The 138,842-nt window shown below is 34.7% G+C and overlaps 1 protein-coding gene across 10 annotated transcripts; it reads right to left on the minus strand.

The window, feature by feature from the left end:
- Positions 1-8,282: 8,282 nt before the first annotated feature.
- LOC143237109 (frizzled-5-like) lies at positions 8,283-90,191 on the minus strand. Of its 10 annotated transcripts, none has more exons than XM_076475986.1 (4): positions 90,066-90,191; positions 59,348-59,414; positions 15,257-15,407; positions 8,283-14,502 (listed from the first exon to the last, which is right to left on the minus strand). In XM_076475986.1, the coding sequence occupies exon 4, from the start codon at positions 14,125-14,127 to the stop codon at positions 12,292-12,294; it is 1,836 nt and encodes a 611-aa protein (XP_076332101.1). In that variant the 5' UTR covers positions 14,128-14,502; positions 15,257-15,407; positions 59,348-59,414; positions 90,066-90,191; the 3' UTR covers positions 8,283-12,291. The 10 variants fall into 10 exon arrangements, with proteins under 10 accessions (XP_076332101.1, XP_076332103.1, XP_076332100.1 ...); XM_076475988.1 differs by lacking the exon at positions 90,066-90,191 and adding an exon at positions 79,006-79,153; XM_076475985.1 differs by lacking the exon at positions 90,066-90,191 and adding an exon at positions 78,382-78,705.
- Positions 90,192-138,842: the final 48,651 nt, after the last annotated feature.

The raw sequence follows: 138,842 nt of genomic DNA on the forward strand, positions 1-138,842 counted from the left end.
TTTGCTATCACTCGTTCCTCACGTAAGTCTAGTGTGTACTCGCGGACCCATGGGATAAACTCGAATCTGTTGCCTAGGCAACGATATGATCACGTGAAAATAGTCGTTCTACCATCTATTCTCTTTCCTTCTACGTCATGTAGGTAACAAATCATGCCTTTCCCATATTAGAAGCGCTCAATATGGTTGTTAACGTTAGAGAGGAAACAATACGTGGTTTAGATCAATGTATCTGATGTGGACGGACCTGTGAAAACGTAACATCAACTTCACTAAGTAAAAGTGGGACACATGTGAGCATCAGACAGGTTGCTAGCTCAGTGTCTTCCTTAGATCATCATATACTCGTGCATGGGATGATGACGACTGTTTTGCCAGCACTTCATCCTCATCATCCAGAATACATCAGGGGTTACAGGTGAAGTCTTTTGACATCGATTCGTCTTTATTAGCCAAATGTTATTTTGATAGTTTACTATTAACTGTCTTTGTCGACAACAGAAAATCCAGCTATATCCTTTACTGCTTTCAGATAGCGCCTGAATTTACAAGTGACGGATAAAGTGACCTCAAGTTCTGGAGACAGTTATTATATATGTGAGTCTGTTCCTTCACGCGCACTTTTATTTTATCCCAAAATGACAATCCCCAAAGCTCGTATTTACCGCATCAGGTTCATGCCACTCAAGATTAACAAAAATTTAGATATATCTCTAAGAGCTCACACATCTAAAAATATATGCCCAACACTTGATTCAACTGAATAACTTACTCAAAATATTAAAAAACGGTCAAACCTACATTCTCTAACATTTACTATAAGTTCTATTGAAATTTAACCTTTTCACCATTTCGTTCTGCTACCGAAAAGTAAATACATATACCTTCATTCTGAGATACTAAGCTTACTTTTTCTAGCTTACTTCCTCCAGTGTGTAGGCTTACTTCCAATGATTTGCTAGCTTACTTCCTACGGTACGTAAGCCTACTTCCTGTGAGAAGTAGCGTTGGCTAACATAAATTCACTGAGGATACGTATAGACAAACAACGTACTGGAGGTTTATCAAATACAACATTACTTATTAATTTATAATAATTTAGTTATCGTTACTGAATGAAAAGAGTGTGTGTGTATACAATTTCTTAACGAGATGAAGTAAGTTTCTTGTTTGATTCAAGAAATCTATATGAACAAACAGCTACAGGAACTTTAGGGTTGGCCTACAGTCAATTGTGCTTTGTTTATCTCTATTTAACAACGTGTTGTCAACGGTTCTGAATGTTTAACAGTATACGTAATAACGTCATAAAACTGTACAATGACGTCATCAAATTCTGTAAAAAATAGTGTAATGATACTGGGTATTGAAGTCATAAAAATTATATTTAATAAAGCTATTAAAATCTCGTTTAATGGCGTAAGGAGCATTATAATCAGTTAGTACTTTTCTATCCATTTTTTTATTTTATGTAATATACACACTTGTGCAAATTAATTTAAACAAGACGGAAAATTACGATTTTTTTCAATTTTTTGCGTTTTATTTCTTAGAATCCAAAAAATTACTCATAAATTAATATATGATATGACCGCCTTTATTTTTCAGAAGATCATTAATCCGCTTTGGCATCGAGTCCACGAGTTGACTGCAATCTTTACTAATTTTTGGATTGCGGTACCACCTCAATTATGGCGTCAATTAGCTTATCTTTCGTAGTACAGTCTTTTCCCCGAAGTCTTTCTTTACAAATCGCCCAAAGATTTTCAATAGAATTTAAGTCTGGAGAGTTTCCAGGCCAGTCCAGCACCTTTATTCGCGTTGTAGTCATAAAATTCTTCACAAGTTTCGATGTGTGGCACGGAGCCAGATCTTGCTGAAAAATATCAGATCCATCTGGAAATCTCTTTTTCAATTCTGGAACGACTCTTCTCTGCAAAACTTCGATGTACTGTGGTCCTCGCATCATACCTTCTATGATATGTAAGCCTCCGACGCCATAGTAGCTGAAAAAGCCCCAAAACATCTTCTTCAAGGGATGTTTTACGAACTGATTGATGTAAGATTCTCGGATTTCTCACCTGGAGACCTGCGAACATGCAGACTTCTTTGACTCTGTACGAAGAAATGAGTCTCGTCACTGAATAACACATTCCTCCATTGTTCTTGCGTCCAGTTCTTGTATTTCAGACTCCATTGATACCGTTTGAGGTGGTAAGAAGTTGTTTTTTTGACTGGTCTCCTTGCCCTTTTAACGCAATTTCGAATGACGTAATATTCCTCACAATTTCGTCATATATCCCAAAAATAGATCTACCGTACTGCAAAACATAGCTAATGACGCCGTCTGTGTGAAAAAATGACTATTAAAGGAAATTAGTGGGTCCAGCGTGCCTACACCAGCCGCCATGCTGAAAATATTGTAAAATGACCATTTGTTTCAATTAATTTGCACAAGGGTGTAAGACCTCATATTCTTTAGAAGTCATGTTGTTTCGTTCAAAAAAAAATAAGATTTATGTTTCATTATTGTTTTTAGCAAAGCCATATGGAGCTGTCTGATATGTTCACCACAGGGAATCGAACACTGGATTTTAACATCCTAAGTATTGGACTTACCGCTTTCCAACCGCGTGATAAGTTTTACCTTCCCCAGAATGCTATATAGTTTTCAGTACGGGACTTCTTTGTTTGAAATTTTATCAAGATAGAAATATAATATGAAACCACAAAAATCAAAATCAAGCGAAAACAAAAAAGTATTGTTCGTGTCTCACAATTACATGAAACAAAGTGTTGATATTTGTTAATTGTCATACTTGTAAACTGTTGATATTTGTTAATTGTCATACTTGTAAACTCTTCCCCTCCCATCCTTACCACCATTTCTTAATAGTTTCATCGATTTATTTCATTTGCCTATAAAACATGAAGATTTTAAAACAGAATTAACTTAGGTAGCAGCTGGTTCTCGCTGCCAATCTAATCAATCAATGAAAGAACTAATTTAACCAACACTGTTTTTTTCTTTCAATAGTAACTGATTATCACATAATTACTGCAAGGCGTGATTAATCAGCTTGAAGGTTTCCTTCTATTTCTCCTTTCGGTGGAACACAGATCACGAGAGAAGCATTGGGGAAAGCGTGAGATTTCCTTTAAGTAAAATGTTTCCGATCCAGTTGAGAGTCTGGGCGAGCAAGGCATTTCTTTTTAATTATTTGTTATTTCCACACTTGTGAAACAATAGACAAGAGAGATAGCAGCTAGTCAACTTTTACTCACCGCCAACTCTTGAGCTACTCTAATTGAATAATGGTACTGTGTTATCACTCTTATGATGCAGCCATAGCCTCAGGGTGCGAGGCTGGATTTGCGGCAACAGGATGCAAACCAGGAACCCTAGGATCCATATTCTAGCATGTTAACCATTAAGTCATGCAATAAAGCCTCAGAAGTTTTGAAACATATATTATTAGTCTATCAGATCGTTCTGACAAACAGTTAAGAAATGAAACAAATATTACATTTAAGTTTCAAGCTCTTTTTTTTTCCCAGTAAGTTTATTTATTGCATTCAAAACATCCGTTTCTTAAATTATAAATCAGTGGTAGCGCATAGCTCCGATCATATTACATTGTCTGTGTTGTAACTTCAGATAACACAGTAATTTTGAATTGGAGGAAAACCTACAGCAGCGTATCAAAAAATATTCCAAGATTAGCAACATGTTAGCAAAAAGGTACTTAATGTGTGTCAACATCTAAGCGCTTCTAATTCACCCTAAAAGATCAGCAACATGTATCAAAAGGTGCTCCAAGCGTGTCAAAGTGTAAGCGCTTCTAATTCACCCTAAAATATTAGAAACGTATATAAAACAATGCTCCAAGTGTCAACATGTAAGTGCTTCTAATTCACCCTAATATATTACCAGCATGTTTTACTGAAGTGACTGTAAGTGTTTCAAGTATACACTTAAAACTATGTCAACGACTATCGTACGAATGGATATTAATATGTAAGTAATTAATGGTTATCATAACAACGCGTTAAGCATTATAAAATATGTTAATATCAATTTTAAAACCGCGACAGATAAATTTTTTTTGTAGATATTTGAACCCTCAAGTTGAAATACTTCTGAAGATAGATATAATTACATTAAATCTGTTTTATTTTTTACTGGACAATCCAATTATAAAGCGTGGTGTAATAAGTAAGAATTTTGACTATGTTCTAAGTGTTAAGAAGTAAGAACTTTGACTATGTTCTATGTGTTAAGAAGTAAGAACTTTGAAAACTAGAGATGTGGAGTAGTTTACTGGTACAACATTGATTACTAGAGATGTGGAGTAGTTTACTGGTACAACATTGATTACTAGAGATGTGGAGCAGTTTACTGGTACAACATTGATTACTAGAGATGTGGAGCAGTTTACTGGTACAACATTGATTACTAGAGATGTGGAGCAGTTTACTGGTACAACATTGATTACTAGAGATGTGGAGTAGTTTACTGGTACAACATTGATTACTAGAGATGTGGAGCAGTTTACTGGTACAACATTGATTACTAGAGATGTGGAGTAGTTTACTGGTACAACATTGATTACTAGAGATGTGGAGCAGTTTACTGGTACAACATTGATTACTAGAGATGTGGAGCAGTTTACTGGTACAACATTGATTACTAGAGATGTGGAGCAGTTTACTGGTACAACATTGATTACTAGAGATGTGGAGCAGTTTACTGGTACAACATTGATTACTAGAGATGTGGAGCAGTTTACTGGTACAACATTGATTACTAGAGATGTGGAGCAGTTTACTGGTACAACATTGATTACTAGAGATGTGGAGCAGTTTACTGGTACAACATTGATTACTAGAGATGTGGAGCAGTTTACTGGTACAACATTGATTACTAGAGATGTGGAGCAGTTTACTGGTACAACATTGATTATTCTCTGACTTGTAAGGTAGTTGAACAAGACTGACAAATAAAAGACGACTGTTTTGCTGTTAATGATAAGTGCACGTGTTTAGTTTAACAAAACTGCTGCTTCAGTTACGTTATAATGTGTCGGGTTTCGTATTCTCAGTAGTGATCAAACTTTAGAACACTAATATGTTATCTTTTCCTAGATTTTTGGAAACGTATTAAACTTACGTTTTGCCTCTATTTCTATGGTTTCCATGTAACATGTTATGCTAATTTATACAATTGTTGTAACACACAAACAGGTCACATTTAGCCCTTAATTACAGAAACTCATTGTCGAATTGATAAAAGCACGGGGGCTGGCACCTCCAAACCATCTGTTCTCTCTTCTCAAGCACCAAACTTTCCCCCTGACGTGATTAACTTAAGTGTTCTACTGTTGGAAATCGGTGAAGTGTGAAGAACCTCGAGAGTATTGTAGCCGACATCAAACTGAACGGTGCCTGCTTGCAGTGGGAGTTCATCGTTTAACACACACTCGGTCCGTCAAATAGAAGTAGTAACACTCTTGAGCCGTGAAGTGTTCAGCAGAAGATGGGTTCCTGAGTCACAATGTACATACAGCTTTTAGAGACAGAGGGCGTGTGTGTACACCCTGGCTACTGTCTTGGTTCTACATTAGTGCGTGCTAGTACTGTAACAGTGATAATTGTATATATATATATACCTGGTTTGTCAAGATCCGGACGAAGTCCTGTTTCAAACCATGGATATGATAATATGAAAAGTTTCAAGTGTGCATCTGTTTACCTGATTTAGAATGTGTACGAGTTTACCTGTTTTAGGATGTACGTGTCTTTACCTGTTTTAAGATGTGTGTGTGTTTTACCTGTTTTAGGATGTATGTTTGTCCGCATATTTAAGAATGGGCCTGAGTTTACCTGTTTTAGGACGTGTTTGAGATTTCCTTTTTGAAGGTGTTTACTTGTTTTAGAATATGTATGAGTTTACCAGTTTTAAGATGTTTACATGTGTCTGCTTACCCATATTAAGATGTTTGTATATGTGTGTCTGCCTACCTGTTTTAGAATATGCGTGTTTTTGCCTGTTTAGGATGTATATGTGTATTTGTTCACGTTATATTTTCTTCGCAGGAACGTGCAGTAGTTCTAACATAAGCCTTACGCGTTTATTGTTTTTATCACAACTTTTCGAAATATTACTCAAGTGAGGCAAGTACTGTGTTTATTTCAATACAATTGGAGGCTAAGCCTTAAAATCTAACGAAAACAAAGCGACGCAGAAGTTTTGCAAAAAAAAAATTATATTTAAAACAAAATAAAGAAAAAATCACATAAAATGTTGTTGATTCTCCTGTTTGGGAAAATTTGGCAACGTGTCGGACTGCGCCTCGATCCGGAAAGTCCAAGGCTCGTGCCGGGATTTCGCTGAAAATCTACTGACGTCCAAAATTAGAAACGGCTACACCTGAACTCTAGCGGTATTCGTCCGAGTAGTGTAGCAAGCCCCGTGTTACGTAAGGTGATGTTCAGGTTGAAGATGCTAAACATGAGACTAACCACTGAAGTTTAACTTCTGGTGGAACCCCCACCTACTCGTTTCTTTAAGTATCGTTTATACAGAACAAAGCGTAAAACCCCAATATGAGATTATATGGTAATATTTTAGCTACCCAGTTAGTATTTTGCGATTATTTAAGTAAACTCAAAGCGGAAAAGCCTTTAAGGGTACAATCATAATTAGCTAAAAAGTTAGTAGTTTATACTTTTGTACATTGGCAAGTAAACTTAAGGCTAAAATGTCGGCCATATTTAACCACAAATTTGTGTTTGACGATGTTTTCGTTTTTACTAGTGTTAATTTCTTTTAGGGAAACTTTCGTTATGTAATCATCTTTAAAGAAAAATATTAAAACTGTTGGAGCGTCGAACTTCTATTTAAGATGATTTTATTTGTTAAAATATTAAAAGTTTAATTTCGAAGAAAACGGCATAAAACTTTTGAAATTTCATGCGAATTTTACCACAAGTGGGAAAAGTAGAAAGAATTCCTACTCATCAAATAGATATATACGTAAACCTAAACTTGAAAAATTCAAATTCAAATAGTGTGATAAAGGTTTTTAAAGGGAGTGAAAAAATAACAAAATAATCCGTCTAATTGCTCTATAACCTCTCACACGCCGAGAAAAAAATACAGGAATCTCTAGATAGATTCTTCACGAACCATCACTTCGTATAATGTTAATTATGTTCATTTATATATATTTGTTTGTGTTAGAGCAAAGCCACATTGGGCTATTTTTTGTGTCTAACGCTGTCCCTCTGGAAGATATTAAGTTATGTAGAAATGCATAAAGGTTCCTCTACTTAAATGAATTTCCCCATAATTTTCTCTTAACTTCTTAACACATGGAAGGAATATGGCAGGTTTTGTTTGTTTTTTCAGTATATCATTATTTCGCCTCACTTGATTCACCTCTTTCTGAAAAAATACTTTCAAAACGATATCCGGTTGTAAACTGTTTTCTCGAGCTTTTATTTTTATCTAAACTTTCTTAAAGCTGTAGTAAAATACGTTCCATCTTTCAACATCGGAGACCACAAGAAACGTATTGATATTTGTCCACGCTGTTCGTACCGCTAGGTGGCACATCAGTTTGTACTGTCAAACCAAGGCCATCTTGATCATTGTTCGAATCGTGGTTGTGTCAATTACAGTCCTTATGTTTAAATTTTATTGTAATTCTAATGTTGGAAATAGAACAAAGTTCTTATTTTAGTTGTGGTTAAATTTCGACGAAAGGTGTTGTTTGTACAAACTTCAGAGATAATATTAAAACTTTTGCAATTTTTTAAATTTATGTATGTTAGTAATAAGTCACTTGAACATTTCAAAATTGTGTGTGTATGTTATACTAACATAATATCAGTACGTGCCACATCCAGTATCGTGCATCTGTTAGTTGAAACAAATACGTTTATCACTCGATTGTTATTAGAATGGTTGTTTAACGTGTAATGTTTTCACACGTATATAGTTTCCAAACAAAACTACACCCGTAGACTAGATTTTTTCCTCACTTCTCCAATAAATATTTCCCATTTTGAAATGCGTTTACTTGTACGCTCCTTTTATTTATATAAATAATAGACACTTGACTTTATTTATTGCTTACTTATTTCAAGTTGCACAGTCTTAACGCTTTCGTACACCTTGGATCAGATGTTTGGATTCACTGTGATTTTAGATGTAACTAAAAAATACCATCCTTAAGTGATTATTTTCTGTTGATTGGCTGACAACACGACCACGAAAATACAGTTTCAACTACGTTTATTGTTTCATACAGTTTATATATATACATATATCACATAAGATTAAAAAAGCTCTCAGTGCTTACATAGAAGATCTGTACACAGATAACTACAAAGTTAACAGAAAATACCCTGTTCAGATGAGAAATTAACAAAAGTAATACATTCAGAGATAACCTTGTATTTTCACAGCTATATTATTTACAGTAGTTAGAACATATGAAGTTTGGAAACCACATTGTTATTGTAAAAGAAGTGACTTATTCAAGATCCAATATAAAAGGTATCATTTCTGTTTGAAACGATCTCTAAACCGTTAAAAACACTTTGTTCTTCCAAATTCGATTTTCGTATATCATGGTAAAAGGAACAGTAAAAACACACATATTACAACAGGCGCACAAATTCAAGCAACGCAGCATTGACAGCGCACCTAAAATACACGATTGCTGCTACTATTACTTATAATAACCACGTTATCGCTTTATATACTAATAGTTCCTACAGTTAGTTGAGATGTGGGGTTTAACCCTAAAAACTTTACACGTAACATAACACACCCTGTTTCTTCCATAAAGCACAATCACAGTTACTGGTTACTGCCATCACAAACAAACAACGTTGCATTTATATAAAAAATTATAATCCAGTCAATATACAAAGATATAAATAGGTTACGATTAATTCGGATACGTCCAGTACGAACTGTGTCTTCCCACACACCAAAGTCAGAAAAGACTGCAATTCGCTATAGAAAAAGAAAACTACTTAGGAGTACCACAGAAGACATTTGATCTATCCCGCCGTTCTAGTGAGTTTCGAAACTGCTCTACTAAACACAAGATTGTATGACCACAGCAAGGTTGAATACGATTCATACAAACAACGTGATAAATGTGCTTCGTGGGAATGCAAATTTATTTTACAACAATACAATTACACGTTAAAAAATCTCGACAAGTTACAGGTAGCGCCATCATACAACAACAATATTGTAAGTTTAAAACAAACCTCGACATAGTACAGCGCCATTTTACAACAATAATATTTTAATTTAATAAAACAAGTCTCGACAAAGTACAGGTGACGCTATCATACAGCAATAATATTTTATTTTTAAAATATTGATAAATTATAGCTAGTGCACGTTTTTCGCGCCTCTGTGTTAAGTGAAAATGCTTAGACAATCGTAAAGTGGTTAATTCCATGAGTTTATCAGAATCCCTGTACGAACAATATCTTAATTATATGAGTTATTGGAATCCCTGTACGAATGATATCCTAATTCCACAAGTTCATCAGAATCCCTGAAAGAATTCCTAAGTCCATTACTTTACCAAAATCTCTATCCGAAGGACATCCTATTTCCGTGGTTTTAACAGATTCCCTGCGTAAATGATATTCTAATTTATTCCATGATTTATCAGAATCCATGTAAAGAAATCCTAATCGCGGGACTATCGGAATCCCTGTACGAAGAACATACTATGAACAACGGAAAAGTGTATGTTTGTGTGTTTTCTTATGTCAAAGCCACATCAGGCCATCTGCTGAGCACACCGAGGGGAATCAAACCCCTGATTTTAGCGTTATAAATCCGTAGACATGCCGCTGTACTAGCGGGGAAGCCAACGGAAAAGAGAGGAAATCTCTCACTTCACTTTAGTTTAGACAATGTAAGATTATTATTCCGTTAGAGAAACTTCGTTTGTTCACGACATCTTTCTGTATGGGCGAGGGGGGGGGGCGAGAAGGTTGCTTTAAGAATTTTTATAGCATCATCTGCTTTAAAATTGCAACTTTGTGCAACCCACCGAGGAGTTAAGTATCTGAAATGCTTATCCCCAATAGGCAACATACTAAACTACAAAGATATAACAAGTATTTTTAAGCGTTTTTTAACACATTTTCTCCTGATTTTGGATATATATATATATCACATGCTTTAACACGTACACTTAGGATTGACAAAACGATAAATAAATAAACGGTTGTTGTTAACACTCCAAACACATACTAAACTCGCGTGGCATACACTTCTACAACACTCGTACTCAGTGTAATAAATTCGCGTTACGTAGTTCAAAAGAGCATTTCATGGTCGTAAAGCGTTTTACGACCTCTTTACGTTTTCTGTCTATTATCAAAAGGTGGCGCTCTGGGGTGGACTTTTCAGATTTGCGTCGGCTAATATTTTATTTGATAGTTTCTTCAGCCGCCCTCCCCGCCAAAAAAAAACAAAAAAACAACCATCTTTCATGACTTTAAAACAGGCTGATTTACTTGCAGATATGGTCACATGACGGCGCTTTTGTATCAAAGACTTACCAAATTTCAGAAGAAAAAAAACATTACAACATACGCAGGCGAGAATTTCGGAATACTCTAGGCACTGGCAAGTGGGGATCGTGCCCTGAATCCTCAGTCGGTGTCTTGAAAAACATTAATAGAAAACCATGATTAGTATCATTCTTGAAATAGGGGGGGGGGGGGTTCTGGACCGGACCCCAAATTTCTTAAGCACCTAAACAAATATCGTAATATTTCATGTACTAGAAATTGCATTTAATGGTGACACTTGTAGGATTTGCATATACTTTTAACCACTTGGTAAATAATATAAATCCCTCGTATTTATATTAGAGTGAACGTCATTTTTTTAGCAAGACGTGTACAATTACCTCTAGTGTGATACACCCCTCTGTAACAGAGTTACACAAGACCGATATCAATATTTGAGTAATCATATATGATCGTAACCATAGTAACCGTGGGAGTTCTTTTAGAATTAAATGGCAAATAAGAATTTTCGACCAATTGAATAGTTTCTAGATTTAACAAGAATTTCTCGACAATTGAATACGTTTTGAATATAATATCACTTTCTTAACCAATGTGATTCTTTATATATTGAATACAAACTGCTTAACCAATTAGAAACTTTCTACATTTATTAACAAATTCCTGACTAAGTGAATACTTTTCTGTTTACACTTTGAAAATTGTTGTGTAAATGATTATGAAATTTATAGAAATTCTACTGAACACTGACAGACTTGGTGCCATCCATTTCAAATTTAAAAAAGGGGCTGTAGTCTATAAACTCCTGGCAATTGTTTCAACTTTCTAAACAAATAATTCTGAAAAAATCAAACAACTCGTATTTCTAATGAGGAAGTTGTTTTAAGATCTAAAAATTCGTACAGAATAATCTTCATTTCGGAAGGTACAAACTTCCAACACGCTATGTTAAAACGTAACAGTTGAACGTTATTTCTAATTGAAATGTTAACTGTTGTAGTTAAATGCTCGAACTGAACAAACAGAACCAATAGTCTTCAGTGATATCCATCGCAGGTTTTTGTTGCAACAATAATATGTCTTAATGTTAGTTAACGGATTAATAAAATCATATCATCCAATTACATTTCAGTATTTTCATTACACATTTTCAGTGTGTTGAATTCGATTCTGAGGCCTACATTCTCCACATTTCATTCCGCGGTCACAAATAATTCAGTTTCCTTAAGTTTACTAAACAGTGTAGTGACAAAACTGAACAATACAATCGATCTTCAATTGCCAGGTAAGCCTAAGAAGTATCGTATATTCTAAAGATTTTATATATATATACACACAGTTTAATTGAGGTGTACGAATTTAGAAACCTAGCAAGTGAAAACTATTTACAGAATTTTTCTTTTCTTCAGCGATTATTTTGTCTTCCTGAGACACATATGGAGGATTAACAATATGTACAGGATAATATGTTTACACTGAAATATTTTTGCTTGTACGTCTCCATAAAGGATAAAGAAAATTATTTCAACTCACCTGAACATCATGTATAGTTAACTTTCTTATCTATAGATAGTATTATATATATATATATATTTATACCATCGTTTTTCTCATCGTGAATCTGGTGTTCATTATGAGAACACAAACTGTTCATCCATTGCATGTTGTTTGTTGCGATTTTAATCTGCTCTGAAATTCACGCCACCATCTTCAAACATGGGCTAGAGGTAACTGCTTGTTAGGTGGAGCTACGTGTCCCACGTGATTTGCGGAGTTGATTTGTTTGAAAGTTCTGTTTTGTTGACTACTTCGAGACTTGTTTCCACAAAGTCGCCCATAAAATCTCCGCCAGGAATCTACAGTCTTCCCGGACCAGATCCAGAATCCAGAAGTGATCCCGACCACCAGACACATAAAGTACTTGAGCATGAACACGGAGTAGTCGGGTCGTACAGCCGGATTACTGCAGGGGCAGTTGTGCCTTCTCTCCCAAGCCTCCCGGAAGTGTTGCTCGTAGATGTAACAGCCGATGACGATGGTGGCTGGTACCGTATACAGCACAGAGAAGACTCCAATCCGGATCATCAGCTTTTCTAGCTTTTCCACCTTAGCCCGAGCCTGCTGTCGAATGACATTCCTTATCCGAAAGAGGGCCACAAATCCCGTTAGGAGAAAGGATGTCCCCAGAAAAAGGTAAACACACAGAGGAGCTAGTACAAACCCCCGCAGAAGAGACAAGTTCTGGTTTCCTACGTAACAAATGCCTGCCACCGGGTCCCCATCCACTCCGTCCACGGCTAAGATGGCGATGGTTTTAACGGTTGGTACCGACCAGGCTAATAAATGAAAATACAAAGAGTATCCAGCAATAGCCTCGTTACCCCACTTCAGTCCAGCTGCTAACAGCCACGTTAGGGCTAAGATAACCCACCAAAGAGAACTGGCCATTCCGAAGAAGTAAATCATCAAGAATACGATGGTGCATGCCGGGGGTCGTTCCGAATCCTGGTACCGAATGATTGGTCCATCACAGGCTAGCTCTGCGTGTCCCATCCCTAGCCTGACCAGATATCCCATGGACACCATCAGGTAGCAGCCAGACAAAAATATGATTGGACGTTCTGGGTAGCGAAACCTCTGCATGTCGATCAGGAAGGTGATAACGGTCAAGCTAGTTGACACACAGCACAACACTGCCCACAGCCCGAGCCACAGCGTAGCGAAAGTGTGTTCGTCAGTAGAGAAAAAGGCACCATGGCAAGGGACAGCACAGTTTAGTAAACTTCCAGTTTCTACTTTGTTGTAATAATTTCTCTCTTTACTTTCTAGTAGAGGCACCATTGGTGGGCGACACGAGCACCCACAGTCACTTATGCCACTTTCTGGCAGAGATGGGGCATTTGGACTAGATTTGGATTGAATGGGGACATCCGGCACATCTTCGGGCCACTTACCACGTCCAGGTATCTGAGTTTTGATGCTTGTTGGTAGTTTGACATCTGGTAGAATGAAAGACGATTTGGGTTTAGTACTCCCGCTTCCTTCCTTTTCGTCCATGCACAGATTCTTGGGATCTCCATAGTTGGGTAAGTCCTCACAGTTCATCCTCTCTGGCCACGCGAATCCGTACTGCCTCATAATGGGAGCACAACCGGCTCGTGATCGTTCACAGACAGACCGACACGCAGGGAGTGAGCTGTGGTAGTCCTCCATACAGATGGGTGTGTACATCGAGCAGAGGAAGAAGCGCAGGTCGTCTGAGCACTGAATTTCTACCAAAGGCCAGAACTGGTGCACCTCCATTCCCGCCTCTTCCTGGGTGTCGTGATAAAACTGGTTAGGCATGGAAGTGTAGTTGTAGCCAATATTTTTACACATTGGAATGGTGATTTCTTCACATTTCAAGTTTATATCAGATGCGCACGCGACGCTAATTGCCAAAAACACCAGTCCTAGAAATTTGCTCAGTCCACTCGGGGTAGTGGTCTGGATTTTAGAACTCCCAATTGACGAAAATTTGAAACTTTTCTCCTGAGAAAGGAACATATTGCTTCGATTATAAACGAAGTTTGAAATAAAAGTTGAAGCTAAAAAGTAATTTTCATCAGTGATCACTATGGTGTTTCGCAACACCGCCGAATTATACTGAAGTTAAAAGTTTCTTTTCCGATAACGACAATCGTCAAAAATTAAATCTAACCTCTTGCACGTGGTAAGAGAGCGTGTCCTCGGTGCAAACGACCCGCTTGTCTGAACACGGCTGAAGACTCCTGACAGCTCTACTACTTGTCAGGGCGCTATTCATGCATGGAAATTACGTCGACGTCATCGCCCAATAGCCAATCACAAACCGCTTTAAGCAGCAAATCCTCCATTCACTGATGACAAGGTGCCGTTCAGGAATAGTCTCCGTCTAGAACACTAGAGAAACAAAGAAAATTAATCAAATATATTTTAAACTAAACTTTTCTTTGTTTTTTCACTTGTTTAGTTAAGACCAGATATTGTAGTCATGTATCCATATATCACTTTCCAACTGCTTACAAGAACATTACAAACTGTGATACTAGAAGGCACTACGATATGTTGACAGCACCAAAACAATCTCACATTTATTTATCTACAATGGAATAAATGAAACAAATTCTCTACGTTAGGTACTCAGCGGGTCGGGAATCGAGGTTAGTTAATCTACTAGTTATATAACGACGAAGAAACTCAGGCTGTCTGGGGAGATCGATATTATTGTAGATAACTTATTAAGCTGTTCTTCGTTTATATCCATTCATTTAGATACATTCTGTTTTTAATTTGTTCCCTACTGGTTCAGGGGTACGTTCGAGGGTTTAGAACGCTAAAATCCGGAGTTTGAATTTCTGTTGGAACTGAAGAACACAGGGGGTCCATTGTGTGGCTTTACATTTAAAACAAAACAATAAAGTTCGGAGTTTGATTCTAGGCGGTAAAGAAGGAGCAAGGTGTATCGTGTGGTTTTGCGTTTAAAATAAAGTTGTAAATTCTGGGTTTCATTTCCTCGGGTTTCGATTCCCTGCGGTGAACAGAAAAATGCGCACGGCCTACTGTGTGGCATCGCGTTTATAACAATAAAAATTCAGGACAGAAATGGATAGATTCGTTAACACTGAAAAAGCATAGAGTTATGTTATAAACTTACCATTAACGTGCGGCTTAAGAAATTCTACTTCCGAAAGAAGGAGGACTGATGAATTCTGTTGCCTAATTGCAGGGTCCTTGTCATCACTTCGACTCACAAACTGTCAAAAGTGACAATTCTACCGTAGCGAGTGGGGTTGATAATGATGGGACTGTAATTAATCGATTTAAAAGGATGTTGAATCCAGAATATAAAGGGAACAATAGTTTTTAAATATATATAATTTTTTTCTTTAACGCTTCTACCTTCCAGTCTTCAGCTACCCGAAACTCTTGTACTGGGTCCTAATTTAGAATATATAAACTTGTGACGCGTCAGGCACACATCATCATAAGAGCTTTATTGTCAAAATATCCACACATTGCAGAGGGAGGTAGGCGAGTTCATTGAATTTGTACAAAGAACGAGGTGTGAAGATGGGGTGGCCTCCCGTGAAACAAGTCTTGGCCCCCACTGTGGAAGCACAACACAACCATAACGGGTGTAAGAAGCCCTGCTCCGGGACCGTATGCCCCACAAGCAACAAAGAACGTTGGATATAACAATAATGGTTTAGAGGAAATTATAATATGTTGTTTCTCTATAAGCGAAACATACTCTGCCCAAACAATAAGACCAGAACTTAGGTCCTAGACTTCTGTTTGATCAATGAAGTAGAGGTCAGAAATATGGTACTCTTACTAAAGGAATATTTCTTAAAATATTCAATATTTTAACAAAATACCCCTCCCCCAAAAAAGGAACTAAACAGAAATTATCCTTAACTTTCGAAAAATATCGATATATTGTGATACAGTTTCAAGTAATGTCCCTGAAATTACAAATAAACTGGCACTATTCCTGCTTGTGTTTTTACAGAATGCTTGCCAAAAAAAATGAAAAAAAAGTCTAACATTGAAATTATATCAGATGTGGATATCTGCCTGTTGTGTTACGATGTAGATGTTTCATGTTGTATTACAAAATGAGTACAAGTTACTTAAGACTACTTCATATCATAAAACATTGTTAAGAGTACCAAGATAATAACCTCGATAGCTTACACTTAGATTTCCTGGAATACAACAAACAGAAACCATCCCTGTTCAACATCAAGAAACTGAAAAGTTGTAATATGTCATATGTTCCGAATTAATGATAATGTTATCTTTTCAAAAATGTATGTAATACATTCAGGTATAATTAATATACGAAAACATTCTTAACCTTAAAGGTGTAGCGGAGCCAACGCGTAGTTTGACTTAAGACTGTCTAAATTGTTTAATGGTACGCACGTTTCTGCGCCTCAACGTAATAAACAATAGACATAGAATTGTTAAAAGGCTTTAGCGTATTAATTAATTAAATACAGCCAGAAATGTACAAAACCCAAATACGATCTCCTCTCTAGATCAACGTCATAAATACACAACAGAGGGTGTAAAACTAGAAATGTAACATAACCTAGTGGACTATTACTGGAACCAAGGTTTTCAAATTTCATTATGACACTTTTCTGTTGCAACGATAGAAAGCTGATTTTATTGTCACCAATTAGCAGACATTAATACCAGAATAACTCAGTAGGGTCGAAACGAGTTGTTACAGTCTGATATAACAGTACTTAGACTTCATTTGTTTAGACAATATACACCAGTTGTTACAGTCTGATATAACAGTACTCGGGCTTAACTTGTTCACATTATATACCACGAGTTGCTACTGTCTGAGATAACAGTACTCGGGCTTCACTTGTTTAGACAATATACACCAGTTGTTACAGTCTGACATAACAGTACTCGGGCTTCACTTGTTCACATTATATACCACGAGTTGCTACTGTCTGAGATAACAGTACTTAGACTTCACTTGTTTAGACAATATACACCAGTTGTTACAGTCTGATATAACAGTACTCGGGCTTCATTTGTTTAGACAATATAAACCAGTTGTTACAGTCTTAGATAACAGTACTCGGGCTTCACTTGTTTAGACAATATACACCAGTTGTTACAGTCTTAGATAACAGTACTCGGGCTTCACTTGTTTAGACAATATACACCAGTTGTTACAGTCTGATATAACAGTACTCGGGCTTCACTTGTTCACATTATATACCACGAGTTGCTACTGTCTTAGATAACAGTACTTAGACTTCACTTGTTTAGACAATATACACCAGTTGTTACAGTCTGATATAACAGTACTCGGGCTTCACTTGTTCACATTATATACCACGAGTTGTTACAGTCTGAGATAACAGTACTTAGACTTCATTTGTTTAGACAATATACACCAGTTGTTACAGTCTTAGATAACAGTACCCGGGCTTCACTTGTTCACATTATATACCACGAGTTGTTACAGTCTGAGATAACAGTACTTAGACTTCATTTGTTTAGACAATATACACCAGTTGTTACAGTCTTAGATAACAGTACTCGGGCTTTACTTGTTCACATTATATACCACGAGTTGCTACTGTCTGAGATAAAAGTACTCAGGCTTCACATGTTCATTGTCACGAATTTTATCCCTTAATAAAGTTAATCAATTTTCGAGTTGCTAGATAACCACTGTCAGAAGCACACATAGTCCGGTGGTTAAAACGTAAGGCAATTGGTTGACACCTTTCAAAAGCTCGCGATTCAATTTCAAGTTAGATTACTAAACGAATGACGTATTTTTGTTGTGTATAGAGATGGTGCTAACGATTGGAAAACATCATGAGCGTATTGATCTCCCCATGTTTATCGTTATTAAGATAGAAAAAACTTTAAACGTCTATCAGGAACTTCAAATTTTCTACGAATAAATCTTCCTAATAAACAATCACATTTTTCTGTCACTACAATAGAGCTACGAAGAAAACAGTTAGTGAGATCACAACTATACGTTTGTTTTGTTTTTATTGCATCTCAAAACCTGCTTTCCGGTCTTATCAAGATATTCAGAAAACTCCGGCAAGTAGCACGTACTGCAGGGCCCTTCGAAGGACAAATACTCTCTCAGTAAGCAGGAGGGTATGGAGAAGTCCACTTCCCAGGACAGCTGTGCTCCGGGAGCCGGGGAAACCAGTACCGTAAGCTCTTTCAATAAGACACGCGACGCGCGTAACAGATAGTCTGGATTCAACAGGAGTGAAGAGATCTCAGCTAAAAATGTAATGCAATCCCAGTGTTAGAAATCAAACGTCTAGTGTCTGTGTGAAGAAAACTTAGCATTTGAATTAGAATAATGGTGAACAGTGCTAATAATCCCCAGTAGGACGAGCAGTAACAATGAGAGCTAATAACGCTAAAATTTCAGGTTCGTTCTCTGCCATGGCCACAGCACAGTCATCCTATTGTAGAGCTTAATGCTAAAAAACATAAAATGGACATAACAAGCAGTTCTCCGTTGGTTAAAGAGTAAGTTTAAGGACTAATATTGCTTAAATTTCGGGTTTGATCCCTGTTGTGGGGCACCGCTCTGATATCCCATTGTACAGTTTAACGCTAAAACACAAACATGAACATAAGGTAGAACTAATATCGAGAAATGAATAAATAATCATAAATAAATTATTGTGTATAAATTAATTTTAAAAAAAAAATTATTGTATATGAAAAAGACAACACAGAAACCCAACGTGTATTAGATACACTACGGTAAGTTTTATATTTTGTTAATTATATTTATAAAGCAAGACCCCGATCTTTCATAATCACAAGAATTATCCTAACGACTTGTTCTTTCATTAATCTTTATATTTCCCTAAGAAACGCCCTTGGTGGCTGAGAGTTAAGTTTCAGGGCTTATAATGCTTAAAATCAGGTCCAGATAGGAAACAAACATTCACAGAATGTGATTTTTGGACATAATGGCTCGTTAACGAGCACGTGCTTCTTCTTAAGGACTATTCTGGTTGCGGATTGGATAAACTTGTGCTTTCTTTGGGTAAAGCGAAACTGAAATCAAGAAACTGTCGTAGGAGGTATTATTATTACTTGGCAAATACGTTATCTGAAAATGTAGCATATGTAAGATGAGGAGAAAGAAGAATTACAGCATGGATTTATCAACCGAATTATACATATATATATATATCATACGTACACACATATATTATACATCATACGTACACACATATATTATACATCATACGTACACACATATATTATACATCATACGTACACACATATATTATACATCATACGTACACACATATATTATACATCATACGTATATCATACATATACATCATACGTACACACATATACATATATACATCATACGTACACACATATCATACATATATACATCATACGTACACACATATATCATACATATATACATCATACGTACACACATATATCATACATATACATCATACGTACACACATACATCATACATATACATCATACGTACACAGAAATATATCATACATATACATCATACGTACACAGAAATATATCATACATATATACATCATACGTACACACATACATCATACATATACATCATACGTACACACATATATCATACATATATACATCATACGTACACACATATATCATACATATACATCATACGTACACACATATATCATACATATACATCATACGTACACACATATATCATACATATATACATCATATGTACACACATATATCATACATATATACATCATATGTACACACATATATCATACATATACATCATACGTACACACATATATTATACATACATCTTATGTGGCGTAATTCACCCTGAAGAGAAACCCAATATCAATATAGAATAGTTAGACTAGTAGTACTGTAGTGTACACTAGATGGGTAGATTAGTAGTGCTATTTTTGTCTTCATGTAAAACCTAGATCTTTACGATGCCTATTGAGCGATGAAAGACATTTAACTGCTTCAAAGCGATTGGCTAAATACTGGGGCAGAGACAAGAAAGACAATTTGTAATACGTTGTGTCCACAAGGCCCACGATGGTTTGTTTGTATATCGAATTTCGGGCAAAACTACAAAAGGAATATCTGTGTCGATTATCTCTAATTCTGAAGTAACAGACTAGAGGAAAGTCAACTAGTAAACGCCGCTAACTACCATCTCTGAGGACCCATCCTCTTTGTGAGACTGAATAGTTGGATTTGGCCATCACTTTCATAAGGTCCCAAAGCATGGTACACTATGTTTCATTTGGTAGTAACAGAAGGTGAATCTCAAACTCTGAGCTTCACAGTCTGGTACACTAACCACTAGATCACGACCGACCTGACCATGGTAAAGTATCTAAATCAGCAAGCCGGTACTTGTGGTTCCACTCAAAAATCATTCTTTGCTATAAATAATGGGTCAGTCTTCAAAGTAACAACATCAGTGTTTTCAAATGACCGGTCTGAGTCGTATAGAACTGGGTGGATTTACTTTTTATGGAGGATGTATACACATAGGAAACTTTAATGTTGCCAACTTCAAATTTGATTTAGTGTTTAACTTATCGGATTTGGAGTCGAGAGTATCAGGTTTCTATTATCAGAAATTCCACAACCAAACGGTGAGTACTGCTGGGTTGTTCATAGCTTCAGAGATGGCTATGCCTGAACTAAGAGGGTTGGTTTCTCACCTAATCATTTGGCCCTTATTTGTGCAAGGTGTCATTCAGGTAAACGAATAAATATTACATTTTTATTTAAAATTTAACTGAAAAATAATGTTTCTTTTGAGATATTTCTAATTATTTCTAACTTCAGGCATTGGAATATGAGTGTCGTTCACTTCGAAATTTAAGGACATTCAACAACCTGATTTTGCTACATTTCATTGAAAGGAAGTTGAGTAGTCTGAAACCAAGTCGAAGTGGTAGGTGAAACTTCTGGAACATTCATAGTTTTTATTAACAGTTTTTAAGGGAATTATATATATGTACGTCTTTTGTTGTTTTTTTAATTTTCCCGCAAAGGTACACGAGGGCTATCTATGGACAGTCTTCTTTAATTCTGATGTGATGGATTAAGAGGAAAGGCAGCTAGTCAACAGTGCCCACCGTCAACTCCTGGGGTACTCTTGTCTGACTAAAAATGGAATTATTCCAGTCACTTCTGTGTTATCTCTACATTTTCGAAAATCGGAGATCGTTGTTGTTGTTTGTTTTGTGTTTTTTTTGTGAAGAGAATTCGAACCGTAAACCCTTAGATTAATAGTTCGGCACACTAACCATCAAGTCACACCCGACCAGACCACTCTACAAAAATATTAAAAAGTTTAGGATAATTCATTCTGTTTCATGGAGCCTTTACTTGATTTTAAAAGGGACAGCGATAAGCCTACGGACTTAAAACGCTAAAATCCGTGTTTAAATTCCCCGCGATGGACACAGCAGATAGCTCAATATAGTTTTGTTATTTTAACAAATAGACAAACAAACAAACTGGCTTGAAGAACCCGAAATAAACTACTGAACTTCAAGGCGACTTTCGAACACAAAAAACGAAAACCGTTGAAGGACCGCAGGAAATATCACGGAAGGCACACTAGTGCTGTGTCAAAACATATTGAAGATAGATTGAATAGCAGTATGGCTTGCATCGGTTTTCTCTGTGTCAGACACATAGATACATACATACATACATACAGAAGCGATTTAAACTTCACTGTCGCACCTTTAGTACGTCGCCGCGCTAAGAGCCGTCTCGAACAACGGTCGATACACTTCATTACGAGGCAGAAAGACAGTTTAAACTTCGAGGAGAAGGTACCTTCACGGGTCGTGGAACTGGGGGATAGGGGGCGTTCATGCATATATAATACACTATAGTAGAGTCAGAGTCAGGCCTTAGAGACTTATTAACTGGATGGATTTATAACTTTTAAAACAAGATATACGTTTCAAATAGGATATTTATTAATAAGTGTCTTGAAAATCCACAAAAGTATTAATTAAGAAACTAATTAAAATGACAACTCTAACGAGCTTCTGAAATACCCTAAAAATATTTTTTTACAACTGCTTGTATATCAAAAGTTTAGACAATATATACCATTTTTATTGTACTGCTAAACATTTAGAACGTTTCCATCGGTGTTTTGTGATATCCAATTCAGTTTGTAAACTCTTTTATAGAGGAGAAAAATTTTCATACACTCAAGTATTAAATTAATCTTTTAAAAGACGAATCGGGCGTGAACTAATGCGAGTCTAGGATCACAAGATTCAAAAATGAAGCCATGATATGTGGCGGAACACGCTTCACTTTTCTATTGGTCAGCTGCAATGAATTTTTAAAACTTGTAAGATGAAGAATTGTGAGATACCCTCCCCCTCACTCATTCCAGATCACAACCATTGAACACGCTCTCCCTTTCAGCCGTGGGAGGCATTATAATGTGAAGGTTAATCCCACTGTTCCTTGGTGAAAAGAGTAGTCCAAAGTTGGCGGTGGGTGTTGCTAAATTAAGGGCGGCTAGGGCAGATAGTCCTCGCGTAGCTTTGCGCGAAATTCGAAAGAAATCACACCATTCAAAATATTTTTTCAGGGAAGAGGGTTCCAAGAAAGGATTATTATGGGAGTCTCCTATTTACTTTCTAAACTGGACTTTTACAGGCCTTCAAGAACCAGTAAAGTAAACGACAAATAAAGATCGATAAGACCACATATAGATATAAATGTACAATATTTTAGTAATTATAAAAATAATATTATAGGATAGGCTTAGGGAAAGACAGAGCAGTATGTAAGTTTAAGATTTGAAGGATAAATAAACAGCATTTATTTAACTGTTTTCATTATCAAAGACTAATGTAGTTGCAGTTGTCGTTTTCAGATGAAAAATAGAAAATAAACGTAGCAAAGAGAAAGGCTTGAAGAAATTTGTATTTGTTCTTAAACGTCGAAACATGCTTGAGGTTCGTTTGCATTGCACTTAAACGCGCATGCGTCACTTTGTTACTGGGGTAAGAAAAATGGATATGATATGTAAAAATGATTTTATTATAAAATTAATAAAGCCAACACAATTAGCTGCATATGAAATTAAGTTATCATTTTGAGTGAGTTTTTAACCGCGTGAATTCTGAATTAACGTTGTCTGTCTTGGGTAGTTTATGGCGAAGAGTGATCGATTGGTAAACCCAACGTATCCTCGAACGTCAGACTCTATAGGCTCGAGCAGCAGCGCGCTATCCATCACGTGCGTCATTCTCTCAGCATGCAAGACATAGATCAATACTGCCGCCACACACACTCATTCCATCAATAGGTGAAATATATAGGGAAGCAAAGAAAGTGGATTAGCAATTTCAAGACGACACGATACAAAGCTAGTAAAAAGAGAAAGGTCGTCTCAGTTTAAATCTGATTTCTTCTAAGCCACGAGTTCTTGGGTGAAGATTTAAAAAGATACAAAGTAGCAGATGGTGCTGAAAAATATGACTGTTGAATTTTGCGCAAAACTACTCCAGGGGATGCACGTTAGTCTTCCTAGTTTAAGTAAAAGACTACGGGAAAGACAACTGGTCAACACCACCCACCTCCAACTTTTGGGCTACAATATACCAACAAAGTGGGATTAACCGTTATATTATAACGCCCATACGGCTAAAAGAGCGAAAATGTTCGGTGATAGGATTCGAACCCGTGACTACTAGATTGCGAGTCAAACGTACTAGCCACCAAATTATAAAACAAAATATGTTATTTAAACATAAAATTGAGAACGTATGCATTAAATACTTTCGTTCAATGCCTTTTAAAAGAGAGCTAAAACATTATAGACACATAACATCAGAAGATGTCCTTAAAACATTTAATGTTAATCTATCATGTTGGGAGGATTACAAGTGGAGACGCGATATTAGTGTAAAAGAACTATTGCAATCGACCGCTTACCTACTGCACTCTAATAAATATATAAAAATGTCCTTCATATGGATGTGTACCTACTTCTAAACAAAACATTTCATAGCTCCTGTACAAACATGTCTGTTGAACAAGGAGCTAAAACTCTTGAACAGATACGTACGTCCCTATTGAATAAAGGTATACGTATTAGTTAAAGAAAAAAACATTTGACAGCTGTACAAACGCGTCTGTTGAACAAAGAAGTGAGGACCTAGTGGCTATACTTTATTGTGTGTAAATAACACGTTTAACAACTGTGAAATATTTGAAAGACGACGTTAACGTACTGCATTCGTCGCTGATGTTTCAAAAGATGTAACAACGCTTTTCAAGTGTAGAACCTAGAGACCTTGAAAAAAACGTATCTGTTGAAAAACATCTGAAAATTTTGTGAAATATTAGAAGATCTATTAATTAACAGAATGACTGGTAAGTGCATAATAAATGTGTCATATATCTTATAAACCAGAGACTGTAAGCAACACATGTTACACCTCACGATCAGAAAATCGGGGAGACTAGACACTAAGTTATGTTCGATCGTCATCTCAGAGGAAAAGAAAAGAACGCGTTACCTAGTTAGTACTTGTTTTCATTCAGGTCGAAAACTAAATTAACATGTGGCCTTCAAAGAGACTTTCTATTTACGCGTGTACTTCAACGGGGCTTTACACGTGTACTTCAAAGGGACTTTCTATTTACGTTTGAATTTCAAAGAGACTTTCTATTTACGCGTGTACTTCCAAGAGACCTTTCATTTACGTATGATCTTCAAGGGGCTTTTTATTAGAAAAGATTTTTACATGTTTACTTCAAGTCTTCATAAACATACCCACAAGTTTACAAAAATATCCATAGATGAACCAGTTCCCATAACAAGGTTATGTGAGGTGAGTTAACACACACCTGCACGTGTTCTCAGCAAATCCTAAAAATTTGAGGTTTCTCTTAACGCTTAAGTATCCTCAGTCTCCTCTCTCTTATGATCGTGATTTATTGGCCAGCTAGCTTCTCAAGATTCAGGTTATTTCTGGGGGAGAGCAATGAACAGCACGTGCCTGCAGTTGTCTTAACTACAGCATGTGCTCGATTCATGTTTGATTTATGCGCAAAATTTCTAGCTAATGTATCCCCCGGCCCCTTAAAAATACATTAAAAACTTCAAGAACTTTTCTGAGCACGTAGTAAAGCTATCCTTCACGTTAGCAATAAACGAACATTGAAGCTACGTCACTATGGTATTGCCATCAAAGGTCTTTTTTTTTTTTTCAGTTCACTACGAATGTCTAAAGGATATATATATATATACATATATACCAAGATGAAACAAATTATAGTCAATTTTTAATGAAATATTTCATTACGTTCGTTCATTAGGTGCGAAAAAACCTCAACGTTAGAAAAATCAATATATTGCATGACATCTCCCGGTAGGTTATTGATAAGTTGATGAACTTAAAAACGTTAAAATCCAGGATTCGATTCTAAATGTAGCAGATAACTCAATGTGGCTTTGCTCTAGGTCTGTTTGTTTTGACTTGCGCGCAAAGCTACACAAGAAATATTTGCACTAGCCGTCCCTAATTTAGCACTGTAAAACTAGAGGGAAGGAAGCTAGTCACCACCACACACCGCCAACTCTTGCTCTACTCTTTTATCAACGAATAGTGAAATTGACCGTGACATAAAAAATGTCCCCACAGCTGAAAGGGCAAGCATGTTTATTGTGATAGGGATTCGAACCCGAGACCCTCAGATTGCGAGACGAACGCCCTAACAACCACTTTTTATATTTCGAATGCTAACGTCTCTTGTGACTTATTGTGGAACTTTACAATTTTTTTAACGGTGAAAGTGTTACATTTCATACACGAATACAACTTTGTAAACGTTTTCAAAGAAAACAGTTCAAAATTACTGTATGTGTTTTCGTATTTGAGTTACCTGTTTTACAGCTCCACCTGTAGTTTGGGAATAAACATTTTCAGAATCAATCAGATATCACTCTTACATTCAAAGTTTCGAAGTCCCGTCACATAAACTGTAGTTGTAAAACTTAGGCATAAATAAATAAACAAATACTTACAGCGCCATATAGAGGCATATCTGGGAATTTAATAGGAGTACATGCAAATGTTGCCTTCACTCGTTTTACCAAGACAGATTTCACGGATCTGGGACTAATTGGTGAACTGATAAAGCACTAATAGATTTCAAACTAATTTTTGTTTATTATTATTCGTTTTTAATGGCTGTAAGGAATAAATAAATCGATCATATGTACGCGCCCTCCCCTATAGTGATATATAGCACTGTTCTGCGGTTGCCTATCGTTGAAATCGCCTCCTTGCAGCATGCGTAGAAACTTAATAGAAGAATTTAATTCAAAATGTCTCATATGGTGTGACTAGAGGATCACCCATAAGAAATAAAAAAAATACTTTCACAAGCATCACTGAAAAATGAATGACGACATGCTAACATACACAACTGGTTTCGATTTGACACACAAGAAAAAAATTGCAAATGAATTTATGTATGTTCCATTTGAACATACAAGTTCAGTGATTTTAACATCACATTAAACATATTTTCCCTACAATCACATAAGCTTTATTGCGATTAAGAAAATTCAATAAAATGAAAGCGGCAAACTAGTTTTAAAAAATAATTTTCTTGGTGTTTTGACGAAGACATACACGACTCACTTGTTTATCCCAAAGATCGTTCACGGATAATCACAATAATTGTAACTTTGGCATTTCGAAAACCATGGTTCGTTGAAGTTAGCAACAAGCAAGAAGTTAACGAACTGTTTTCTGAATTTTACTTTCATATATTATTCATTTTATTCACAAAACGAACATGTTTACTTACAAAAGAAATATTTGGCCAATTACAGATAAAAGCAGGTTTTTTTTATCACTTCGTGGAGGTTAAGAGTTCAATTCTTCTTACTTATCAGCTGTGAAAGCAGTGCAGCAGTCAGTTTTGGGTTTAATTAATAACTTCGGACACAGAACAGAAAAAAGTGTCTGTTGAAGTCGTAATTATTAATTTACATTAACCAACGCTAGAAGATAAAGTTTGCATGTTTTCACGCCCATAACGTCAAGAACCGGGAACAGAGGCCTTTAACCCCAGTAAGGGAAGTCTAGTTAATCACTTCGTTTGTTTTTTTCAATAGTTGCATAATGTTAGCCAAGGTGTACTGTTTGCAGCGTTAAACCTTCATGACCTCAAAGTGTAAAGTGCAATTTGTTTTCGGTAACCGGACACGAACGTGGAATACGTAAATCCAGTCTCTAAGACTCTCAATTTGCCCCTGAAGAAGAAAGGTTTACCTTTCGAAAGCACTCGGGTTATAAGGTTTCGGTTCCATTTTTATCAAGACTTCTTGGACCTACGTGTTTTTAGAACGTCATGAATAGATCAATTCTCTGGCACGTTAACCATTGGGCTGCACTTCGCTCGTTTCGTAATTAGTCATGTTTAATTGTGCTACCTGCGATCTATCCAGAGCGGGAAATCGAACCACGGATTTTAGCTATATTAGACAGTAAGTTTACTGCTGTCCTACTGGAAAAATGGTTGAAGGTTTTCCCTTTTTTAAATAATTTTCTATTAGACCATATCTAACATAACAAGACTACATGAATGTAATTACTATTAGCCTCACACGCAATGGAGATCAAACCCTAAGTCTGATAGTTAAGCACCAGAAGGACTTTTTTAATACACAAATAATGATAAACAAACAGCTGTAAAAATAAGTCCTGTGTTTCAATATAACTGTTCGAAAGAAACTTTGATCATATTACTTTCTTATTAAAGTTACCGAACACTTATTCAAGTTCTACACTTTAAACAGTTTCGGGTGCTTTTTACTAATCTTTCGACTTTGATCTATAAACTCGAAAAAAAACCGGCAAAACTTAAAGGATGAACGGTTTTTCTCGTTGCTTCTGTTTTATCTGCACCACAGAAAAGTAACACAACAACCTAACCGATACAACACGCGCCCTGAAAGTCTCGGTGCCAGTGTGAGTAATGGAGTCGATGTCGAGGGCTGGTCTCCACTCTGGCGTCACCCTGCGTCGTTTTTGACACATAAATTTCCACCGCGGCCAAACCTAATGACCCACAGCGTTTAGAATTCCACGAGACCATAACAGCACGTGCCGACTGTCATGGCCGAATTAGGAGTGCCCCTTGTTTGTCCTGCAGGGCAATAAAAAATAATTTTCATATTTCCTGTGATGCAGGTTAGGGTAGTATCAAAAAACACCCAACAACAAGGTTTAAACTCTGGTCATCCTACTAATGATTAATTATTTGTAACATTACCTTTCATCACATCAAAAACCTGATCAGTCTATAGAAAAGGGACCTGATTCACAAAATCATGAATATAACCAGGTCAAAGGTTGCAGTTTCGTGACGTTGTTCATACGTTTTCTAACGGTAGGATGTACATGTGTAAAGCTTTACATTGACTTCAGTCCTTTCTGTGAAACATGATACTTCGTCTGTGATTAAAGTTATTAAATCAGTCAATTAGAGTTCGACATATGGTAAACGGCTACACATTTATACAAGAAGACTGAACTCCAACGTGAAGTTTATTACTTTAATTTCCCTATATAGTGTTATAAAGATCTTTACAGGACTCGTTTTTGATTTTCAATACTAGATATTCCCTTCTAAAATGCTTAGTTAGCAATGTAGATGTTCTTTATTACAGTAGCTAACGCTTGTTTCCTAAAGTAGACGACGTTCTTTATTAGACTGGCTGTTTTTTTGTTTTAAGGTAGAAGCGGTTCTTTATTACAATAATTAACACTCTCTTGCAACAGACAATCAGGCATCAGTTTCTTTAGTCATGCTAATTAAATACTGGTATTAAAAGACTTGATATGAAGGTTCAGTATTTTTTGTCTTTCCATATGTTCATACACGGGTTTTACTGGAACCCCAGGGGAGTTAGTTTTACGGAGCAGACACCAGCATTAAGCTTTTGACACGTGGTGTGACCTTCTGCACATGAACGCTGAGAATAAAGCTTTGATTTTTTTCTTGCAACTTTTTCTTCGTGTTTACTGGTCGTGAAACCTACACGTGCGAGGCGAAACGTCTTAGACAAGCAGTGTAAATTCCAAACTGTTAATTAAAATGTCGCACTTTGGTTCTGTTACATTTAAGAACTTGACGTTTCGTTTCACGGAACATTTATTTCTCGATTTGACACAAAAACAAACATTTCAACAGTAAAGAATCGTAGAATTGAACCTTTTCGAAATGATTTAATACACAGAAGTGAACAACCAATTATTCAGAATGATTCCATAATCAAACTTTTGTGACAAATAATGACAAGTAAATCAACTTAAAAACAAACAGTTATAGTAGAATATACTATAGGTAAATTAAACAATAACAATTGTTATAGTAACATTTAAATACAAGTGGTGTTTAAATTACACAGTTATATTGGTGACATTAAACAAAGTGCAGTAATACTTATTGTTAAAGTTGTTATAATAACATTTAAATACAAGTGGTGTTTAAATTACATACTTATATTGGTGACATTAAACAAAGTACAGTAATCATTATTGTAACAGTTGTTATAGTAACATTTAAATACAAGTGGTGTTTAAATTACACAGTTATATTGGTGACATTAAACAAAGTACAGTAATCATTATTGTTACAGTTGTTATAGTAACATTAATGTTAGTGTTGTGCAATTTAAACTGTTGTTATAATCCCATAAAACGTAGGAGACTGGTTCGTCAATTCTTGAGAGTGACATTAAAGTTGTATAATACTAAATAAAAATTTAAATAATAAACGAATCAGCAGTGTTAAAAATAAAATAAACAATGTTATGTTGATAATTCTTACCCTAAAAATTATTTAAATAAAATTTACAATAATTATAATTCATTTCTTTAATATAGTTCATACTATAACGGTTGCTGTCTTAAAAATTCATGATATATATAAAACGTCTAGAACACTGTCTGGCATATTTTAGCTACACTGATAATCCCTGGTAATTTACGAAAGGCTTCATCAGCACTGGATATGGTAGATGTAGGAATAAGGTGATGGTCCTCTTACATTTGTCATGGTAACATTTAAGTATCAGCTGGTATTTCTGTATCTTGGAATGGGTATTAATCCTTTTATTGATAAGCAGAGAACAAAGTTTCGACCTTCCTAGTTCATCTTCAGGTTAACAAAGAAGATGACCTAGGAAGGTCAAAACGTTGTTCTCTGCTTATCAATAAAAGTGCTAACACCAGCCGTTCTGAGATGCATTTTTATTTCAAGTGGGTTTCTCGTCATCAAGAGGGTGGTATTTCTGTTACAAATTAAGAAAAAAACAACAACAAACATTTAATACGTTTGTTGGTGTAAACATAGCTGAGTCTGATTAATTTACAATGATTTATTGTAAGTTGAGTTTACGCTTTCTGAATGTTAATAAATTATAAGTAAGCTGAGCATTACGAAGACAATACGTTAACACCAAGAAAACAAAGCATGTGATCGAAGCGTTCAATATCTTGTCTGGGAATGTAAGATATTAATTTGGAAATATGAATATGACACAGATTTAAACAAACATAATCAGAGACGCTATTACAGTTTCAGAATTATTTATGTATTTGATATATCGAAAGTTTCCAGTAGTTTTTTTTTCTTTCTTTCTGACCTCAGCTTATCTTCATGATCTCGAAAAACATTGTGCTTCGGTCTGATAAGATTATGTTACAACAATACATAGAGGTATGTTTCAATTGTGTTACAGCAATACAGAAATGTTGAAAAAGGACGTCTGATAGGACCATGCTACAACAATACATAAATGCTGAAAAACATTTGAATCATGTTACAACAATACATAGATGCTAAAAACGTAGGTCTGATTGGATTATATTACAATAATACGTCAGTTTTAAAGAGCATAATGAATAATCAGTGTTCACAAGATTACATACTATCCTTGCAGTTTTCCTACTAAAGTTAAATTTGTTCAAGACTCTTTAAGATTTTGTTATTGTTCGTAAGTTTACTGAAGATCCTTAGAATTTTCTTTATTCGTGGTAAAGTTGCTTAATATGCTTGGGATTTTTTTGTTGTTGTTGTTTCAGTAATTTCAAATTTATTTACGATCCTCGATATATTTCAATTAAAGGTAAGTTTATTTGTGTTCCTTAAGAGTTCAGTAAGAGAAAAGCCAATTTACGATCCTTGGAATTTTCTGTAAACATTCAGCAGTGGTTTCGGAATACAGTAATCATTCGTAGCTGGATTTTGTCTTCTTTACTTCCACAGTATTAAGTTAGTAGTCAAAACACTAGAGACATAGTCGGTAATAATATACACGGTGTTAGATGCAGTCCTAATTTGACGTTCAGAGGATGAAACGTTTTCTTCACTGTTCCCACATCGTTTCTCACTTAATGCCAATCTCTATAAGTAAATCCATGTGTCCAATTTCAAACTTGTCTTATACAAGTTATTTTTCAACTTTTTTGCGTAAGTTTGTGCCTTGGACTCTCTCCTTTAGTAGCACCAAAATAGTTTAATATGAGCTGGGATTTCCGCTTTTAGACGTACAGTCACTCTCGTAAAAGTTGGACAACTAGTCTTTGGGTTTCAGTGTACACAAAAGAAGAAACTGCTGCCTTGGTGGCCAAACCTAACTATGGTGAATTATTATTTGTTTCTTTGTGTAGATGTTAAACCTGAATATCAGAAATTATTTATTCTTTAAAAGCATGCGTTATTAAAAGGAAATGCCAATCTTTTCGTAAGAGAAAAAAGTTTTATGGGAAATCGTTAAGCAATTTGATTGAAAGAATTCTTAGAACGAGCAACTACGTTACTTCTAGCATACCCAGCCAAGAACTGAAAAAATAAAGACATTATTTTAAATTTCGTGATGTAAATAACGCATAATCATTAAGAAAGTTGAGCACACGATCCGCAAGATTTTTGGTTTTTTTGGGGGGCATTGACTAGAATGGCATTAATCACACGGAACTTGTGTTTATTTAACCGGACCTCATTTCCGGCTTAAGCTTTACTTGTAGTGGTATTAACTAGATATATCACAACTTAGCTTCCTCATACTTAAACTTCTGCGCAAAGCTCTATGTAAAACAAACCATTAAGAAAAGAAAATGTTGGACCTATGAAAACTTTATGATCTAGGATCAGATTATTCTTAAATATTGCTTCCTCTAGTCAAGTCTGAGAACTTGATGTTATAGCTGCCAGAAAATACTTTAACTGAGTTGTTTTTATACCTGCTAGAAATAACATGACATTGTAGCTACTAGAGATGACTTGATATATAGCTGCCAGAACATATTTTAAGGTATACCTGATAGAGATGACTCGAGGTTATAGCCGCTAAAGGTGGCTTGATGTTGTAGCTATATGATCTCGAAAAACATTGTGCGTCGGTCTGATAGGACCATGCTAAAACAATACATAAATGCTAAAAAATAGGTATGTTTCAACTGTGCTACTAGAACTAACTTGATGTTAATAGCGTCTACTAGAACTGGCTTGATGTTGTAGCTACTAGAATTGACTTGATGTTGTTGGTTCTACAACTGACTTGATGTTGTTGGTTCTGCAACTGACTTGATGTTGTTGGTTCTGCAACTGACTTGATGTTATAGTTACCAGAGCATATTTAATATACCTGATTTTCGAACCATATTCTTTTAAACTTGGACTTAAACTGGAACTAAATATTTCCCCTTAAGACCACTAAACAGCTCCACCCTTCATTTAACTGTTACGAAGCTCCTCGCCCAGCTTTTCCTTAACTTATGATTACTTATTGAACCATCGTTTGATCTACAAACACGTACTCAGCTGTTATCAGAACTTTAACCAATTTTTAAATTCTCCTATTAAATCTAACTACATACTCAGCCCTCCATCAAAGTCCAATGTAGATCCATATTTTAAAAGTTTTCTAGTTACTCAGTGTTTTCAAACCTCAATAGACTTATCACATTTGACTTAAAAATCAATAAAATCCCAAACTTTTATATTTATTTCTTTATTTCAATGAAATAACCAATTTATGAACACCCATTTTATTTTTCATCATGTAACTAATACAATGTGTTGGAGCAAGTGAATTTGAAATGACCGATTACTATGATATGTCCTGGTTTTGTTTGAAGTATCTTTCACATACTTCGAAAGCTGATAAAATGTATGTATTTCAAACCTTAAAAACAGCCGCCGAGGCTTATGTATTGGGAAACTTAAACAAATGAAACATCCATATTGCTAACCTTCCAAATACTGAAACGTCTGTAATGGAAACCTCACTGAATACTTGGAAACTTACAAAAGGCTGAAACATGTGTAATAGGAACTAACGTGTATACTGGGAAACTTACGAAAAGTTTAAACATCTGAACTAAGAAACTTACGAAAGACTGTAACATCTGTACTGAGAAGTTGGCAATGGCTGAAATGTATATAACAGGAACCTCACAAAAGATTGAAATGTATATAACAGGAACCTCATAAAAGATTGAAATGTATATAACAGGAACCTCACAAAAGATTGAAATGTATATAACAGGAACCTCACAAAAGATTGAAATGTGTGTAATGGGAACCTTTCAAAACACTAAAACTTCTGTACTGGGAACAGAGTAAAAAGCTAAAACGTCTGTAATTGGTAATTTATAAAAGCTTTAAACGCTTATAATGGAAAACTTACGAAAGACTGAAACGTGTGTAATGGGAACTTTACGAAACGTTGGAACGTCTATAATAAAAGCAATTCGATAAGCTGAAACGTCTGTACTGGAAATCTAGCTAATGGCAGAAAGGTGTATAATGGTAACCTTATAAATGTCTGAAACGTTAATACTGGGAACCTTGGGAAGACTAAGTTCTGTACTGGGAAACTTACAAAAGTTAAATCGTCTGTAATGGGAAATTTACTGATGGCTGAAATGTGTGTAACTGGAACCTAGTGAAAGACTGAAACGTCTATAATTAGAACTTTACTAAACACTGAAACTGAAGTGAGTGAAGCATTCATGTTGCGAACATTGGAAACAACTGAAACGTTTATTCAAACTTGAACATAAAACACTAGCAGTTTCAGAACTGTCAAATTTCTAGAACATTCGATAGTTCTTATCGAGGATTATATTCTATAGAAATCTTCCAAGAACTATAAAACACTAAAGATATTAAAAACGTACTTTCACGATTAAAAAAATCAGTTTGAGAAATAAAATACTGTGTTGTTTTCACTTAAGGTTCACTAGCAAAGAAGGAAAATGAATAGTATGAAACATAATCTTATAAGATAAAGTATTTCAACTTCTAGAATGCACATAAATGTTTAGAAAACGAGACGTTATAACTCCTTGCCACATAATTTCTTACATCACACTGTAATAACATTTATACCCGTAACAAGTAATTCTTGACTGAACATTTTTGAAGAAATACCACAAATAATAACTTCAAGTTGAGCGTTTGTTGTGAATTGGAGAGAAAATTATTTAGTTGTTTATTTGTAAAGCAAATTCTTCATACACGTCTTACAGTTCTAATACAGCAAAATTACACATAATACTTCCAGCAGGCACAAAGTAGCGTTATCAAGTTTTCTTAGTAAGTAGCAAAACATCAAATAAGTAACGACTTACCGTAACGTTTGATGACGTTCTACGTACGTTGTATGCCCCATTCAGGGCCTCAGAAATCACTACAATATATATTCAAACAGATAAGATGAGTCCCTCGAGCTAGGAAGAACGAACTGTAAACTTGTGGTTCATGCTTTCCAAGTTTGTGTTAAGTGTTCGGGAACCCCCTTTTCCACTGCTTACAAAGCAAGGTACATTCCAAATCTAAATCGATGACGTCTTCCTGCTTCACGTGCTTTACACCTCGATCGTCTTACGTGGGCTGACTGGTAACGACACAGCGCTCTTTCTTTTCAATATAACGCTACTGCAAAACATGCGGGTAAAGCGGGGAGGCTATTTCTAATTGGGGGGGTTGGGGATGAGAGGTAGGTGGAATGAGCCTCGCTTCTGTTCTATTCAAGAAGCTTCCGTTGCCCTAGCTACAGCACGCGTGATCTGTACGCACTCGCTTTCCGCGCGGAGGTTTCGATTTCAACTCACGCAACGCATGCAACATTTGATTCATACACCCCAATTGCGTAAGGACACTGTCATGATGTCGAAGAGAAATTAATCATTTTCGAATTGTAATTATTTGCTCCTTTCACACCGTGTTTCTTTCATTTACCGCTCTCTCTTACTTTATCTTTTTTCTCCCTCTTTTTAAGGGGTGTTTGTGGAGGATTTTTACACTTTGTTTAAGTGAATGATTAAAATGCTTGATATCTGAACGCCATTATGAAGGTGGAAATGTATATCAAACAGATTCATGAGATATCGCTGGTTTTTATCAGGTTTACATAAAAACAATATTAGGCTTAGGAAGATGTTTCACTTCAATAACAAAGTTAGGCGAGAAAGAAACCTAAAATGTACGTTAAATGTTATGTAATAAGTCATGTCCACTTCTAGCAAGAACAACTTTTATATAAATCGATAACAAGAGTTAACCAGGAGAATACATTTACATGGAGTTCTTTTTTACCTGTCTACTATTAAAACACATGTGTATACGATGCATTTGACTTGAAATTACGTAAATGACACAGCACGTGGTATTTGAGAGTACAAAATAGGCAGACGCACACACATAAACATATGGCAGATTTTTTAGTGAGATTGATAGCTCTAGAATCGCTTCCTGTAATCAATTTCTTAACCGTCTTTTGTGATCACTATGTTCGATTTATGTGTGGAAATATTTGCTAAGCATATGCTAGTATATACATTGCCCCATGAGTTGTAGACGAAAGGCCCAATTGGAACTTGACGTAGCGTATGTAGTGTGGTTGACATGTTCTAATATATTCTCCTTTAATTTCACTTATTCGTTTGTGGAATTCTCGCATAACTAACCAAATAAATGTAAATATATATGAGCATACATAATTGTTAGTTATTACCATATCTGCTATTACCGTGAACCGAGTTCACTTCTCTGTAGACCTAACTTATTTTTTTTTTAAAGTGAATGTGTCTACTTGAAGTTTACTTAGTAACTCCACTCACCACATAATATATAACACATACAACCGTTAGTTTCTATATCAAAATTATTACGTGAAAGAAAAAGCTTTTCCCAGTTTTTGTAAAATAAGTTATTGTTATGTAGGTTTGTATAAAGTCTTAATTTTCAATTGCATTTCATATCCATTAAATACATGTTTGTTTTCCCTATACAAATCATGTTTTAGACAGATGTAATACACCGAAAGAAAGCAGTGAAGAATGCATGCAGTAAACGGGCATAACTCCTTTCTATATTATGCGGGTTAAGTATACATTACGTATCTCTGAACGGCTGGTATGGGTATTAACACTCTTACAACGTTTCGACCTTCTCAGGTCATCTTCAGGTTAACAGTGCAAGAACATGTATACCAGCCGTCCTGAGATACATTTCTACTTCAAATTGGTTTCTCGTCATCACGAAATGCATATGATTAGTTTGTGTGTGAACTTACTTGGGCCCAGTCTTGTACATACATCTATCTACACGCAGCTAATGTTTCTCGCTACCACATTATAATAAGGCTCTTCTATCCCATCTAAACTAAATTATTACCGTCTATCAATGCAATAATGCCCTGTTATCCCAGTTAAAAAACTCGTATATAGTTACGGTGTAGCAAAGTAATAATGCTCTGCTACCTCAAATAATATTTATTGTAATAATGTCGTGTTACCTCAGCTAAAGTACTTTGTTATGGTTTATGAATGTAATAATAAACTGCTAAAGGTAAAATATCTTTCCTTAATCCAAGAAGAACCGACATGGTCGCCCTTCCAAACAACTGTTTTGTTTGTTTGTTTTGAATTTCGCGCAAAGCTACTCGAGGGCTATATGCGCTAGCCGTCCCTAATTTAGCAGCGTAGGACTAGAGGGAAGGCAGCTAGTCATCACCACCCACCGCTAACTCTTGGGCTACTATTTTACCAATGAATAGTGGAATTGACCGTCACATTATAATGCCCCCACGGCTGAAAGAGCGAGCATGTTTGATGCGACGGGGATTCGAACCCGCGACCCTCAGATTACGAGTCGAACGCCTTAACCCATCTGCCCATGCCGGGCCTAATAACTGTTTACTAAGCTATTTATGTATCAAATCGCTTATGGATTCATGATTGTGTTAGTTATGATATCTGTAAAAAGATACGAGTAAAAACACGTCATCATTATTACAATTAACCTTCATAGTTACTTTACACGAAAACTAAGTGAAATGATCAGTTTTATGTAAGTTCTTCTCTCTGAGTGTTGTAACAAAAAATACGTAGCAACTCCAGTACCACGCCGATAGTGACAGGTGTAGAAACGCGCCAGTAAGAAACCTTTTTAAATGATATAATCAAGAGTTGGAGCGTAAATTAAAATGTTTATAAAACTTCTAAACTTGTAAAAAGAAACCGTCTTCTGAAACAAGGCCTTTTTTCAGCGCTGTTTCATAACAATTAAAAACTAACGCGCGTTTCTGTTTTAAAGGTCTGAAAACAACTCACCCTCGTGTACGTTTGCGTGAAATTCGAAAAATAAAGAAATCAAAATAAATTCATTCGGAAGAAACAAGGAACGGTGATGAAGTGAAATAATAAAACAGGATATTTCATATTCATAGTTAACATCAAATCTTAGTGCTACTTGAAAAGTGAACTATGAGAAACATTTAATACTTTGATCTAACTTGCGCGACGAAACTATATAAAAATAGAGTCCCGATATTCATAAGTATTTCCTTAACAAATTCCAAAAGAGTATATTCAATTACCAAATGTTACAGAAAAGACCAAATGTATTCAGTAGAGAAATCTTTAAGAAGACGCATGGCAACTTCTCTGTAAACATCCAGCTAACCAAGCAGAAAACATCTTATACATCCACGTGTCATACTCTCAAGCTCAAGATCACGTGCCACTCTTTCAAGCACGAGATCACGTGTAAGTCTTTCCTTTTCAATTTCCATTATCCAGAGTACTCAACCGTATAAAGTTTCTTCTCATCGACATAACGGAGACCATTCTCCAAAACAGGATAAAATGTAGTTCTTTTCTTCTATAAACATAACATAGATCATTTACCAACACAGTATACACTGTAATTTCTTCTCTTCTAAACAATGAGTTTATTCTCTGATATCGACACAGCATAGATCATTTCCCAACACAATGTGCACTGTAATTTCTTCTCTTCTAAACAATGAGTTTATTCTCTGATATCGACACAACATAGATCATTTCCCAACACAATGTGCATTGTAATTTCTTCTCTTCTAAACAATGAGTTTATTCTCTAATATCGACACAACATAGATTATTTCCCAACACAATGTGCACTGTAATTTCTTCTCTTCTAAACAATGAGTTTATTCTCTGATATCGACACAACATAGATCATTTCCCAACACAATGTGCACTGTAATTTCTTCTCTTCTAAACAATGAGTTTATTCTCTGATATCGACACAACATAGATCATTTCCCAACACAATGTGCACTGTAATTTCTTCTCTTCTAAACAATGAGTTTATTCTCTGATATCGACACAACATAGATCATTTCCCAACACAATGTGCATTGTAATTTCTTCTCTTCTAAACAATGAGTTTATTCTCTAATATCGACACAACATAGATTATTTCCCAACACAATGTGCACTGTAATTTCTTCTCTTCTAAACAATGAGTTTATTCTCTGATATCGACACAACATAGATCATTTCCCAACACAATGTGCACTGTAATTTCTTCTCTTCTAAACAATGAGTTTATTCTCTGATATCGACACAACATAGATCATTTCCCAACACAATGTGCACTGTAATTTCTTCTCTTCTAAACAATGAGTTTATTCTCTGATATCGACACAACATAGATCATTTCCCAACACAATGTGCACTGTAATTTCTTCTCTTCTAAACAATGAGTTTATTCTCTGATATCGACACAACATAGATCATTTCCCAACACAATGTGCACTGTAATTTCTTCTCTTCTAAACAATGAGTTTATTCTCTGATATCGACACAACATAGATCATTTCCCAACACAATGTGCACTGTAATTTCTTCTCTTCTAAACAATGAGTTTATTCTCTGATATCGACACAACATAGATCATTTCCCAACACAATGTGCACTGTAATTTCTTCTCTTCTGAACAATGGGTTTCTTTTCTTCGACATGACGCAGATTGTTTGCAAAAATGTTACACTATATATTTTAGTTTCTTCGAACACAACGGAGGCATAGTGTTATTTCTTCTTCATTATGCAGTACTAATTCTTATAAAAAGTTCACGTAACTTTCCCTTTTGAGTGAGGTATATTGTACACAGTTGAGTCGAGAAAGCGCTTTGTTTTTGTAAATAGCACACGGAGATGAAAATATACGCTTGAAGTAATTAAAAAATATAGATTAGTCTTCGAAACATACTTGTCTTTAAGTAACTCGACTGAGAATTGTAAAGATTTTCGAATTTATTATTAAGATAAATAACCAATAACTACTAATTATCTTCAATGGTTGGGCATTTTTAACTTTTCGTGATGACGAGTTGAAACTGATCCGGTTCTACTACAACTCCTTCGCCGTTCCATTTGACAAAAAATAAATTGGTTATTAGTTTCTAAAGGTATCAATATTCCTATAGACCTTCCCCTTATCTTCCCTTAGAGAGAAATCTTAAGATTAAACTAAAGGAGCGCATGTGAACAAAAGCGCTCAGCTGCGAAATTGATATGAATCAGCTAATCACCACATACGGCAGTTTAAATACGCTTTGTTGGCCCCATGGGGTTCGCCCATGAACCTCAGCTTCTATATGTAAACTGGATTTGTTTACGCTATATATTATTCGCATTAACCTCATTCTGGTATGGTCCCCAAACATTATAATTCTTTGATAACGTTCCGAGTCGTCATATCTAACGGCTATTTCACTGTTCTGGGAATCCGGCGTCCCTCTTCCCTTACATATCTTTATGACGTTATTTTGGTGTTCTCTGGGTATATGTAGATACTGTAAACGCTATAATGTAAAACCATAAGCAACCATGAACACTACAAAGAATGATCATGAGCACAAATTAACACTGCAAAAATTGATCACGAAAAGGAATAAATGCTACAATGTAGTATCATAAAAATACATCAACACTAAAAACGGTTTATCACAAACAGATATAAATACTACAAGGATTTACCAGATAAGACCGTCAACAGACCGTTATAATGTGATGGTCAATCCCACTATTCGTTGGTAAAAGAGTAGCCCAAGAGTTGGCGGTGGGTGGTGATGACTAGCTGCCTTCCCTCTAGTCTTACACTGCTCAATTAGGGACGGCTAGCGCAGATAGCCCTCGAGTAGTTATCGAGAGTTTTTTGCGCGATATTCAAAACAAACAAAAGACAGAGAGCTGAGGAACGGTAAACATCAACTCAGTTCTTGAACTACTTCATTTGACTGACTAGTGGGGTTCAAACGTCACTTTCCAAGTTATTGCAGCAACAGCCCCGAAGTATGGAAAGTTATCTTGCTGTAACGGGATGCGGACCGAAAACCTCTTATTAACATTCTCGATACGCTAAGCACTGGCCAAGCTCAATTCTTACGCTGTTAGATCCGACCATACTAGGAACATTAAATATAGGACCGTCAAAGTACTATAACCACTAAAATATAAGACCGTCAACATACTATATATATTACAATATGAGACCGTCCATATATTATAAACACTACAATATAAGATCGTCAACAGACCATAAAAAAACGCAGTAACACCGTTAACGTACTAGAAAAAGAAAATCATAAAACCATTAGAACACCACACATTTTACAATATAAGACCTTCAAAAGAACATACACAGAACACAGTACCACCGTTAACGTACTATACAAACTAAATCATAAGACCATTAGTATACTACACATATTACAATATAAGATCGTCAACACACCATAGACATAACACAGTAATAATGTTAACGTACGATAAAAAGTAAATCATAAGACCATCAGTATACTACATAAATTACAATTTCAGACCGTCAACAGACCATAAAAAGAACGCAGTAACACCGTTAACATACTATAAAAACAAAATCATAAGACCATTATTATACTACACATATTACAATATAAGTCCGTGAACAGACCATAAACAGAACACAGTACTACTGCTAACTAACTATAAAAACTAAATTATAAGACCGTCAATATACTACACATATAAGAGAGTCATTAGACCATAAACAGAGCACAATAACACAGTTAACGTACTACAAAAACTACACATCAAGACCATTAGTATACTACGCATATTAAAATATAAGAACGTCAACAAATCATAAACAGAACACAGTAAGACCGTTAACATACTATAGACACTAAATCTTAAGACCGTTAGTATACTACACATATTGCAATATAAGACTTTCAACAGACCATAAACAGAACACAGTAAGACCGTTGACGTCCTATAAAAACTATATCATAAGACTGTGAATATACTACACACACTACAATAAAAGACTGTAAACATACCATAAACACTAAAAGATCAGCAATATAGAACAGTAAATAAGGTCTAAACCGTACAATATAAGACTATCAACAAACTATAAACAGAACACAGTAACACCATTAACGTACTATTAAAACTAAATCATAAAACCGTTAGTATACTACACATACTACAATATAAGACCGTCAACAGACCATAAACAGAACGCAGCAACACCGTTGACGTACTATAAAAACTACACATTAAGACCGTCAACAGACCACAAACAGAATTAAGTAACACCGTTAACAAACTGTAATAACTAAATCATAAGATCGTTAGTATACCACACATATTACAATGTAAAACGGTCAACAGACCATAAACAGAACGCAGTAACACAATTGACGTACGATAAAAACTAAACCACAAGAACGTGAGTATATTACATATATTACAATATAAGGCTCAACAGACCATAAACAGAACGCAGTAACACCGTTAACCTTCTACAAAAACTAAATCATAAAACCGTCAGCATACCACACATATTACAAGATAAGACCCTCAACAGACCATAAACAGAACGCAGTAACACCGTTAAGGTACTATAAAAACAAAACGATAAGACTGTTAGTATACCACACATTTTACAGTATAAGACCTTCTGTGACATTAGGTATAGTACTGTTTCAGCTATACTAGAGTTTACCATCCTATGCTCCAGTTTGCTGCCCACTGTTAGAAATTCACTTAAACACTCCACGTCATGACATACAGGACAGTGAGTAAAACATGTGCCAGTAGCTCATAATTTGCATTCGTCGTCACATCTTGTACAACTGCCTTGAAATTTTCACGCGAAGCGTAATCCATCACAAAAGCTTAGAATTTGCATACCACCAAAAATCGTTCGTTCAGCGCGGAACCCCAAAAAGCTTAAAGCAGGAACACACAGTGAAGGCAACATATTGATTTTTGTTCTGATGAATTAACTAAGTCAAGCAAACTCACTATATCTTCCCTTTGTAATAACACGACAGTAAATCTGACCTAATGTCCGAGGAATTCGGAAAAGGTGTTCGTTTATTAGATATTACCAATTCATTCACGCACTTTGAGAGTTATAGAGAATTTTATATGCAAGTTTGGATCATGCATCTTGCCCAAAATAACTTACTAGTTTACTTGAATTAATGAACACAAAGACCTAAATTCTGTTACAGAACTTAAGTTTTCTTCGTGAATAACTTACAGTAACTAGGATATAACAGATATATAAATAAGCAAAGCACTTGGTAACTACGATCCGCAAAGCTTTTAGTAACAATAACTATGACACTACAATATAGTAGTTAACATTAACCATGAAACTTCACAAGACAGTAATTAACTAGAGTTAAGAAACCGAAAGATACTAATCAGAAAAATAATTCGATAGATAAAAAATATAACTAAAAACGATTAAAAAACCCATTTACAAAGAGGCATTTAAAACATCACTAGACAGAGTTGGTCTTCAAGAACTATAAAACACTATTAGACATAGTTGGTCTTCAAGAACTATAACACATCACTAGACGTAGTTGGTCTTCAAAAACATATTAAACACCATTAGACACAGTTGGTCTTCAAGAACTATAAGACACCACTAGACATAGTTGGTCTTTAAAAACTATTAAACACCATTAGACATAATTGGTCTTCAAAAACATTACAACACAGTTAGGCATAGTTGGTCTTCAAGAACTATAAAACACCATTAGACATAGTTGGTCTTCAAGAACTATAAAACACTGTTAAACATAGTTGGTTTTCAAGAACTATAAAACACCACTAGACATAGTTGGTCTTCAAGATCATTAAAATGCCAGAAGGATATGTTGTATAAGAAGGAGTACAAAAGTGGAATAAGTTTTATAAAGGAATGTCTGAATGAGGAGTACAACAGTGGAATAAGTTTTATAAAGGAATGTCTGAATGAGGAGTACAACAGTGGAATAAGTTTTATAAAGGAATGTCTGAATGAGGAGTACAACAGTGGAATAAGTTTTATAAAGGAATGTCTGAATGAGGAGTACAACAGTAGAGTTGAGGATAAAACTTCCAAGTTTGCTAAAACCTCTTCCTCATTTAATGTTAAATAAATAGCTATCGTTCAAGTCAAGACGAGACTCAAACACATCACCTTCCTCATAAACACGAGGCTCAAACACATCACCTTCCTCATAAACACGAGGTTCAAACACATCACCTTCCTCTGCTTGTGTTACTAAGACAAACATTGTGTTCTAAAGACGTTTGTCAAATAATTCATGCCTGAAAGCATTTAATATCTTGTTAGTTCTCAATCTCAATAAATCGTAAACCTTCAGCATTATTAGAAATTTGCTAATTCGTGAATCACATTATACAGGGTGTTCGGAAAGTCACTGTGCACTTACATATTTATTAACAGACATGTTTCAATATAGAATACAGGAGGTAAATATGAATGACAATTATAAACAATATTGAAAGTGATCCCCGTTGGTATCAATACAGGCCTGGATCCTTCTTATTTTGTTTCTAAACACCGCTATCAGTTGCTGGCTTGAAATAGACTGAATAAAATATGATTATAAAACTATATAAAGGTTCGGTTGAGTAAAGCTAAAAGTGCTAATTGATATGAAGGTATCATCTTAGCAGTGGTTCAGAAACTTTTAACTGACCTGATGCGTATGTACTTAAAAATCACAATGACAGTTTCACCATAAAACCAATTTTCCGCTACAGTGTAATGTAATGGTTTCATAAAATATGGCTATTCCAGTGTCAAGTGATACCTGGATCGTCTTATAGCGTATTACCTTTTCAGTGTTTCGTATAAAGATGTCGTAAATGTATGTAAATTGACGATCAAGGAATGAATTATTAGACCAATCAGAGTATCTGCATATAAATCAATCTAGAGCCATTCTAGAACAACTTGTGAAAGTTTTGCTAATTAAAGAAAAAAATGCATATTTACTAATATTTGTTGATCATCACAAAGATACACAATGAGCTATGCATGCTTCACCAAAAGGAAGTATTGAAACAATTTTTAGTGCTATAAGACCTTAGTCTTACCGCTGGGGACACATACAGGAGAGGGAATTGATAATGATTCTACGCTATACTTTTGAAACAGCAGTATTTATTAAATTTACATAGAAAAACCATCACAAGAACACAAACAAAGAACTAGTTTGTTCACTATTTTTGGTTGTGCGTCAGACAATAATTTTGTATACTGTTCGATTTTTACTTTCATAGCGAAAGAGTTTCGATGCTCTTCTTTTATATAACAACTACCAGTTTTCATTATTGTCTACAACGTAACAAGTACTAATATCAGTTTACAACATGCAAGGATTTAGAGTTACACCAGAAAGCTACAATAAAAGATTCAGAACAGGTGGAGATAAATGCACCATTTTGAAAAGTTGTACAAGTATGGAATCCGAGAAGTTACGTATTTTGAAACAACCAATAAGAAAGGTTAACAGGAATTCTCCATTTTATTTGCGTTCCTTACGGGTTACCAGATCTGATATATATATATATATATAGTGTGTTGCAGTAAAAAAACTTTAAAGGGAACTGAAATGATGTACGAGTCCCTTTTAATGTTCAGAGCATTTCGATACATTAGTTTTGTAATAAAAAGTGATCTATTGCCCGTTTGCCGGAAATTTTGTCAATTTTTATAAGGAAAAAGATAATTTTATATGCGAAAGCATATCTATTTTGTTTTGTTTCGAATGATTGTTGTTTTTTTTCTAACGGAAAATGTAGCTTACTGAACATTACGCACGCTTTCTATCGATTTCCCCGGCGCAGATTTTCATCACTTTCACCTGCACTATATCAGTTGATAAAGTAATTTTAGTAATGTCGCTTTCTCGTGCACTAAATAGTTTCCACTTCTGGTTTACTTTCTCAGCTGTACCTCTACGTAGAAAGAGTTATATTCTATAGACACCAAATGTGATGAAATGTGACAAAACAGGAATTTAGATTTTTAATGATGGCGTGAATTAACTTTTGAAATCAATATAACACCATACTTTGTGTGTATATGATAACACTCATTTTTAAACTAATTATTATTTTTATATATTTTAAGTTTTAAGTCAGCCCAAGTTACTTAACGTACCCATTATCGTTACAAAATTTATATAAATCTTCACTATCTTTAATCCAGTCATCAACTTCGTTCAGTCGGTTTACTTTTACTCAAAACGCTTATGAGTATTTTTCGACAGAATCTACATTTTTCAGTAAGTGTTCGAGAAGGATTTATTTAGCAAACATCATCACGTAAACCGTAAGACTTTACACTTTACTGCATGTAGTCTGCGAGACAGAGTAAAATATCATACCTCACAACAACAATCTTTGAACCATCAAAACGTGAGACGATCAATCTGAATAAGAACATCTAAGCACCAGAAATCATCAAAGGAAAGAGAATTTATTTATTTATTTTTATTTTTGGAAGAGTATAGTTTCTATTCGGCTTGGCATTGCTAAATGGTTATGGTGTTCGACTCGCAATCTGCGCGAGTCGAGAATTTGAATCCACATCCCACCAAGCATGCAACGCCCGTAGGGGACGTTATAACTTGACGCTCAATCCCACTATTTGTTGCCGGAGATTAGCTCTCTTTCCTCTAGTCATTCATTGCTAGCCCCTCGCTAGTGCAGCGGTAAGTCCACAGGTTTACAACGCTAAAGTCAAGGGTTCGATTCCCCTCGATGGGCTCAGCAGATGGCCTGATGTGGCTTTGCTATAAGAAAACACACACACACACACACAAACATTCACTACTAAGTTAAGGGCGGCTAGCGGGATATCCCTCGTGTAGCTTTGTAGTCCATTATAACTAAAGTGCACTGTGTCCGATGTCTTGTTTTATCATTGTTGTCTTTTGAACGCTTTCACTAAACGCAGTTAATAATTCATTATTCGAACACAAAAAAAAGTTTCAACTTCTGGAGTTACCTACCATGGCTAATCCATAGTTCATGACATCCTTTGTTAACACTGAAATCCTCAAATAGTAATTTTTCTGTAAAAATCTATTTAAAAAGTCGTATCTATAAATCTCTAAACGTTTCACAGTCGTGCCAGTATAATTATTAATTTTCAACGAACCAAATACAGTCATGGTAGTGATAACGACTGAAGTAGAACAGATGTAATGAAGGAGGTCAAAACGTTGTTCTGTACTTTATTTTATTAAAGTTTTAATACCCATACCAGCCGTCTTGAGATACATTTTTAGTTCAAGTGGGATTCTCTCCAAATGAACAGTGGGATTAGTCGTAACTTTATAACACTCCTAAAATTGAAAGAGCGAACTTGCTCGGTGAAAGGAATTCAAAACCTATGATTCCCAGATTACAGAATTAAATTCCCTAACCCCCTAACTATGTCAGGGCCGCATGTATTTGTAAAGCATCAGAGTTGTATAAATATATTTTTACAGCCTTTCTTAGCTGTATTTTATTAATATCTTTCAGCTTGTGACAAAAGACACTAGGAATCCGTTGGTAGCTGAAAGTGAGTCCTGGATGTGCATGTGCCTTAGTTAAGATTATATTTGATGATAATTTATGAGTACAAAGTACGTCGCTTGGCATTTACAAGTTTTCATGTGACGTAACAACTCCGCTCAGAACACGAACGCCACCTAAAAGCTGAGTGCTCTTATATAAGCAGACTTTATAGAGTTTCAGTTCACGGACAGATTACTGATTAGTAGAATATGTTTCAGATTCTCCTCACCGAAAGCGTTGTTGCTGTTATTTTTGGGGGTCTCATTTACATTAGTTAACCCTAAAATTAACAATGGCATCACATCCTATTAGAGTTATAAAAATCGTTTTTCTATTTAATTTAAAGAAAAAATTGATTGCTTGTGTCTGAATTTCTTAGTAACTTTACAATAACATAGGTGTCACACAAAGAAACGCCAAGAAAATTATCGTTAACATTTCAGTTAATTCAACTAACTATTCATATAGAAAATGTGTGATTCCATGAAATGTGTTGGTGAGTTTGTTATTAAATTTGGTAAAATTTAAAGACCCCCTACCTAACTAACACCAGTGAACAGTGCAAAACCAAATCGACTAGCAAATAATGAAAATACACAAAATAATTCCATGAATTTTATATAAGGAAGTCCAGACAAGTGAAAAGAAAATAAGAGTAAATGAGAATTAAAGTCGTTTTTAAGACGATAATTTAAATTTAAAACCTAAATTTTCCACAGTTTTATTAGTGGTAGAACATAAAACGTTTTGTGTGTTTTTCTTTTCCAACCCCTATTAAGTTTTTATAGACTTCTGAAAACTAAACAAAATTGTCGTATTTATAGTACCCTCCATTCAGTTTTATTCTCAACAAAAAATTGAGAAAGTCTTTTCCAAATATTTTAATATTGTATTTCAAGTTTTAAGGACCATTCTCCTCTGTTTATTTCAAAACTTTTCAACGGTTACTCTAATAACAACAAATAACACACACTTCAGAGTGCCACATACCACTGGTAATTTTAAAATACATTACCAAGTGTGTTAGATAAACAAGACCGCTGTCGACGTGAGATTATATTTGATATCGGAAAAACTCTCTAGGGCATTTCTTATGGAAAGATAACAAACACAGATGAGAAAACGAATGACTTTGAACAACTTCACCTTAACAGAAAAAAAAAAGAAAAAAGATGTCACAAACGAACATCTAAGTTCCACTGATGAGGACATCGACTCTTAATACTTGTGTACTAAAACATCTGACTTCTAAAGATGAGGACATCCACTCCTAATACTTGTGTACTAAAACATCTGACTTCTAAAGATGAGGACATCGACTCTTAATACTTCTAGTACAAAAACATCTAACTTCTAATGATGAAAACATCTCCTCTTAATACTTACAGAACACAAGCATCTACATTCTACTGATGAGGACATCTACTCTTAATACTTGAAGAACACAAGCATTTAACTTCTACTATTGAGGACATTTATTCTTAATAGTTGTTGTTCTCAAGCATCTAAGTTCTACTGATAAAGACAACTACTCTTAATAGTTGTAGAACACAAATATCTAACTTCTAATGATAAGAACATTCATTTTTAATAGTTGTCATTCACAGACATCTAAGTATTGTTGACTACATTCATTCTTAATGCTTATAGCACAAAAACATCTAATTTCTACTCATGACAACATTCATACTTAATACTCGTATACAAACAGACATTAATTATCCCTAATTCATTGATCAAACTTTCTGTATTTGTCTGTTTTTGATCATCCCTAGGCCATTAACCAAGCCGTCTGTACTTATCACTACTCCATTAGCCAAACTCTCTGTATTTGTCTATTGTATCATCATCACAAGTCCATTAACCAAACTCTCTGTATTTGTCTATTGTATCATCATCACAAGTCCATTAACCAAACTCTCTGTATTTGTCTATTGTATCATCATCACAAGTCCATTAACCAAACTCTCTGTATTTGTCTATTGTATCATCATCACAAGTCCATTAACCAAACTCTCTGTATTTGTCTATTGTATCATCATCAAGTCCATTCTCTGTATTTGTCTATTGTATCATCATCACAAGTCCATTAACCAAACTCTCTCTATTTGTCTATTGTATCATCATCACAAGTCCATTAACCAAACTCTCTGTATTTGTCTATTGTATCATCATCACAAGTCCATTAACCAAACTCTCTGTATTTGTCTATTACATCATCATCACAAGTCCATTAATCAAACTGTCTGTATTTTTCTACTACATCATCATCATAAGTCCATTAACCAGATCATTTGTATTTGCCTAGTGTATCATTATTTAAAACGTGATCGTGCGACAACCAAAATTCGATATTGTTTCAACATCACTATAGGAGTGACGGAAGATCAATATTGCAGCGTTTCTATCTCTTAGAAACGCCAGGTAGTTAGGGACTTTAAGTGGCAATGTGAGTGTCGCGGATTCGAAACCCCGTCTCAACAAACATGCTCGTTCTTTCATTCATTGAGGTGTTATAATGTTACGATAAATTCATTTGTTTGTAAAAGAGTAACCCAAGAGTTGGCGGTGGGTGGTGATGAGTAGCTTCCTTCCTTCTAGTCTTTCACTACTAATTTAGGAACAGTTATCGCAGATAGCCCTCATGTAACATTGCGTAAAATTTGTAAGAAACAAACTATTAGAAACAGAAATCTCTAGGTGGATTAAGGAGAAACGGACCTCATGACGTTCATATTTGATGAGAAGACACGTGCATCAGGAGTGCAGGAAATAATCCTTCGTTCTCACATCTCGATGCTGTTCATCTTCACTTACTTTTGTTTATTCTCAGAGTATCTCCTTCTGCCCCTGAAACACTTTTTCCTGACTCAACATAGCAAGATATTCACACTCCCCCTCCAACCAAACCATTTTTAATCTCATAAATGTTTGTTGCCCCCTTCAGTAACGCAAAATTAAGTCTGATGGTTTATAACTTTAAGAACCGGGTTTTGATACCCATGATGACACAGCAAATATAACCAGTTGTGTAGCTTTGCGCTTAACGCTAAACAAACACTATAAAACTTGCTACACCCAGTCGCTCAGCGGTGAGAATGGAGGTTTATAATGTAAATAATCGAGTTTCGATACCCGTGGCGGCACAGCACAGATAGCCCATAGTGTATCTTTGCGCTTAACAAGGAACAAACTCGTTGTATATGGCTTGCTAATTCTGCTCTCACTCTGCTTTTACGAAAACCTTTTGAATGTGTGGACTACGCATAATCATATTCGTTTTCTCTCCTTTAAAATGCAACTTTAAAATAGTTTTCCTTTTTTCAAAATACTGTTCTAACACAACCTTGTTCATTGGTCGAATTCTGTTTCCTTTAGAACTAACTGCTATATCGTTAGTTGTTAAGGGATCGTTCACAAATATCGTCACTAAAAATTATCGAACACTGCTTAATAAAGAACCAAAACAAGCTGACAAATTTAATTAAACTTTATTTTATCCTTTATTTATTTCATGTGGTTAACAGAACTTCCCTGCCATTTTTTCCACTTTTAATCAAGTCTTGAGTTTCAACATTTTTAATGATCGATAAACGGAATGATGGTACAGGGGTTAGGTCTAATCTATTAAAAAACAATATTCGATCATTGAAATTGTGGATAGTCCCTTAAACCGTTCACAGAAAGTAAATTCGTACTGTTTGTTTGTTTTTGAATTTCGCACAAAGCTACTCGTGGGCTATCTGTGCTAGCCGTCCATAATTTGGCAGTGTAACACTAGAAGGAAGGCAGCTAGTCATCACCACCCATCTTGGACTATTCCTTTACCAACGAATAGTGGGATTGACCGTCACATATAACAGTATATTTGTTAACTTTTAGATGATTTTTACGTAAGCATTAAAGCTTCAACTGCTTCAGTTATTTTCAACCGACTAAGGTTTAGTCGGTTTATAATGAAGTACTAATTCAGTTCACATCAGACGAGTTAAAAAAAACAAACAACTAGTTAGTTGTAACACACTTGTCGTCATAGTAACATACCTGTCTTCGTTTTAACACGTAAACGGCAGCCATCATCAACTGATGCTGCTAACTACAACATCCCCGCTACCTGAGGGTTGGTTAACGAAATCTGTTGCGCAGAGAAATATGATACAACGAACCAAAACCGTAACTGTACAATATTCATCAAGTTTTAATCTGAAGACAACGTCCTCGGTTTATTTCTTTGGTGGGACAGGAGGAACACGTTGTTATACCCCAAGTTTAAACTACATTTGTTTTTAATCTATTTCCAAGCGGACGTCGAGTCTTACGATTAAGGCTATTTCTCACTGATTAATAAGCAATCCTCGAGATTTCAGACAACCCCGCACAATAGACACGGTATGCAGTCGCTTTGTGGTCGTTAAACAAGTTACGACGTAGTAACTGCCCTTGTAAATCGTAAAAGTCAACCACCATGTCCGTTCTTCTATGCGTTTATCGATGTCTCAGTGAAGTGAAGAGGTTTTCTAGCCTTTCATAATCCAGTAATAACTGCATACCCCTTTATTTTATTGGGACATTATACAGGTAATTTGATTAAACTTTTGTTCTTTTCAAAAGGACGTAAACAGGCCATAAATTTTCCGCATGTCATGCAAAGAACGATGACAAGAGAAATTCGTAGTTAAAGTACATTTACGCAGCTAAGCGTTTTATAGTAAGTGCTGATGTTTTTAAGCACTTAAAACTGTAACGTTTCAGCTTAGACTAGTGTAAAACTATTAACTGTTTCCACTGTAAACTGATCATGATATTAAACTTAATCACCCAACGATATCTTTAGTTTTAAATACTCGTAGCTGGTGTGTTTACAGCGAAGCAGGAGCTCGATTATGCGGTATCTATTGTTTCTAATGATACTTCAGTTTGTTTGAACGGAACAACATCGAACGGAATATCTACACATGCGTGTACAACGAACACAGGTGTTCCTAAATGGGACTATCGACGAAAATGAACATAGAAACCAGATATATTTAAAATTAAAACTATGGAACGTGGTGTTGGTTGCTAAAGGTACATTGCAATGTTATGTGAGGAGACGTTGTATTGGTTGCTGAAGGAACATTGTGCTGTTACATAAATATGACATTGTAACTGATTACTAAGGAAAAGTTGCACTGTTAGGTAAGAGAGCATTGTACTGATTGCTAAAGGAGTGTTGCACTGTTATCTGGGGAGACAATTGTGCCGGTTGCTAAGTTCACCTGCATAAGAGTAACTGTTTATGAAAGGTTGCGTCATATCTCGAAACTTTCAATGTTTCAAGCAACACATTTTTTCTTTCAAATAAACTAAACTTAATTACTAAAACTACGTAGTCCCCCCGAAACGCTTCTTGCCAGCAGTATTCGCAATTAACAAAAGTAAATTACATTGTCTAATTATCTAATACCATTATTAATTATCGTAGTTTAAGATGTAACTTGGTAAGCAAGCAGAAAAGAGATGCTTGGAACATTCTCATCAGTATTATCCACAGCACTGCTTGACTCACGAGGATATTCTATCTTGTAATAATTACTTTGGTTAGCTTGCTGGGTAGTGTAAATAATATATTATCATTTTGGGGATTGTAAATGGCTTTGTATATGTTCGTGCTATAAACGCTAAATATAGAACACATCCTCAGGAACAAAGAAGTAAAACCAGAAGCATGATACATGAAATATGAGGAATAACAAACCGACATAATGTTCTTTAATGTCCTAATATATTACATCGTAATTTAGTTATCTAAGCCTCGTTTAGTGGCTCGCTTTACTGCCTCCAAACTAATGTATTCTCTCTCATATGCACGGCATAAAAAGGCTTACCTTACACACACATACTGCCATAGTACCTTTAATATGAGTCATGCGTCAGTGAAATGGCTTTCAAACATTAGTACTGGAGAGTCAGTTTTACTATCATGCCAGTTTTCAGTACTAGCTATTTTCCAGATTTCGTGTACTACCTTGTTGCTTCAATTTACTATTGATTTCAGAAAATAGGTTAAGTACAGACAGGTTTAACTTTATTCATTCCTTTCAGAATAAATTACTGTTATACTTTGGTTCATAGCTTCGCGGTAAGTTTCTTCTCTAACCTGTGTTGTAGTTCCTACACTGTATTTAACACTGTCACAGTGCATGTTTTATGACCACTGTTTTGTTATAATAGTCCATTCTATTCTAGTTAATATCAACACAGTGCGTGTTTTACAAACACTGTTGTCTTGTAGTCCATTATAGTTAACATCAACACAGTGCGTGTTTTACAAACACTGTTGTCTTGTAGTCCATTATAGTTAACAACATAATGGTGCATGTTTAACAACCATTACTGTGTTGTAGTACATAATAATTAACAACATCATGGTACGTTTCGTGTGGTCATACATTCTTTCAGTGGTGAGACTGGTCGGTAGAAAATAATATGAAACAGAAGTACACCCCACTCCTTTTAATAAAAACCTTTGTATTTTGTGTCCATTCCATACCACTCCCAGCCTATTCATATGACAGTTAACTAAAACATATTCCATACTTATAGCGTGTTTCTCCAAATAATTTTATTTTCAAACATTAATTGTATAACACTAACCGATTTGACAATTTGCTTCCAAAGTATGTATTTAATTAATAAATTATTTCAGACTAGTACTTTTCCATAATCCGGTGTTTAAGTTACGACGTATTTTGTGGAAAAAAAGTTTTGAAAATCTATTACTAATTTCTAGTACTCTGATTTTACATAGTTTTATTAACCAGCTTTAACCTGATTTTTGTTCCACTTATAATGTGGTTTTATACAGTCTTTATCCAACCAGCCTTGCTTTCTTTGCCGCCCGCTCACCTTCGTTTGCCTTCTGTATAACCATCAAAACATAAGCGGTCATTGCTACCTTTTCCTCTGATATTTTTATCTCAACATACCTGGTCTCCATTATCTGGTTGGAGAACTCTTTGTTAGCGCCCTTTTCTCTAACAGTTTTTTTCCATTTGTTTAGCAATGTGTTTAACCCTCCAGTGGTTGTTTCTAAATCTAACGTCAAATAGATATTGCCAGTTATAATCGACAAGAGAATTTTCCTTCATTCTGTCTCCAGAAGACGATCTTGGATTTAGCAGGATGTGCAAGTGTTAATATCCACAGATCTCTAGCTGCAGAACGAGGTAATGTTATTACTTGTCTAAAGAATTCCAAATATGTGAAAGTTGTGCCGAGCGGTAACTCATCACGGAATAAATCGGTTTTACATTAAACATGTTAAAGTCAAAATGCCAGCCAAGTGCGTCAGGCAGATCCCCCGAGACTTTGAATATACTTATAACAATGATTCTATTTCATGTACGCACCGGAATTTGATTTTGATACCGTTAAGTAGCTAAAATATATAACAAAACTACTTTCTACTCAACGCCAATTACTTAAGTAAACACTTTAAAATTATGGGTTAAGGACGTTAAATCTCCATAGATTCATATGCAACAGGCTGTTAGGTTTAAAACTATATCTAAATAAAATACTGAGATTTGTATGAAATGTTTCAGCTTAAACGAATAATACTTTTGTAGCAATGCCAATGTTGTTCCTCTCTCTGTATGTTTGTTTGCTTGTTTTGAACTTCACGCAACGCTATTCGAGATCTATCTGCGCTAGACGTCCCTAATTTAGCAGTGTAAAACTAGTCATAACCACCCACCGCCAACTCTTGGGCTACTCTTTTACCAACGAATAGTGTGATTGACCGTCACATTATAACGCCCACACGGCTGAAAGGGTAAGCATGTTTGGTGCGACGGGGATTCAAACTCGCGACCGTCAGATTACGAGTCGAACGCCTTAACCCACCTGACCATGCCGGCCTCCTCTCTTGGTATCAAAATATTATATTCTCAGCTAAATCAATAGAATTTGAAGACTATATACGTTGAGTGAACAAACAAACAATTAATTAAACCCAATTCTTAATACTGGACCTAGTCCACAAGCTTAGCGAATTTCCCGTGTAAAAGTTAGACGTACGTTTTATCTTCGATTTTTTTTCAGGACCATTCATATCTTTACATATCAAAATTATAGATGCTACAAGCAGTAACTACGTGAAGCATTGACATACATCAATACAACCAACATTTTCAATGATTTCATTTTAAAATTTTGACCATAGAAAAAGCAAAACTGTATTAATCTGGTGTTTAAATATTTGTAGAGCTGACCACACCTAAGTTGATCCAAATTCCTTTGTTTTATAATGCCATTAACTACAAGTGATACTAACAGTTTTGAAAATTCTAAATCCTCTAACTAAACACATCTTTAAGACCTGTGTAGAAATATTTTGTGTCTGAATGGGCTCTACAACCCCACCCCTAAAAGGTCAGGTTTAGCTGACACCACAACATCTAAGAACGCCAAATTGCGTTAAAATGTAGTTCTGATACGTTTCTTTTGATCGCGGTTGTCACAAGACTTGGATATTTAGAAGTGTTTGTAACACTTTATTTAGACTGTGTCTAGGTAAACTAGACATTCCTGTGTCTAGGTAAACTACTTGTACTCAATGTTGATAAAACTTTGTCGAAACACCGTATATTTTGTGATATTAATCTTGACTACAGCCATTTTGAAAAATAAAATTACTGAAATTAAAAGAGCCAGCACGTGCTGCTACTTTTACTATGACAATATCACAAATCTCGGTTTATTTATATAAGTTCACAACATAGGTTAACCATAAATTATGGACACGAGAAAATTAGAAGAAAAAAAAATCTAAAAATACTCTCACATCAAAATACCCTAACCAAACTTTTCACTAGAGAACGAGGACCCAAATAAGGGGACATGTGAACGTCCAAACAACGTAGCCGCACTAATGACGTCACACAGCAAACAGCCCACGGCCGGCCACCCTCCTCAATCATCATACAGAGGACAACATTTACCAGAAGTAGAGATGCTTATTTACTCAAACTTGAGGACTGTCAGGCCATAGTTTCACTCCCACCAGAAAATGACTGATATTTGTACAATTTGAGTAAGTGAAATAAATAATTACAAAAATGACGAAACGTTAGAGAAAAAAAAACATATTTATTTACAAAATAGAATAAACTGAGTTCAGACACAGAAGATTATATTTGTTCTTTTAACTTTCGTGCAAACTGACAGAGTTCAGGGACAGCGGATTGTCAGTACAACACACAACCAATTTTTAGACTACTCTTTTCTGACTATTAAAATGTCACCCTCATAACGCAACCACGGTCACAAAATCAGATGTACAGTTTTTTTCTTGATGATGAACTGATGCAAAACATCGATGGGTTAACAGAACTTAAGGATAAAAATTTATTTGTTTGTTTTGAAATTTCGCGTAAAGCTACCGGAGGGCTATCTGCGCTAGCCATCCCTAATTTGGTAGTGTAAGGCCAGAGGGAAGGCAGCTAGTCATCACCACCCACCGCTAACTCTTGGGCTAATCTTTTACCAACTAATAATGAGATCGAACGCCACATTCTAACGACTCCACGGTTGAAAGGGCGCGAATGTTTGGTGCGACGGAAATTTGAACCTACGACCCTCAGATTACGAGTCGAGCGCCCTACTCACCTGGCCATGCCGGGCCGAAAGAAAAAGAAGGAAGTAGCATATAAAATTCGTTAACACAGGGACTGAAAATTTTTTTTTTTAATATTTCAAATCTGAAGTCATATTACTACAAGGAAGCGTGCCTGTCCAATAAGCTACAAATTCACAAATTAAAAAAATAAATAACTTTAGTTCAAATAACATAAAGTAAACCGCTAACTAGAAAATCTTTGTAGAGTTATAAAGTTCAAATGGAAAGGTGTAAAATTCACAAATAAAATAAATTGTAATATTTTAAAATTTGCAATAACGTTAGCATAAAGTAAACAAACGAAATAAGTTATTTTTCTGTTTTAAAATTTAGCACAAAACTATACAATGGTTATACCTGTGTGAGTATTTTGAATTCATAGAGAAGAGGAAAGTTGCCTAATCAACAGCACCTATCACCAGTAGCTTTTGTTTGACCGAATAATGGGATTTCACTGTCATTCTTATAATCCACAATCGGTCTCAAAGTTTCGTGAACTACAATTCCTCGTTGCCTGACATGAGCTACAAATTATAAAAACCTCAAAAGTACCAAATAGTCTTGGCTAGATGGTTAAGACACTCGACTCGTAATCTCGACTCACAAAATAAGATATCTAATGAAAACTTTATCCCTTATTTGAAGCTTGGCCACTTTTAAAAGGCCTCTGTTAACCAAAAACCTAACTGTGTATAAAAACGTGTACATGAGAAAATGAACTCATTTTCAAACTACTCTTTTTAAGGACGCCATGTGTTAATTTGATACGCCAATTATAAAGGATATTGAAAAATTAGTATATTTCAATAGGGTTGTTTTTATGAAAAATGGGGACAGTCACTAATTGATATACACATAGAAATAATTGTTTAAGCTCTTTTACTAATATGTTTTGTTTAATATTATGTAACGACATCAAATCTCATCAGGCAACAAAAGACAAACATCCTCGTGTAGTATTTTTTAAGTTTCTCATGAGAATCAATTACAACCACACCCATAAAGGTCATAATGAGGCCACCAACAGTCCCTATCTTACTGTCAAACTGTTAAAAGACACAGGCGTGTCTCACAACCTCGTATTAATAGAGGGTGCTTCATTTTATTTTTCTCTTTTTCTTCTTCATTTGAAGAATTTAAGAAGGCATCTCCTGAGGTGCGGCTGTAGTTGTTGAAAGTGTTTGTTTGGCCTGGCTGAAGTGGCAACAGTCCCATCAACACAAACACACATTCTTGATTTGACGGGCAGCTCTCGAGCTCGTGACCATTGTTATCCTCGTGAGCACGTTCTCCTTGCTGATAGCTACAGCCTAAGCCTATTTCTCACCTTATCACTCTTCTAAAAGGTCATTGTAGTCTCCACGACCGCTTGAACCTCCTTACTCAGAGTGTTGGAAGGCTAAGTTTAGTAGTGCAGATTTCAAGCGGCTTTATTATTCACAAACTGACATCCTGGAAATAGACGGGACCACCCGCGGCCAGTGTTGGAAGTTTCTGATTAGAACTTGAGGTTACAGACCTCATGCTATATCTGTTTTATAGTCTGAGTCGTGCCATTAAAACACCTGTTCTGACACGAGGATCAAAACCTTTTGCTTACAACCCACAGGACTCCCAACTTGAAATTAATTCCGCCATTTTCCCCATGGCAGGTATGGCTACGAAGTAACAAGTGTAAACAACCCAAGATTACATTAGCAAGTACCAGAAATACAGATGTGAAAAATGTCCTAAAAAATGATTCTTTCATAGTCTCAACATCACGACCCAAGACCCTTTCTTATTCAAGGTGTTGAAAAGAATATTTACCTTCTTTAAATGTCTTCCTTAGTCCACATTTACGGCCATCGTATTTGAATAAAATTCTAACAAAAGCCCTGAAAACGGTCTCCTTTCTTTACTCTCTGTGTTGACCTAACAACCCACTTTTTACCCAAGGCGTTGAGAAGAACAGTCAACATTTTTATAAACGTGTCGTTTTCATTCACAATTACAAATCATTTGAATATCCACTTCTAAAGGCAAAAATTTATTTCCATATACTTTACTTTCTAAGATACTTAAACCTAGCTGAAGACCTGATTTCTTTCAAACACGATGCAGTAAGTCTATTTTCATTCTTTGTTTGTCAAAATTCTTTGCGAATACTCTATTTTATAACTGTTTGTGGTAGCTCTGCTAGGATAGCGTGTTTCGTTAAAACTGAGATATAACTGAGAAATAACATTTAAGATTTTCATTAATATGAATGGAAAAAAATGAACATTTTTACCTGTATTTTTTGCTTTTATTTTCTTCCACCTGGTTTTGGTCCTGATTTTTCCTGGATTGTTTTTCTCCTATAAAAAAAACGTTCCTATTTTTAGTTATATGTAATAATAATCACACACGCACATGATATTAAGAAGAAGATAAAAATTAGGTACACAAATATAAGGAAACGTAACTCGGGCATTTTCTAAAACTTACCACTTATTTCCAAAGCGCTTGTGTTATTGGACTGTTGTTCTTTCATAACACGTCCATATCCACGGACAGATTAGATAGTTTGGAGGCAAACAATGCAGAATATTATGTCCTTAAACATTACAATTTAACTATTTAGTCTTAATATCGCAACATTAAGAGGCTGTAGCCACATTTTTCTTATTACTCTTAATGAATCTATAGGTAGTGGCCAATGTTCAATAAGACCCAATACTCAGTACAAACAACGTCGACTTAATTAGTCAAGTCATGACAAATGGTCTAAATTTCTTAGGGAAGTCAAGTCACTCAAGTCATGGCCATAGTTCATATTGGCTTGTCACGACGGCTAAAGCACAAATTTGACAAATTGATGGCTTCATTTTGACTTAACGTTCGAAAACTTACTTCCGGTGTGAGTGGAACTTCGCTGAAAAAAACAAAAAAAACGGTTGGCCAGAACCTTACGAAATTAACAGATCATTACACCTTTACCTTAAGGTAAGAGTGTTTCACGTACAGTAAATATAAGTGTTAGTTGATATTTCCACCCGCTAAATGTAGAAAATAGTACAAAAGTATCAATAGATATTGTAATAAAACATCATTAGAAATATTAGAAAACACAGTATAAACTCTGAATAGAAGTTGTGTTATCCTGCATTAAACTAAAAGAAAACTGAGTGAGCCACAAAATTGATTGAGATATATTGGAAGTATTTAGTGTAGTTTCTTACATTAAACTGTAAGAAAATTGGGTGAACTGTAGTATGCCCTTTACATTTCAGTCTGTTCGGTTTGATTTTAAAACAGTCACTTCTAACGATGTTTTGCAAACTTCGTGTCTTGAAATATTTTAGAGACAGGCTAAAAGCACCATAAAAATCAGCTCTTCAGAATTTAACACCGCCAAGACTTTTCATCGTATCGCACTACTTGTAGTATTATACAAAATTAATAACAGTTTATTAAGTAGTGTAGTTTACTCATCTCCAGGAATTTATTTGTTGTTAAGCCCAGAGCTGGTATTGAAACCCGAGTTTTAGCGATATAAACCCTCGAGCCACAGGAAGGGCACGTTTAAGCCGCTTGAAAACAATAAACTAATAACTGTTTAACAACAATATAATTTCAACACTGACAGCATGCTTACTTCGTGACGAACCACGAGAACTAACATTACTGGACCCGGCATGGTCAAGAGTGTTAGTTTATTTGTTTTTTGAATTTCGCGCAAAGCTTCTCAAGGGCTATCTGCGCTAGCCGTTCCTAATTTAGCAGTTTAAGACTAGAGAGAAGGCAGCTAGTCATCACCACCCACCGCCAACTCTTGGGCTACTTTTTTACCAACGAATAGTAGGATTGGCTGTCACATTATAACGCCCCCACGGCTGAAAGGGCGAGCATGTTTGGTGCGACTGGGATTCGAACCCGCTACCCTCGGATTACGAGTCGAACGCCTTAACACGCTTGAGGGCCTGGCATGGCCAAGTTGAATTTACCAACGAATAGTGGGTAAAAGAGTAGCTCAAGAGTTGGCGGTGGGTGATGATGACTAGCTGCCTTCCCGCTAGTCTTACACCGTTAAATTAGGGACGGCTAGCGCAGATAACCCTCGAGTAGCTTTGCGCGAAATTCAAAATAAACAAGCAAATTAACGTTACTACTTGTATATAAACACGTCAAGCTAAAGTTCAATGTTACTCGTTTATAAACTAACAATCTATGTATTTTATTAATATCTGCCTTAACTTGATCTCTGACCCTAATTTTCCGTCCTTGTAGGTTTTATAGGTGATTAAGTCACCCTTTATTTTGTCGTCATATTCAAACCAGTCACATTCATTTGCATCTTTCGAACGGTGCTGAAAGTAGCTCAAACGTGTAGTCTTTTTTATTCTGTAGTTTTGATCAAGTTCCACCCCACTTCGTTGTGGTTTTGACCAAGTTCCGCCTCGCTTCGTTGACAAACAGCAATAACAAGAGCTCAAAATTTCAATACACGCGTTTCTTCTGGCCTTTCCTTACTTGTAATAAATAATTGATGAAAATAAAAACAATGACGAAAGCAGTTTCCTTTCTGGAAATTAATGTCCTATAGAGCTATCTATCAATACTGTTCACAAGAAGTGTAGTAAAGTTATATAAAATAGCTTTTACTGTAGTACTATAAATAAATGTACTTACTTGAAATGAAACGCACTTAAAATTATAGAGTCATCTTTTTAAAAGCAAATTTGTTAGTAAGGAAAAACACTATTTCATTAGAATTCAACGATGTATTAAAACTGTTAAGAATACAGGCTCAACAAAAAATGTACATCATAAAAAAAAAGAAACGGTTATGTGACGTTTAGTGTTTTTCTCTCTCGTATTATCCTGTTATGAAAGCACCTTCCTTCACCAAGACGACACAATAAATGTCACTAGAACATAACATGGCACGAGCTAAGTAGAGGTACCAAGACGGCCAACTGAAAGCACGGTAAGTGTGACTGACTTAAGTAATCCAAACATTTCCCTCAGTCACGTGATGAAGTGTAGAAAAAATATTAATCGTCGATACGGAATACTCTAAGAGGCAGGATGGCATATTCTGTACAAGTTATTTCGTAAGGTGAGGAACTGACTACAGTATTCCTTTATATAGTTCTTTTACTTCATATTTCAAGTCGGTTCATTCTATTAGCGATTGTTACTCTGATAATGCGTTCAACTTAACATTATTGCTGAACAAATTCAATTATTTTAATATTAAAACAATGAATATTCGAACATTTCATAGCGATGAGAGAAGTATTTTGTTTCCGAATTTCACGCAAAGTCACACGAGAGCTATTGGCGTTAGCCGTTCCAAATTTAGTAGTGTAAAACTAGATAGAGGGAAGTCAGCTAGTCATCACCACTCATGGCCAACTCTTGGGCTACTCTTTTACCAACGAATAGTGGGATTGACCGTAACTTTATAACAGCCCCACGATTGAAAGGGTGAGCATGTATGGTGTGACGGAGATTCAAACTCGCGACCCTCAGATTACGAGTCAAGCGCCTTCACCACCTGGCCATGCCGGGTCTGACGGAAAAGACTACTTGGCAGAGAACGAGTTCGTATAACACTATGTAACACAAATTTTGTTCCTGCATAGTATGTGTTAATTTTTAATTGCTTATGTTGTAAAAGTACAGAAAATGGCCTTTATTCCCATCACACTTTGCTTTTGTGACCTTTTTAGTATTTATACTAAAGTTATACAAAAATGTTTAGAAGTGAGTAGTTTTTCGAGATTTACGACTGTAATATAAATCACTTTCACGTATTATCCCCCAAATATAATCTCTCATCATGTTTTCGTTATACGCTCCCAGGTCACAAAAGCAAAGTGTGAAGTTAAAAACAGGTCTTTTCCATTTACTTTAGGCATAAGCAATTGGAAAATAACACTTTCTGTCCAGGAACAAGACAAAGTAAAAATTTTGTTACATAGTGTTATTAGTTGGCAAATTATTTTTATACCAAAGCAGCAATGAGCCATCAGCTGTGTCCTCCGAGGGGAATCGAACCCCGGTTTTAGCACTGTGATTTCATTTCCGACACATTGGCGCCTCCGATCAATAAGAAAACTGTGATCAATTTGAAAGTTTCCAACGTTTCTTAAAAGTTCTTAAGATATTTTTGAGAAAGGTTATTTAGAACTTCTAACTATTGTAAGGGAATTTTTTAGAATCTTCTCGTAGGGGTTACCTTGCACATAGTGTTTACTAAAACAATAGCTCTCTAAAATTTAAACCACAGTACAACATCGAAAGACGAAGCATAGAAATTTAGCTGGAGTCAAGGAGAATTTAAGCAAACATGCTCTCCCTTTCAGCCGTAGGGGAGTTATAACGTGATGGTCAATACCACTATTTTTGGTAAAAGAGTAGCCCAAGAGTTGGCGGTGGGTGGTGGTGACTAGCTGCCTTCCCTTTAGTCCTACGCTGCTAAATTAGAGATGGCTAGCGAAGATAGCCCTTGTGTTACTTTGCGCGAAATTCAAAACAAGTAAAATAGAGCATGTAGAGCGACATATAAATGGATAAATGGCTAACTCGTAAAAAAAACAAAAACAGATAAGAGTACATACGGACTGACAGAGAGAAAGAAAACAGTTGAATAAACGAATCTAAACTCTTATTTGACAAATATCTGTGTGTGTGTATGTGCCCGCTTATATCCGGAGAATCACTGTACTGAATGCCATCAAACTTGAAATATATCCTTACGGTCTCCCTATGGGTGACTTAGGAAGATCGGTGCTCGAATCTTACCTCTTCTACGTTACCCTATGGGCCCCTATGTCTTTAACAACCAGGGGGTTAAAGGGTCGGGAAAAAACAAACTACAATAGCCAGTGTAACAAGATACAGAAATATTATACCACTGACTCTGTTGTGGACGGACAGGAACTGTAAAAGCTGCCATTAGGTGGTATTGTCATCCTCCAAAGCAGCTGGAACCTGTAAGTGAGTCATTACGTAAACAGTGTTACCCATCTGCTTATAACAGCTAGGCCTGAAGAAGTACAAGTTTTTCCTGAGATCCACCTAGTAGAGATGATGTGAATCATATTGACAATTTCAAGGAACGCTGACAAAACATATGGAGGCGAGGAAGCGTGTTTACATTTAGTCTTCACTGACTCACGGATTCGTTCATTTTCGGGAATATGGCAGTTGGTTACTTGCTACTCCATTTTTATTGAATTATGTGATTTCAAAAACTAATGGGGTGATAAATAAAAGTTACCAACTACTATGATTTTCAGCTAAGAACTAGAAACATGCCGTGTATATTTCAGAGACTACTTTTTTATACCCAGACACAGTAGTAATAAAGATTTATATGATCTGACACGTTTCATTTTGCGTAATGTTTGGAGATGTGTTTGAACGCAGAAAAATAAACGCAACTGGACTTTTTTATTTTAAATTAATCTAGTTCTTCCTTATAACTAACCACCAAATAAATATTATTACATTCGACTTATTGAGAAACATCGATATTGTTCTATACGAAACATTTTTTTACAAAACCTTCGCGCAGATAACGGTTTACATTCAACATTGGAAATATCCAATCAAACTTGAAAGAATTGTTGACATCAAAGCGAAAATTTTTACACAAACTATCGAAATTCTCATCACGCGTAAGAAGAAAACATTGTTGAAAATTTGTAATGAAAACAAATAGCTGGAGGTCCACATCACATACAATTAAAAAGTATACCCATGGAAAATATACAAAAACCTTAAGTAGTTTCTTATACCTCAACTCATGCCGAAACAAAAAACGATTCACAACTTTAAAGGATCCCAGGATACAAGCTATAATGTGGGATATAAAATGTACTCTAGGTTTTGGCAGTGACTGAAGAAGTAGGACCCACATTGCGGTGGGGATACACCTTCTATCAGTCTTAACCTCCATTCGCCAGTCTCACGTAAAGAAATAAAATAATGTAAAGGAATAGCAATAGAAATAATAGATATAAAAATAGAAATTAGGAGAGCGAAATGTGAGTGCTCAAATCCACAACATCCTACAGACAGTTGTGGGAAGGTGACTGCTCTCCAACTTAAAGAAGAAAAAAAAATGGTTGAAAAACAAGAATAAGAAAAATAAGGTAAATAAGATACTACCGTAAGTATGTTAATTAAACTTACCTCTTGAAGTTAGCATTCTAGTCCCCATTATGGTAGAAAGGTACTAATTGGTACCCAGTAAACAAATTATACTAGTACGAAGGCTTCAATCTAGTTATCTAAATTAACTAGTAAAACTCCCAACCACCAGTCAGAGGTTTGGTTTTGCTGTTTTTAACGCAGTCCTTCCTTTTGTTTTTTCTTTACTTAACTATCAATGGGTAGGTTATGTTAATACAATGAATATACGTCATAGTGTAGCATCCTTGGAGAGATGTGTATTTGGAAAGAAGATAAATCCATTTGGTGTAAATTCTACATTAATTAATTTTATGTAATTATTTGTTGTTTGCGATCTCCTCTTAACGTTTTGGAAGTAATAGGATTAAATTTAGCAGGCGGACATGGGGCGGCCGGTTGGTGTTCTTATCTATATAACCTTTCCTCCTAAAAGGAGTAGCTAGGGGTGATAAAACGGCCAAGGAAGACCACCTGGGCTTGATGTGAAACAAAATATAGATATGAAAGGTCAATGAACCCGAATCTGGCATAGAAAATTGTGTTCCTGGCGCCCCTCTGGTTTCTGGGGGCATCATGTTTGAAACTGTGTTTATACAACCTCTCACAAACTAGTGGGACCACACATTGCAACACGTGCTCAAGTACCCATGGAGTAGCTAAAGGAGTAACTGTACAATAACGAAGGAACTTGTTCGGTAGATTGAGAACTGTCTGAACAATGAGTGACCTTTGAACCCATAACTACTGGATACTTTAACTTCTTAACACTGTATTCATAAGATTTGAACTTGCGTTTTAGTCTTAGGAAGCAGAGACTTCATGCTTCAATCAGTACTGGAATATTTTTGTATTATTAAATATTATATATTTAAGAAAGTTACTAAAACTCTCTACCAACGCCCCTAATTTTGAGCTTCTGAGCATAGAGGAGGTAGCCCAGTGAGCACCACTAAACCCACAGAGCGGATACATGTCAAGGAAATGACTGTCGTTCTTATAACGCACCTAGAACTTAAAGTACAAGGAATATTTTGTGGTATCGCAAGGATTCGACCCCGAATCATCAGCTCCAAAATCCAGAGCTATGCTGCAGGGTCAACCTGGAAAACTGAACGTTTGAGTCTCTAGTTAGTAAGGAAGGCTGGAGATTTTAGTTCTTTAGTCAATAAGGAAGGCTGGAAGTTTTAGTCTGTAATTAGTAAGAAAGGCTGGAGGTTTTAGTCTCTAGTTAGTAAGGAAAGCTAGATATTTTAGTCTTCAGTCAGTAAGGAAGGCTGGAAGTTTTAGTTCTTTAGTCAGTAAGGAAGGCTGGAGGTTTTAGTCTTTAGTCAGTAAGGAAGGCTAGAGATTTTAGTTTGTAGTTAGTAAGAAAGGCTGGACGTTTTAGTGTTTAGTTAGTAAGAAAGGCTGGAGGTTTTAGTCTTTAGTCAGTAAGGAAGGCTAGGGATTTTAGTTTGTAGTTAGTAAGAAAGGCTGGAAGTTTTAGTTTTTTAGTCAGTAAGAAAGACTGGAGGTTTTAGTCTTTAGTTAGTAAGGAACGCTGGAGGTTTTAGACTTTAGTCAGTAAGGAAGGCTAAGGGTTTTATTTTGTAGTTAGTAAGGAAGGCTGGACGTTTTAGTCTTTAGTCAGTAAGGAACGCTGGAGGTTTTAGTTCTTTAGTCAGTAAGGAAGGCTAGGGATTTAAGTCCGTAGTTAGTAAGGAAGGTTGGAGATTTTAGTCTTTAGTCAGTAAGGAAGGCTGGGGGTTTTAGACTTTAGTCAGTAAGGAAGGCTAGGGATTTAAGTCCGTAGTTAGTAAGGAAGGTTGGAGATTTTAGTCTTTAGTCAGTAAGGAAGGCTGGGGGTTTTAGACTTTAGTCAGTAAGGAAGGCTGGGGGTTTTAGTTTGTAGTTGGTAAGAAAGGCTGGAAGTTTTAGTTTTCTAGTCAGTAAGAAAGACTAGAGGTTTTAGTCTTTAGTTAGTAAGGAAGGCTGGAGGTTTTAGTCTTTAGTTAGTAAGGAAGGCTGGAGGTTTTAGAATTTAGTCAGTAAGGAAGGCTAAGGGTTTTATTTTGTAGTTAGTAAGGAAGGCTGGAAGTTTTAGTCTTTAGTCAGTAAGGAAGGCTGAAAGTTTTAGTCTTTAGTCAGTAAGAAACGCTGGAGGTTTTAGTCTTTAGTTAGTAAGGAAGGCTAGGGATTTTAGTCCGTAGTTAGTAAGGAAGGTTGGAGGTTTTAGTCTTTAGTCAGTAAGGAAGGCTGGAAGTTTTAGTTCTTTAGTCAGTAAGAAAGACTGGAGGTTTTAGTCTTTAGTTAGTAAGGAAGGCTGGAAGTTTTAGTCTTTAGTTTGTAAGGAAGGCTGGAAGTTTTAGTTCTTTAGTCAGTAAGAAACGCTGGAGGTTTTAGTCTTTAGTTAGTAAGGAAGGCTAGGGATTTTAGTCCGTAGTTAGTAAGGAAGGCTAGGATTTTAGTTTGTAGTTAATAAGGAAGGCTGGAGGTTTTAGTCTTTAGTTAGTAAGGAAGACTGAAGGTTTTAGTCTTTAATCAGTAAGGAAAGCAGGACGTTTTATTCTTTAATTGGTAAGGAAAGTTGGAGGTTTTAGTCTGTAATTAGTAAGGAAGGCTGGAGGTTTTAGTCTGTAGTTAGTAAGGAAAGCTGCAGGTTTTAGTCTCTAGTTAGTAAGGAAAGCTGGAGGTTTTAGTCTCTAGTTAGTAAGGAAAGCTGCATGTTTTAGTCTCTAGTTAGTAATAAAGCTGGAGGTTTTAGTCTGTAGTTAGTAATAAAGCTGGAGGTTTTAGTCTGTAGTTAGTAAGGAAAGCTGGAAGTTTTACACTTTAGTTTGTAAAGAAGGATAGAAGTTATAATTTTACAATGTCATTAACAGTTTAAATTAGAGACATTTTTCATGTGGATGTAATGCTGTTAATTAGATTTAACTAAAGATACTGACTATACAAGTATTCCAATATATCTTAACTAAAAGTTTAAAATTAATTACGCCAACTAAAGAAAGTGACAGCGAAATTCTGAAATCCTAATACTTAAATAGAAGAGACGAGTAAATACTTGGACATGTGATATTTTCCATTCCACACGAACAAGCAAGTGTAAATCAAGTCTGAAATTAATTAATTTCTGTCATTACCACGTGTTCTAATCAGTACACTAATGGAATTACCTAGTCCTTAGCCTAGTGCAACCACATAGATGTTTCTAACAGTTTTCTCACTTCTGTCAACAAAACACACTCTTCAAGACTTTATTTTGAACACACTGATAAACTTTTTTCAAGTCCCTCTTCCTTCATGTGTGAGTGCAATATATCGTTTTTTAATTCTAGTTTCAACCAAACAGATCGTTCTGGCGAAAAGTAAGTGCAGCGTATAAAAATGACGTAACTTTACCGTATCAGCACAGCTACTGGTTTCCAGATTACCAGACTACAAGTTCTATATGATCTTATAGTGTCATAAAATAAATCAGAATACTTTCACCATTTAATTCTCGTGATATATACTACTCTTTCTGTCATCTTTTAAGTTCAATTCATATCTTCCTCACGTAAACCTTTGATGCAGTTAGTAAAACTGTTATCTATATGACGAAAAGTGGCGCTGATTAAAGAACTTGGAAGTTGTTAATTTAGCCCTAAGTTTAACAACGGCCTATCTGCGTTCTATCCACTGCGAGGAACAGAACCCCGAATTTTAGCGTTTTAAGTCAGTAACTTTACTGTCGACCCAATGGGGAACCGGTTGAAGAATATAAACTATTGAAGTTTTGTATGTTTGTATTAGTCTGTGACTAAAATGACAAAGCCATATAAATATAGTAGCTATCTAGGTGGCGCTGGTTTATTGTTACTAAGCTGATAAATGTTATTTTGCTTTTGTCTTTTCCATTAACCCATGAGTAAAACAAGAATTACAAACGTGATTCATTTCAACTTAATAAAAAGTGACACTGACTGGGTTTTAAATTTTCTTTAGAACACGTGCACAATGTTGGACGGTGCACGGAAAGATTGGACAAATTATGACGTCATTAATCCATATCCTTCACCTAAGTACAATGTAAAACCCTCCGGAACATAAATACGCTACCTTGCATCATCGCTAGAAATTTTTCACTTAATTTGCCTCCAAATGTAAGTATCTGTGAGTTGTCTTTTAGTAACTAATACAAAACATACCTGTTTTGCGGATAAGGGGTATAGCCCTATAATATGGTAGATTGAAACTAGTGAAGCAACGGAAGTTTGGTTTTGTAACACCATAGTTTGAAGGCGATGCTGCAACGGAAGGTTGTTTGTTTTTGAATTTCATGCAAAGCTACACGAGGGATATCTGCGCTAATTTAGCAGTGTAAGACTAGAGGGAAGGCAGCTAGTTATCATCACCCATCACTAACTCTTGGGCTACTCTTTTACCAACGAATAGTAAGATTGACCGTCACATTACAACGTCCCCACGGCTGAAAGGGCAAGCATGTTTGGTGCGACGGGGATTCGAACCCGCCATCCTCGGATTACGAATCGAGTGCCTTAATCACCTAACCATGCCGGGCCTGCAACGGAAGGCCTAGTTTTATAGCAAAGTAGTTTGAAACCAGTGCCACAAGGGGGAACCTAGCTTTATAATACAGTGGTTTGAAACCAATATTGAATGTATAAAAACAAATCGGTACGCTTGATAGTCAAGTACTATTGCACGTTACAAGTTTGTCTGTTTTACGTTTCAACGTTTAACATCTAAAAGAAACAAATTAAATATACATTAGCAAGAGGAAATCCTCAGTACCCGCGACACTTGAACTCTTTAGGCAGGATTAGTGTAAATGAATTTATGAGACTTTAGGCGTTGTCAAATACATCAGGCTAAAGGGTGTGACCTTTTGAGTCCAAAACTGTAATTAAATCTCAAATTGATCACCTTTCTACTTGAGAAACAACAACGAAAAACACATCAGAGCCATTGTACGAGCCGTTATGCCGCGGCTAAAAAGAGTCGAAAATGTTAACATAGAGTCACCTTCAGACCTGAAACACAACTAACTTTATTTAAACGCATGAAAACTTTCAGAAGCCACGAACAATAGAACCTAGACGTCGCAAACAATAAATTCAAACGTCAGGACTAATAGGAGAGCTCAGAAGTTACGAAGATATAGAGCTCAAACGCTACAAAGAATAGAACTCAGGTGTTATGAAAAATAAAACTTCGACGCTATTAACAACAGGATAACTCAAATACTATGAATAATTGAACTAAGACGTTACAAACAATAGAATTCAGGCTTCGTGAGCAACAGGAGAACCCAGATATTATGAACAATGAAACGATATAAAAACCAACGACTGAAATGACAGATACGAACACAATGGAGAAGACACTTGATGACGTAATTAAAAGAATTTTCATCACTGCAGAAACTTAGGAAGAAGCAGCAGATGATACGCTGAGTGTATCAGAGACAAACTTCTTCGGTATGGTCTTAAAGTTCAAGTAGCGATTTCACCTCCCTTATCTCACTGTCATTAAACATTTGTGAGAAGGCTCTGATTCACGACGTGTTCTTGTAAGTGTCCGGCTGGAGAGAATGAAAACTGGAAAGCTATGACACTTCTCCGGACAGATGTGTGTTCAGATTAACACTTTAAACAAAAGCTGTTTTGAAGAGTTGGAAACTCTTATAAGTAAAACCTCTTGCGACACATATTTCAGTAACAAAATGTTCATTTTATAACATGGTATTACAATTCTGCAGCACGTGTCGATAGCAGGACCAATACGAGTGGTTTCACTACAGCGCCTTCTCGTGTTTATTCATAATATAATGCGATTATACAATTACTACACTATTAAAAATAATAATAAATAATAAATCCAATAAAAGATAAAACCCTAAAACGGAAAATGTAGTTTCTCTCTTTAGGCGTAAATTATACTCTAGAATATGTGTTGTATCTTTAATAATTCATTTCTTGAAGCGTTGTAATTATGTGATATATTAGACATTTTGAACTGTTCAAGTTTTTACTGTTTTAAGAGAAAACACTTCTATTTTACTAAAATATCTATTTGAAAGAAAAAAAAATTTCACGACCAAATACGACATCGGTAAAGCATGATTTTATAGAGCAAGTAGTGAAGAAATACGTATGTTAAAAGATGGGTTTGGGCATACAACATAAACGCCTCATACAAATAAACCACCATACTGTTCCAATAATTCAGTTAATCTGCGACTGGTGGTGCCGGGATATACTTTTAAACCTAAACACTTTGATAGACCTTAATTTTTTTATTTATATTAACCTTCTGTTAAACGAGCCATAAACTTAAATAACTCGATAAAAAAAAGGTACACACCGAGTTCTAATAAAACAGATTACACTGTAAGTGATCATAAAAACAAATCGATGTTTGGACGTTTCGAACACAAAGCGGAACTAAGCACGTGGCTTCGATTAGTTTTCTAGTTGTTGTTTTTCTCGAGTCTAGAAAAAAAACGGATTTCACTTTTTCCAAAAGTTTCTAACTAAGCTTTATGTGATTTCTTCCCCCCACCATATCACACAAAAGTCTGTTTAAAAACACGTTATTCTGAGACAGTTGGTTCGTGCAAAAACGTGGCCCTGAGGGATGGAAGGAAGATTCAGTAGGGTGAATACTTGCAGTTTGCTAAAGACGAACTAGTGACATTGATTAATTATCTTTTGTTATCACCGCAGCTACGCAACTTGAAGGAATAATGATGACGTTATCGATTAGTTCCTGAAAATCCATGGTTTCAGCCTAAGTTCGGAATTCCCTGAGGCAGCTACTGAATAGAAGCTATGATCACCTCCTAGAGTTCGTAATATAACTTTCACGCTTTTAATGAAGTATCATTTGGTGCGAGGAAGAAACATGGCTTGTCACGTTATAAAAGGAGATACGAAACAAATTTTCTAATCGACAGTGTTCCACCCTAACCAGAAGCGAGGTTTTTCATATTATTATCTCTTAATATTCAGTTTCATTCTCAAAGTTTGTGTTTGTGATCTGTATTGGAAAATATTGTTATTCAAAAATTTGAAAACAGTGACAGTAAAATGTGTAATGTCTGCTATATTTAGTCGACTTTTTAAAGAAAAATCTACTGTATAGTAACAGATTTATTTAGTAAAAGTCTACTATATACAGTAGCCTAAGTGGCCAATTTAGCCATTTTTTTAAAACAGAACGTCCATTTTTATCAAATTTAAAAAGGCTGGATTTTTTTTGTATTGTGCAATAAAGAAAGCTTTTTTTCTTTTTTATTTAAATTTCTTCCCTGTGTGAGGTCTTCTCCTCCAAAATCTATCAGTGATCAATTATATGTTAAAACAATTTAAAAACTTTGTGGAACCTGCACTTGTGTTCCCCATCGCTCTTCTACAGTTACATGTCTACTCTGTAATTCACTGAAAAAGGCTCGTGCTTCCCCTCAACTAAATCGGCTTTCTTCTGCCATGTTTTTACTTTGCTTGTGTGTACCGAGAAGAGTCTAAAACGACTATTCATCAAATGTACACATAATAAAGTCAGGTTACGCTGGACTGGTTTGTTTTGAATTTCGCGCAACGTTACATGAGTACTATCTACGCTAGCCGTCCCTAATTTAGCAGTGTAAGACTAGAGGAAAGGAAGCTAATCATCATCACTCACCGCCAACTCTTGGGCTACTCTTTTACCAACGAATACTGGGATAGACCGTCACATTATAACGCTCCCGCGGATGAAAGAGCGAGCGTGTTTGGTGTGACAGGGATTCGAACCCATGACCCTTGGATTATGAGTCGAGTGCCCTAACCACCTGGCCATGCCGGGGCGCACACGACACTTGACCAAACAACAGAGACCAAGACACCAGTAAGTTGGGAGTTATTCTCGAAACTTGAAATGGCATGCAAAACACATGCAAGAAGCAGATGCAATGTACACAGTTGTGCTCTGCCTTTCGCAATTTGTTTTATTGATTTTAATCAAAATGTTTACATAGGTAAGGAAATAATTTTAATTAAAAAAAAAGTCAAGATTAATATCGTTTATCTAATCAAAAATCTCAGGATATTTAAAGCCATTTTCGTCTGAGCAACGCAGGATAATCTGCTAGTATTGGGTAACTTCAAATTTCACCTTCGAAAACTCAGAAAATTCTTTTCAAATCCAAAATGTTCAATGATCTGGATCATTTGTGTAGTGTCATAAGGGATCTCAACCTTAATGTGCCTATGAATGTTGGTACAAATTCAATATCACTTTACTCCGTTTTTAACAAAAAACCATGAAAATGTTGTATCTCCCCATGATATAAACAAACTGCCTCAAAGTGATCCAAAATCTGGTTCCGGACTTCAATCCAGACCAAATTTGGAAAAGACTGACCCATACTGACTTCCCATCTTCTGAAAAATTTTCGTGAACCTCGACCTATTAGTTTTCATGATAAGCGTGTAGAAACAGAGATAAACACACTCGTAGAGAGACCCGATTGCAATAAACTCCCCCCACTTTACAGGAGCAATGGTAATAATGCAAAATACATACATATATATATTCTAGACATACTTCTGCTTCAAGGTTTAATAAAACCCAAATTAAGAGTAACAAATCTTTTTATTTCATACTTTTGAATTACATAACGTCACGCACTGTTGCAGCGTAAAGAGTGCATAATTCTTCTAGTGATTCATTGCACGCGAACGTTTTAATGGCGTTACAACAACATAAATTGCAGCATTACCTTTCCATTATGTGACGTGATTTTAGTGTTTACTGACTGACTGACAGACAACACTCTACTGTACAGTGGTGCGACTTGTTAAAGCAAGTGACCCCTCCACGTGGCTTTTGGTCCTTTTCGGGAAGTCAAAGAAACAGAAATAAAAAATATGTAAACGAATAAACACTAAACATTCTTCTGATCAGAATTCAACATTATTCAGTCCACAAATCCTGGTGATTCCATAGGATGAACTCGACCCTTAATCTCCTTTAACAGTCGTGTGGCAACATATTTAATTCTACACATAGTAGAATGGCCTCTTTACTTGTGCTAGATGTTGGGGTTTGTACCACTTGCAAGTGTTTCAACTCCTCAAAACGTTTCTTTCGAAATTAATCAAAACAAGTAGGAATCTTCCGAGCCCGGCAAGCGAGATGGTTAAGCCGCTTGACTCGTAATCCGATAGTTGCAGGTTCGAATCCCCGTCACTTCAAATATGCTCGCTCTTTCAGCCGTGGGGGGCGTAATAATGTTCGGCCAATCCCATTATTTGTTGGTAAAAGAGTAGCCCAAGAGTTGGCGGTAGGTGGTGATGACTAGCTGCCTTCCCTCTAGTCTTACACTGCTAAATTAGGGATGGCTAGCGCAGATAGTCCTCGTGTAGCTTTGCGCGAAATTTAAAAAGTAAAACAATCAAAACAAAAAACGAATCTTCTGCAGATTTTTCTAAAACCAAGGTGTTTGTGTGCAAGAAACAGTTCATGAGTTAATGTATGGTGAGCAAGTTTCCCAGTTCTTCATCAGAAATCCACGTGCTGACACTAACACAAGAGAGATAAATTCTATTATTTTTAATCGCACACTAAAAAATATTTAGTCTATCAAACAGGGTAGGGTACGGCCTAACGACTAATCTGTGGATTCATGGTTTACGACCCGTTTCAACAGAAACACGTTTCACATTTTGAGGCTGCAGTATATTATAAGAATAACAATCAGACATTAGCAGCGCAAGGGTTCGCGGTGCGTGCTATGGGCTGGCTGCCTTCCTTCTTGTCTGTTATAACAAAATTAGGGCAGATATACAGAGATAAACCTTGTGTATCTTTTCGCTAAATTCAGAAACAAACAAACCCAGTGAACGCGTTGTTTCTACACATCAGTCATCTCATGTGGCCAGTAGTTAATTCAATGTTACTTTGATAACATAAGTCTATATATCTGTATGTCTCACAATAACTGTTTCTTACAACTTCCTTCGACCTACAGACAAACAGGGCAATTGAGATTTCCTAAACGATTGATTGATTTTGTTTGTACAAAGCCTGTTAAGAAAAAGGTATAATTAGAACCGTAATTGTTGAAGACGGCGTCATCCATTTCAATTTTAACATCTTGTTCATCATGAACACCTTTACGAATCAACGGTAAACACTCGGGCCTTCACAGTCAGATCTGATTCCTCGTTTATTTAAAATGACACAAGTAACTATATGGTTAATGAAATTTTCAAACAAAAATTATTTTCATTCAGTATAATGAGGTTTTTAACTATAACATTAAAACTCGATTCCACATTTTGGTGAACTCTCTCTAGAATGTTCTTGGACCCCTAGGAGTCTAAGGAACAGGGTTTAAGGATCTCGTATTTAGGGGAATGAGATTTTTTTAACCTGAATGACATATCATATGTGCTTGGGATAAACCAGTAGTTCGCGAACCCCTACGAGTTCAACAGATAATTCTGAGGAGGGTTTCGTGAGAAAATTTGATAACAGTATTTTTGTTCGTTTGTTTTTTCACTTTTACCAATATTTTAACTTCCTTCTAATATACCAAAATATTTAGTGGAGGAAATAATTTGATGTAGAGCTAGATTTAAGACTATATCTCTTCTGTTGAATCAAACTTTGTTCTTCAACAGAAGTTCTGAAGAGTCGTTAGTTTTAGTCAAATGATATTTTTGTATGTTTTGTTTTGTATGTGTGTGTTTGAAGAATTATATTTCAATTTCACTGGGTTCTAACTGTAAGCTGGTTAAAATGTCAGGTTTCTTTATAAACATGTCATACACCATGTGTTACAGAAACTTTTTATTTTCGGTAAATTCAACGTGTTCAAAAGCATAGTGGATTTACTTTCCTCACAACAACGTTTAAAATTAATTTTATTACACAAAATATATTTTCGCTCAAAAGAGTGTGTATTCTTTCATAGCAAAGCCACATCAAGCTACCTGCTGAGTCCACGGAGAAAAATTGAACCCCTGATTTTAGCGTTGTAAATCCTTAGGCTTATCGCTGTACCAGCGGTGAACGCTCAAAATGGATTCGGATGCAAAAAGTATTATTACTCAAGGGGTTCACAAAGATAAAGAGATTAAGAACCGATGGAATAAACGAAAAAATCAGAGAAACGTAGGTTTCAGGTAGAGTTGTGCAGATCAGAGATTGCTAGGTTTCGATTTGAAACCAGGAAACAAACTGAAGCAAGCCAGATCAAAGAGCCCACCATCACATAACCAGATTGACGCTCGGTTTTTATACCTTGACCACAGCTGAAATTATGGGGCGTCTTCAAAAACATTACGTCTCATTCGATATACCGGACCCTGCAATTCACAGATCCACTCGCTACTAGATATATTGGACCCTTCGATTCGTGCAAGTTAACCACATTATTTAGAAACAAGCAAACTCACGCCCTCCATCAGAAAAATATATCTTAAATCGTAATACTGTTTCGTTCAGTAAATTTAGAGTGATAATAATAAAAACCTACGCCGAAGCTGGAAGATAAATTTCTCAGTTTTTATTGATTATTTGAAATTAGTGATCGAAAACTGAGGGGACAAAATTGAAAAAACAAAATTGGCTTGATCTTTAATAAGAAATATCAGATGCAGCACTCTATAAAAAAAGCCTGGAAGAGACACACACAATAAAAGACAGCGATTCAATTAATCAGTAAAATCACGTATCAAATTTGTACGAACTTACTGTACGATGTAGCCTGAAAACAAAACCATCAGCTTATGTTTTCTTAGTCATAAATCAACCCTTGGTTTAATCAAGAAACACAAAACTAAAAATATAGAACAAGAAGTACTGGAAGGAAAAAAGTAAGAAAATTAAACTTACGATATTAACACATAAGAACAGAGAATGTGAAATACATTTACTTAACCTAGTGACGTTCTTCATACAGTTATTTGGCCCGGCTTGACCAGGAGGGTAAGGCACTCGACTGGTAATCTTAGGGTCGCCGGTTCGAATCCCCGTCAAACCAAACATGCTCGCCCTTTCAACCGTTGGGGCGTTATAATCTTACAGCCAATCCCACTATTCGTTGGTTAAAGAGTAGCCCAAGAGTTGGCGGTGGGTGGTAATGACCAGCTGCCTTCCATCTAGCCTTACACTGCTAAATTAAGGACGGCTAGTGCAGATAGCCCTCGAATAAGTTTGCGCGAAATTCAAAACAAACCAAACCATACAATTATTCAAGCACGTTTCCACTGCGTTACTCTGTTTCTATAGTAGTAGCTGAAATGAAAGTTAGGGATGAAGAAAGAGGTCTTTTGCACCTGACCCTCCCGAGTATCTAAAATTTACAACATACCCACAAAGAAGAATTATTCAAGTTTTTTAATGTAAATAAAACACACTGCAACAAAAAAAAACTCAAAGAAATTGTTTAATTGGTCACAGCTCACTTTTTGAATGTTTCGGTAAACTAGGGTAGATTGTCTCCGATTATGAAGAAAGAAAAAAGACAATTATTTGATTGTCTATGAGATGTAGTTGGTGAATATAACCAGTAGAGGTAGATTTAGCCCTCTATCGTCTTAGTTAAATAGTTATCCCTTTACAACAATAAATATTACATTCATTTTAATTCTAATCTTACCAGAATTAATGACAGTAGATTTCATAGCTCGAGATATACTTTTCTTTCACGTGAATTTTTTCCTTTCGATCTTGAAGCACAGAGTTCTTGTTTACCACATATTTTGAATAACAAATTAAGTTGTTTTTTCGTGTGCAACTATTCTGATGTCATAGGATCGTATAGCAACGTCAGAAATGTCTCGTTCATTTTCGTCTGGTTCAAACCTGTGTTCTGTACTTAACCTGAAGTGAAATAGTCTGCAAAGCATCATAAATATGTACATAAATTAAGCTTTTATATTAATATGAAGGTTTAATGTATCTCAGAATGGCTGGTATGGGTATTAACACTTTTATTGATAAGGAGAGAACAACGTTTCGACCTCCTAAGTCATCTTATACCCATACCAGCCATTCTAAGATACATTTTTATTTCAAGTGGGTTTCTCGTCATCAGGAATATAAAGATTTGTTCGCAGTTACACATAAAACTATAAAATGGACTATTTGTGCTGTACTCACCACGGGTATGAAAACCCGGGTCTTGGTCTTCAGGCTTTCCGCTGTGGCATGGCACTAGTGGACCACTATAATGTGTGTGTGGATTAGCATCCATCAACAAAAATTGGTTGGCTGGATTGACATAATTTTTGGTTCGGTAAGTGGAAACCGTCCAGCAGTGTACACGTGCTATTTTGTTTTAGGATTTTTGTCAGAGAAAAAAGATAAAAAAAAATACACACACACAAGCAGTGGCACATTTTCACTTTTTTGTTAAAAACTTTTGACTTGGAATTGAAAGACAGGTACTTAATGAGTTCAATGAACCAATTATAATCTATCAGAGAGCAGAGCATACAATTAACATCTACTGAAGCTATGTGGGATTTAATAACAAATAGAAGGAAGGGAGATTATTTAGTATATTGTCCTTTATACAGTTGTTGCTTCCTCGACGAGTAACTTTAGCCAATTTAAATAAATATCTTCGTGGGTGTTGATATAGAACAGACGGGGTTTAGAAGGCATTAGTGAGAACGTAAAACTCGGTGAGAAATAGAAAAGGAAAACTGCAGAAAGACAAACAGAAAAACAAAGTCCGACAGACTATTGCTTTTCCTCTTAAGCTGGTGGTCATTCACTTACTGTGAGCAGTAGATAGTGACCTCTTTAATCAGCGTGTCCGTGGTTTTGGCCAGCTTAATTACAGCGATCCAGATGTAGTAATATAATAAGTACAAAGCAGCACATTCACGGTTAAGCCCTGGTCCTAATCTCACACTGCTGTTGTTCGCAACCCCCCCCCTCACTTCCCAAGCTGTTTCACGCGAAACTCGTGAAGGTCTCGAACTTATCTACACAAAGATGGCTGTTATTCAGTTAGCCGTAGGACGTGACACCGCACGTTGACAGCCTACAGAAGGGGCTGTCCCATTCCTTGTGACGATATTTACATAGATATTGAAAGGGATGGGGCGGAGCGAAATGAAATCACTCTGCGAACGTTCTATTAATGAGCTGAAGACCTCGCCAAACTATTATACATTCTCTTTTTTGTGGGTTAATTTTTGCTTTGTGCTAATATAACAACCGAGGAAGAGAGCCTAAAAAATCTGTGTTATAAACCGTTCTTTCACCACATGTCAAAAAAAACACAAAAAAACTCCTTCCAGTGGCTGAACGGTAAGCCTCTAGGCTCATGACGCTATAAATAGGAATTCGATACCTGTAGGGAGTACAATACAAATAACAATGTGTCTAACAACGAATGTATATTTAAAGCTTCATAATTTTCTTTCTTCCAACTTCAAAACTGTGGATAAATCAATAACACAAACCGCCATTCAAACTGATAAATGTCGTAACTTTTATTTCATTATATTCTCTCTTTCACAGATATCCAAGTATCAGCACGATGTTTCGTCCCTGGAAGAAATACTTGAAATAAAAACAAAATACAATAACGCACTATTAACCTTTTTAACTAGGTAAGCGTACATCTTCGTTGCAAACGTCTGTAAAGCGTGATTTGGTTTCGTTTGTTTTGAATTTCGCGCAAAGCTACACGAGGGCTATCTGCGCTAGCCGTCCCTAATCTAGCAGTGTAAGACTAGAGGGAAGGCAGCTAGTCATCACCGCTCACTGCCAACTTTTACCAACGAATAGTGGGATTGACCGTTACATTATAACGCCCCCACGGCTTAAAGGGGAAAACATGTTTGGTGCGACGGGGATGCGAATCCGCGCCCCTCAGATTACGAGTCGAGTGCCTTAACCACCTGGCCATTACGGGCCTTAAAACATGACATTAAGCATAAAAAATGTAACAGTATTAGAACCACATGAAGTGATTATTTAGTACAACTCAAACAGTAGAGTTGTGATGCTGTTTTATTGTGAAAGATGGAACATTTCCTAAATGCTCTCCTAACATTACATCAACCAACGAAACAACATCGCACAACAAATATGAAGACGAGTATAACAGCCAACGAAATTGTCAACCAGTAAGAGCACGCTATACGAGAAACAGAGTATAACAATCAATGAAATTATCACACACAATATGAAGATAACTACAGAAAAAATAAGATAGTCATGTATCAAATGTCAAGGCAGGTATAATATCTAATAATATTACTTCACATACCAATTATAGATCGTACTATAACAGCGATAATGGGATTACATAGTTTATGAAATCTCAAGATAAAAATGAACCATAACTACACAATACGTGTTTTTAAAGAAAAAGTAGCAAGAACATGCTTCAAAAATATATTTCAGAAACTAGTTTTACTGTAAACCACGTGGTTTTAAAACAAACTCTAACTATAATATCAAAATGCCGATTACGTCTGACAGGGTTGAAGATAGTGACAACTGTCAGTAACCACAGCAATCACTAAGTACATCTCAGCCCTTCGACTGTCGCAATAGATAAAGTTCAAGAATAGATAATGTTAAACAAAGATTTATGTATCTTAATTTTATTGTTTTAAATTAGGTTAGTAAGGGAAATAAAGTCCGGAATTATCTAGCCAAATTGCTGCTGTCAATACACTGATGAATGCAAGAGAGAAGGAAACGTTTTACTGTATAATCCTGGACTATAAAAAATGATTTACGTCCAAGCATGACGTATATAGCCTTTGAGGAACCTTCACACACACACACAGACCCGGTATGGACAGATGGTTAGGGCGCTTGACTCGTAATCTGAGGGTCGTGGGTTCGAATCCCTGTCACACCAAACATGCTCGCTCTTTCAGTTATGGGGGCGCTATAATGTGACAATCAATCCCACATTTGTTCGTAAAAGAGTACCCCAAGAGTTGGTGATAAGTAGCTGCCTTCCCTCTAGTCTTACACTGCTGAATTAAGGGCGTGTAGTACAGTTAGTCCTTGTGTAGCTTTGCGCGAAATTTAAAAAAAGAAAGCAAGCTTTACTGGTGAGTTAATTCCAGATTCGTGTCCAACATCTACCAAATTAAACTCTGTGGGTATTATACGACTGAGTGTTTTTCAAATAAAGACAGAGGGGAGGTAGTTTAACTATAGTTACTATTGTACTGTTAATACTAAAAACAAATATTACGAAGACAATGAAATTCAATTATTGATCGTTTCCGAGAAAGATGTTAAAAATTAAACTCTGCTCTAAGTGAACCAACCGTCTGTCCTTTTGACCCGTCCTGTGTACTTATTGGAACAATTGTTTTTAGCCAACGACCGAATATATTTTGAAGTCGTGAAAATATTTAAGACGCGATTGTAAGTTTATCACAAATTTATATTTTCTCTGCATCGCTTAAGACGTTACTTTTAACCTCAGAGGCACCTCAGGCAATACGTTCAAACCTGAAAGGTGCTTCAAACGATAGAACAGAAAAACGACGACATCAGAGAATCCTGGGGTTCAGGTGTAACTGTCATCAATCTGTAACTATGAGCCAATTATCAGCACTTATAACCACCAATATTAAATCGATTAAAGAATTGGCTATCACACTTTTAACGCACTCAAAATTCTAACAGTGGAACGTATTCAGCATCACAATGGAGGCGAACCTAACACTTACAGGTTCGCAGCCCAGAACGCTAAAGCCGATAGACCATGCACGACTTTGTTCAAGATTTTGATTTTTTTAAAAGGTTTTAAAATATGAATTTACAGTTTTGGTTAACAAAAATCCAACAAACAAAATTGTTTGAAATAGCTTTCAAATCAATGTCAATATTAAGAGAAATCAGATAAAATTAAATAGCTTTTCACAAAACAGCAATCATATCAACAGTTAATAAACACATGCATTCTTTATTCATTAAAGGCTTACATTTTAAGTACAGTAGTTTCACCCTGAGAGCACTCACGTACTAAGCAAGCGACGTGCGAGATCTTAACAGTATTTTGTATATCCTTATACCCTCAAACCGACGTATACCAAGATTTGTAGAATTCGTGACGGTGAAATATATAAAACAAAAAACAGAAAGTGCACTCCAGAGAAAACAACATAGAAAACGAATCATTCTCAAAAAATATATACCTTGTGCATTATCTTAACCTAAACACAAGGCGTAATTATAACAATAACACAATTGAACACGAGGCGTAACTATAACTCATAAATGTCTTATTCCATATCCTCTTCTATTCCACTTTATACCCCTGGATGTTTCAGCGAAAGTCTGGGGCTTGTAGAGCTAGAAATCGGTCTTCAAAACTCACAGAGGACAAATCACAGTTAGACCAGTGCGTAGCTTTTTGTTTAACAATAAATACGTTCAATATATATCTGACTTTTAGTAAGTAAGCAACGGTTAGCACCTTATGATGAGTGAAAAAAAATGTTTGTGATAAAGTTGCACTAGAGGAAGCTGTAACGTAGCACTGACCAACGACATTCTTAAGCACAATTAAAACATTGTTACTTAAGGAATTTCTTTGATAATCAAAACGAATGGGAACCGAACAATTGCCTTTCTGAAAAACGTGAAAAAAGTATTAGGATAAATATATTTTATGGAAAGAAAGATTTAATCTCAAACTTCTTCAATGTCTTTGTTCTCTTAAATGGAGTCCACTTTTCTACCGATCAAATAAATTCGATTTTGTTAGACAACCGACTTCCTTTGATTATTGTAACTATGGTTACCTACTTCTCAAAAGGACCGAATAAACGGTTTTCGATTAGAATGAATTGAACCTTATTAAAAAGCGACTCAAACTCTTACTCTAAGGATAACTGCAGTTCCTCGAAAATGTGTTTAATGTCAAGAACAGATTATTTTCCAGTTTCTACGTCGATCAATATTTAATAAATAGTATCATTGTGAAAGTTCGTCTACCAAAGTGGCACTAGCCGTCGGCGTTTTTACGTATTTAATAAACCATCGTGTATGTATTTAAGATGTCTATTAAATAATTGATAGTTTTGCTTTATGGGAAGGGAAACACATTACCTGAAACTGAATTGATTATTTTTATATACACTTCCCTTCGTCAACTGAAGTACAGGAACAGAAATTCATTTCGTGATTTACATTTAAACACAAATGGAAACAGCAGTAACGGAGAATGATAGATTAATATAATGCAAGACTAGCAGTTTGTCTTCCTCGGAACAAGACCCACAATGCCCTGTTTGACAGGCAGTTTGTCTTCCTCGAAACAAGACCCACAACGCCCTGTTTGACAAGCAGTTTGTCTTCTTCGAAACAAGACCCACAACGCCCTGTTTGACAAGCAGTTTGTCTACCTCGGAACAAGACCCACAACGCCCTGTTTGACAATCATTTTGTCTTCTTCGAAACAAGACCCACAACGCCCTGTTTGACAAGCAGTTTGTCTACCTCGGAACAAGACCCACAACGCCCTGTTTGACAATCATTTTGTCTACCTCGGAACAAAACCCACAGCGCCCTCCTTGATTAGCAGTTTATCTTCCTCGGAACAAGATCCACAGCGCTCTGCTAGACTAACAGTTTATCTTCTTCATCTATAACAGTTTATCTTCTTCAACATTTCATGGAATTTTAGAAATATGAAGTATGTGACATTTTGGACCTTTGCAAATAGAGAACTTTTGACTATTAGTAAAATATCTGTTAGTGTTAGTATCACTACGGTGTACACACACACTATAAGGAACACAATAACACATATTCGGAAACAAAAGTAAAGGATAATTAAAACGTCTCTGGTTTTATGATAGCACTCATTGATCAATGCTCTTTCATTTACTATTTTAAGCAAAGGTACAGGGTTTATGGTTTTTACTCTAAATTGTTACCTCATTTTGTACGAAAATTTAGACGAAAAATATTTAACAGTTTTTCTAATAGTTGTAAGGACAAATTTCTTATACGCATGTATCATATAGATAGCACGAGGGTTAACAATTGTCAAACACTCATCCACAGGATACTAAACAAGTGTTGATTTGAAACCTGCCTGGTGAATCTCTGGATTCATTGTTCGTGACTCGTTGTCGCAACAAACGTGCTCCGTACTTTGCGCTATAAGAGTAATAATCAAATCCCATTATTCAGTCAGACAAGAACAGCGCAGCAGATGACGATGGATACTGTTAACTAGTTGCTTTACCTACAGTCTATATTCACATATATCTTTGTGCGAAAATTTTGAAAAAAAACCTAGAAACAAGGTATTATCTCGGTCATATAAACATATTTTAATTCAGACTCGTGTGGTTAGTTAGCTCTGAACAGAAGTTATCGATAACTATTCCTCAATATCTCTCACTTATCCAAAATTGATAATTCTTCTTTCATTACATGTCACATCAAACTTAATTATTTTCCAGTTTCTGACCTACGTAGGCCAAGGACATTGAGGTTCACCCCCCGTGGAATTAGCAACTTGCTCTAACGATATCCCCTGCTTAAATAGTACATGCCAATTCAGCTTGAATTCGCAAGGTTACACAGCATCCAGAGGAGTAATATGGTAATGTTTAGACAGCAGTCATAAATTCTCCTCTGACCTAAACAACAGTTCGATCTCTCCTCGTCCAAAGGCATTTGTCAGTATTTTCTCGGCTTATTGAAGCCACGTGGGCGTATTGTTTGTCAGTTTTTCAAGTATGATTCATTGATATTTTCTTGTTTATTTTCTTCTCATACCATGTATATATATACACATATACACTTTATGTTTGTTATATAAATTAAATCATTCGTTTCTCACGAGCACGTGTTTACCTTTTGTAATCATTTGCCAAAGACACATGTCCTTATCTCTTTCTAAAAACGAGATGTCGCGCATAGCAACAATTACTATTATATACAAAGAACAGGAAATAAAAACCAAAACAAAACGAAAAGCATCTAATCTATATAAAAGCCAGTGTGTGTGTGTCATGTCACATCACGCTTGATTTGTCTCGGTTTCTCGAAATAGGAGTCGTAAAAACCAAAATACAGCTATCTAGACATAATAGTTCGATTACTCTCTGTCCATTACGATTTTAGTAACGAAGATGCAAGGCGGCCATGAGAGGAGGTGCCGTAAAGGCTTATATGTGCAGTAAGTGTTAAGATCACTTAGCATAGAGCCAAGTGCATAAATTTTATTATTAAAGTAAAAATATTGATTCAATTTTAAACTTAATCCGTTTCGGAATCAGGCTATTTTATGTTATGTAACCAACGTTTTTCATAACAAACAAACTTCTGTAATCAATGGATACTCTAAATTAACAAATCAACCAATATTTTCCAGTTTTGATGTCTAGACGTTTCATTTTATACTTTCAGTATATTGACTAACAACAATATTAGGCCAACATAAAAGTCACTGTTAGCGTTATCAAAACACTAACGGAATTGCTATATATTAGAAGTTGTTCATCTATTTGGATTTTACCAATAGTTATTCTATGAATAAGCTACGAATTATTTCGCGAATGATCTTAATTTTGCTTGGTTTACAAAGGAAGTTACCAACGTTTTTCTGCCTCTACTGCACTTTTCTCCCCCTTTGTAGGTCAAACTCGAAACCCCCCCCCAGTTGCACAGCGGAACGCCTGTGGGTTCACATTGCTAAAAACCGGGTTTCAATACCGTGATGGGCAAAGCACAGATAACCCATTGTGTAGCTTTGTGCTTAATTCCAAACAATCAATCAATCAGTCAGGTTTGATTTCGCAAACTTTATTTATTTCAGTTAGCTATGAAACGTTAGGTTAGGGTATATACTATAGGGTGGGGATGAGGGTGGTATTATTTGTCCTGTAATCTTTGACATGCTGTACACTAGTTTAATAATAATAATTCACAAAAAAAGGTGGCAGTTAGTTTGGTTACATGGGATACAAGTTAGGCAGTATCATTACCTTTGTGTGTGTGTGTGTGTTTATACATATAAAGTATATGTATTCGTTGTGTTTTCTTTATGAAATTATCCAAGGAATTTTATCTTCGCAGGTTGATGGAACTGGTTTGTTTTGAATTTCTCGCAAAGTTACACGAAGGCTATCTGCGCTAGCCGTCCCTATTTTAGCAGTGTAAGACTGGAGGGAAGGAAGGTAGTCATCATCACCCACTGCCAACTCTTGGGATGCTCTTTTACCAACGAATAGTGGGATTGACCGTACATTATAACACCCCCACGGCTAAAAAGGCGAGCATGTTTGGTGCGACGAGGATGGTGGAACTGACGACCCTGGTTCGAATAAGTGCGATACCACAAAATACTCACTGCTCTTGAAGCTGTAAATACGTTATAAAAGTGGCAATCCCTCTTTAGTTTGTATGATGGATGAAAGAGTGTTGCTGATTGGTTGTCTTGATATTGGTCCGCAATTCAAAAGTATGGATGACAACAAATAACCATATAGACTTTATTATAAACACAAATATTTACACACTCGGTTCACAGTGAGCTTCTTTACTGTTGATATCCTAGATAACTTTATTTACATAAACTCCAAACAAAAGTGCTTTCCTGTAAGCTAACACTCGGATCATTTCCTTAAATTAGGCCTTGCGCGTGTCAAAGGACTCGATAATCTCTTTGCCAAAGTCTGACAGTTTTAAAATATTGTCCATAGTATAATAATATAGCACCAATCCAATCTCTAGTCATCATTATCAAATGCAGTTTATATTGTTTCAAGTTGCCCTGTTCGTGTTAAGTCGTAATGGTAGGCTTTACAGTAGAGAAATACGAAACATGACGATTTTCTTATACCTTTGCCACCCATCAAAACTCGACTGTTTCATAACTGGACCTGATTTTCAGTTTGTCACACCTGGGTCTTAATGACTTGGTTGTTGTTATGGTATTCAAACTGAAGTAGCTTGAATGTATCAGCAAGGTAAACTTCTGGAGTGGTTCCTGTGTATGTAGTGTAACATAGCCGGTATGTTTCTACTTCTAACATACTGTATAATAAAGGGTGTGTTTTTAACATATTATATTATGGCAGATGTGTTTCTAGCGCAATGTATCGTATTGGGTGTTTCTAACGTACTGTATGGTAAACGGTGAGTTTCTAGCACACTGTACTGTACTCAGTATATCCCTATTTCTAACACAAAATGTATTGAGGTCGGTGTGTTTCTAGCATACTATACTGTAGTTGGTGTGTTTCCAGCACACTGTATTATATTTGGTGTTTTTAACACAATGTATTGAGGTCAATGTATTTATAGCACACTATTGTACTCGGTGTGTTTCTAACTCCTTTTATTGTATTCGATCCGTTTCTAAGACACTATAATACAATAATTCATGTATCTTATATCATGTATGTGGTTTAATCTTCACAATAACTCAACAGACACAGTAGATCGTTAATGTAAGCCAGAGAGTGAGTGATTATTTTCTTATAAAAGCCAGAGTCATGATACATGTCAATGACCTTCGTAATCAGGTTAGTCGATGGTGATTTAGAAAATGGAGAAAAGTCCCCGAAACGAGGTGTGATGCAACTAAATCTTAAATGGGGTTTGAAGCTTATGTTCTTCCGATTGTTTTGCACCATACGATGTGAACGACCTTTCGTTCGCTATCCATAATAGAGATTAAAAAGCTTGGGGATTCACAGAGAACTTTGATTTTATGATGAATGTGTGCGAGTAGTTTATGGCGAGTTTCAGTGGTTATGGGAAAATGTGATTTCTAGAAGTTCATCTAATCTCTGGTAAGTGCAACTAATTTGTGGAAATATTAAATAGCTTCTAGTAAGTATAACTAATTTGTGGAAAGTTTAACGTCTGGTAAGTATAATATGTGGAAAGTTTAACGTCTGGTAAGTATAATATGTGGAAAGTTTAACGTCTGGTAACTATAATATGTGGAACTTTAGCTAACTTGTGGTGAATTTAAGAGTTATAATATGATACAAAAGAGAACGATACACATTCTCTAGCTTTAAAATATGAGGCTTTTTTTTTACTCATAAAAAGAGGTGAAAACAATATCATCAAATTAAAAAGTTTATATTGACCCCTCAGAAGGTTCAGGTTAAGGTCGTCACCACAACCTTCAGCTATCTGACATCTTTAACTGCAAGGTTTACACAATACTAGTACACCTGCTTTAATAATGAAGCAAGCTTATTACACAAAATGTTACGACAAACTTAACAATGCCAGGTGCTTATGACGCAAAATGTCGTAACGGTAACTTTAACAATGTAACGTTCTTATGACACAGGGCGTTGTTATGACAACTTGAAAATGCAGCGTGTTTATGATACAGAACGCTGATACGCCATCTTTAACAATACTACTTGTATATGGCAGAAAGTTCGTACACTAATGTTAACAGAGCAAAACGTGGGTATTTTCATTGTTGGAATAACCGTATGGCCTGTCATTGTACATCTAAATCGTCATTTAAAGCTATTGAAACTTTTGAAATCTGAGCATGGCCATATGGTTAATTAAACTAGTATATAGATATTTCTTACGTTACTGCATTGAATACGAACCTTTTTACATGTTTGTTTATTTCTAAATTATATTGAAGATATCTTTTGGTGTATGTCTGTCTGTTTTTTTCGTGTTCATTTGTTTCCTAGGTTGTAACGAAAAGAAACTGTCAGCCTCAATATCTTTCCAAGATATATTTCAAATAAACCACTGGTGTAGAAGAAGACGTTAAAGTTGTCCGGTAGTCACTAAGCAACGTTCATACTGCGATACGCACTTTGATCTGATCCTTTTCATGAAACCTTGTGAGATTATGTGGCCAAATAAATTTATATTATTTTGGTGTTGCACTGTACGTAGTTATATCAAAAGAAGACTATTTTATAAACAACTAGCCAGGATATCCACTATACACAAGGTAATTATTTAATTTTACAAACTGAATGATGAATTTGATTACTTACTAATGTACAATTACGTCAATTCGTTCATTGTCTTCTTCCCCTCTTCCATTTTTTCCTCCATCCCTTCTGCAACAAAAACTACTTGTGCTTAGGCTTCTTTGTATTTTGAAAATTTATCAGATTTTGCTGATCAGATGTGAAACCTCTGGTTTTCTACCTTTGAGTCACGTTTGAGATTTTTTTAATTATACTTGAAGTGATGTCCGATTTTCCAAGTTTGTTGTGAAATTTGTTAAATTTTAGAGATGTGATTCGAACATCTCTACCTCCACAACCAATATTAGTTGAACGTGTTGTATTGAAATATATATAGCGATTTTTGTGTTCAAACACGTGTTTGCAGACTAGACAATCAATCTATCAAAATGGATTTCACATATGAGCAAACATAACAACTCTATCTAGGGTTTTCCATCCTTCCTCTGCCAGAGTAGCGTAACTTTGTAACTTCACACTTTCGGAACCTTTGTTCTCTGAATTTCAGAGTAAATATTAGTAGCGTAATGAAATAGATGCTGCAGCGTGATGCATTATGAAGTATATGTGGCATGTGCACGGCAGAAATCGATTGGTGGGAAAGCAACCACTGATTATAAGTTCGACTACTATAGTCATTTACGTCAAACCACTGAACTCGAGTAACAAATTACTGTTTACGTAGTCATTTAGTTCCTTTTGAAATATAACTGTTGGTGGTAACCAAGTAAAACAGATTTAGTGACCAAAAATATGAGTGTTTACAAACAGGTAACACATTTGCATAAAGACTGTTTTATCCTTTTAAAACATCTACCTTCGAAATTCCAAATTTAAAAATCCTGGTAATCAAATACATACCTTGTCCGTCTCGCACTGCTATTAGATTGTTCTTTTTTAACTAAACAGGCATGTTGACATCTTCAGTTAATTTTCTGCTCATTAGTAACTCGAGGCGATGTACAAGACCAATCACAAGCTTAGTAGATCACGTGACTCCTGTAAAAAAAATAAAATAATTATGCAAATATAGAATAAGCTAATTATCAAAGAAAATTGTTTATTGAAATTTACGTAAACCTTGATATACCGGAGGGAAAATATATCTTATAATTAAAATTCTAAATTAACTGAACTGATTTCTTGAACTGGGGGAGTTAAGGGACAACATGGATTATTTTATGAAAAATGCAGACATAATTACATTTTTCTATTCTCCAAGCTCTCTCATGTTTCAGCTCCATCTGGTACATCCACTTCTCTATGTTACCTGTATAGATTTGTTTAAAAAACTCCATGTTGTAGAATGAGCTCAATAACCTACGTTGAAATGACGCAAATTTCTCTTACAGATAAGTTACTTCATGCCAACATTTTTTTCCATAGGTTATTTTTCAAGTACTTGTTGACAAAATGAGGCCTAAAAACGTAAACATTACACAGAAAAAAAGGAGAGCTTCAGGTAAACACTGAATAATTTCCTGTAATTTACAATAGATTAAACAGCTTCGATTCTGAAAACAAATAAATATCAAAGACGGAAAAAGTTTCATGTGAAACGTCTAAGGTTATATCTGTGGATATATCCAGGTTTGTATAGGTGAAGAAGTCCAAGGTTCTGTCTTTGAGGACGCCCACATTCACGTCTGGTGAGAGGTCCAATTTTGTGTATGTGGGGAACTCTAAGTTTAAGTCTGTGAGAATGTCCTAAACTTTGATAAATACGCATATTGCACACCGTGACGTCACAAGTAAGATCTTGCACATATTTGTTTTTTTGTTATTCTATTATGTCGCCGAACATAGTGATAATACACACAATAACACCGAGAAACAAAATGTTCCTCACGACAACGAAATAAATCAATGGAATATATATGTATATACATTATATTATGTTATATTATATTATATATTATATGATGTTCTGTTATATCATATTATAATATATATATATATATATATGTATATGTTATATTTGTTGGTAAACGAGTAACCCATGAGCAGCACAAGGCCAGCTAACCATCAACTCCAGATATACCAATATAGTACTATATGGGCCAGGCTTTCGTAAGTGTTAATTTTTCAACTGGAAAATGTTGAAATTTTTTTCCATAAGAATGATTTAAACACTTTTTTGAAAATATAACTACTTAAAAACCTTGTATCAAACATCGAACAACATTCTGTCGTGTATTTCCACCTTGATGAAGATAGCTACTATTTTATGCTTTACCAGATTATATAGTACACAGAATAAACAGATAAAAAAATAAACAATCTGAAGGAAGGTTATCCCTCTTGCTGCCTTTTTTCTGTGCTAATATTTCAGCTTCTGACTTTATCATCCATTCTAAAAATACAATATTACTATGAAACGCAACACCGAAATGTATATCATTTCTATGTAATAGCAAATTAATGTGATCGTTATATTTCTACAGTAAATCCAGCTGTAGCAGGCTAATAAGAATAGTTATCTTATATTACACTACCTACACAGATCGTAGACATAAGCTTTTATCAAAATGTGGGATTACATTAAGAAGGTTTATCTTTGTAATTTGTCAGTCATTTAAACCCAAAACTACCACCACTCAGACCATATGAATGTTAGTTATACAGTTAAAAACATGCACACCTGTTATGTAATCCTATTTTCAGAGCTTTTCTCGCGGGAAAATGACTTGATTTGTGACTAATCCACCCTAACCCTAACCATCAGTATGTGGTAGAAACTAAATATGGTGGAAAAGCACTATACACTCTATAAATTCTCCTCTGAAGCACAACGGAAGTGAAGCAATTCACGCAGTTTCATGTTCAGTGATTTTTATTACTTACTCCAGTTATTGATAACAACAAGCCTCTTGGCTGTTGTATATAACGATATAATAAAATGACATAATTTGAGTGTCTACACTAGATATAACAAAATGACATAATTTGAGTGTCTACACTAGATATAATAAAATGACATAATTTGAGTGTCTACACTAGATATAATAAAATGACATAATTCAAGTGTCTACACTAGATATAATAAAATGACATAATTTGAGTGTCTACACTAGATATAATAAAATGACATAATTCAAGTGTCTACACTAGATATAATAAAATGACATAATTTGAGTGTCTACACTAGATATAATAAAATGACATAATTCAAGTGTCTACACTAGATATAATAAAATGGCATAATTTGAGTGTCTACACTAGATATAATAAAATGACATAATTCAAGTGTCTACACTAGATATAATAAAATGACATAATTTGAGTGTCTACACTAGATATAATAAAATGACATAATTCAAGTGTCTACACTAGATATAATAAAATGGCATAATTTGAGTGTCTACACTAGATATAATAAAATGACATAATTCAAGTGTCTACACTAGATATAATAAAATGGCATAATTTGAGTGTCTACACTAGATATAACAAAATGACATAATTTGAGTGTCTACACTAGATATAATAAAATGACATAATTTGAGTGTCTACACTAGATATAATAAAATGACATAATTCAAGTGTCTACACTAGATATAATAAAATGGCATAATTTGAGTGTCTACACTAGATATAATAAAATGACATAATTCAAGTGTCTACACTAGATATAATAAAATGACATAATTTGAGTGTCTACACTAGATATAACAAAATGACATAATTTGAGTGTCTACACTAGATATAATAAAATGACATAATTTGAGTGTCTACACTAGATATAATAAAATGACATAATTCAAGTGTCTACACTAGATATAATAAAATGGCATAATTTGAGTGTCTACACTAGATATAATAAAATGACATAATTCAAGTGTCTACACTAGATATAATAAAATGACATAATTTGAGTGTCTACACTAGATATAACAAAATGACATAATTTGAGTGTCTACACTAGATATAATAAAATGACATAATTCAAGTGTCTACACTAGATATAATAAAATGGCATAATTTGAGTGTCTACACTAGATATAATAAAATGACATAATTTGAGTGTCTACACTAGATATAATAAAATGACATAATTTGAGTGTCTACACTAGATATAACAAAATGACATAATTTGAGTGTCTACACTAGATATAATAAAATGACATAATTCAAGTGTCTACACTAGATATAATAAAATGACATAATTCAAGTGTCTACACTAGATATAATAAAATGACATAATTTGAGTGTCTACACTAGATATAATAAAATGACATAATTCAAGTGTCTACACTAGATATAATAAAATGGCATAATTTGAGTGTCTACACTAGATATAATAAAATGACATAATTCAAGTGTCTACACTAGATATAATAAAATGACATAATTTGAGTGTCTACACTAGATATAATAAAATGACATAATTCAAGTGTCTACACTAGATATAATAAAATGACATAATTTGAGTGTCTACACTAGATATAATAAAATGACATAATTCAAGTGTCTACACTAGATATAATAAAATGACATAATTCAAGTGTCTACACTAGATATAATAAAATGGCATAATTTGAGTGTCTACACTAGATATAATAAAATGACATAATTTGAGTGTCTACACTAGATATAATAAAATGGCATAATTTGAGTGTCTACACTAGATATAACAAAATGACATAATTCGAGTGTCTACACTAGATATAACAAAATGACATAATTCGAGTGTCTACACTAGATGTATGCGTAAAGGATATTAAGTGCTTAAAAATTAATTTTATTACAAGCTCCAAATGGACATACCCAAAATAACTTCTGATACCCTGTATGGTACGATTAAATTAAATTATATACCTTCCGGATTTATTTTAGACTCTAATCTTTTTATTTACTAAAAAAGTTGCGGCCCGGCATGGCCAAGTTGTTAATGCACTCAACTCGTAATCTGAGAGTCTTGGGTTCGAATCCCCGTCGAGCCCAAACATGCTTGCCCTTTCAGCAGTGTTACAGGCAATAACAATGGCAATGGGTGGTGATGACTTCCCTCTAGTCTTACACTGCTAAATGAGGGACGGCTAGCGCAGATAGCCCTCGTGTAGCTTTGTGCGAAAATCAAACAAATAAACGTCTATCATTTAGAATTTATTATATATTTTATGTAAGGTATGTACTTACAGAAATTTGCCCTGGAACACTAATTACATCAAATTGGGCGCATAATAAAGCCTGGCCTATATAACCGTATAGAGTTTTAAAATTATTTACTTACGTTTGTAATAGAGTAATTTACAAGCTTTAAGTGCGAAAACGTTACAACAGTTTCAAACACGAAACATATATGACCAAATCTAACACCACGAATAACTTTGTACTGCATTTTCGAGCTACTCCAAGCGAGTAGTATAGAGAACGTTTATGTCTTTAGGTATGGTGGTTATACTTGAGTCTTTGAATTCATAAAGGTTTAAAGTTTGAAGCTACCTAATTTAGGTTTTATATCTCGGGTTTTGCTCTTTTTTATGCTGATAGTTTCCAATATGAAATACCTTCTCATATCAGATTCGAAATCTCATACCATAGTCAATGAAGAAATGCTGTCGTTAATTTGGATAAACGATGATAGAGACGGTTATCTAAACAAGTTAGATAACTTAAAACTTTAGCAACAAAGAAATGGTATAACGTGCCTTTGACCAACAAGACAAGACAACAAGACCGTTACATACAGCCTAGTGAATTGATTGAGAACCACGATAGAACATAAAACATTACCTTATTTGCCTTAGAGATTGGGTGGCAGTCAGTTAACATTTGGGACAAAGAGCGCATAAAAAGTTAAACCTGGTAAATCTAAATCATGCTAGGTCTAGCTGTTAACGTGTTAGACTTCCTATTGTGAAGCCCTAGATTCGAGACGTGATCCCGCTGAACATAATCGACACTTTCAGTTCTGGGAACTTTAAAGAAATCACTCAATCAGGGAAAGCCTTCTAGGTACTGCCAACTAGCTGCCCTCCCCCCAGTCAGTAATTCAATAATAAGGACAATACTATCTGACACTGAGAAGCCTTTGTCCTGGTCATTTAACCCGCTGCGCATAACGTGCTCTTTAGGTTAAGAATTCTAATTCCTTATTTGCGAACTGAAAAACTCTTGGAAAACAGCGTATTCTAATTGTTCCACCACTACTATATCGTCTGAAGATTATCCTGCGTGTTTTAACATACTTGTGCTTGATTTCAGTTTCAACGATCTTACATGGAGTGTTAAAATAACCAGGACGGCTGATTTCATATATTGTTTGTTTGTTTGTTTGTTTTGGAATTTCGCACAAAGCTACTCGAGGGCTATCTGTGCTAGTCGTCCCTAATTTAGCAGTGTAAGACTAGAGGGAAGGCAGCTAGTCATCACCACCCACTGCCAACTCTTGGGATACTCGTTTACCAACGAATAGTGGGATTGACCGTCACATTATACACCCCCACGGCTGGGAGGGCGAGCATGTTTAGCGCGAACCCGCGACCCTCGGATTACGAGTCGCACGCCTTACGCACTTGGCCATGTCATATATTGAATACACTTGTCTGTTTAACAGACTGTCAACTAACGAACCCTTTAACGGGTGACAACGTTTCGTTAGAGCTAAATTACGCTTACACAGGCCCTGTTTTTCTTGTAATTAAGTACAAAGCCACAACAGGAATCGAAACCTGGTGTATGGTGATGTAAGTCTGCAGGTATGATTAGTTGTGTTCTACATGTTTCTACCCGCACCTGTTTTAACGAAACAAAACATCTGACGACGTTTTTTATTTTTAAAAAAGTTAACTATCGAGCTCCTAAAATCAGACCACATCGAATTAACAGCAATGTCAAAAATAAATGTTTTTTTTAAGCGAGAGCATTGATTGATTAATTGTTTGAAATTAAGAACAAAGCTACACAATGGGTTATCTGTGCTCTGTCCACCACGAGTATCGAAACCAATTTCTAGCGATATGAGTTTGCAAATATACTGCTGTGCCACTGGGAAACAAAAGTGAGAGCGAATAAGGTAACATTACGTTGCAAAGTACTTATGTGAAACGTTATAAACACATTTAAGGTTATCACTTCTTAGCTATTTTAAACTTAAATAGTTTTATACCCAGCGAAGCCTGCAACTTGTAATGTCATTGAAACGTGAAAGGGGTTGTACCATTATGTTCCAGTGTTTAAGTGTCACCATATCAAAGGAACTGAAAACAGCATTCGGTACTGATAAAAAATACTGCAAAAACTAGCTCCAAAATTATCTGAAAGTTTTAAGAAAAAACTGGATTTTCTTTTTAATTCCCGGCTGATTTGTGTTAAACCTTGATTCGCCTTAATTTTACATGGTTTTTGTAACCCTGACGCTTGAATTTGAGATGAAGCTACACACATTTATTTCAACATGTCCTTGTTAGCTGTTCATTTCAACACTAGAGGAGGTGGAGACTATAGTCAACATCTAGTCAAGAGTCTGGTAGGACTACAATCATCACCCCTCCCTTCCTGCTTAGAACTCGAAACCCTTGGAGCTTTGCTGTAACCCTTGCCAGAATTCTGGACCTTTTCTTCATAAACGAAATTGCTGACAGAAATCGTCCAATGTTTTGAAAACTCGAGCTTCGTCTGGATTGTGCATTTCATTAGAGCTCTACGCGTGCCGAGGCTTTAAGTTAAGGACCTGAGCAGTCTCTTCGTTCGCCACATGCTATCTAACCATGTGGTGGAAGTTGGAGTTATACATTCAGTAAAGTATTATGTTATGTACTTTTATATCACTTTAAACTTCGACTTGTTGTACCTAATAAAAGCGCCTCAGTTCGAGACCTAACTCATGAAAGTACGAAAATGTTAAATTCTTAGCATTAATAAACAACGTACCACTAACGGTTAGTTTAAACTGTAACACTTAACGAGCCTGAATGCTTATGTCGACCCCCTACACAGACACACACATTTGCTTTACCCTTGGGGAGGAGGCTTTGGATATTTTTTATTTTTATATGTTTTATAATCTTTTGAAATTTGTAGATTTTTGCCATACCTTCCACATTCATATCTAGACTAGTTCACCTTGAAGGTATGTAGGCTATTCCAAAAATATATGTTTCTTCTTTGATGAGAATGTGTTTATTAAGCATATTACATTTGCTGTTTTTCCTGATTTCCTTGCTATTAAGCACAAAGCTACACAATGGCCTATCTTTGCTCTGTCCTCTGCAGGTATCGAAATCCAGTTTGTTTGTTGCGGTCTGTAACTTACCATTGCCAACCTATATTTTTTTACATTTTCTAGATGTAAGAATATCATGGGAAGAACGACAAAGAAACAGAAACAGATAGTTAAAAATATTTTCCTATCGATATTTTGTTGATTAATAAAAACATGATGGTTTTTAACATTTTATCACGGCCAAAAGTTTAATATTCTCCAACGTTTATAACCAAATCAAAAACATTTTTGCCAATTTTTACAGAAAGTATAAAAGTAACAAAAATAAACAGCGTTTTATAAACAGCAGACAGTGTAGTATTGTCTAATATTTAATATACAAAAATAACTGTAATATTGTCTAATATTTCATATATAACATGAAATGTAATATTATCAAATGTTTTATGCACGAAAGAAACTGTAATATTGCCAAATGTTTTATGAACAAGATGAACTGTAATATTGTTTAATGTATTATGTACAACATAAACTGTAACATTGTCAAAGGCCCGCCATGGCCAGGTGGTTAAAGCACTCGACTCATAATCCAAGGATTGCGGATTCGAATCCCAGTCACACCAAACATGCTCATCCTTTCAGCCATGGGGGGCATTATAATATTACGGTCAATCCAACTATTCGTTGGTAAAAGAGTATCCTAAGAATTGGCGGTGGATGGTGATGACTAGCTGCCTTCCCTCTAATCTTACACTGCTAAATTAAGGATGGCTAGCGCAGACAGCCCTCGTGTAGCTTTGCGCGAAATTCAAAACCACAAACATTGTCTAATGTTTCATATACAACATAAACTGTAACATTGTCTAATGTTTTAAGCACAAGATAAACTGTAATATTATCTAATGTGTCATGTATAGGATGAACTGTTATATTGTCTAATGTTTCATGTATAACATGAACTGTAATGCCACATAAGAATCCCACTTGGGGATTGATTGGAAATGGAGCTCCTATTGTTTGATTGCTCTTTAAGAACTTTGACTGTACTTTAAGAACCTTAAGATTTATATTATTTAGAAAGCATAAGATTTAGATTATTATTTAAGAATATTAAACCAGAAGTGTCTGCAAAATATTCATATGCTTCGTTAAGTATTTTCTACCTCTAACTTCAAATACGTGTTGAATTGAGGAATAGCGTTTCATGTATATAGTATGCCATATGTAATGCTCTTCTTTGTGTTAGAATACAAAGGCGCATAACACACGATCTTTCTCAGAGCTTTATTATTTACCAATGTACACAGAGCGTTCTAGAGAAAAGTATGTTTGTTTGTTTGTTTGTTTTTTTGAATTTCGCGCAAAGCTATACGAGGGCTACCTGTGCTAGCCGTCCCTAATTTAACAGTGTAAGACTAGAGGGAAGGCAGCAAGTCATCACCACCCACCGCCAACTCTTGGGCTACTCTTTTACCAACGAATAGTGGGATTAACCGTCATATTATAACGTCCCCACCGCTGAAAAAGGGCGAGCGTGTTTGGTGTGATGGAGATTCGAACCAACGACCCTCAGATTATGAGTCAAGTGCCTTAACCACCTGGCCATGCCGGGCCGTGGAGAAAGGGGAAAGCAGTCACGTGAACGTGTGGAAATATTTTGCAAGTAAGGTTTACATCTGAAGTAAATTGTGAGAATCGGGCAGCTGCTGGAAGAAGTATTAAGAGAATAACTTCAACCAAAGTTACAAATTGAAAATTTACATAATTGATTTCCTACCTTCTCACCTAATAAGACCACACGTACTCAGTTTCCAGTCCTCACCTAGAAGTTCCAAAAATCCTCACTTGTTTTCTTCCTACTCTTTAGCAGTTTGCATCTATCTAACTTTGTGTGTCACAACATATTGAATTCTCACAGTGTTTCGAACCACAAGAAACCTAGCTCAAAACCCGAAACAAACTGGTTTTAATATTATGAACTACGAAAGTGGCTCCTAATAGGAAGAACAATCGCAAAGAATTCTGTAAAACCCTAATAAAACGTTTCGGCAAAAAGCATCCCAAACAACAAAGATTCATTTCAAACATAAGTTATCAACCAATAACAGATTACTGTAACAGGTAAATACTCAATGCTTTCTACACTATACAATCACTATATTTCGGAAGCAACCCCTAAATTATGTAAATAGTGAAGGTGTAAGAGTGTGTGTTTTCTTATAACAAAGCCGCATCGGACTATCTGCTAAGCCCACCAAGGGAAATCGAACCACTGATTTTAGCGTTGTAAGTCCGAAGACATACCGCTGTACTAGCGGAAGGCGAAAGTGTAAGAGGAAAACAATGCATATAATATTAAACTTTATTACACATTCCTATAATAGTTACTTTAAAATACACGAAAGTAGCTTATTTAAAGTGATGTTTTAGACGTATATGTTTTATTTGAAAAGTGTGCTTTTCTGATGGTAAAATTTTCACCCGTTTAGTGGATGTTATGTCTTAATCTAGACATATATATTTGCCCATATGTATTATATATATATATATAAATAGAGATAATTTAGTTACAGAGAAACTATAAATGCGCAATATATTCTCAAACAAATCTTCATGACATTTTGTCATTGCAGCTTAGCATTTTATATCTCGAACTAATACGATCAAGTACCCAATAGCTACAGTAAATCATCATGAACCGTATCAGCTCTTTACTCGTTGCTTCCCGCTAGTACAGCGGTAAGTATGCGAATTTACAACGCTAAAATCAGAGGTTCGATTCCTCTCAGCTCAGTGGGCTCAGCAGATAACTCGATGTGGCTTTGCTATAAAAAACAAACACACTCTAGCAGTTATATTTATTATCATTACAATGTATAAAGTTAGCTGCCATAGAAAGTAATCCTTTGCCCAGAGTACAGCATAGAAAATCGAAGAAAACAAGATAAATAAGAGATTGAGAATTTAAAAACCTGCAGATGGAGATCGTAAAAAAGTAAGTAAATAAAGCTAGATATATTGTAGACATTACTTACTCAAGCTACAAATCCCTATTTTAACTCTACCCAATATAATTCTAGGTAATAATATAGAGCCAAAATAGATGTTCTTTGTTTGAGTAAACAATGTCCACAGTATCTTTGTTGTTGTTTTTCTATTGATCGTGTATGTCTATATATATATAAAACGTATGTATCACCTATGTTAAATCCTGTACCATAAGACTAAAGTCTATTAATGTTAATCTTCAGACACTAACTAGTCTATTTCAGGTAACCGTTGAACTTCCTAACAATCTTCTATTTATAGTTACTAGAAAAGCGTTCAAAATTTGTTTCGGTTATCACAGAAAAAATTAAATACTGTTTTCATGATAATCATAGAAACTCTCAATATTATTTCGAGATAATACAAAAAAAAAACAATCGTTTACTATTACTATTATGATAACCATAGAAATGTACAACACTATTTTCGGTTGTCACAGAAACAATCTGTTATTAGTCTTTTCGTGGTAGCCATGAGAACTTTTAATACTATTTAGTACTAAAGAACCCAAAGATTCCCTGTAGAAGGAAGAGTCGAAGAGACCTTGTTTTTTACAGGTACAAATCTAGCAACATTAATGCAATATCTAAGTTAATAAACATCAAAGAAGGAAAAACAACCACAGGATATAAAGGTTTGCTGCCAAAATAGAAAACTAAATTCAGTTTTATTTGTTGTAGACGCTTAATGAAACATATGATGTACGAACACAGTTCGTACTGTTGAGTAACCATTTCAACAGTTTCACAAGTCGCAAAATCTTTGTAATTATTCACTGACGCATGAACTGATAAAAATGTGCTAGCAAAGCTTCAGAACAATGCGATTGGCAGTCACCGACCATCCGAACAAACGCATTTTAGTAAAGGCACAGAAATTGATAAAGTAGGTACATTAATGTCACTGACTCTTCCACAACGAAGTTATGCTGGGAATTTAATATTATGTCTTAAAAGAATATTATAGAGGGAGTTACTTGTAACACTTCGTTTATCACTTAATTGAAATATAGATGGCTAGCAGTTCAGAAGAAAAGCTGAAATCCTTGCGTATTATGTGAAGAAGAAATCAGAAAAGACAGAAAGCATAATGGACTGTTCGACTGAAGAAATTAAGTCAACGGTAAAAAAAAACAAGCTCACAGTTCGAGAAGAAATGAAAAGTTAAATTTTGATTACTCAAAATTGTAATTGTCAGAAATCCTTAATTCGTATTACTTAAATGTGCTATCACCATAACAACAAAATCACATTTAGTAACTAAAGTGATGTCACCATAACAAGTTATAAACGCATTAAATAATATGAGGTTCTCATAATAACAATCTCATTACGTAGTAGCTGATGTGATTTCACAATAACAAGAAGTTCAACATGTGTTAAATAATGCAATGTCGCCAACAATACATCATTTTAGTATAGTTAATATTACGTCTCCATAACACATAATGTCAGTAGAGTTAATGTGATGTCACAATAGCAACATACAATGTCAATAAAGTTTATGGATGAGCATGAGTTTTAGATTCATGAGAATCTTGTAATAGCATCTCTGAGTTCGCTGTGATGCAAGCAAAATCCAGCTTTCTTCTGGTTGTACCTAAAAGTAGAATCAGTGTACTAAAATATTCAATAAAAAAATCTCAAAAATTTTAAACCGGTTTATTCGAACACTGTATTGTCCAATAAATAATTCAGTTGATGTTTTATATCACGAACAAATGATACATTTGTTTTCGGATTACAGCCTTGAAACTTGTTCACATCCCTTACGAACACGTTTCTATTCAATCAATGATACCAAAAGGATGAATTTCCACTTCTCGCTTGATATTTTTTTAGAATTCTTAGTATTAATTTATCTCTTTCCGTTTGCTCACCAAATTCCGTCATTGAAGTTTCAGCAAACGAAACTAAAACCTTGTATATTTTCAATTTATATGCAACTGTAATTATAAAACAATTGTTTGTTTTAGAGCAAGGTCACATCAGGATATCCGCTATATCCACTGCGGCGAATCGAATTCTAGTGTTGTAAGTCCGTAGGCTTACCGTTGTCCCATTGGGAGACTTACAAAAGCTAGACCAGTGATTGCTAAACTGGGTTTCGAGGGGGCGCTACAGAGATGCTATGAGTCATATCCGAAATTTCATAAAAAATACTTTTAGAAAATACAGTTTATAGAATACAAACGTATTTTTCATAAAATTAAATCTATATGGATTAAAGCATTTAATTTGAAAATACAGCTTTTCATGTACACAGGTTCAATTCTCAAAATAAAAAAAAAACATTCAAAATTAAAAGGGGTCGCCGAGTTACTAAAGTCTGAGAACCAATTGCATATACTTTTAACCGAACCCGTTATTGTTCGAACTTTATGTCCAGTTTTAATTTTTTCTTCACAAACAAATTGATGAGAAAACACATGCTTTATACATAAAAAAGCCCGAATCCTTTCCTCTCTACTAATCTGTTCTTTATAAAACCAGTTTCGTATGAAGATTATAGAAACCAATTACACTTTTTGAAAGTAATAAATTAAGTTTAAGATGTATGTAAAATATATCATTTTTTATTTTTAACTTAGAAAACTCAGGATACAAAATAAATTATCTTATTACAACCGTTTCAAATCGAAACCTAATCAACAAATCATTAAAACTAACCCTAAAATCATTATAATGTACAAATCCTACAGACTAAAGATATTATTTTATAATCATTATAATACAATACACAAATCCTACAGAGTAGAGATATCATTTCTGTTTGTTTGTTTTCCTGTTAAGCACAAAGCTACACAAGGAGATAACTGTCCTGTGTTTATCACAAGTATCAAAAACCAATTTTTTAACGTTGTAAGCATTCAAACTTATCAATGAGCGAAGACTGTGGGAGTTTTTTGTTTTTTTTAATACAAATCCTTTACTTACTTTGTCCTGAATAACTTTAATGTCACGCTTCTCGATTAGTTAATTTTTGGTCCTGTCTGTGCGATCTGGAAAGGTCAGGTATTATGAAGACCCCTTCCTACTGGAGTTACCTACGTTATATTTAATGTTCGTCTAAAATGCAAGAAAATCTCCGGACACCCATTTATTAAACATTTACCTCCTAACGGTTTCAATTAAAACTCCAAGCGTTAAAACAGTCAATAAAGTTTTACTCTTTCTTTTTTATCATAATCACAAATTCACTACACTTGAAAAACAAAAGGTTCATTTAATCTATTAAAAATTATTATTACAAAAACCAAATGTTTCCTCACTGGAGGGAGTCTATTTTCTGGATATAAGTTAACTCTTAGTCTCAAATTTATTTCTCTAACATACAATTACTCACAAATATAGAAAACATTACATTTTTAGTATTATAAATACAAGAATATTTCATTTCAAACAATTCCCGCCCTTTGGAGCAAACAATGAAATATCGTAATTCAGGATATCTGTATGTACACATTAAACAATGTAGCCTATGTAAAGGACAGTGTGTGTCACATCACGTCACGCTTGATTTCTCGAAATAGGAATCACAGAAGCCAAACTGCATTTATCCAGATAGAATAATTCGATTACTGTCTGCCCATTATAATTTTAGTGATGGGGGTGCAAGGGAAACGTGACGAGGGTGTCGTGAAACCTTATAATAGTATTAGGTGTTCAGACCGCCTAACCAGAAGCCAAGTACATAAATTTATCATAAAAGTAAATACATCGATTCAGTTTTAAACACAAATCGTTTCTGACTATTTTCAGTTATATAATAAACTTTTTAAATAAAAACAAACTTCTTTAATCAACGAAGACTCTAAAATAACAAATTAACCAATATATTCCAGTTTTGTTGTCTATACGTTTCATTTTATACTTTCAGTAATTGACTAAGAACAACATTAAACAACATAAAAGTCATTGTTAGTGTTACCAAAACGCACTGGCTTCTCTATATATTAGAAGTTGTTAATCTAAATGAATTTTACCGATAATTATTCTAGTCTCGCTTTCTCAAAATTGGAGGAGTCATAAAAGCCAAAAAACGTTTATCCAGATAGAATATTCCGATTACTGTCTGCCCATTACGATTTTAGTGATGGAGGTACAAGGAGATATTGAAACCTTATAGGAGTGGTGAGTGTTGAGATTACCTAGCATAGAGCCTAGCGCATAAAAGTTATCGTGAAATTAAAAATACTGATTCAGTTAGATGCCTATGTTGACACTGATAAAGCTGCAAAGGCAAAACGTTAATTAAAATAAAAAATTATAAATATATATATAGCCCCCAGTGGCTCAGCGATATGTCTGCGAACTTACAACGCTGAAAACCGGATTTCGATACCTGTGGTGCGCAGAGCACAGATAGCCCATTGTATAGCTTTGTGCTTAATTCAAAACAACAACAATAATATATAAGGGTATACTATCAAATGGGGATGATAGTACTTTTCTCGTCATTTTAACAGGCTATATGCTACGTTTTTATATTAGATGTCACAATACATTTTTATTCTCCCCTGGTGGGCCATCGTTCAGTTTACATTAAAGTTCGGAGTTCGATTATTCGCAGTGGACACAACAGATAGTCCAATGTGGCTTTGATCGGAGAAAAAAAAAAAAACCCTTTTCATTCTGTATTTTAGAATTTCTAAAAGTTAACTACTTATCTAAATTGGAAGATTGCCTTTTACCTCAAATGATTTTTATAGTTTCAAAAATATTTTTTTTACTCTTCATTTGGAACTTCAACAAATTGATTTTGAATAAAATTAATATTAACCAATATATCTGGACAATGAGTTGTCACTAACGGTACAACATTTTCCTTCTTATTATTAGATTTAATTCTTTTTTCTCCTAGTGATATTTACAACAAATTAAAATCTCTGTTTGTAATTGTTTAATAAAGAATTTTCATTTATGGATTAAACAATAACCTATATAACCTGGCGCCATAGTAACAGGAATGCTTAATTTTACGATTTAGAGGTAACTGCTAAAAAAGCCAACTAAATATTTATCTGAATTCTTTGGTCTATAATAAGACACTCGTAACTTCATAACTTCCTCTAACTACTAAAAAAACATCTATGAACGGCATAATGTTTCCACTCTAATCATACGCAAACTTGATTGTTTCATTTAAAATCTAGAAGAAAGTTATAATATCAACAATAATGTTTCTAATAATAATAAAATTACCCTGAAATATTTTCCATGTTACTAGTGGCATAACTACAAAAGATTCCCCCCTCCTCATAATATGTAATTCGGTCTCCTAATTAGACTTTCCTCGCAAAAAAGTAATACACCAAATGTTACGAATTTACTGCTGTACATTCTTTTTAGTGCCTACGCTTCTTTAATTATAATTTTCTTTTTGTATATTCTTGACTGCATATTACGCATGTTCCGCCTGTTCTCGAAACTTGTAAAGAATTCTTGAAAGTGAAAATCAACAATACTTGTTTGACGAATGCGCGCGAAAATATTGTCGAAAATTCTACGAACTCGCGTGATTCCTATAAAAAGGCGGCTAGCCAAGAGACGGGAGAGATTGGATTGCTATAGTCAATGTGCTATAGGCCTAGAAAGCCATGACTGTAATTAACGCATATTCATCGGAAAACTACAGAATTTGACCAGGAAATTTATAGACTTCGAACATTACAAACATTTCAACTCCAGTAAATAACTTCGGACGTTAGTATTTCTACGAGGACATTAAATATCTTTCTCGATAAGAAGTGAACTTGCAACGATGATAGGTTAATCATGCCTAGTAGAGTTAATTTGTTCGTCGTGGATCAGGATCGTCGATAAAACATTTAGTTATTGTTTGTTTGTTTTTGAATTTCCCACAAGGCCAGACGAGAGCTATCTGCGTAAGACTAGAGGGAAGGCAGCTAGTCATCACCACCCACCGCTAACTCTTTCACTACATTTTACCAACGAATAGTGGGATTGACTGTCACATTATAACGCCCCCACTGCTGAAATGGCAGGCATTGTTTGTTGTGATGGGGACTCGAACACGCGACCCTCAGATTGTGGGTCGAGCGCCCTAATAACCTGGTCATGCCGGTGTAACGATTTCAAATTACCCCCGTTTTCAAGCTACCCCCCGGTAATATGAAATCGTTTTCAGAGTACCGCGGGAGTAAGATGAAATCGATTTTAAATTACCCCTTTTGATTTCAAATTATCCCCTCTTCTAACGCCAAAATGACAAACATAATGATTGCTTTTAATATTTGTAGTACATGATAATAGGTAAAAGGCCTATTATTTCTTTTATTAAAATTGATGATTTATATAAGATAAAAGGTATTTTAAGGGCTCGTCCTCGCTAGACCACAAGGTCTACATACTGTCTTCATTCAATATATTGTAATTTATACATATTATTTTTTTTATATTTCTTTATGCGCACTGAAATAAAAATGAGTGATTGATAGCATGAGATATAGAATTTGATAAATATTCGAATTTTTACATCATTATTAATGTGTTAATTTCATTTACACACACTGAGTGCGATAAAAACGTCTAGCATCTTAACAAACCGTTAAAACGAGTCTATCGGGAAGGGGGTAGTTTGAAATCAAGGGAGGTAAGATGAAATCGATTTCAGACTACCCCGAGGGGTAACCTGAAATCAATTTTGTCCTACCCCCCGGTAATATGAAAACGAATTCAAAATACCGGGGGTAGCATTTACAGGGGGTAGTTTGTAACCGCGCCCAATATGTAAACCAACAACTGACATTAATAGATGATTTAGTCCACCTTTCTTTAGGTAAGTGATTTATAGAACCTGTACAATTTGAAGTAAAAGGTTTCCAAATAAACTAGTGTTCAATTGCTTCACGATTTTGCTTGTCCTTCCTGCCCTTTATATCGTTTAAAGTTTGATATGTGTACTGCCGAAGCAAGTAGTCATTGTTTAAATGGTGAGCATCACATGAAAGAGGGCCTTCATATCACTTTCAGTCACTGGTATGATTTCAGTATCTCTATCAGGCACTTAGTCATTCATGTTCGACGTTCATCATATGCACTGATATAAATTTTGCTTTATTTGGCAAGCTAAGGTCTTTCACATTTGAAACAGTCCCATATAAGTCAATGCTAGTTCATTTTGTGGCACATGTTATTTGTACTGACATGTAAAACATACTACATAAATGATATATTAGGAAAATCTAGTGGTAGGTGGTTGGTTGCTATACTTATATACATATTTATGGGTGAGAGGTACTTAAGTTCATTTTCACCATGTATGATATAGCAATCCAGTGTGCGTAGTAGTTCATTTTTACGGAGGTTTTACCGGAAAAAAGTGTATGATCTGTTCAGATGACTGTCACACTATGGCTGTATGTTAGCACAGTTATGTAGGAAGTGAGAACTTGTTAAACGTGAGAAGACTCTGTGTGTACTTGTGAGTATTGAGTTTTGTCTTTTCTGTGGTTTTGTTTTTATTTTATTTTGCGTTATACAGATCCATGCTGGGCAAGCGTACTCTATCATTGGTCGTATGTACTGTTTATTTATCTTCAGTATGTTGATAGGTATTCTTCCTCTATTATTTCCAGACAGACTTCTTACAGTACAGCGGTAAGTCTACGGATTTACAACAATAAAATCAAGGGTTCGATTCCCCTCGGTGGACTGAGCAGATAGCCCGAAAACACATACAAAGTTCTAACCTGGTTGGCTCGTCTCCGGATTTGATTTGTGATTTCCTTTACACTTTTTATCAAGTTAGTTTTGAATCACCGATAAGGCCTAGAAATTTTGCTGATGTAGCTCTCTGGAGGAGGGTTCTATGAAGATATAGTTCGGCGTTGTTTTAAACAAACGAGTTTCTTTAATTTTGCTTTTGGTATATTGATTTTAACTTTTTCATTTGGCAATATTCTCCTATTTAATTTAGTTGTAAGTTAGCAGCTGGTAAAGAGGTGTTTTTTTTTTGCATCTATTCCAGCCTGATACATCAGCTGGGATCTGTGAGGTATGACAGAAACTTGTATTACATAATTGTATGTCCACTACGTACGGGAGGAATAGTAAGGAGTTTAACTAGTCCTCCTCAAGGAACACTCGTTTCAGAAATAAATAAACTGAGTAGGTGCTCTCCACATTAATCGTACATTTTCTATTTTTTAGATAAGTTGGATTGTTTGTTTGTTTCAATTTTACGCAAGCCTACACCAGGGCTATCTAGAGTAAGACTAGATGGAAGGCGGCTAGTCATTATCACCCACCGTCAACCCTTGGGCTACTCTTTTACCAACAAATAGTGGAATTAAATGTTACATTATAACGCCCCCACGACTGAAAGGGGCGAGCATGTTTGATGTGACGGGGATTCGAACCAGCAACCCTCGGATTACTAGTCGAGTGCCTTAACCACTTGGCCATGCTGGGTCTACGAAGCTGGATAATCCAGTGAGTAAAAACACCTCACAGTAGTTCCACTGTACCACTCGGGACCTAAGATCAGACTGCCGGATTGTATCAAAAGCTTTTTCTTATTTTTGCCATTATACTTTTACGTTGGTTTGTTTTGAATTTGGCGCAGAGAGCCCTCGAGTAGCTTTACGCGAAATTCAAAACAAACAATTGTTTTGAATTTCTTGGAAAACTACTCTAACGTTACTTGGGTTAACCATCTCTAATTTAGCAGTGAAAAACTAGAATAATCTATAGCAACCAAAAAAAGGGACTGATTGCGACATCTCGACGTTCGCATATTTGCAAGGTAGAGCATGTACGGCAACGGGGATTCGAACCTACGACCCACAGATTAAGAGTCTAGCGCCCTAACCACCAGTGTGTGCTAGACCTATTGCCTCTTACAGTAGGGTCTCTTTACATATCTAAAAGGCTTGGCCACCAAAGATATTCCAGTTTTTATTTCCAAGCATTATTTAAATGTTTCACGTTTTGAAGTCTAGGCAACATACGAAGTTTTTCCAAATTACTCTAACTTAGATATGTAGCTAGTTTTGGAAGTTTATTTACTGAACGGAAAATGGAATTCATTCTACCATTTCCGTTTCTATATCTTTTACACAAAATATTACATCTCATTAGACGTTTTCTCATAACGTTCACCTCAGTATTCTTATAACAAATGTTTTTCAATACAACTGTCCCACAGTGGAACAGCGGACTAGAAACTGCGTGTTTCGATACCCGTGATGGGCAGAGCATAGGTAGCTCTTTGTGAAGCTTTGTGCTTAATAGCAAATAACCTTATTAATAAAATATTATCCATTTTATTTTTAATCATTTCATCTCTCATCAGTTATTCACACCGCTTCTTTCTCACTTGGAAATATTATTTTTTACCTCCTTATAAAAAAAATGTTTTTATTTTCTTACAGTGACCCAGCATTGCCAGGTGGTTAAAGCACTCGACTCGTACTTCGAGAGTCTCAGGTTCACATCCCTGCCCCACCAAACATATCTTAAACACTCAATATAAAGAACTCACTAAGAAAATTATGACAAAAGCAGTTATAAACAATGGAATAAAGATCCTACTAATAACGTTTTGAATTATTTAGAAAAATATGTTTATAATGCTCACATACACGAGTATAATTAATTCCATCTCACATGAGTCTTAACATCATAATTAATTTCATCTCACACGAGTCTGCACATCATAATTAATTTCATCTCACACGAGTCTGAACATCATAATTAAGTTCATCTCACACGAGACTGAACATCATAATTAATTCCATCTCACACGAGTCTGAACATCATAATTAATTCCAGCTCATACGAGTTTGAATATCATAATTAATTCCAGCTCACATTAGTCTGAGTATTATAATTAATTCCAGCTCACACGAATCTGAATGTCATTATTAATTCCAAGTTTCAAATCAAAAGCCCAACTTTACTTTAACGTACAGACGACAGTAACTTTAAAACTATTCACATTCGGAATCTGTTTTTAACCGTCATTTTTAAAACTGCTTTCTTCATCGATTGTGTATGTAAATTAGCTTAATGCAGCTGGTGTATATGTAAATTAGTTTCCTTCATCGGGTTTATATGTAAATTAAAGTCTCTTCAAGTTAACATTGATGCTAAGTTTGGCCTTGGTTTAAATTTAAAGGTTCATGCCTAAACTATCTACAACAAACAAGAACTTTGACCCAAACTGGAACCCTTCAGCAACAACGAATCTCAGTGTGAAATTAAACATTCTAGTGATAAACAACTTCAAGGTTGCTAATCATAAAAAATAAGACAATATCGTTACATGAATGTACAAAACATGTAACGACATCGTTTCAGGAATCTATACAAATTGCAGTTACACCGTTTCTCGTATATGTGTACATTTTTCGTGTATTTGTACACAAACGGGTATGATTTCGAGACAAATAACAAATTCATTGTTTAACATGAATGACATGATTGAATTCGATGTGTGTAAATATTACATATTTTTTAACTTTCCAACATGGAAAAGCTCGTTTCTGTAACAGAAACAGCGTATCATATTCCAGTAAAACAAGTTCAGCCTGAGAAGCTGGAATTTGTGTTTTATTCGTATCCTAGTATACTCTACTGTTGCATATGTACATAGGCAAGAGAGGATTGAACGAAATCAAAATATTCAGTTTAAAGTATACACCATTAAACGGAAGTTAGTGCTGGTGAGTGTCTTTAGTAAGTTATGCTATTTTGTCTATTCATTGGTTATACTATTTTGTCTATTCGTTAGTTATACTATTTTGTTTATTCATTAGTTATGCTATTTTGTCTATTCATTAGTTATGCTATTTTGTCTATTTATTAGTTATGCTATTTTGTCTGTTAATTAGTTATGCTATTTTGTCTATTTATTAGTTATGCTATTTTGTCTATTCATTAGTTGTGCTATTTTGTCGATTCATTGGTTATGCTATTTTGTCTATTCATTGGTTATACTATTTTCTCTATACGTTAGTTATACTATTTTGTTTATTCATTAGTTATGCTATTTTGTCTGTTCATTAGTTATGCTATTTTGTCTATTCGTTAGTTATGCTATTTTGTCTATTCGTTAGTTATGCTATTTTATCTATTCATTAGTTATGCTATTTTGTCTATTCATTAGTTATGCTATTTTGTCTATTCATTAGTTATACTATTTTGTCTATTCATTAGTTATACTATTTTGTCTATTCATTGGTTATACTATTTTCTCTATACGTTAGTTATACTATTTTGTTTATTCATTAGTTATGCTATTTTGTCTGTTCATTAGTTATGCTATTTTGTCTATTCGTTAGTTATGCTATTTTGTCTATTCGTTAGTTATGCTATTTTGTCTATTCATTAGTTATGCTATTTTGTCTATTCATTAGTTATGCTATTTTGTCTATTCATTAGTTATACTATTTTGTCTATTCATTAGTTATACTATTTTGTCTGTTAATTAGTTATGCTATTTTGTCTGTTCATTAGTTATGCTATTTTGTCTATTCATTAGTTGTGCTATTTTGTCGATTCATTGGTTATGCCATTTCGTCTATTCATTGGTTATACTATTTTGTCTATTCATTAATTATACTATTTTGTTTATTCATTAGTTATACTATTTTGTCTGTTAATTAGTTATGCTATTTTGTCTGTTAATTAGTTATGCTATTTTGTCTGTTCATTAGTTATGCTATTTTGTCTATTCGTTAGTTATGCTATTTTGTCAATTCATTAGTTATGCTATTTTGTCTATTCATTAGATATGCTATTTTGTCTATTCATTAGTTATACCATTTTGTCTATTCATTAGTTATGCTATTTTGTCTGTTAATTAGTTATGCTATTTTGTCTATTCCTTAGTTATGCTATTTTGTCGATTCATTGGTTATGCTATTTTGTCTATTCATTGGTTATACTATTTTGTCTATTCGTCAGTTATACTATTTTGTTTATTAATTAGTTATGCTATTTTGTCTGTTCATTAGTTATGCTATTTTGTCTGTTCATTAGTTATGCTATTTTGTCTGTTCATTAGTTATGCTATTTTGTTTATTCATTAGTTATGCTATTTTGTCTATTCATTAGTTATGCTATTTTGTCTATTCATTAGTTATATTATTTTATTTATTCATTAGTTATACTATTTTGTCTGTTAATTAGTTATGCTATTTTGTCTGTTAATTAGTTATGCTATTTTGTCTGTTAATTAGTTATGCTATTTTGTCTGTTAATTAGTTATGCTATTTTGTCTATTTATTAGTTATGCTATTTTGTCTATTCATTAGTTGTGCTATTTTGTCGATTCATTGGTTATACTATTTTGTCTATACGTTAGTTATACTATTTTGTTTATTCATTAGTTATGCTATTTTGTCTGTTCATTAGTTATGCTATTTTGTCTATTCATTAGTTATGCTATTTTGTCTATTCATTAGTTATACTATTTTGTCTGTTAATTAGTTATGCTATTTTGTCTGTTAACTAGTTATGCTATTTTGTCTATTCATTAGTTGTGCTATTTTGTCGATTCATTGGTTATGCTATTTCGTCTATTCCTTGGTTATACTATTTTGTCTATTCGTTAGTTATACTATTTTGTTTATTCATTAGTTATGCTATTTTGTCTGTTCATTAGTTATGCTATTTTGTCTGTTCATTAGTTATGCTATTTAGTCTATTCATTAGTTATGCTATTTTGTCTGTTAATTAGTTATACTATTTTGTCTGTTAATTAGTTATGCTATTTTGTCTGTTAATTAGTTATGCTACTTTGTCTATTTATTAGTTATGCTATTTTGTCTATTCATTAATTGTGCTATTTTGTCGATTCATTGGTTATGCTATTTTGTCTATTCATTGGTTATACTATTTTGTCTATACGTTAGTTATACTATTTTGTTTATTCATTAGTTATGCTACTTTGTCTATTCATTAGTTATGCTATTTTGTCTATTCATTAGTTATGCTATTTTGTCTATTCATTAGTTATGCTATTTTGTCTGTTAATTAGTTATGCTATTTTGTCTATTCATTAGTTGTGCTATTTTGTCGATTCATTGGTTATGCTATTTTGTCTATTCATTGGTTATACTATTTTGTCTATTCGTTAGTTATACTATTTTGTTTATTCATTAGTTATACTATTTTGTCTGTTAATTAGTTATGCTATTTTGTCTGTTAATTAGTTATGCTATTTTGTCTGTTAATTAGTTATGCTATTTTGTCTATTTATTAGTTATGCTATTTTGTCTATTCATTAGTTGTGCTATTTTGTCGATTCATTGGTTATACTATTTTGTCTATTCATTAGTTATGCTATTTTGTCTATTCATTAGTTATGCTATTTTGTCTATTCATTAGTTATACTATTTATGTCTATTCATTAGTTATACTATTTTGTCTGTTAATTAGTTATGCTATTTTGTCTGTTAATTAGTTATGCTATTTTGTCTATTCATTAGTTGTGCTATTTTGTCGAATCATTGGTTATGCTATTTCGTCTATTCATTGGTTATACTATTTTGTCTATTCATTAGTTATACTATTTTGTTTATTCATTAGTTATGCTATTTTGTCTGTTCATTAGTTATGCTATTTTGTCTGTTCATTAGTTATGCTATTTTGTCTATTCGTTAGTTATGCTATTTTGTCTATTCATTAGTTATGTTATTTTGTCTGTTAATTAGTTATGCTATTTTGTCTGTTAATTAGTTATGCTATTTTGTCTATTCATTAGTTGTGCTATTTTGTCGATTCATTGGTTATACTATTTTGTTTATTCATTAGTTATGCTATTTTGTCTGTTCATTAGTTATACTAATTTGTCTATTCATTAGTTATACTATTTTGTTTATTCATTAGTTATACTATTTTGTCTGTTAATTAGTTATGCTATTTTGTCTGTTCATTAGTTATGCTATTTTGTCTGTTCATTAGTTATGCTATTTTGTCTATTTGTTAGTTATGCTATTTTGTCTATTCATTAGTTATGCTATTTTGTCTATTCATTAGTTATGCTATTTTGTCTGTTAATTAGTTATGCTATTTTGTCTATTCCTTAGTTATGCTATTTTGTCTATTCATTAATTATGCTATTTTGTCTATTCATTAGTTATACTATTTTGTCTATTCATTAGTTATGTTATTTTGTCTGTTAATTAGTTATGCTATTTTGTCTGTTAATTGGTTATGCTATTTTGTCTATTCATTAGTTGTGCTATTTTGTCGATTCATTGGTTATACTATTTTGTCTATACGTTGGTTATACTATTTTGTTTATTCATTGGTTATGCTATTTTTTTTCTGTTCATTAGTTATACTATTTTGTCTATTCATTGGTTATACTATTTTGTCTATTCATTGGTTATACTATTTTTGTCTATTCATTAGTTATACTATTTTGTCTATTCATTGGTTATACTATTTTGTCTATTCATTAGTTATGCTATTTTGTCTATTCATTAATTATGCTATTTTGTCTATTCATTAGTTATACTATTTTGTCTATTCATTAGTTATACTATTTTGTCTATTCATTAGTTATACTATTTTGTCTATTCATTAGTTATGTTATTTTGTCTGTTAATTAGTTATGCTATTTTGTCTGTTAATTAGTTATGCTATTTTGTCTGTTAATTAGTTATGCTATTTTGTCTGTTAATTAGTTATGCTATTTTGTATATTCATTAGTTGTGCTATTTTGTCGATTCATTGGTTATACTATTTTGTCTATACGTTAGTTATACTATTTTGTTTATTCATTAGTTATGCTATTTTGTCTGTTCATTAGTTATACTATTTTGTCTATTCATTAGTTATACTATTTTGTCTGTTAATTAGTTATGCTATTTTGTCTATTTATTAGTTATGCTATTTTGTCTATTCATTAGTTGTGCTATTTTGTCTATTCATTAGTTGTGCTATTTTGTCGATTCATTGGTTATGCTATTTCGTCTATTCATTGGTTATACTATTTTGTCTATTCGTTAGTTATACTATTTTGTTTATTCATTAGTTATGCTATTTTGTCTGTTCATTAGTTATGCTATTTTGTCTGTTCATTAGTTATGCTATTTAGTCTATTCATTAGTTATGCTATTTTGTCTGTTAATTAGTTATACTATTTTGTCTGTTAATTAGTTATGCTATTTTGTCTGTTAATTAGTTATGCTACTTTGTCTATTTATTAGTTATGCTATTTTGTCTATTCATTAATTGTGCTATTTTGTCGATTCATTGGTTATGCTATTTTGTCTATTCATTGGTTATACTATTTTGTCTATACGTTAGTTATACTATTTTGTTTATTCATTAGTTATGCTATTTTGTCTATTCATTAGTTATGCTATTTTGTCTATTCATTAGTTATGCTATTTTGTCTATTCATTAGTTATGCTATTTTGTCTGTTAATTAGTTATGCTATTTTGTCTATTCATTAGTTGTGCTATTTTGTCGATTCATTGGTTATGCTATTTTGTCTATTCATTGGTTATACTATTTTGTCTATTCGTTAGTTATACTATTTTGTTTATTCATTAGTTATACTATTTTGTCTGTTAATTAGTTATGCTATTTTGTCTGTTAATTAGTTATGCTATTTTGTCTGTTAATTAGTTATGCTATTTTGTCTATTTATTAGTTATGCTATTTTGTCTATTCATTAGTTGTGCTATTTTGTCGATTCATTGGTTATACTATTTTGTCTATTCATTAGTTATGCTATTTTGTCTATTCATTAGTTATGCTATTTTGTCTATTCATTAGTTATACTATTTATGTCTATTCATTAGTTATACTATTTTGTCTGTTAATTAGTTATGCTATTTTGTCTGTTAATTAGTTATGCTATTTTGTCTATTCATTAGTTGTGCTATTTTGTCGAATCATTGGTTATGCTATTTCGTCTATTCATTGGTTATACTATTTTGTCTATTCATTAGTTATACTATTTTGTTTATTCATTAGTTATGCTATTTTGTCTATTCATTAATTATGCTATTTTGTCTGTTAATTAGTTATGCTATTTTGTCTGTTCATTAGTTATGCTATTTTGTCTGTTCATTAGTTATGCTATTTTGTCTATTCGTTAGTTATGCTATTTTGTCTATTCATTAGTTATGTTATTTTGTCTGTTAATTAGTTATACTATTTTGTCTGTTAATTAGTTATGCTATTTTGTCTGTTAATTAGTTATGCTATTTTGTCTGTTAATTAGTTATGCTATTTTGTCTATTTATTAGTTATGCTATTTTGTCTATTCATTAGTTGTGCTATTTTGTCGATTCATTGGTTATACTATTTTGTCTATTCATTAGTTATGCTATTTTGTCTATTCATTAGTTATGCTATTTTGTCTATTCATTAGTTATACTATTTATGTCTATTCATTAGTTATACTATTTTGTCTGTTAATTAGTTATGCTATTTTGTCTGTTAATTAGTTATGCTATTTTGTCTATTCATTAGTTGTGCTATTTTGTCGAATCATTGGTTATGCTATTTCGTCTATTCATTGGTTATACTATTTTGTCTATTCATTAGTTATACTATTTTGTTTATTCATTAGTTATGCTATTTTGTCTATTCATTAATTATGCTATTTTGTCTGTTAATTAGTTATGCTATTTTGTCTGTTCATTAGTTATGCTATTTTGTCTGTTCATTAGTTATGCTATTTTGTCTATTCGTTAGTTATGCTATTTTGTCTATTCATTAGTTATGTTATTTTGTCTGTTAATTAGTTATGCTATTTTGTCTGTTAATTAGTTATGCTATTTTGTCTATTCATTAGTTGTGCTATTTTGTCGATTCATTGGTTATACTATTTTGTCTATACGTTAGTTATACTATTTTGTTTATTCATTAGTTATGCTATTTTGTCTGTTCATTAGTTATACTAATTTGTCTATTCATTAGTTATACTATTTTGTTTATTCATTAGTTATACTATTTTGTCTGTTAATTAGTTATGCTATTTTGTCTGTTCATTAGTTATGCTATTTTGTCTGTTCATTAGTTATGCTATTTTGTCTATTTGTTAGTTATGCTATTTTGTCTATTCATTAGTTATGCTATTTTGTCTATTCATTAGTTATGCTATTTTGTCTGTTAATTAGTTATGCTATTTTGTCTATTCCTTAGTTATGCTATTTTGTCTATTCATTAATTATGCTATTTTGTCTATTCATTAGTTATACTATTTTGTCTATTCATTAGTTATACCATTTTGTCTATTCATTAGTTATGTTATTTTGTCTGTTAATTAGTTATGCTATTTTGTCTGTTAATTAGTTATGCTATTTTGTCTATTCATTAGTTGTGCTATTTTGTCGATTCATTGGTTATACTATTTTGTCTATACGTTAGTTATACTATTTTGTTTATTCATTAGTTATGCTATTTTGTCTGTTCATTAGTTATACTATTTTGTCTATTCATTAGTTATACTATTTTGTCTATTCATTAGTTATACTATTTTGTCTATTCATTAGTTATACTATTTTGTCTATTCATTAGTTATACTATTTTGTCTATTCCTTAGTTATGCTATTTTGTCTATTCATTAATTATGCTATTTTGTCTATTCATTAGTTATACTATTTTGTCTATTCATTAGTTATACTATTTTGTCTATTCATTAGTTATACTATTTTGTCTATTCATTAGTTATGTTATTTTGTCTGTTAATTAGTTATGCTATTTTGTCTGTTAATTAGTTATGCTATTTTGTCTGTTAATTAGTTATGCTATTTTGTCTGTTAATTAGTTATGCTATTTTGTATATTCATTAGTTGTGCTATTTTGTCGATTCATTGGTTATACTATTTTGTCTATACGTTAGTTATACTATTTTGTTTATTCATTAGTTATGCTATTTTGTCTGTTCATTAGTTATACTATTTTGTCTATTCATTAGTTATACTATTTTGTCTATTCATTAGTTATACTATTTTGTCTATTCATTAGTTATACTATTTTGTCTATTCATTAGTTATACTAATTATTACATGAAACGTAAATACTTTAATTTTATTTCAGTTTGTTGCTTATTATTACTGTACTTTCAGAATGAAAATGGATTTTTTTGTTACATCAGAAGCCGTAGTAAGGACTAACCTAAGGCTTCTAAGATGGCCAAATTTTATGAGATATTATTGTGTTTACGGTCGAAAATGTCGTTAGCAGAGGAGGATTCCCAAACGACGAAACGGTGCATTCTAATATCTATAAATATATACGTAAAAAAAAAGTATATTTAATTAGTTATATTAATTGCCTGGTTGATTTTTTTGGTTTCACTCTTTTTTTGTTTGTTTGTTTTTGAATTTCGCGCAAAGCTACACGAGGGCTATCTGCGCTAGCCGTCCCTAATCTAGCAGTCATTTACCAATGAATAATGGGATTGATCGTAACATTATAACGCCCCCACGGCTGAAAGGGTGAGCATATTTGGTGCGACCGGAATTCGAACCCGTGACCCTCAGATTACGAGTTGAATGTCTTAACCCACCTGGCCATGCCGGGCCCAGTTTCACTCATAGTACATAAACTACTCTAATTAGAAGTTAATTCTATATATGATAGAATATATTTGTAGAGAATAGATTATGTGTGATAAATTTCCATTGTCAGTGGGTATTACTTTAAATTATAAAGTTTTACCAGGTCCCTCAAATAAAATTTAGAGTTAGTACGTAAAAAAGACGAAATTCGATTGTTTTAGTTTTATAAAAAAAAAGGTGGAATCCAATTTTCTAAGTAAGCTGTTTCCATCTCTTCCTTTCAAAGATTAATAATGCCTTGCTTTATGTTATCTACTTTTTCCACCATAGTTTTGTTCATATATATGTGTAGTCCATTTGACATTGTTGTAAAACTAATCAATTCATTTTTGCGTGTTACTGAAAAGCGCGTGGCACGCACGCAGTTGTATGTATCACGTTCTATTTTCGCAGAATGTTTTTCCCATGTATTTATGAGATTAGGTAGAGATTCCGAACTGGGAGTGGTATAATGATTAGCATGCTCGTACTGTGAATCTCAGGATTCACGGTTCGCGTGCCATATTTTTCTAAATGAGTTCCTCTATTTAGGCTATAAGAGTGACAGTCAAATCCAACTATTTGATCAGATAAGGTGCTGTTGGCTACTCTAGATCAGAGGTGTTCAACCAGTTTATGTCGTGTACTCCCCTTCAGACACACACACCAGTCAGACCTTTGTATGAGGTGGACAAAGCAAATAGCTCAATGTGGCTTTATCCTAAAACAATGAAATCAGGGGTTAATATTCTAGAAATTCAACTTAAAATGAGCGACGTAAGTTAGTCGAAACGGCCAGTGTATAGTGGCAAACAGCAGTAACATTCTCACTACAGAAACAGGCTGAACTTATTTGTTAATATTAAAATGTTCACATATGGCTACAAAACGGGAGGAAAATTAGAGAAGTGTGTTTCATAGTGCATGGTTGTAGTTACTCGTATGAAAGACACGTCATTACGAATTGGCTAACATATAAATCTGAAAATATAAGCGTGGTCCCTAAATCTATGCGCATACGAAAAGAAAAAAAACAACAACCAAAAACGTGTTTTTCAAACAAGTATTTATTTATACAGTTTAGCAAATGAAATAAAACATGGAAGGTAAAGCCAAAGTTCGAAAGGACAAGAAAAAAAAATCTGAAACGCGATCTGATGTATGTTTACACAGTCTCCAGCGGTGTGGGGAGAATGGGGGGGACAAAAGCAGTTGAAGGAAGGGGGGAGGGCAACACCATCTGTCAGCCCCAGAATATTCTTTTCCTCTACTAGAAATGGTTTATTCTTTTCAAATATGAAAAAAGGCATGGTACTGTCATAGGAATGTTCGCTGCTTCTTGCGTGACTTCGTGCGCTCGCGACCCTCTGTCTCGCGCACGTTGAAGCACTAGAAGTATAGAAGCTAGGCCTAATTCTGCTCCAGTACCGGCTCGTTACTTCTAAACTCTTTATCAACAGTTTTATTGTATATGATTCGCCATGACTCTGTTAAACAACTCAGAATAAAATAAATTATTACTTCCTTTTTTTTATTTCTTCTGGAGTAAACCGTGAGAACTTGTTAATTTTTTAAGCCTTGCATTGTGCAAAAATTTGAAAAGTTCCCATTGATTAAAGAAAATTATCCGTAATAATATGTGATAAAATAAGGTGGCATAATCATAGAAAAACGCGCGCTTAAGATGACACGTAAATTTCTCTGGATGGAGTTGGGGAGAGGCACTCGCAACGTTCTTAGAATATTTCAATCACTAACGAAGGTATCAGAATAAAAATTGTCAGTGTAATCAGGGGAAGAGGAAATCTAATCTTTATTCTGACACAATTACTTAAAAATACTCTAACAATTGAAAAGTGTGGGATTTTAATTTCTTCCATTGTTTCGGCTATTTTGTTTTTAAGTGCAAACCTACGCTTTTCCCACCGCATGTATCAAAACCCTGTTTGTAACGTTATAACCCCCAGTCTTTCCGCTGGGCCAAACGAGAGCATTTACTTATTTCTTAAAAGGTATTTACAAGTAGATCTGCGCTAATTAATATAATCCTCTGAATGTATGACCAATCGCAAATTTTTACAAAAGTCAGTTTACCACTAAATTATTATGGGATTCAAAAAATAGTTGACTCTCATTGTTGATACTTTTATTTTGCCATCTTTCCCTGTCTGTGAATTTCGCTTGAAACCGGGTTTCGATACCTGTGGGATTATTGCACAGGTAGTCCATTGTATAACTTTGTGCTTAACTACACGCAAACAAATACCTTACCAATTTCTATTCACATATCTTCATAATCCAGTATGGCGTGGTAGAGGTTGTAGGGTTGGCAACGCCAATATAGAATAATTTAGAATACCACTAAATATTCCTGCTAGTGTGTTATAAAAGTGACAGTCAGTCCTTTAGCACAGATGGTAGGGTGCTACTGGCACGCTGCCTCGTCACTGGTCAGTAAGCCAAAATTGAGAGACGTCACCAGAAAAGAATTAGTAATGTTGTCATAAATACAAAATACAACTAAATGAATTAGATATTCCAAAAACCCTTCCCACCTCTAGTCAAGTATATGAAAATCGTCATATTTTTCTGTTACCTCGTTTTACGCTTAATTCAATAATAAATAACATTCAAAATATAATTGTTCAACATTTGGTATTACAAGATAGAAATGGCTGTGGCACTGAATTATACCGAAATTATACAATATTACACGAAAGAAATATTTATTATTTTAGTGACTTGGAAATCAGGAGGAGGGAAAGCATTTTTTTCCAATCTGTCCCAGAATAAATGCGTCAAGATTAGCAAAATTATTCTCAGGAAAATGGGAAAAAATTAATCCGGAACCCACTAACTTCGAGGATCGCGAGCCCTCAACCCCGGCCGTAATTGGTTGCGCTTGAGACACACATTCATTCGCTTCGCTCGGTCAAATAATCCTTAGGCACTCCTACTTTTATGCCCGGCATGGCTAGGTAGCTAGGGCGCTCGACTCCTTATCCGAAAATCAAAGGTTCGAATCCCCGTCACACCAAACATGCTCGCCCTTTCAGCTGTGGGGGCGTTATGAAGTACAATGAATCCCACTATTCGTTGGTAAAAGGGTTTGGTTTGTTTTGAATTTCGTACAAAGATACACGAGGGCTACCTGCGCTAGTCGTTTTTAATCTAGCAGTGTAAGACTAAAGGGAAGGCAGCTAGTCATCACCGCCAACTCTTGGGCTACTCTTTCACCAACGACTAGTGGGATTGATAATAACATTATAACGCCCCCGCGGCTGAAAGGGTGAGCATGTTTGGTGTAACGGGAATTCGAACCGGCAACCCACAGATTACAAGCCGAGTGCCTTAATCAACTGGGCCTAGTAAAATGGTAGTCCAAGAGTTGGCGGTAGGTGGCGATGACTAGCTACCTTCTCTCTAGTCTTACACAGTTAAATTAAGGACAGCTAGCTTGGTGTGAAATTACAAACAACAAAACATACTTTTAAGTTGCTTCCTATACCTCTTCTGTATTTAAACGAAAAAGCAAACTCGATTAACGTCAAAACCTAAACTTCAGATTAGAACTTATACTGGAACAGGCGTTGACTACACAGTTTGTGTGCCTTAAACTGTAGTTCATAGAATTCATGGTTTTGCGATCTGATGTGCAAAAATGGAGCCCGTAGTGCGTTATAAGAATAACAGTCAAATTTTATTATTGGATTAAACAGGATTTGGTTGTGGGTGCTATCCTTCTTTTAGTCAGTAAGCCCAAAATTAGTGACGGTTATACATAAGGCCTAAACAAACAGGACTGTGGCAATAAGATAGAGGCAACAGACAACTTGAATTGAGTTATTTATATAGAAAGAGACTGTGATTATGACAAATGTTACAATTTTTCGTTCCATTAACTATAATTTCCTTTGAAGTAATAGGAACCTCTTCCATTAATCAAGCAGAGAATGACAAGCAGGAATTATTGTAAACTTAAAAAATGCCACTAGATGGCACACAATTAAAATATTATATTCTACACCAAACAAAAACGTATTGACTTTTTTCTTTCAGACAAGAATCTCGTTATGTGTGAAAATCGACCCCAACAATGGAGTTAAAAAAAGACCATTATATAGATAGACTCAAGCCATTTTTTTGCGAGGTTAGAGCAAGCCTATAGTATCAATTGATTTTTTTCATTACTCCTTTGTCGACTCACCACATAAGTACGTGTTACACCGGTGAGATGCCCAGGTTTCAATGTGATTACGTATTTATAAGATGGCGATTTCGCTGATTGCTTACAGCACTCTGTGTTATAATCTTTAGTTTTCTCCAAATTGACCACACGTGAAAGGTTTTCTTATTATGAAATAGCACGATGATACTAAGAAGATTGCGGGAACAACAAAAAACGTCAGATCTTTCATGACTTTATTGGTTATCACAGGGATTCAAATAACATACGAGTCATACAAAATTGAAATAACCAAAACACCGCTAGTATTGCAATTAATCCAACGTACTCGTAAGTCTCCTTTGTATTTTAGACAGAAATTAGCGAATAAACCCACAACACAACGAGATCTCCATACTGTGAGTAAAGGATAGGTTTATGGACTTACATTATTAAAATATCTGATTCATTAGATCTGGCTAGAGTGAATATAGTTCTTTTTGTTTAATAAACAACGAGAGATTAAGACAAAACTACTCAACATGAAGCAATATGTGAACCATGCCGGTAAACAAACGAGAAGTGTTAAGGTTAATGTAATGAAAAATGTTAAATCCTTAAAGTAATAAACTCCATCCAAAGAGCAATATTTCAATTATAAGTGGAACAAACAACATCACCCTCTAACTGAACGGTAAGTTAAATGTTTCTCTGTTGATTTCATATTGTTTTTAGTAAATTTTTTTTTTGGCACAACGAAAACTTCAGAAGCTTGGAATGAGTTTCAGAAACGTTAAATAACATCAATAAGTTAACTTCAGATGCTTGTAAAAATGAGTTTCAGAAAGGCAGTGATATAAAGAAACAAAACATAAGTTAATGTTGCTTATTATAAAACATTAGAGATAAATATGTATAAATCAGTGAAAATAAGAAAGAAGTGTATCACAAACCATATATAAGAAAGAAACAAAACATATAAACGAAAATAAGAAATATGCTATTATAAAACATTAGAGATAATAATGTGTTATAAATCAGTGAAAATAAGAAAGAAGCTCTATTATAAACCAGTGGAAATAAGAAATATGCTCTATTATAAACCATTAGATATAAGAATGTGTTATAAGCCTGTAGAGATAAGAAAAAAGTTCTATTATAAAGCTGTAGAAATAAGAAAGAAGCTCTATTATAAACCGGTGGAGATAAGAAAGAAGCTATGTTATAAACCAGTACAGATAAGAATGTATTATATATATACCAGTTGAAATTCCCTATTTTAGTTCCTAAAAGAGTCATTTCTTTCATATTGCTCTGAACAGCGAGAAATAAAGTCTCTCTTCTATCAACTATAAGAAGGAGATAGACACGTTGCAAGACTCAATGTTAGGATCATTGCTCTTTTGTGATTTACATCAGTGACTTAGATGAAGGAATAGTCAATAAACTACTTACATTTGCAGATGATATCAAGATATTGGGTGTTGGTGGCTGTGAAGAGGAAGCTACTGCTATATACAAGGATTTAGATAATTTAATAAATTGGGCAAATAAGTGTCAGATTGATTTTAATTATAATAAATGCAAGATAGTGAATGTGTATTATCATAATTTGAATTATACATATAATTTGGACAGTAACAACTTAAACAGTTTTATGAAAGAAAGGGATCTTGGTATAATGGTTGATCACTCTCTTAAACTATCCGAGCATTGTACTGTTGTTAATGGTAGGACAAATAATATTTTAGGTTGTATCTAGAGAAACATTGAATACAAGTCTAAAGAGGTTATAATTTCATTGTGTATATCACTGGTTGGCCCACATTTGAAGTATTGTATACAATGTTGGGCTCCTTTATTTAGGAAATACATTGAATTGTTGGAAAGAATTCAGATGGGGAGTTATTGAAATGGTATCTTAGATGAAGGAGTTGTCATATGAGAAGAGATTAAGATCCCCAGAATTGTTTTTCTCTTGGTAAAAAAAAAAAAAAAAAGTTATGGTGTATCTGATTGAAGCGTTTAAGACTGTAAAAGCATTTCATAATGTTTATGCATCGACATTTTTCATACTTAACAGTAATAATTATAGAACTAGGGGGCACAATTATAGATTTAAACAAGATAGAAGCCGTCTTCGACAAAGGAATTTTTGTTTGTCAAAAAGGGTGGTTGGCTTTTATAAGAAGTAAGTAAGGAGTAGTTAGGAAAGAAATGTCTCATACAGTATAAGAAAGAAGTAGGCACCAGAACGTCCAGAAATAAAGTGTCTGTTTCATGAAGTACAAGAGGGAATTAGACATCAGAGGGTGGGAAAGACGTGTCTCTTTTATAAAATATAATAGGGAACGAGGCACCAAAGTGGTTAGGAAGAAAGCGTCTCTTTTATAAATTTTAGGAGGAAATTAGACCCTGGCGGAGCTATGAAGGATGTTTTTGTTTTATAAACTAAAAGAGGGAATTAGACACCAGAGCAGCAGCTGGAAAGTAAAAGACGGCAGGCATGGGTATTAAACCTTTATTTAAAAAATAACATTTTAAAATTAAAGTTTGAATACCTATACCAGCCGTCTTTAAAATACATTGTTTACTTCAAGTGAGTTTCTCGTCATCATGAGCTAGAAATAAAGACTTTGACACCGTAGCAAATATAAAGGACCCGTGTCTATAAAAACGGTAACAGGGAATAAGATATACTGGCAGATAGGAAGTGTCTATTTCATAAACTATAAGAGAGGGTTACACACCGAAGTGCTAGGAAGGAAGTGTCTATTTTATAAGGTATAAGAGTCGGTTACACACCAGAGTTGCTAAGAAGGGAGGTGTCTCTTTTATAAACTATAAGAAGTAATTAGACACCATACCAGGTAGAAGGGAACTGTCTCTTTTATAAACTATAACAGGGAATTATACACCAGAGCAGACAGAAAGGAAATGTCTATTTTATAAACTAAAAGAAAAAGGAATTACAGACCGGAGCAGGAGGGAAAGAAGTGACTCTTTCACAGACTGTAAGAGAGAATTAGACATTAGTGCAGGTAGAAAGGAAGCGTTTTAAAAAAACAACAATAGGAGGGAATGACACACATCAAAGTAGCTCGGAAGGAAGTGACTATTTTATAAACCATAAGAATGAATTAGACAGAGGAGTAGCTGGTAGGGAAATGTCTCTTTTATAAACTATGATACGAAATTAGACACCAAAGTAAGTAGGATGGAAGGGTCTGTGTTATGAACTATAAGAGCGAATGAGACATCAAAGGAACTATGAAAGAAGTGTCTCTGTTATAAACTATAGGTGAGAATTAGACACCGGTGACGATACAAAGTTAGTTATCTTTCATAAACTATAAGAAAGAATAAAACACCAAAGCAGCTAAGAAGGAATTCTATCCTTTATGCCCTATAAGAAGGAATTAAACGTTAGGGTACTGGGGAGAAAGTGCCTTTTTAAAAAATATATATAAAGATAATTAGACATTACAGAAGCTGGGAAGGAAGTGCCTATTTTATAAACTAATAGAAGGAAGTAGATATCGGAGCTACCAGAAAGGAAGTTTATCTGTTATAGTTTGGAAGAGAGAATTAGAAATCGGAGCAGGTACATAGGAAATGTCTTATGTGTAAACTATAGAGGAGAATGAGACATCAGAGCAGCAAGGAAGGAAGTGCCTCCTTTATAAACTAACTATTATTGGGAATTATACAACGGAGCAGATATAAAGGAAGTGTTTCTTTTATAAACTATGAGAAGTAATTAGACTACGGAACCGCAAGGAAGTAAGTGTCTCTTTTAGAAAATATGAGAAAAAAGTAAACATTGGGGCATCTTTCAAAGACTAGTTATGAAAAAGTATAGATTTTGTTTGTAAGTAAGCCCAGAGTTATGTAATGAGCTATGGGGTACCGAAATCCAGGTGGGTTGTGACTTTTCTTAACAAGAACAGATGAATACATCTATAGCTACAATAGTTTGAATGTAAGTAGTCGTTCGTTAAAGTGAAACAAACAAAAGAGAGGAGGGATGTTACACATCTCTACAGTACATGATTTATCAAGAAACATTTTTTAACAAATCACGTTAATTATCTTCATCACACTAATATTTACAAAGGAGTCCTTTCCCTGTAGGACAGGATTGTGTCAAGCTCGAAATGAAACATCGTCAAAATTAACAATTCATTAATCTTTGCTGTAATGGTGTCTTAAACTTTAATTAACTCAGAAGTTCGCTGACGTTTGCTAGTTTGTTGTTTCTTTACATTTCGCTTCCAATTCTTGAAAAATTCATTATTTCGGGAGAGCCAAAACTTATGATATCAATATTTTTTCAAGGCACGTAATTAATTTGACACTTGTAATTGGAAGATGTTTGTAACTTTTAGATTTTCGCTAATCACTTTCTGTTTGTTATTATGATCCTCGCTATATTCTAAGTGGTAAATAATCATGTGTTTTTTTTCTGATTCGTAAAATTTCTCTAACTATGACGTAGTATTTTAAAACATCGTTTTCTGTTAGTAGCTTTTAAACACATTTATTTCATTATGTTTATTTACATATACGACTGAATGAGAGATACACTGGACTGAGCAACGTTTCGCTTAATTATGTAATAAACGTCCAAATAGCATCGTCCCTACTCAGTGATATCCTGTTGAGTCAAATGGTGTATATATATATATATATATAAATTAAAAGCGTCATATTTCGCTTGACCGAATTATTGTCCAGTCAAATGGTTTATAACCAGAAGAGTCATGTTTTGCTTGCCCTATATCTTGTCCAATGAGATAGTATATAAACCTGTTTCATTCGATCGAAGTCTTGTCCAAAAATCTAGAAGAATCACATTTAACTTTTCCATACGTCTTGACCACTGATGTGGTATATAAGCTGAAAAAGTCACGTTTAACTTAACGGAGGTCTTATCCACTAATGTGGTATAGAAGTTAGAAGTGATGTTTAACTTTATAAAGGCCTTGTCCACGAATGTGGTATATAATCTAAGAGTGATGTTTAACTTTACAGATGTCCTGTCCATTAATATATGGTATATAAGCTAGAAGTCATGTTTAACTTTCCAGAGGTTCTGTCCACTAATATATATGGTGCATAAGCTAGAAGTCATGTCTCGCTCGGTAGAAGAATCTTCAATCAGAATCAACAAAAACTGTCTCAGGTAAATATTTTATCTGAAAACATTATAAGTTTTAAAATATATTTGTAGAGGTGAATCAATGCTTCTTTATTGCACAACGGATTATCTGCTGCATAACGAGCTATCTGCGTTGTGTCTGGATCGAACCTTGAATTATAGTTTTATAAACCTACTGCTGAGAAACACCGAGATAAAACATATTGGGGTCGAAAACTTAGATAACATAACTTATATTCGGAGGAAATACTGCCTTTGACACTTAGTATTCAAAAATAAATATAGAGCGTGAGTCATAAGTAAATGTACGCCAAAGGGTTATAGCTAACTTATTTTGAATTATAACAATTAAACAAAGATCAAGTTTATTCACCCAAACCTGTCGACGTTAACGCAATGGCAGCTTAAAGTCAAGAGACATGGGCAGATCCTGACGCGTCATTGTGTAAACAAATCTGTCATTCAGTGTTATGAGTCTCATGTAAACCAGGAAAGAAAAGTATCTTGTACAATAACACAAAACGTTTTCATCTCTGTGGTTGCTATGTGTTCGATGGATTTGTTGGTTTTGTTGTTAAGCGCATACGTACCAAAAGGTTTGGCCCGGCAAGGCCAGATGGTTAAGGCACACGACTCGTCATCCAAGGATCGCGGGTTCGAATCCCCGTCACACCAAACATGCTCGCTCTTTCAACCGTGGGGGCGTTATAATGTAACTATCCATCCCACTTTTCGTTGGTAAAAGAGTAGTCCAAGAGTTGGCGGTGGGTGGTGATGATTAGATGCCTTCCCTCTAGTCTTACACTGCAAAATTAGGGACGGCTAGCGCAGATAGCCTTGCGCGAAATTCAAAAACAAACAAAACCAAAAGGTTTATTCATGCTCTGCCCAACACGGGTGTCGAAACCCGATATTTAGCGTTATAAACTCATTTAGAGGTTCACCTGACAGAGTACACTTCTAACTCACCTTGTACATATTATCTATAAAAGTACATGTAATAGCTATAGCTACAACTGAAGAATTGTAATTAAATAAATATATTATTTATTATAGAATATTAACCTCCTTTTTCTCCCTCATATCACGTTACCAACGAAAATTATCGTTAAGCCTGTATTTCTAGATAAACTTTCTTTATTTGGATGTTACATCAAGGATTAACACCATAACTTAGAACGTAATTACAGCATCTTAATATTGGTGTTCAGTAATTTACATATATTAAACTAGAAGGAAACTTATGTTCTATATAACGCCATACAAACAGCCAACAGTTACTGTCACATTTTGCACTTCAACCCAAAAGTTCACAACGTTCGAAGGCCTGTCTCGATTTCTCTTTGCAAAATATTACAATCATCTGTTATCCTTTAACACTATGTCTATAATTCTTTGAAAGAGAGACATAAATAATTACGAGAAGGTAAGGCTGCGCATGCTGTAAATCTTTTCTATACAACATATTATTTAGTGATGTTAAGGCTATCAATATATCACTTTGACTACTTTCCACGAGGCTCGAAATATATTTTCCATCACAAGATGTGACGGTCAATTTTTTGTTGTTGTTTGTTCTAAGTATAAAAAATTATTAATAGCCTGTTATGCGAGCGACATCTTTGGAGAATCCAGAAACGGTTCGCTTACTTAAGAAAGAAATATTGTTTTATATACACCAGGCACACAGACATTTTATCACATTCTCCCCATCAAACCAAGCCTCTAACTTTGTACTGTCATCTTTTTCTGTCTTCCGTTACTTGTCGGAAGTTTTGGCAATGTATATTGTATCATACATTATAAATACTAAATGAATCGTCTGTGCTCGAGAATAAATTTACTTTAAACTTTCTACACCACATAAAACCGTCAAAGTGTTTTACTGATTTAAAGAATACAAACAAAACATTTATCCACAGTAATAAAGAGAAACAACAAACATCTGAATCGACAGAACAACAGAAACAGCGAAACATTTCACTCGTGTTCAATAATATAAATTATTGATTGATTATTGGGAATTAAACCCAAAGTTATACAATGGGCTATCTGTCCTCTGGCCATAGAAACTATCGACAATAATATATTTCAGTCACAATAAACAACAATACGTTTCACAAATCGACAATAAAATGTTTCAGGCACTAACACCAACTTACAATAATTTTCAGAGATAACCAAGACGAGAAAGGGAAGAGGGTTCATTGTTATGAAGACGAAAGTTATCAGAAACTTATCATAAAAGCACATGATTTCGGTTCGGTAAAATTGTATTTGTATTTTTGTATTTATGGCAAAGCTGCTAAAGTTATTTTTTCGCCATTCCTGATTTTTTTTACCAGAAGAAAGGCACACAATCAGATAGTATTACTTTACCACACAGAAGTTTAAAAATGGAAAAATGAAGCTGTTAACGGATCAGTAAGTTAATCAGTATAGTTTAGAATAATGATAACTATTAATTTATCAGTGAGTTAACAGTACAGTTGGGCAAGTCCAGTGCCACTAGAAGCTGGAAGAACACTTGACAGCTAAACACACATGGAACGTGTCGAGAAGCAGACCTTTAAGTAAACATGGAACCTGATACTCATTGAGTTATTTTATTTTTTAGATAGCCATAACGATTTACTTAAGAAACACGTTGAAAAGGAATAAGGGTTAACATTGGTTAATAGCTTCAAAACACCTTGTCTTCTTTTTTTGTTTGTTTTTGTTGTTGTTTGTTAACGTCTGCACATAATCAGCTTTAAATTATTATGACATGAACTTCTTTTTTAAACTGTAAAAACATGGTTATAATCAATTACACTTGTTATAAGGCATTAGTGTTAGGCCTATTATATTTTCTTAGAATACATTTTTATTGTCCCAAAATGTAGAGTGAAAGGTATAATAGGCCTAACCATAATGCCTTATGACAAGCGTAGTTGCCCCCTGCTAGTACAGTGGTAAATCTACAGATTTGCAATGCCAACATCAGGGGTTCGATTCCCCTCGGTGGGCTCAGCAGATAGCCCGATGTGAATTTGCTATAAGAAAAACAAACAAACGGACAAACGTAGTTAAATATTCAAATCATTCTAAGTTTAATTTGGAAATATTCATAATAGCCTAGTCTATTTATCCATGAAATTGCTTGCAGATTCAGGACTTTGTTGGTTATAATACTTTTAATAACGTTTGAGACACACGAAAAATAAATGTACCGTCCATGTTGAAATTAATACGACTAATTACCGTTAGGGTTTCTATGCATTTTATATGGAAAATAAGTAGTTTCGCACAGTTCTTTTTGGACATTTGTTTTTGTTTTATACGTCTACCGCTGTAACAGCCAACAACAGAAGATCACTCAATATGTGGACCTCAGTGATAGTGAACAGTATAAACAAAAGTCACTAATCTTAGGATTAAGTCTTACTACATATAATTCTTTACTATATTCTATACTGTCAAGCGAATAATTGATTTCATAAACAATACATTAAGATAAACTGTACCAGGCATCTCTCTAGTAATTAGCGTGCTCGGTCTGTTAATTCAAGAATTCAACATTCGAGTTCCGTTTCCGCAGAAATGCGCCTCCTCACTTTGGACCCGAGAGTGCGGTAAAAGAGTGTGTGTGTGTTTTTCTTATAGCAAAGCCACATCGGGCTATCTGCTGAGCCCACCGAGGAGAATCGAACCCCTGATTTTAGCGTTGTAAATCAGTAGACTTACTGCTGTACTAGCGGGGGCCGTAAAAGAGTAACAGTCAAATCTCACTATTCTGTCACACAAGAGTAGCCCAACAGTTGGCGGTGGGTTATAGTTTATATTATCAAAATTATAGACGACTATACTGGAGTATTCCTTATATAGATAAATGATACAATAAATACATATATCGATACTCATGTACGCAGAAATACTTCTTTGAAGTATTTGCATTAACTCTACAAACTTGATATACGAAGAAAAGTAAAAAATAAAACAGTGTCTGAACACACTTTTTATTAAATTCCTAACATTACAAAACTAACCTCAATAGTGATATTTCTTCCACATGCAGCTAAGAGTCCTTTTGTTTTATGTTAATTTAGCGCAAAGCTACACGAGGGTCATCTGCGCTGGTCGTCCCTAATTTAGCAGTGTAAGACTAGAGGAAAGGCAACCAGTCATCACCGCCCACTGCAAACTCCAGGGCTTCTCTTTTACCTCGGCCCGTCACGGCCAAGCGTGTTAAGGCATTCGACTCGTAATCCGAGGGTCGCGGGTCCGAATCCCAGTCGCACCAAACATGCACGTCCTTTCAGCACTGGGGGCGTTATAATGTGACGGTCAATCTCACTATTCGTTGGTAAAAGAGTAGCCCAAGAGTTGGCGGTAGATGATGATGACTAGCTGCCTTCTCTTTAGTCTTACACTGCTAAATTAGGGACGGCTAGCGCAGATAGCCCTCGAGTAGCTTTGCCCGAAATTCAAAACAAACGAACAATTTTCTTTTACCAACGAATAGTGGAATTGAAAGAAACATTATAACGCCACCACGGGGTGTTCTCTAATTAATTATTCAAAGGTCTCTTACTAGCAAATGCTATGGAAGTTAAACATTTAGTCCACTTGCTTATAGTACGAGCGGTTCCAAGTTCAAATCCTGCTTGATGGAGATAAACACAAATGAGATTACCACAGAAAAATAAGTGGTAAGCCCATGACTCTTAGCTAAGGCTCGAGGGCAAATCTTGTTTGTGAGAGAAGGAAAATGTGTTTGTTTGATTTGTTAAAAAATGCCTTTAGTTCAGTTGGCACAGCATTCGTATAGTGTGCAAGAGATCCGTAGTGTAAATTCGACCCGAAGATATATTATAAAAAGGTTTATCTGTATACAATCCAGGAGAAAACCCACATCAACTGGTTATTATTTCTACTTATTTGCTTCATTTTCTAACTGTAGTTTTTATTTAAATGAATAAAATATTCTTTATTAGCGACATGGAACAAACAATTCCTAAAGAGAGATATAAATAATGTTTCGTGCAAACATATATTAATAGCATTAACTTAAAATATTTACGAGTGTCACCGCAAGATATAGATTCTTTAAGAGTTGCAAAAACGTTTTTACTAATTAGAAATGAATACAATGATTTCAGACCTTAAACACTGGAGCTAATTTTTGATTAATGTTTACTGAATACATTTTATATTTAAAATCTATCAAATAAGTCCACTCGTTAGACTAAATTTCATAAACAATCACACAGTTACGTACAGCACACACAAAAAAGAAGAAAAACAAACAGTCAGTTTTGTTCGGGGTCATTACTAAACTTGACCTGTTTACTCTGATAACAATCAGATACAAATACTTCAATACACTCGTTATGGAAACCAAACATTGTTCACAGTTAGAAAGACTGATTTCAAACAAAGCATGCTGACGAGAAAGCTTTAAATACACGTCAATAACAACATGTTCACAGTCAGTCGTCAATGACGAATGTTTCAGAACCTACCTTCTGATAATTTACCGACAGGAACGAAACATCTTCTTCTGAAGACGGAAGATGAGTGAACTAATTTTAAATAAATCTAAGAGCCCACGTGATCCTATCTGACATATAGTGTGATGAATGTGGTCACAGGATCCGTTCCAAAACCTGGAGTTTGTCTTGTAGTTCATGTTTAATTCTATGCACACTAAGTGCTCACAGAACAGTTTATACACTACATACGTACAGAATTCTGTACATTACAAGTGTACAGAATTCTCATTTGTGTGCGTTTCAGTTGCACTTGTTACTTGTAAGGAATACACTTTCTAAAACTATTGTACAAATTCATGTTTCTGTTTTGGAACAAACTTGCCAATATTCAGCTTACTTCTAGCAGTACGTATTACTTGTAGAAAACAAACATCTGAACCTATTGTAACAGTTTCTGTTTCTGACCTGGTGAACCCCCGCTGCGTAAGAGTGAGAGATCACGTGTCGTACTTCACATATACAGTGTCAGTTTAAAGGCTGTTTATGCAATGTTTCTGCGTTCTGATTAATTGTTTACACGAGGACAATGATGTAGCCTTATAGACGTCATCACTTTTCTTGTGTCTTTAATACAATCCATCATATTTATCAACAAAACATTGATCTTTGCTCCTGTTTTCTAAATATGATTTGAAATTAAACTTTACTTACGGCACTGGGAATAACGTGTGATACCAGTTGAGTTACTTTAACTGTCACTTTTTTTTCTGTACATGGTTATTGTCTTGCTCATGTAATTGCTTTCAAGTTAACATGCAAGTTATGGTGTGATATAGTATATTACTAAGTATATTTATACATGTAAAGATGTATAAATGATTTTTTTTTTTCAAATACTAATTTACTGATAATGTGTTACTAGCAGAATTTATCTTTGATGTAACCATGTGTCGCCCTCTGGATGGTTTTAATCTATTTTTCAATTTGTTTGATTTAGTCCGATATTTCCTACATTACGTATTAATTAATTAACTGATGCAACGTGAAATGATTTTTTAAGGCGTATAATTATACCGCACCCTAAACCCTTTCGGATCTCATGAGTTTGGGTTTCAGTTATAGGAACTCGGGAAAAGCTATTACTATCGGTTCGATGGTTGAAGACACCTAAGCCTGTGCTGTAAACTTCAGTCTGTATTTGTATAAACTGTGAATTTAACTACTAGGAAATAATACCACAAGTAAGAACCTCATTTAAACAAGCAGACAAAAAGTTAAAATCGAAATAGGTTCCGTTTGGTTCCTTTGAAGTCACTGAGCTTTTGAACAGAGGATTCCATATTGTATTTCAAGTCTTAATTGTCAACTGTATTAAATTACCTTGGTTAAAACTATTAGTAGTACTTTTTTATGTAAATGGCTACAAAATCAGGAATTTATGAAGACAGAGCTCGAAGGTTGATAAGGTTTGAGATGATTCTCGTAAATTAAGGACAGTTGCGTAGATACAAAAGATTCCCCCCCCCCAGCATAAAATAGTAATTCGGACCCTATATTTTTCCTTAATATTGTATGACTCTCCCCATTTCGCCAAGTGTTAAGTTTGTTACGCTCTTGAGGTTCGCCCCCCCACACAAACATACACAATTGCGGGGACTGCGGGGACAGACTTACGCCACTGGTTAAAGAATGCGTTAATTATGATGGACAGTTAATAAGAATAGTTCCGATCAGTTTCAAATGAATCTTAACGTCAAAACTATATATCTTCCAACGTCCTTGGTTTACTTTTATCAAAAATTATTACCCAGTATAGCCTTGTGGGTTTTCAATGGGTTCCAAATGTCATCTTTAAAATTTATACTTGTCCTTTCTGACCGTTAGGCTGACTTACAAATAAGTCTGGCATTCATCCATGACCAACCACGAAGCAGATAAACTGACACTTTTGTTCATCAAGGGTTCTAGTGAGTCTCATATGACCTAATGCAGAGTGGTCATCTGCAGTTCTCACTCTCGAGCTGTCAACCTTCCCCATTTCTAAAACAAAGTTCTTCCCATACAGCTAATCACTTCCTACAGTAAGTCATGTGAGTTTTCAAACACATATTCTCGTGCTCATTACTCCGCTTGCACTGGCCTGTCCAAATCTTCCTGACTTCTCCTTATTCTGTTATATTCTAACGTTCACGTTCCTGTCAAGTCCTTCAACTTCCACACATATACTCTTCATTCTGCTATTTTCAGGTCGATCACTTATCTAAAACTAGTATTCCCAAAATTTTTGAAACAATTTTCCATTTTGCTATGACAATTCTCAGCTCGTTGTTATCAATACGTTTACAATTCAGAGGAAAATGGTTGACGTTACAGAGATCACAGTACAAAAGAGCATGCGTCTACTTAAGCCTCCAAGCGGTTGTATTACATAAACCCTTTTAGTAGGATGATGGAAGTTGCAATTCTTTGACAATAAGCGAAGATTGGAAGTCTAAAAACTAAACTTTAGTTGAGTTCAATGTGTTTTGAAATGTCTTAACCCACACATGAAAATGTCAACCAGACCTTTGATGCAGACAGGACCCTAACCATTCTTGTATCTTGAGATAACACTTGACACTTTTACAACACAATACGTAACTCTATCCAAGTGGTGAGACTGGAATACCAATTGTCTCTTTTACATCACAATACGCAATTTTATCCAAGCGGTGATACTGGGCTAACAGTTGTAACTTTTACAACACAATACGTAACTTTTTTATCCAAGTGGTGAGACTGGGATAACAATTATCACTTTTATAACACACAAAGTTACTCTATCCAAATGGAGAGGTTGCCGATATTCCTATAAACATTTAGTATTGATTTTTTTCACTGCTAAATAGGATCACATACTTAAAAATGATTCAGTTATTTTCAAAGGGTGTACGTGGATCCTTAGACCTTCATAAGGATACATGACTTGAAATAGGTCGGTACTGAGAATGTGTATCCTTAAACCTGTCAGGATATTTGTTTTTTGAATTTCGCACCAAGCTAATCGAGGGCTATCTGCAAACCCACGACCTTCAGATTACGAATTAAGTTAAATGAGCCATTACTGACAACAACAACACTTCCAAATTCTAATAACTGGCGTATCGGATCTGGAACGATGCAGTAATTAACATGCCATGAGTTTATTGTTGGTGTTCTGTTTACTGTAAAACAGAAAATCTCGTTCCACACTTGAAAGCTGTGGTTGCACACTATAAGTACTGTGGTCACGTCCCACTATTCGGTCAGATAAGAGTAACTCAAGAGTTGGCGGGTGGTGCTGTTAACTAACTGTCTTCCCTCTAATTTCTCGGGGCCCTTGTGGAGCTTTGCCCAAATATCCAAAAGCAAAGAAACAAAAGTGCACACAGCTACTTCTTAAAGCCAGAAGTATTATTCTGAAGTGTAGAGAACCTACATTAAACGTCAGGCGATTAAACTAAACAGCTCAGACTATTAAGTGGAGAGGGTTGGTTTATATGTGTGTTTTCTTATAGCAAAACCATATTGGTCTATCTGCTGAGTCCACCGAGGGGAATCGAACCCTTGATTTTAGCGTTGTAAATCCGTAGAGTTACCGCTGTACCAGCGGGGGACGTGAAGGATTGGATTACCTATAGTGTTCTTTACAGAGATATTGTGAACGGGAAAGGAAAGACAGATAGTTCACTGATATGTTTGGAACAGGAGAGAACAAGTTTGAACTTGAACAGATTTTATATCTGTATGTGTGTCTTTTATAAACTGAGAACTGCTTGCAGTGTCACGACTTTATCATGTTGGACACAAGAAATAATTACTAAAATATCGTTACAGTTATCAACCGTGTCTAATGAATTAATCTGTACTGACTAGGTTAACGGTCCACTCGTACCGACTGGATTTGTAAATTATTTGTGATGGCTAAATTAATAAATTAGTTGAATTAAATAGTCAGTAGTTTAAGCTCCACTCACTAGTTTGTTTTTGAATTTCACACAAAGCTACATGAGGGCTAACTGCGCTAGCTGCCTCTAATTTAGTAGTGTAAGACTAGAGGGAAGGCAGCTAGTCATCATCACCTACAGCCAATTCGTGGGCTACTCTTTTACCAAGGAATAGTGGGGTTGACCGTCACATGCTAATCAGATTAGCAAGTATATAACTAACATGATTAACGATTATATAGCTGCACTAATCAGATTAGCAAGTATATAACTAACATGATTAACGATTATATAGCTGGACTAATCAGATTAGCAAGTATATAACTAACATGATTAACGATTATATAGCTGCACTAATCAGATTAGCAAGTATATAACTAACATGATTAACGATTATATAGCTGCACTAATCAGATTAGCAAGTATATAACTAACATGATTAACGATTATATAGCTGCACTAATCAGATTAGCAAGTATATAACTAACATGATTAACGATTATATAGCTGGAATAATCAGATTAGCAAGTATATAACTAACATGATTAACGATTATATAGCTGCACTAATCAGATTAGCAAGTATATAACTAACATGATTAACGATTATATAGCTGCACTAATCAGATTAGCAAGTATATAACTAACATGATTAACGATTATATAGCTGCACTAATCAGATTAGCAAGTATATAACTAACATGATTAACGATTATATAGCTGCACTAATCAGATTAGCAAGTATATAACTAACATGATTAACGATTATATAGCTGCACTAATCAGATTAGCAAGTATATAACTAACATGATTAACGATTATATAGCTGCACTAATCAGATTAGCAAGTATATAACTAACATGATTAACGATTATATAGCTGCACTAATCAGATTAGCAAGTATATAACTAACATGATTAACGATTATATAGCTGCACTAATCAGATTAGCAAGTATATAACTAACATGATTAACGATTATATAGCTGCACTAATCAGATTAGCAAGTATATAACTAACATGATTAACGATTATATAGCTGCACTAATCAGATTAGCAAGTATATAACTAACATGATTAACGATTATATAGCTGCACTAATCAGATTAGCAAGTATATAA

The sequence above is a fragment of the Tachypleus tridentatus genome, chromosome 13, assembly GCF_004210375.1.
Source record: "Tachypleus tridentatus isolate NWPU-2018 chromosome 13, ASM421037v1, whole genome shotgun sequence".
Classification (NCBI taxonomy): domain Eukaryota; kingdom Metazoa; phylum Arthropoda; class Merostomata; order Xiphosura; family Limulidae; genus Tachypleus; species Tachypleus tridentatus.

Excerpts from the sequence above, each read along its gene's own strand:
- LOC143237109 (XM_076475990.1), bottom strand. The coding sequence starts at position 14,127 with ATGTTCCTTTCTCAGGAGAAAAGTTTCAAATTTTCGTCAATTGGGAGT.